The 107264-nt window shown below is 41.4% G+C and overlaps 13 protein-coding genes and 1 pseudogene across 27 annotated transcripts; 6 read left to right on the top strand and 8 right to left on the bottom strand.

Annotated features, from left to right (window-relative positions):
* LOC120286639 overlaps window positions 1-183 on the top strand; it is a 1600-nt pseudogene extending 1417 nt beyond the window's left edge.
* A 5342-nt stretch (window positions 184-5525) lies between these two features.
* On the bottom strand, window positions 5526-7512 carry LOC104435880 (beta-amyrin 28-monooxygenase). Its single transcript, XM_010048573.3, has 3 exons — window positions 6458-7512; window positions 6161-6348; window positions 5526-6078 (listed from the first exon to the last, which is right to left on the bottom strand). Exons 1-3 carry the CDS (start codon window positions 7416-7418, stop codon window positions 5779-5781), a joined length of 1449 nt encoding a protein of 482 aa, XP_010046875.1. The 5' UTR covers window positions 7419-7512; the 3' UTR covers window positions 5526-5778.
* An 8318-nt stretch (window positions 7513-15830) lies between these two features.
* On the top strand, window positions 15831-23025 carry LOC104435881 (probable serine/threonine-protein kinase PBL17). Of its 2 annotated transcripts, XM_039313303.1 has the most exons (7): window positions 15831-16053; window positions 16171-16309; window positions 16639-16961; window positions 17549-17684; window positions 19432-19568; window positions 19868-19991; window positions 22315-23025. In XM_039313303.1, the coding sequence occupies exons 2-7, from the start codon at window positions 16195-16197 to the stop codon at window positions 22854-22856; spliced, it is 1377 nt and encodes a 458-aa protein (XP_039169237.1). In that variant the 5' UTR covers window positions 15831-16053; window positions 16171-16194; the 3' UTR covers window positions 22857-23025. The 2 variants fall into 2 exon arrangements, with proteins under 2 accessions (XP_039169237.1, XP_039169231.1); XM_039313297.1 differs by having other exon boundaries at window positions 15832-16309.
* A 630-nt stretch (window positions 23026-23655) lies between these two features.
* On the bottom strand, window positions 23656-32514 carry LOC104435882 (TORTIFOLIA1-like protein 2). Of its 5 annotated transcripts, none has more exons than XM_010048575.3 (8): window positions 32385-32514; window positions 31021-31833; window positions 30327-30521; window positions 30143-30245; window positions 28031-28686; window positions 26943-27632; window positions 26384-26549; window positions 23656-23925 (listed from the first exon to the last, which is right to left on the bottom strand). In XM_010048575.3, exons 2-8 carry the CDS (start codon window positions 31669-31671, stop codon window positions 23912-23914), a joined length of 2475 nt encoding a protein of 824 aa, XP_010046877.2. In that variant the 5' UTR covers window positions 31672-31833; window positions 32385-32514; the 3' UTR covers window positions 23656-23911. The 5 variants fall into 5 exon arrangements, with proteins under 5 accessions (XP_010046877.2, XP_010046879.2, XP_010046880.2 ...); XM_010048577.2 differs by lacking the exon at window positions 32385-32514 and adding an exon at window positions 32216-32274; XM_010048578.3 differs by lacking the exon at window positions 32385-32514 and adding an exon at window positions 31941-32157.
* A 2868-nt stretch (window positions 32515-35382) lies between these two features.
* LOC104435884 (26S proteasome regulatory subunit RPN13) lies at window positions 35383-42054 on the bottom strand. Of its 2 annotated transcripts, XM_010048580.3 has the most exons (13): window positions 41917-42054; window positions 41708-41795; window positions 41529-41588; window positions 39691-39729; window positions 39296-39370; window positions 39138-39204; window positions 37827-37911; window positions 37593-37702; window positions 37474-37497; window positions 36815-36909; window positions 36659-36736; window positions 36517-36571; window positions 35383-35759 (listed from the first exon to the last, which is right to left on the bottom strand). In XM_010048580.3, the coding sequence occupies exons 2-13, from the start codon at window positions 41792-41794 to the stop codon at window positions 35617-35619; spliced, it is 918 nt and encodes a 305-aa protein (XP_010046882.2). In that variant the 5' UTR covers window position 41795; window positions 41917-42054; the 3' UTR covers window positions 35383-35616. The 2 variants fall into 2 exon arrangements, with proteins under 2 accessions (XP_010046882.2, XP_010046881.2); XM_010048579.3 differs by having other exon boundaries at window positions 41708-42039.
* Window positions 42055-43015: 961 nt separating this feature from the next.
* Window positions 43016-47762, top strand: LOC104435886 (U-box domain-containing protein 52). Its single transcript, XM_018869930.2, has 9 exons — window positions 43016-43214; window positions 43294-43415; window positions 43502-43623; window positions 44012-44205; window positions 44295-44352; window positions 44581-44872; window positions 45438-45539; window positions 46030-46458; window positions 46980-47762. The coding sequence occupies exons 1-9, from the start codon at window positions 43031-43033 to the stop codon at window positions 47760-47762; spliced, it is 2286 nt and encodes a 761-aa protein (XP_018725475.1). The 5' UTR covers window positions 43016-43030.
* LOC104435885 (pentatricopeptide repeat-containing protein At3g42630) lies at window positions 46657-53097 on the bottom strand. 6 transcript variants are annotated; one of them, XM_039313321.1, is made up of 4 exons: window positions 51576-53097; window positions 49246-50262; window positions 47632-48233; window positions 46657-47551 (listed from the first exon to the last, which is right to left on the bottom strand). In XM_039313321.1, the coding sequence occupies exon 1, from the start codon at window positions 52961-52963 to the stop codon at window positions 51773-51775; it is 1191 nt and encodes a 396-aa protein (XP_039169255.1). In that variant the 5' UTR covers window positions 52964-53097; the 3' UTR covers window positions 46657-47551; window positions 47632-48233; window positions 49246-50262; window positions 51576-51772. The 6 variants fall into 6 exon arrangements, with proteins under 6 accessions (XP_039169255.1, XP_039169253.1, XP_039169249.1 ...); XM_039313319.1 differs by having other exon boundaries at window positions 46657-47350; window positions 47416-48233; XM_039313315.1 differs by having other exon boundaries at window positions 46657-47990.
* A 1182-nt stretch (window positions 53098-54279) lies between these two features.
* On the top strand, window positions 54280-56242 carry LOC104435887 (cytochrome P450 CYP73A100). Its single transcript, XM_010048583.3, has 2 exons — window positions 54280-55203; window positions 55309-56242. The coding sequence occupies exons 1-2, from the start codon at window positions 54338-54340 to the stop codon at window positions 56051-56053; spliced, it is 1611 nt and encodes a 536-aa protein (XP_010046885.1). The 5' UTR covers window positions 54280-54337; the 3' UTR covers window positions 56054-56242.
* Window positions 56243-56797: 555 nt separating this feature from the next.
* Window positions 56798-68653, bottom strand: LOC104435888 (DExH-box ATP-dependent RNA helicase DExH10). Of its 2 annotated transcripts, none has more exons than XM_010048584.3 (17): window positions 68442-68653; window positions 66470-67478; window positions 64761-65075; window positions 64543-64647; window positions 64361-64429; window positions 63916-64083; window positions 63753-63824; window positions 63527-63643; window positions 63016-63225; window positions 62678-62836; window positions 60588-60677; window positions 60417-60509; window positions 60064-60217; window positions 58686-58834; window positions 58514-58609; window positions 57649-57741; window positions 56798-57188 (listed from the first exon to the last, which is right to left on the bottom strand). In XM_010048584.3, exons 2-17 carry the CDS (start codon window positions 67448-67450, stop codon window positions 57078-57080), a joined length of 2982 nt encoding a protein of 993 aa, XP_010046886.2. In that variant the 5' UTR covers window positions 67451-67478; window positions 68442-68653; the 3' UTR covers window positions 56798-57077. The 2 variants fall into 2 exon arrangements, with proteins under 2 accessions (XP_010046886.2, XP_010046887.2); XM_010048585.3 differs by having other exon boundaries at window positions 56909-57188; window positions 66470-67531.
* Window positions 68654-72496: 3843 nt separating this feature from the next.
* On the bottom strand, window positions 72497-77113 carry LOC104435890 (methyl-CpG-binding domain-containing protein 2). 2 transcript variants are annotated; one of them, XM_010048588.3, is made up of 5 exons: window positions 76902-77113; window positions 75055-75699; window positions 74289-74342; window positions 73996-74153; window positions 72497-72972 (listed from the first exon to the last, which is right to left on the bottom strand). In XM_010048588.3, the coding sequence occupies exons 2-5, from the start codon at window positions 75666-75668 to the stop codon at window positions 72737-72739; spliced, it is 1062 nt and encodes a 353-aa protein (XP_010046890.2). In that variant the 5' UTR covers window positions 75669-75699; window positions 76902-77113; the 3' UTR covers window positions 72497-72736. The 2 variants fall into 2 exon arrangements, with proteins under 2 accessions (XP_010046890.2, XP_010046889.2); XM_010048587.3 differs by having other exon boundaries at window positions 72504-72972; window positions 75055-75687; window positions 76902-77112.
* A 4737-nt stretch (window positions 77114-81850) lies between these two features.
* LOC104435891 (mitochondrial import receptor subunit TOM7-1-like) lies at window positions 81851-82187 on the bottom strand. Its single transcript, XM_010048590.3, has 2 exons — window positions 82170-82187; window positions 81851-82108 (listed from the first exon to the last, which is right to left on the bottom strand). The coding sequence occupies exons 1-2, from the start codon at window positions 82185-82187 to the stop codon at window positions 81851-81853; spliced, it is 276 nt and encodes a 91-aa protein (XP_010046892.2).
* Window positions 82188-82301: 114 nt separating this feature from the next.
* Window positions 82302-84131, top strand: LOC104435892 (pre-mRNA-splicing factor ISY1 homolog). The gene is made up of 2 exons (XM_010048591.3): window positions 82302-82868; window positions 83389-84131. The coding sequence occupies exons 1-2, from the start codon at window positions 82457-82459 to the stop codon at window positions 83877-83879; spliced, it is 903 nt and encodes a 300-aa protein (XP_010046893.1). The 5' UTR covers window positions 82302-82456; the 3' UTR covers window positions 83880-84131.
* A 9317-nt stretch (window positions 84132-93448) lies between these two features.
* LOC104435893 (DNA-directed RNA polymerases IV and V subunit 2) lies at window positions 93449-101370 on the bottom strand. Of its 2 annotated transcripts, none has more exons than XM_018869506.2 (8): window positions 101245-101370; window positions 99749-100246; window positions 99064-99276; window positions 97211-98091; window positions 96423-96714; window positions 94702-95652; window positions 94261-94532; window positions 93449-94138 (listed from the first exon to the last, which is right to left on the bottom strand). In XM_018869506.2, the coding sequence occupies exons 2-8, from the start codon at window positions 100232-100234 to the stop codon at window positions 93637-93639; spliced, it is 3597 nt and encodes a 1198-aa protein (XP_018725051.2). In that variant the 5' UTR covers window positions 100235-100246; window positions 101245-101370; the 3' UTR covers window positions 93449-93636. The 2 variants fall into 2 exon arrangements, with proteins under 2 accessions (XP_018725051.2, XP_010046894.2); XM_010048592.3 differs by having other exon boundaries at window positions 101204-101370.
* Window positions 101371-103249: 1879 nt separating this feature from the next.
* Window positions 103250-103747, top strand: LOC104438729 (basic blue protein). The gene is made up of 2 exons (XM_010051910.2): window positions 103250-103409; window positions 103533-103747. Exons 1-2 carry the CDS (start codon window positions 103250-103252, stop codon window positions 103745-103747), a joined length of 375 nt encoding a protein of 124 aa, XP_010050212.1.
* Window positions 103748-107264: the final 3517 nt, after the last annotated feature.

The following is a 107264-nucleotide window of genomic DNA, read 5'->3' on the forward strand; positions in this document are numbered from 1 at the left end:
ATTCATTCGATAACTACTACCCGTGTAATACGATATGAGAACTGGATTGGATTGGTTGAAGTGAAGCCCCAGGCCCATTCCCGTCCGGCCCGCTCTCCTTTGGCCACTCAGCTTGTATTTTCATCTTTTGGAATCGTACAGACTTGGTTCTCTTCGAGTCTTCGAGATATAAATATAGCGTAACCTGAGGGCTGGATATGCTTGGACAACAACATCTTAAAATCATCGCAATGGTTTCAAGCGGCCACCACCACCCGGCGACCGTTGACCTTCACCCTAGAGAAGGTCTGGCAAAGGCCATCCGAGTTTAATTTTTTTCTTTTTTTTTAACTCGATTGGTTCTCACATCCTTTTCTTCCATTTTGAAATTCTTAAGCTACATATACATCATTGAAATATATTTTCATTCAACTTCATAATCGGTAGTTCCCCAGACGCATATGAGTGAAGATTAAGAGATATTGAGGAATTTCGCTTTCCAACTTATTCCATTCTTCTCTTAATCCGAGTCTCGCGATTCGAATGCCATAGAGGCCACAAGCGTTTGATGACAAGATTCAAGATCGTACACAATTCAATGTGCGACGTGCTTCACCTTGGGTTTTCCTTGTGAAGGCTTTCCCCTCAATGTTGTCAATTCAAGGGCGGGGACTTCCGGCATGAATTTTGATGATGATGATGATGATGTTGTCGTTGTCACTTTGCTCGGACGGATTTCCATTGATTCCTTAAGAATAAGCCCACGTCCATCGAAAATAAGCCAATCGTAAACCACCCCCCCGGGGATGGAATGAATCACTTGGTCCCCACACGGCTCATCGTCCAGCCAAGTCTTTCGTGAGATCATTGACTTTTTTTTTTTTCCTTTCTTATTTCAACACGAGATGTGAAAGACTACAGTACTGACACATGAGAAATGGAGATTGAACAGCCAACGCGAAATGGTGCCTTTAATGTGATTTGATTCGATTGAGCTTGTGAAAGGGTGTCTTGAATTATATGGACCACAAGATTACGTAATGGGATTTTCTTCTTCTTTTTTAATGGTAGAGGGCACTCTTTTAACAATAAAAAGTAAAGTAATGTGGCCCTTTTGTAATTTTGGTATGAATGTACAGTTGGGTAGATAAATAACTAGATAAAATCAAATACATATTTGGACATAAAAGAATTTCTCACAACTATTCCAACAAAAATATGAGTTTAAGAGACACATTTTGTGGATGATAGTCATGATTCGTGGAAAAAACACAGCGCTAGGATGGGCATACCTATCTAATTACTATAGACGAAAAGACACAAATCGACATATATCGATGTTTGTAAGTTTCTAAATGGGGCGACCGCGATTTCTTTGGTGGCCCCCCCCTAGACCTCTACTTCTGCCTTTCTTTAGGTTTGCAAAAAGTTGCATCCGATTCTGGACGTTAATCTTCACTCCATTTTCCAAGTCTTTCTATGATTTGGTTTTCCACGTTGCATTTCCATTCTTTCAGCCATTGAATTTGAACGAAAAGAGATCAAACTTATCAGGTGTGCAAAAATAAGTTTAGAGTTCATTCCATTATTTTCCTTCAATGAACACACAATTCCGGGCTTTGATGGTGCCATCTTGTAATTTGTATGCATTTCGAGAGCCCTAAAAATGGACTCACATCAAATTGCACCTTCTTAGTTCTTAACACCAATATTATTCGATGCTCTTAATGACTTAATGTCACATAGTTTCCAATGGATCAGTGGCTTGATCTCTAATTATACAGTAAGGGCTTGTAGTTAGGAGGGTGTTGAAGTCACAATGACTTCATTTGAGAAGTTAAATCTTGAGTTTGAAAGAATTGAACTTGACGTGAGAGTCATCCACACTTGTTGGGCTAGGTCCTCCTCACGGCCTGGCTCCTCATCACTTATGAATTAAAAAAAAAGGAGAAGCTGAACAGGCAAGGGGGGACCACAGAAAAGTCAAAAAGAAGGAGAGAGACCGACGGTTTTGAGAGGAGAAGAGGCAGTCAACTTCCGGGATGATTCGATGGTGAAAACCTGTTGGAATCGGCTGCATTGTGGTGATGATATATTGATATATTGTTAATACGTGAAGCTTCTAACTGTGTAAATAGAGATGAACTATTGTGCATCCTATTAATTCTTGGTTTAGTAGAAGGTTTTTGGAGACCCGTTATTTTTTGCGCATTGGATTTTTCACGTAAAATTTGTGAGTGTTGTTGCTATCTTGTTTCTAATTTTCTTGAACTATATTTACTGTCTTTGAGGTTGATATTGTTTAAATATAATAGCCGGTTGCCGTTGAGAATGAATTGTTAGCTTTCTCCTTAATTAAGTGGTATCATTGAAGGTTCTAAAATTAAATAGAAAAAACAAGCAGCACCATATTTAAGTTAAACACCTCTAACTTTTATAATTGGGAAGCCACGGATCGAAGAAATATTGTATTGTAAAGATCTATATGATCCCCTTAATCGGGATGAGGTTGAAGGAGACAGGAAATATAAAGAATGAAAGCGAATGAATTGGCAAACAGTTGGCTTTATTTAATGTCTTCAATCAAGTTGCTCAAAAATCAAATGTTAAAAAATTTGAGGAGGTGTTTCATCGGAATTCCTCCCGTGAAAAGATATCATTCACCGAAAGCCACTCCTCAGTTTTTATTTAAGGAAATTAGGGTCCCGCACTAACTTTGGATAAGAGATATCACAAGAAAAATGAACCAACAACATAAATTAGAATAGGACTATACAAATACAAATCGTAATGGAATTTAATCAACATCAAGGTCCGGAAGAAACAAACTCAATGAGGTGACCAAATGTAAACATACTAGATTGGAATTTAATCGACAGCACAACAAACAAGGTAAAGATGCACATTGAAAATTAATCAACGATGCAAATCTAAAAGCTACAACTAGGAAAATAAAGTGCAGTACAGGAAGCTAAAAGTACTGAAAATATGGTTGATTTGTTTGATTTGTGAGAAGGTTTCCTAGTAGATGATTAGTGGTATACATAATGGTTGCAGTGGCTGTTTTCGGCAGTTGCATTTCCTTCAACGGTTTCCACCAGTCGTGTCCATGTCCTTCCATCTCCACAAATTTTGTACTCGCGCTCTTATAAAGTCATGCTTGTGTCTCTTAACGATTGTTCCTCCTACATGGTGTGTTATCTGCTTCTTACTTTTGCTCAGTCGTTATGTCCTGCAATCCTACTTATAAGTGGTGACTATTCCCTCCAAAATGCATGCCCATTTCTCCTCGATCTCAACTGCTGTAGCAAATTTCACGATTGTGTTTATCTTTAAGTAAACAACCGTCAGTTAATTCACATTAGTAGACGTGATAACTTTTTGGTTCTTGGCAATCAAGATTGTAAAATGTGGCATTGTCTACAACTAAAGCACAATACATTGCTAATACCAAAGGAGGTAAAGAATTCTTGTAGATGAAGAAATTCTTACGAGAGTTGAGTTTGAGACAAGAGAAATTAGTTTTTGTATTGTAGTAGTACGATTGCTATTTATCTTTTTAAAACTTTGTGTTGCATTCAAAATCGAAGCACGTTAATTTCAAATCTGAGAGAAATTATGGGGAAAAAAAACTCTTTCAACTTTAGAAAGTCCACACCAATAACAATAGGTCAGCTATGATGACAAAAAAATTACCCATGATGAAACTTGATTCTGATATGACTAGTATAAGTACCTAGAGGGGGGTGAATAGGTATAACAAGTAATTTCTAATGATAATCGCACAATACTAGACAGATGATAGAAATGAGACAATGTTTCTTCGTCAATAAACAAACAACGATCAAAGTAAGACTGAGAGTAAGGAAGAGAAAATTAAACACGAGGTTTATAGTGGTTAGCATTTCAAGCCTACGTCCACTCTTTTCCGCACTGACAGTTCTTGTTTCGGATTCCATCCAACAAAGAGATATTACAAGCACTTGTTCTTCCTTGATTTCTTGGTGTAGAAGATCTACCACACTCTCTCAAGGTATCACTAAGTATAGACTCTCTTTGCATGTACAGTTTCGCTCAATATGAATCGACTAATAATCAAGGAGCTTCAGACTCTGGAATTTCTCTATCGAGCACTTACTTGAATAACTGGAACGTCTTCTTTTTATACTCATTTATGCCATCATACCCGTTGGCACTTACCAAAGGAATTCTTCCAATCTTCCCGTTGATTTAATCAATTAAGAAGGTCATTCGAGCTATTAAAGGAACATGTCGATAGCCCATCAATCATGTTCGTTCATACAATCAGGATCTTGGTTTCCAAGAATAGAACCTTCCAAGAATATTTAGTCAATCATCGGATCTTCAAATGATCTTGATTTCGAATAATTAATCCGTTGTAACAAATCCAGCCAAGAGATCTTCTCTAGTTGATAAGACCAAATCCTTAATCAAACACTTTAGCTCTGGATCGCCTTCGTCACTGGATTAGAAACGTCAATGAGAATAGTCTTGAGTCTTGAGTCTTGAGTGCGAGTCGGGTGATCCGAAAGTCTTGAGACTCTAAGTACAAGGGTCTGCACAGCTTCCAGTTTAGACTGATAGAAACGTTTTGTCAGCTTCAAAACACTCTAGAGAGATTTCTCCAACAGATTCATCTCATAATAAAGCGGGCATGATAAAGCTTCCCTCATGCGACAGAGGGGGTCATCTGCTAGGTCGGGTCTGCCTCATCATCATTGAAAAAAATGAGAAGAAGAAGCAGAGAGAGTTGAACAGGCAAACTACAGGGAAAAAAAAGAGGGAGAGAGACTGGCGGTTTTGCGAGGAGAAGAGACAGCCAACTTCGGGCAAGATTCAACGGTTTCGAAAACTTGTCAAAAATCAGCAGCGTTATTGTGGGATCAAGAGGTACAAAGTGAATGTCCTAAAAACAGATAAGAGTCCTTCTCCAAGCTACCTCTCAATTTCTCCACCAATAGTTAGATTTTTCTTGCTCATTTGTGTTAATTCACCTTTGTCGTGATGATATATTGCTATATTGTTGGTATATTGAGCCTCTAGTTGTGTGGCTAGAGATAAAGTATTTTGCATTTTACTAATTATTTGTGATTAGTGGAAGTCTATTAGTGATCTATAGTTTTTCCCATAAAATTTATAAGTGTTGCTGTTACCTTGTTTCTAACTTTCCAGCACTATATTTATTGTCTTTAGGGATGATATCACTCGAACATTGTTGCCGGTTGCTGCTGCTGATGAATTGTTAGCTTTCTCCCTAACAACACTTGTATCCAACAATTCTGGCTTCATTAATTCTTACAACTTCCACCTGAACTGATGAAGATCATCGAGGCTTAGAGCCTGATTCAGTGGAGTTTTGTCGATCTAGAATATTCTCTCTAGAAAAGATCGCAAAAGGCGCTGATTGAGTCAAATGGCAATGAGAGGTCTTGACACCAATGTTGCGATAGTCAAAAAAGTAGCTTGGGTGTATTGATGCCTGAGTGAAAGTTATGTAATGAGAATGCCATGATAACAATTGAAGATAGGCTAAACCGCTGCATCTTTGACAGGGAACCGAGTACACCATGGGACAACACATGAGTGAGCAATAAGTTTATTCGTAAAACCTTGTTTGCTTTTTTTACATGGTAAATTTCTAGATCGGATCACATAAAGAAAAATGGAAACAGGGGGCACAAAGCCCAAGTAGCAAAGCCGCGCCCCTTCTTCTTGGTTTTTAAAGAGAACTTGAGCATATTCGTACAAGTGAAAAGGAAATGCAGAGGGAATTTGAGATCAAGCTTTGTGGGGGAAGAGGCGAACAGGGAGACCCTTGGCAGGCATGGGCATGGGATCAACCACAATCTTCTCATCGGGGATGAGACTCTCCCACTTGAACCTTTTCACCAGGTTGTGCATGAACACGAGTATCTCCAAGCGCGCATACTCTTTCCCTGGGCACATCCTCGGCCCTCCCCCGAACGGCACAAATGTGTAAGGCGCTGGTCCGTTGCCGTCAAATCGCGACGGGTCAAACTTCTCAGGTTCCGGGAAGTACTCTGGGCTCCTGTGAGTCGAGTGGGTACTCCAATAGATCTGTGTCCAATATTCATTAAAATCAACAATAGGTTGTGGGATTTGGCAAGGTGAATAATCGATTGATGTGTAAGTTAATTACCTTCCAGCCTTTAGGAATGGAGAAACCATTGAAGATGAAGTCATTGAGGACTTCTCTGAATGCTCCCTGGAGCGGAGGCGCCAATCGCAGCACCTCACACGCCACATTCCATGAGTATCTCATCTTCTGGATGTCATCCCAGTTCAACAACTCTCCTGGGGCTTTTGACTTGGCGATCTCCATTTGCTCTGCGCACCATACACATATATACAGATCAGGTTCTAATCTAGACAGGACAAAGTCTCGTAATCCTAGTTGTCCTACCAAATCATTCTAATCAAGAGAAGAAGAATATACCCTTGTAGACTCCCTCGTAGACTTGGGGAAGATCGGCAAGGTACTTGACGATGAAGGTACAGGCGGCACTGGCAGTGTCGTGGCCCCCGATCAACAAGCCCAAGATCTTGTCAGCAATGTCCATCTCGTTCATGTGCTTCCCATCTTCGTCCGTGGCCAACAGCATGTGCGACAATATGTCCTGAGTCGCCGACGCCCTGCCTTCTGCCAAGTCCAGCTTCCTCTGCTTGATGATGGCCCTCAGCTCCTTCCTGATGAAGTTGGATGCGTGCTTCGCTTTGTTCAGGGGCGTCCCCGGCAGGTCGATGGGGATCGAGAAGATCCCAGACGCGATGTCGTTGAAAGGGTCGGCGAACTTGGCGACGTGGTCAGGGTCCTGGACGCTGACAAAGACGCGGCAGGCGAGCCAGAAGGTGAAGCGCTTGGCGAGAGGGAAGACGACCACCTCGTCCTTGTTCTCCCAGGACGTGGTGAAGTGGCGGTGGGCGATCTCGTCCATCATGCCGATGTAGCGCTGCAAGGCCTCGGGCTTGAAGAAGTTGGGGAGCATCTTGCGCATCTTCTTGGCTTCCTCCTTGGAGGAGGTCTGGAGGGAGGAGGGGAAGACCTTGTTGACGGAGTCGGGCCACCAGGCGGTGACGAGCTTGTTCTCGTTGGAGAAGAGGAACTTGTTGCCTGGGGCGCCGCAGAAGACGGCGGTGGGCTCGGCCAGGATGGAGGTCTTGAACACCCGGGGGGAGTAGGCGGACATGCGGTCAAAGATGAACTTCTCGGGGTGGCCGTTCCATCCGGATCTCAGGAAGTGGAGAGTCTCTCCAATGAAGGGGAGGCCGAATCTGCCGGGAGGGAGGTTGTTGCCCCGGAAGTGGGAGAGGTGCTTGTACACCATCCCGAACAGGGAGATGGTGACGAAGGAGACGAAGGACAAGAGAAGAGCTACGTACATGTTCACCTCCATCATCCTCCCCCGTTGGCTGCTTCTTCAACCTCAAAACCTACAACCAAAGAGAGCTCTCAAACTGTTGTTCCGGTATTGGTGTGGATGGCAATGCAATGTGGAGTGCGTGCCTTTTTATAGGCCTGATGAAAGATCTGTCTTTCGAGGTTTTTCGGTAAAAACGTTAAAAGCCTTAAATTAAGATAAAAGTCATCTCTGAGGGGCTTGAGTTTTGGGGAGTCGCCAGTTCATCCATTAGAAGTCAGAAAAGGAGAGCTACACTTTTGATTCCGCTCAGTTAAGGTGTGCTTGACTCGCAAAGCATTCACCCCCCTCCCCCTCCCCCTCCCCTCTCAACCCAATTTAATAATACCATTTGAAAATGATTGTCCAGTGTAAACATAACCTCACTCGGCCCCACATCAAGCGACTCACGAAAGCCATATTATTGCGCGAAGAGACCGCTGCGTGCACACAAAACCATTTAGAGATTTGGTGGGTAGGGGAGGAAAAAATAAAATAAGACAAAACAAATCCCTCGGATAACATCGAAATCAACGTTGGCAGCGGTGATGCATTCGGCGATCTTCCAAATCACATGGGAATCAATGTGAGTCTTTGACCTCACACGTATGTATGTATTCCCTTCAATATTATCTGTACCTAATTCCAGCAAAAGGCATCGAACGAGACATGCCAAAAACTCATTAGCTCTTTACATGCGTGTCCGGGGTTCGTGTGAATGACAATCCAATTATTTTAACCATACTTAGCCCCGGGGAGGGGGACAAAAGGGAGCATTTCCTGGTGTTTCCCCCCTTTCTCCGTATTGGACAACAATCAGAGAGAGAGGGAGGGAGTCATGTATTTATGCCGAAACTTGGAGGTTTTTCAAAGGATGCTGAGGTGCGTTCTTACCGTGTCAAACAAGGACAATCTCCATACCTTTGACTTTGGGAGATACCGGTGTTCGTTCTTGAGCTGTACCTAGCTTTGGTCACCGTATCAATCTGATTCGTCCGATCAAAAGAAATACTCAGAATTATTTTAACCGGCGACCACTTCTTTTTTTTTTGGTAAGTAACCAGCGACCACTTTCTCATACGCCGAACTCCAAAAGATGATTCACCTCATTAATGTGTCTCTAATCACATTGAATTTTCGCGAGTGAGTACGGATATCCACCGCAAATCTAGCTAGAGACATCAAATGGAGAGATGACAAAGAAAAGGTGGCCCTTAAATAGAGAGTACACTAGTGAGTGCGGATTGCTGGCACAGTCGACGGTCCCAATAGAGTTCACCTCGACTTGTCCCATAAAGCCAAAAGCACTCTTCCGTGTCTTGTACGTTCTGAAGATGAAAAAACAAAAGGTTTGGTTCTTGATGAATTTTATTATTCTTTTACTTGCGCATGAACTGATGAACGTAAGTGGAATGTTTTGACAATTCAATTGGTAATATTTATTCATTTGCATTGAATACGTCATCATTTTATCAATAAAGTAAGCTCGTTCTCAGTTATTGCGTCAAGTGATCTCTTAGTGAAAACGGTCGATTTGATTGTGGTTGAAGGTTATCGAATGTGCTCGATAGTAAAATTTTGCAATTGAATATGGCCGAAAAACTTTACTTGATACGATTGTCAAACACATTTAACAGTGACATCTACATTTGTCTAGGGCGAAGAAAATTTTACACGTGCCTTATAATGCGATGGATTCTATTGGTGGACAATAATATGGGACCTGATACGAAATGTGCTTATTTGGGGGGATGCCTTGGGGAATGCTATTCATAAGGGGAGGGGGGGTTGAAGAATATAGGGAGCGAAGGAGACACGAAAGTGTGGTCCGCACTTGAGGTGGTGGAGCCAGTTGAGTTCTACCTGATACTGAGACTTAACCGGCAACGACTCAAAAAGATCATTTTGCTGGGTCCAAATTGGTAGGTGGAGTTTCTAACTCGGCGGCTACCGGTCCAATATTTAAGAGATTCAGACATGGTGGATGGCTTTTTCATGTATTAGCAAAAAATATAAATCGTGTTTCAAACGCCCTCCCTCCGTCGGTCAACCAGTCAAAACAAACACGCACGCCGCGCAAGCGTTCAGATCATGTGATGGACTGATTTAGCAATTTAGGAGAGAGTTGACATGCGCCGGCCTGGTTGCGTGTGCGCTACTGCCGAAGGAAATTAACCCCTATACCATACATTAAGAAACGAGGAGGTCCCTTTTTGGTCCCAAGTCAAGACCGCATCGGCTGGCGATCCGTACTTCTTTTAAAGCAAAATTACTTCCAGCAACTAATCACGCGTCTCTTTTGACCGGGAAACCATTTTTTTACTTCCAACATCTGGATGAACAAGTTATAAATTGTAGCCTGTAGGGGTGGCGTTTAAGAGGCGGGTTTCTCCGCCTTCAAATTAAGGTTCGAGCAGACCCTAAGCGGTTCTATGGCCGCTTTTAGTGCTAATCTCTCTCTGTCTCCGAACTTACACCTGATCAATTGACCGTATGCATGCTAAACGCTCGACTCGGTGAATATGCAGTTTGTCCATTGACGACTTAATACCGGGATTCATGCTAGCACTTTGGCAAATAATAAGCAAACATCATAAAAGTACCAAAATAGTCCTAAACATTTTGTATTGGTATCAATTCAGTCCTAAACTTTTTAATTGGACCAATTTAATCCTAAACTTTTTCACATTGGTACTAATTCGGTCCATCCGGCTAATTTAAGCCGAAAATTACTGACGTGGCCGCTGGCGGTCTTATGTGGCGCCACATGGACAAATTGAATTGAGGGTAAGGAAAAAAGAAAAAAAAAGGAAAAAAAATTTTAAAATCTCAAAAAATATTAAAAAAATTATAAAATTTGTCCACGTGGCACCATATAAGACCGCCGGCGGCCACGTCAGCAATTTCCGGCTTAAATTAGCCGGATGGACCGAATTAGTACCAATGTGAAAAAGTTTAGGATTAAATTGGTCCAATTAAAAAGTTTAGGACTGAATTGGTACCGATACAAAAGGTTTATGACTATTTTGGTACTTTTCCCAGCAAACATCCACAGCCCCTACCAGTGATTCTCTGCAAATTAAGGGGTGAGACTTTTGAGTCCAGCCTTACCTCTGCCATCCCAGTATCCGGAAAGCAATTCAATCCACCACGCCCTTTAAATTGTATCGTCCTAGTTTGTTCATCTTACCAAGATGCACAATCCATCGGACGGTGAAGTTAGTAAATTTTAGCCTATGGTGTGATTCTCATGACTCCCCGAGCAATGCTATAGTCATCGTATCGTTCCTCTTGATCGTCACTTCTGCTTTCTGACCAAACCTTCTTATCCTGCCATTCAAACAACGTGCCTGTTCTATGGAACTTCAAACACTTCAAGGGTAATTAGGCAAAGATCCAACTGCGATCGGGTAAGATACATTAATAGTCGGCTACAACTACAAGGGAGGTGGATGAAACCAAGTGAAGGATTAGAGAGACTTCGTCACTGGTCACCCCTCACTGGGCCCACTGCCATACGTGCCTCCTGAGGGTGGTGGCTCCACGATTGCTTTAAATTCGATGTCAATGCAGCAAGACAAGAGTCAGATTGATTTGAATACCAAGTTTGGGTTCTCCCTCAACCTACCACTGCCCGACTAAAAAGGATCTTCAAGAGTCTAAAGCGATGCCGCATGTTGGCTAATTAGCTAGACGTGAGCCACAATGACACCACCTCACCACCGCTGCGCATCACCAGACGTGCCACTGCCTACCTTCGTCTCTGTATCTGCTCCATCTCCCCCCGCATCCAAGCCGAGCTCGACCTCCTTGCCTCTGTTTTCACTTTTCTTTGAGCTCGCAGCTGTCACTTGTCTCGACAGCTCATCCATGGGCCTCAGAATCTTAGGCCTCGTAAGCTTGTGGCCACGGACGAACCACCATTGCTAGATCTAGTGCCTCCAAATCCGAAGGCTCGGCGCCTTCCGTAGCTATTGGTACCAAAGTGGTTGGAGAATTCAGAGGTAACACAAATGTGATAAAATAAATGACTACCACTTAAGGCTGCGCATGGTAACATTTCTTGGCCGGGGAATAATTTTTTTTCAGAAATCGTTCTTTTCTATTTCTATTCAGAACAATTTTCATGTAAAAAACCCATTTGGTAACTACACAAAATTTTTACTTTAGAAATAGAAAAAAAAATATAAATGTGTTTGGTAAAAAATAGTTTCTTTTTATATTTATTTTTTTTTTTTTTATTTTTGCCGGTAGACCGCCGCCGCACGCCTGCCGCACGGCCCACGGCCGCCGCCGACCGCGGCCGCCGCGCACGGGCCCATCGGCCACCGTCGACCGGCGGCAACGTCGGCCGGCGACAACGCAGGGCGGCGGCGTCCGGCAGCGACCGGTGGTGGCGGCGCATCGGCCGCGACAACGTGCGGCGACCGGCGGCGGAGACCGGCGGCGGCGACAATCGGTCGGCCTCCGACGACCGACAACCGGCGGCGGCGGCCAGCGGCGGCGGCGACCGGCGGTGGGGATCGGCGACGGCGGCAGCGGTGGCGGCGGGCGACGGTCAAGGGCGGTCAATGGCGGTCGGAAGAGAAAGATAAAAGAAAAAAATTCACTTATTTCTTAAACTTGTTCCCAGGAAACAAGAAGCAACTTTTTTACTTCTCATTTCTATTCCAAAACCATTCTCGGGCTAACTTTTTGTTCAGGAACAAAAACTAACTTCTTTGTTATCAAACAGGTTTCTATTTTTTTTTTTGTTCTAGGGAAGAGAAGAATAGAATTGGGCTGGGGAAGTTTACCATGCGCACCCTAAGAATCCACCTTCGAATACATGATATATAATAAGGTAAGTATGTAATAAGTTTAGGACTTTTTTGATAATTCTCACAAATAAATAGAGCTTTCCCATCATGAATTATGAGACCAAATTGGAGCACGAAATTCTTATGAACAGGTACAAAAAATTGACTCTTAAAATTCTGCCAACAGAGTTGCACTTATTCCCCCCAAAAAACAATTATAGATCAAGTTCTGGATAAGGTTGAGTTGTGCTGAGATAATTTTTTATCATTCTCTCCCGGTTGAAAAAGACTTGTTGTCAATTAGGGCTCATTCGAAAAAGACTTGTTGTCAATTAGGGCTCATTCTCACCATCGACATAAGGAAAAAGATTGGAGACGTGTTGTCAGAAAACCATAATGACGGGGAATTTTGATCTTATAAAGCATTTTCACTTGCTTTCTTTAAGATTCGAAATGGACCATTTGCCCTTGGTTTGATTAACCGAATACGCTCGGGAGAGAAAGTCTTCTCAGGACTCATTGGATAGGCTGTCTTGTTTGGAATAGGAGCATAGGGCAGACAATCTATGCAACGTTGAATCTCCTTCACAGGAGGAAGGCCGGATGAAATTTCATCGGGCATGGACATCACGGAACCCATCAAGTAAAAACCACAAAATTGTTCGGATCTTCTCTTTTGCTTTATTTTCTTCCAATATAAAATAATAGCTTTAGCCTCACAAGAATCCTCCAAAAAATTGAGACTTGGGAATGAAGATTCCTTCCTTCTTCTTTAGTAGGTTTCCGAAACTCTCCATCTAGCAACAGTCCAACATAATCTCGACGCCATCTTTGACGAATGAATAGGTGCTTCTGAAGCCATCATGGATCTCCTTCCACCATATACCATGGTCGTCCAGGAAGTAGATGACATGCATCCTACGGAACAGCATCACGCATAACTACTTTGTACTTTTCACCAATAGAGAATGAAACTAAGCATCGCTTATTTACTTTTAACTCATTACCTTTCTTAAGCCAAGAAAGCTTTTAAGGATGTGGATGGTCTTCTTCCTTGAGTTGCAGCTTGTCTCGATGGTGGTGGCCCCGCCATTTCTCACATCACTATCCATGATGACATTGCATACCTTGCCACAAGAAGTTTACTAGGCGTAACATACATTGGTACAAAGCCATACATCATCATCAAGATGAATTGCAATTAAACTCCTTTACTCTTCCTGAACTCCGAAAGTGATTTCTTCTTCATTGAGTCTTCTTAGAATATATAGTCATATTGTGACTCGTCTTTATGTTCATCCTCCACGAGAGTAATGATCCTTCCTATTGGGACACTCCGAAGCAATATGACCAAATCCATGACACTTGAAGTGACTTTCCTGAGTCACTATTAGGAGTGTTAGGATGGTTAGCCTAAGATGCTTGTTTATACCGGAGGTAACCTTCGAGAAAGACTCTCGCCTCGAACTTCTGTGGTTAGATTATCTTACCGCTTCTATTGCTTTTTCCCTTGAGTTGCTTCCCCTCCTTCATAGCTAATCTGCAAACATCATTCTAATTCCAATAGGGTAAAAATTGGACAACATCGGCATTTTCCGATGAGGGCTGCCAAGGTAACGAGCCATACTTTGCTCCACGGCCTCAGCCACATCATATCCAAGCATGAGATGCTCAAATTCAACAGTTTCAGGAAGAAACTTCTAGAGCCTTTTCATCATATTAACCCACGTTTCAAATTGCCACTCATCTTCACGAGCTCTTCGACGCTTATGATTTTCCCACCAACTTGAGGCATGGTTTTTAGGTTTGATAGCCACGAATTTTATTTTTCGATTCGCGGCCATCAAACCTGTATGTGTCCCTCGATTATGTTGAGCCAAAGGATGAAGTTTTTCTGGATGCATATTGCCTTCAAAGTTTGAAATGTCGCTTGGACATTGAAATCGTGAAAATCACGATTCCAACGACGATAATGCAAAAGAGCCTTTTCACTAAACGTGTCGGAACGGTCTTCATGGAAGGTTCAATCTCCTCTTCGTTTTCTTCTTCTTGACCCTGATGGGGATCATCGCCACTCAACAATTGAGATTGCTCCAATTGTTGTTGGAGTTGTTGCATTTTGTCTTTCCAGATCGTCCAATTCGAGATCAAAACAGTAACCATACGGCTCACGGGTGCATCGACATTAGGTCCATAACGACAACCTACCATAGCCTAGGCTCTGATATCAACCAATATCCAAGTGGTAGGAGATTTAGGAAGAAAAACAAGTTGCGACAATTTAAATGCTCACCACCTAAGCAATCCATCTTAAGATATAAGGCACACATTATACGTAGGTGCTTAACACCTAAGGACTCTATCTTAGGATACAAGGTCCGTAACTCGTCACTCAAAATATATTAATCCACCTCATCAAATAACATGGACAATCATTTTTTTTCCAAATCAAACTAAACAAATTACAATGATTAGTATATCATGATTTGAGTTGATTATGACTACTTTTTCCATAGTTCAAACGTACAAGATCAGAAACAAAATCATCAATGTCTGTTAACTTGAATTAATGAAATGACAACATTGAAAATTTTCATATCGTCCGGAAATTAAATTAAACATGTATCAAAAGATCATGAACTATATTGAGTAAATTAAAAATTCATGTACGACATTGTTTACTATGCAAAATCATCAATTTAAGGGCTATTTGTATTAGTTTCTCTAATTTGAATTATTATGTTGCAAAACCTTGGAATGAATGTGAGGTTTTCAAAGTTTAGTGAGATCAATCTAGAACATTAATTCAAAAGCGTGCCAAAGAAAGGAAAGCGGAAAAAGGAATGAGAGTGACGTTATACCGTGTTTCTAGATTTAGTGTAATCGTCATGCCGTAAACATTCCTGGGTTATAGGGGTATCCTTTTCTGGTGGAGTCATGCCTGCCCTTGCTATTCATTCCCACCTTCCCAACAACGTTAAAGGTAACATTTCTATTATTAAGGTACTTTTTCGTAGGGAGGGCAGAGTCCTGAATCATGTATTTAAAAAATGTAGAAAAAAATATGTCAAACGTTTTCGAATCTATTCATTGAGTCCCAACATTTATAGAGTCTGCTTATTAAATTTTTGTCAAATGAAGTATGATTTTGACCATACTCATTTAAGGAAAAAAAAATAGGGCTTTTGGCATTATAATAGTCGCATGACTTGTTCATGAGAACCAATTAAAGAAGATTGAGAAAGGAAGGAAAAATCCCCATTATTAAATCTTAAAGTTATACCTACAATATCTAAACACGACTTTATGCGAGACAATTCAAATTCCAAAACTTTCTCGCAGGATCTTGCTATAAGGAAAATTTAGATCATTTTAATCATGTCCATATAATTACTTCCTGAGCTTCAACTAAATATTACTCGCTTCTCAGGCTCCTGGTTTGGTTATTTAGTTAGATAATTGGATTCTTGCTTTTGACCGAATACTAGTAATAACAATAATGTTTTTCTTCCTCTTCTTCCTCTTCTTCATTTTTCCGGATCTTCTTATCTTGTTTTCTAAAACCTGGTTCCCAAAACGGTCCCTAGAGAGAGAGAGAGAGAGAGAGAGAGATGCGACTCGTGTGCATTTGACCATTTTCAAAACAATCGTACGCCACTTTCGAATCTCTACCCCCCTCCTCTCTCTCTTTCTCTCTCTCTCGGCTTCTTCGTCCCCTTCCTTCCTTCCCTCTCGACATCGCTCAACCCCTCCAACCTAACCCGAGAACCACCCATTCCATTCCATTTCCTGGCGTCCTCGGAGTTCTTGTGGGCAATGCAAAGTTCCTCCTCCAGGTGACGACGACGTCTCCTCCTCCTCCTCCTCCCGTCTTCTCCCTCGCGATCTCCGCCCCCCCGCGCGCGCGCGTGTCTGCCCTGGATCTGATTCGCCTTCCTCCGCTCCGATTGTAGGCGTGTCTCCAGAATGGGCCCAAGATGAAGGGCAAGAGATCGCCGCCTCTCCTCGGGTTAGGCTTCAAATTCATGGGGGGTTGTTTCAGTTCCGACGACGAACGCGTCCAGGGCCGCCAATACATGGAGAGGATCCCCGGTAAAATCCATCTATCCCTCCCCCCCTCCCCATTTCCATTTTCGGCTCGTTCGCCCATGTGTTCTTTTGTTTCGGCGAACAGTAAATGCGAATGCTTGCCCTTGGATCCTCGTCCTGCGATGTTCACGTCGCGGAGTAAATGCGATCCACTGCATTGTGGTGGGTATCCGGAAGTTATGATCGGTGCGCTTGGATATTAAACGCGGAGCATGACGAAAAAGGCGTGCCTTGAGTTTCGCATTTATTGAGAATCCCTTAAATGACCAATTTTTAAGCACCCGGTTTTTCTGCTGGAAAAAAAAAGAATGAAATTTTTTTGTCGATTGCAGGGAATGATTTCTCCACGTCTCCGACTAAATCGAATAAAGTAGAGGTTAGCAGCGTGAAAAGCATGTCCGGTACGCCAATGGCATCCAAGAATGTTAAAGACCTGCGCCAGAGCCCGGGGTACTCCAATGTCGATATCTTTACGTATGAGGAAATGAGGCTGGCGACGAAGCAATTTCGGCCGGACTTGATTCTCGGTGAAGGTGGGTTTGGAATTGTTTACAAAGGAACCATAGACGAGAATGTCAGGCCAGGTTACCCAACCGTTCAAGTTGCCATCAAGGAGCTAAATCGGGAGGGCTTTCAAGGCGACAGGGAGTGGCTGGTATACGCATCTTATTTTGAAATTTTCTTTAATATGTACGTCTTGTTCTAATTAAAAACTTTGGGAGATCCACTGAATGTAAAAGGGAATGGTTTCACAAGATTCTCTTACCTACATATTAGAGTTCTAAGATTTTACACCTTGCCAGACTTAATATCTCATTGCATTAGTTGTCCTCAGTGAAAAGAGCATTCAGAAGGGAACCCGCAAGAATGCTTCAAGCCTTAGACAAACTAATAAACAGTTTAGTCAATTGCCCATCAACTTAAGCATAAAGAATAAGGTCTACAGAATTTTTTATTCTACATGAGTTTACTCTCAGACTTTCCTATATCGATAGTGCTTTTAAGTACTTCCGGATCTCCAATTATCCTGTCCATATGCATTTATGTCGGGGAGAGAGGGGCCTCGAGAAGGGACCCCCTTTTGTATATTATAGATATTGGCCTTTGAAAATGCTAAAACTTGCACCAGCCAAGCTTTTTCCATTGGCGGAGAGCTTGCGCTTTTGTAACTCCCTGTCATGGGCATTGTCATTTTAGTGATACCTATGGTATTAGTTTGCTATATAGATCTTGGTTTTGCAGGCTGAAGTCAACTACTTGGGGCAGCTTGATCACCCAAATCTTGTGAAGCTTATTGGATACTGCTGCGAAGATGAGCATAGGCTGTTGGTCTATGAATACATGGCGGGGGGGAGTCTTGAGAAACATCTTTTTCGAAGTAAGTTGTTTGTGTAGTGCAAGCTTATGCAACTTAAAGGTTTTAACTGAAGTTATAAATTAGTTAACAGAGAAATGGTGAATGATTTAAACGCTATTAAGTGAAATAGCATGACCCTGCAAGCTTGTGCTTGCCCCTGATGGTTCTTCACATGAAGCTCACATATGGATAATGCTTGGCACTGTTTAGTTGGCTTGAATCAAATGGTTACAACGAGGTGTGGCTATAAGTGCTATGGATGGTTTGATTAGGAGGACTTGCAGTGGCAGATACATGTTTTATAATTCTTATGTGAAGTTTGTGCAAGAGAATAATGTTGGTTTTTGATATATGGTCGTGCCACCAGTGGATTGTTATTGACAGACTAGAACTTTCTTTTTGCAAGAATGTAGAGATAAGCATTGAATAAAGATGTTTGGAGCTTAAACTAAATTAGACAATTTGTCGGTGTTAGATGGTTTCATGTCTATTGCAAAATATTCAATTCCAGATCTTGTTTTGAGTCAACAGTCCAGTGATTCGACATGATATGTGATGTTGCAAAAGAAAAGGTTTAATTTAACTACAGGCGACGACTTTTTGTAATCTTGAGATTCAAAATTGTTGCTTCTCATTACTTTGGCGCTTGTTGTTGCTGATCACTTCATGTAGATGATTTGTTATCTAGTTGCTGATAAGCGAAGAGGATAGGATTTCCTTCAAAGATGCATGCACAACCAGTTAGTCATCTGAAAGTGAATTACCCAATATATATACTAGCAGTCCTTCATCAGTTTTTCCTTTCTTTTGGCTCTTGAGATGCATTCTCATTATCGTTTTTAACCTGGCTTGAGTTACTGCACACAAATTAATGAAGATTAAGATATATGGAGAGATTGAAAGGAGATTTCAAAACTATACTGTGCTATGCTATAGAAACTCTCCTCATGTTTGCATCATCCATCCAAGAACTAGCTGCTGCTCCTTTTATAGTGCACATTTGCACTTTGGAGTTTGGACTACCTTACATAGAATGATTCATCTTTTGATAATTTCACTTTTGTCTACCTATTATATGTCTTTACTTTTCTGCCGTGACATCACATTGTATGTCCTTGCTTTATAGCATATGATGTCTAGATTATTAGTGATGTGGCGCATAGAGGGTTGGTGCATTTCAAGTATGTCTTTTTCTTGAATAATAGTGAATAGATATTGTTGAATTATCCTGATTTTTAGGACCTGATTATCAGGAATATTCAGTCCTGATTTTTTTGGGTCCTAATTATTAGGAAATAGCTGTAAATAACTAGTTAGGAAATGATTTATTAGTATCCCTTAATTTGTGGGATTATAACTTTATTTTTCAGATTTTTTTTTTTCCTAGATTAAGCATGAGGGAGAGTGTGGGAATAATTAAATATTGAACCACACCTTCATCTAACAATTTAAACTTTTAGAACAGTTGACAATGGTCCTACAAAATCTCATAGATAGTAATGTTGTTGCTAGTCTCAAATAAAGTTCGCAGAGAACCAAGTAGTGACTCAAATTGTGAAAGGAACTCTGTGAGATTCTTCTCTTCATTGTTTATATATTGCTGCATGTGCCAAACTCCTAATGAGTATTTCAAGGTCAGGAAGTGCTCCAATAGATGATTAGTGCGTGAAATTCTATTTCACGAGCTGATGCCTCCTGCGTTAGTAGACTATACAACGATGAAACTGTTGAAAACACCTTTTTAGTATGATCAGTGTTTGGATGCTAGGAGTTGGTTGCTCTCTGACATGGTCGAGACGAATGAAGATAGCTTTAGATGCTGCAAAAGGACTGGCTTGTCTCCATGGTGCAGAAAGATCAATTATATACCGAGATTTCAAGACATCAAATATCTTGCTGGATGCAGTAAGTCTTTGATAAGCTTCCCACAGCTTTTTGCAGAATAAATTATATTGTGGGTGATCTGCACTATAAAACAACAGTTATAAATCTATTGAGGATGAAGGCTTGATCTTATAGATCATGTTTAGATACTGGAAGAGATTACAAGCAGCTATATGAAATAGAGCCATTTCTTACTGAAATCATCATGTCATGGTTGCATATTCTCTTGCATACCTTGGGAACGGATGTATATACTTACAATTCTCATGGGTGACTTCCTGTCTCAAGTTTACCCTTGACAACCATGATTATTATTGCAGGACTTTAATGCAAAGCTTTCAGACTTTGGGCTTGCAAAGGATGGACCTGTGGGCGACCAAACTCATGTCTCGACACGTGTAATGGGCACATACGGCTATGCTGCACCAGAGTACGTAATGACTGGTACGTGTTCAATGGTACTAAGTCATCATTAATCAATCAGGTGGTGCGGGAGCATATGCGACTGTAGTAGTGAAAGCAAGATTCTCTGCTTTTGTTGACTAGAAATGTCTTTGTCCCCACAAAAAAGGGTAAATAGAATGCTGAGATAACAGGAAATATACAGGAAATAATATTCTCCAGCCTCTATAATGCCCAAACTTTTAGATGGTCCTCAAGGTTTGACCCATAAGCTTACCGCCTCAATACTAGAGAGACCCATGGCACTTTTTCTCTGCTTCAACTCTAGACAGCATGATTTGTTCATTTTTTCTGCATCAAGTGTGGCCTATGGAAGGTATAACGTGGCTACTCGCTAGGCTCCAAGTATAGTTGTTCTGTCATTCTTTCTCTACAATGACATTGACATAGAACAGTGAGTCCTGACATAATTAGCCTGAGTTGTTTGATTTTAGAACTTGAATGAAAAATGACTGAAGAAGCAATTTTCTTTAGGCATCATAGCGAATGGTTCCTAAGCATCACAACTAGGGTTTTCTAAGTGTCTTGAAAGGAATGATGTCAAACATTTCAAAGGCAAGACTAGCCAAATTTATAACCCATCAACGCTGTTGAAAAGAAAGAATTGCAACTTTTTTGTAGGCTCTTCTAAAAATACTAATCGTGATTGAAATATGAACCTTTTACTATAATCATAACTAGAATAGGTGTTAGAATGTTCAACCCAAAACATTGAGTCAATAAGTGGAGTGAGATTTCATGAATATAAGGCCCATTCAATCACCTTAGTCAAGTGGTCCATAATATAATTTAACACCCCCTTTCACAAGCACAATGGACAGAGAGCACCACGTGGAATTGATGAATGGGGAGCCTCACTTGCCAAATAAATCTGGGAGGGAACCTGGCTCTGATTCATGTTTGAATGTCCAATCCAAAATTTTAAGCTGATAAGTGGAGGAGACCACATGAATAGAGGGCCCATTGAAACCCCATAGAAAAGGGATGTGGATGTACTTTTCCAATGGGAAACCTCTAAAGGGGAACATGATATCTTTAGAAAGAAAAAAAAGAAAAGAATGGGAGTAAGATCCTAACAGTGCAAAATTCTTTGGTGATAAGTTTGCTAATTGAACTCAAAGGAGAACTTTAGTTCTTTTTGGACTCCTATTTGAAATGTGGACCCATGCACTGTCCGTCTTCACCAGATTTGATGATATTGCAAAATATTTAGGCAAATGTCTAATTATACAACTTGTGGGCTGCCATTATTCTCCCCTGGATGGGTAAGACTCATCCTCGAGTTTTGAAGTCCTAAACTATCAGATTTGTCAGTTTCACCCTAATAACTGCAAGCTTTGTAACTCAAAAAAATTTAATGATTAATTGGAACTCGTGGAAATATCTGTTGAACAAATCCTTTGGATCCTTCAGTTTGAATGGTATCATGGGACCAATTTCCTCATCTACACATAATCTTCATGGCCACCTTGATCTGATTTTTCTTTTTCCCAACTTGCATTTCAGTTGTACATTGATAAGCCGAATGGCCTAGTTTCTCACATTAGAAGTACGCATTGAACAATTTGAAATGCTTGCTTCATCAGCATTCTCAATCTTCAACATGTAATCAAATATTCTTTTGTGAATCAACTTTTTCCATCTTCAATCATGGATTCGCCTGACACTTGAAGATCATTCACACCTTCTCTATTTTGATATTGAGAAGGGACTAAAATTTTGTTTTAGTGGGTGGCACTCCTAGGGTAATGAGAATCTCGTTCGGTAATTTTACTGGTGATAGGAAATTTATTAGCAGGAAACTTGTAACTCCTAACAAAAGAAGGAAACATAATAGAGTTCTAATGGTGCTCGGATTATGAATGTACTAATTGAACTTGAAGGAGAATCCTCATCGTTTTAAGGCTTTTTTTTTTTTTTGGGTTGTGGATCGATGTAACATCTATTCTTCCCAAAATGCAATGATAATGGAAACATAAGCTCAAACATCAATTTTTTCAATCTTGTGGGCTGCATCAGATATGCAACGATAATCAAGATCAAATATTAGACTCGTCTCACTCAATGAGCAAAGTTGTTGGATTGCTATATCACTTTGTAAACCAATTGTGTATACTAATCTCTTTGGTGTTATCCCGTGTTGAATGCAAGGGGTGATAAGTAGGTAAATACTTGCTAAGGGAACTTGTTCACATCCTGGAGTGTGGAAGCAGAATTGCTTCAATTGACATTGCTATGGCCTGTCAAGTTTCTTTTATGTATGGCTTGGGTCTTATTTAATGGATTATTCTTTGTGTTTGGCCAGGTCATTTAACCGCTCGAAGTGATGTTTATGGGTTTGGGGTGGTTCTACTTGAAATGCTTATTGGAAGGAGAGCAATGGACAAGTCAAAACCTAGTCGAGAGCATAACCTGGTAGAGTGGGCCCGACCTCTGCTGAATAATAATAAGAAGCTTCTTAGGATCTTGGACCCCAGAGTGGAAGGACAGTACTCAGTTAAAACTGCTATAAAGGTGGCCAATTTGGCGTATCAATGCCTTAGCCAAAATCCAAAGGGAAGACCCTTAATGAACCATGTTGTTGAAATACTAGAAAGTTTTCAGTCAAAGGAAGAATACCAGGAACAAATGATGATTGAGAGTGGACGTGGGAGTGTTACTCTTTTTGAGGTTTCAAAGGAGACTGAGGAGCATAGGACCCTGAAATCAGAAAGTGAAAGGAAGGAGGTGCAGAGTAGAAAACCAGCTCATCGAGGGACCAAGAGTCAACCTCCAAATGAGGTTGACCATAATGATGATTCTCCGGATTTGGGGTGTAATGCGAAATCAGCTTCTAGCAGAATTTGAAGTTTTGCCTCGTGTGGATGGAAGTTGAAATCTTGTAATCTATCAACTTTCTTGTCCCCTTGGAGTTGTGGAATGCTTATTTGATTATTCATTGCTGTAGAAATTGGAGGTCCAACATATTTGAGTACTGGCTACAGACGTCGCTTGGGTTCATCGCTTGCTTTTTGTTCATCTTGCCTGCAAATATATGATGGTAGGTTTTGCTTTTACGTATCGCTGGAGACCACTGTAGGTACATTAGTTGCTTATGCACGGTTGGCCTCTAAAACAGCAAAGCTCCTACTACGATGATTAGCTAGCTTAATGCAATAAACCATTTTAAGTAATTTTTACCGCGGGCTTCTCAGTTTGGAATTCTCACATTGATCTACCAAACAGGAAGCTTGCGCCAAATTATTCCTATTGGCACCGTGGGAAGGATGCTGGACACATCCCAATGAGGAATGATAATGAACTTACGTGCATGCTTCTAGCACTCACAACATTAGTTATATGTTAAAGTAGACATTTCAACTAAGAGAGTCGAAAACGCTTGATTTCTACATTGCTCAACTTCCTGTTGCCCATAAACATGACAACGTATTTTTCATTCTTGCAATCCGCTATCCTAGACGTATCTCTTGAATCCGTAACTTTCTTGGGTCATTTCCTTCTAAAATGCAAAATAAGGAAACATGAATCGAATCTAAAATAAGATCCATCCCTGCAGTTTCCTTTAACGTTAGGGAGCATCAGCTTTTCAACCTATTCAAAAGTCTAATGCTGAATTGCTAATTACGTTTTCACTTTGCAAGTTCGCTTGCGGGCATTAGGATGATTGAACATTCCTTGAAATAAACTTGACAAAACTGGAAATAAGGTACAATAAGGCCCGTAATCAATTGAAGTGGGCAACAAGCATGAATTAAAATCACTTTTTGATTCGTGATCAAAATAGCTACAATGCGCACGATGAGTGCCATTGACTTTGGACATGCAAATCTCTATGCTACAATGGCCTCAAGCGACTACAAGGGCGAATTGGCAGCTTCACTTTTTCCTCCCACCTAAATACATCAGCTGCCCGTTCCTGGTGATAGAAAAGTAACCGTTAATAAGTTCCATAACATTTTCATATTCAATTTAAACAGAATAGTCACAAAAAAAAAAAAAAAGCTAGGTAAATGGTGATTGTCTCCTACACAACCAGTCAAGTAACTCTTCCAAATATTATTTGAGCCTATAAAACTCAATGAATTTATATACAAAGTTCTTGTGGAAGGACTAGATTATTGCAAACACAAACTAGGAGAAGGAATTTATTTAAGGAAAAATCATAAGAAAAATGATAGATGGAAAGACGACTGATGCATCCAAACCCCCTTTTCTGGATAAAAATAAAATGCCGAGTCTCGATAGTTGCATCATGACATAATAGTCAATGTAACATCAGATGTACCAAAGAACCATAATTGTTGCCAAATCTCTTTAACTTGAATAACTTTTACATTATTGGCCAGTTGCCACTGGGGAATAATGACACAAGAAGATTCTAACTGCTATAGCCAAGATATGTTAGAACTTTTCTTCCAGTTTCTAGCTTTGTTGATTCCATAGAAAAGGTTCAAAGCCCAAATTTTGAGAACTCCACTACTCCAAGTATCACGCAGCAAATTCAATATTTGACTGCCTTTCTCTGGTTTATGTACTCATCCACCTGATAATAAGTCGGGGTTCAGTAGTCTAAGAAAGCAAATGTGCAACTTTAAAAGTAAAGAGATTACCGCTAACCATGGGGTACACTCAAAGTGAAACTGACATGAAACACATGTAAAGAAACTACAATGGCAAGTTGTTCTGTCCCTGGACATATTCATCATTGATATTATTCGAGGTTGCTGAGATGTCCAACCCAATCTCTAAATCATTAGGTGAGATATGTTTAACAAGCGATGTGAGATACCTTAGACAATATGTTTACAAGGGCCATATAAACCTTGTGGACAAGTAATGTGAGATATTTCAACACCTGATCTCCCATGGAAACTGTCCTAAGAACGGCAAGTGGAATTGATGACCTAGGGGAAATGCAAAGTAAAATTGGAGCGAAACTTGGACTCTAATGACATGTTAGAATGTCCAATTTAAAAGCTTAAATTAATAGACAGAGGGACATCATAAACCATATAGACAGGCAATGTGGAATAATTCAATAAAGGCATTACAACCTTGAAATATCTATCAGACCTATGATGTTTTTTGGCTTTAAAAGAAATATAGAGTTCCATTTTCTCGAGTTTAGAGAAGTATGAACACACATAATACAGCATTTCATAACAATTCACTGAGCAATACCAGTATTCCATAGCATATATAACAAAACCATGCCCTCTGGTCAAAGCAAGTACAGTAGTTTTATTTCTCTTTGTTGGCATATATACAAGCCTAGCCATACTGATATTGTTCAAATATGAGTAGACTAAGGAAATGTGCCACAAATACACTTTCATTCACATCAGATTGCTTCAAAACAGACAAATGTTTTCATGTAAGAAAACCCCTCTTCAGAAGCTAATCTGGGTAGAGTTCCAGGAGTAAGCTCTAATTTTTACCCATTACATACCTTGCCTTCTTTAGAGGTATAGGTTCCAAGCTCAGAGTATAAGATAATGTGAGAAACGAAATTGTTGACTGAGACAGGGTGACATGGAAGATGATATGTTGTATCACTTAGGAAAAAAACAAGAGATCAAAAGCCTTTGCACAGAGAGCATGAGATAGCTTTGAGTCTTTTCCAAAAGAGAGAAAAAAAGGGTGGGGGAGGGTGTTACTTGGAGTACTGCAGCGATTCTGTATTAAAAGATAACTGAGGGAGGGTGAGGGTTGTATTCAACCACAGAGAACTACATAGACAACAAAATTTTGACTATAAAGGGCAATCCACTCGAGACTAGCAAGACATCAAGTGGTGTAATTGGGACAAAGCATTGAAAAACTGTTTTGTGCTTTCCATGCGTGTAGAGTTAAACCTAGCAGTCTTACATGCTAGCTAATGGTTTAGATAGAAAAAAAAAAGGCTTATGCCAATAATGAATTAGATGTATCACTGGAGCCACACCACAGCCTTAGATCAAATCAAAGAACAAGTCACTGTAAGTCATTTATTAAGCCTGCCCATGATCATAAAAAACTCAATTCCTTTATGTCAGTGGAGATTAACATGGTACTTGAGCAATGATGGTTACCCTACAGTACTTATTCACTTTCTACATTACTAGCCATTGCACTCTTCTCCTTTTTGGACCGTGCCCCATGTATTTTCTCAAGTACCATGCTTTGCTCAATATAGTATTACCGTCTTTTCCATGTATTTGACTATTGGGCTATGAGAAAATTATACTTTAGCTTTGACAGATGTTTTTCCATTTTGAAAAGGTAATGTAAAAGGGTCTCCAATTAGATAAGTGCTAACTAGAATCTTGCACCAAACGAAAAAACTTCGACAGAATAAGTGCATGTTACAAAGTCAATAAAGTTGAGCACAATACCCAATAAGTGGTGCAATTTCACAGCCATTTGATTAGCAGATCTTCTTTCTGCACTACTAGAGAACTCCATTTTAACAACTTCATGAGTAGCAGACATGACTTCTTCCTTTGCTTTCATGGAGAGAATGAAGTAAGTGGGCCCATGGATGGTGCTCAAATCCACTACCTGAAGTAGTAAAACAAAACAGAATTTTTATAGTTCATGTTTCAAACAAGAAATTATTATTTCTAAAGCAGACAGAACTTAATATGAGAAACTGACAATATCTATGGAATGAACATTTAAGGAGGGCATAATTCATTCAAAAAAATCTTGTAAAGGGAAATAGAAAGAGCTTAAGGGTACACTATTATAGACTTCCCAGCTTTGATTTACCCAAAAAATCTTATTTAAAAGGCATAACTCACAGGCGAGGCCCATAATAAGTGCATCAAGACACAATTTCAACTCTATCAAGCACCTCTTTTTCTACGATACAGCAGGATGAATCAAAAAAGCACAGCCACTTAGCAACTGCCTTACAAGACAATTTCATTCTATGATACTAAAGTGACTTACCTGCTGCAACCATGGAACAATGGGGCCCACAGACCTTTGCTCCATGAAGAATGAAGCCAGAGTACAAAGAAGGTCACTAGCAGTTTTCTGTGATAAACTATCCAGAACAGGACCAGTTGCGTTGACAAGCTCATTCAGAACATGCTCATCACCTAATATCAGAGCTTCAGCATATGCAGATTCGAGGTCACCTTCACGGAGAAAATCCCTGATATGCTTCCACACACTATTCTTAGTGGGACCATTATGTCTAGCATTTGCACCTGAATCTCCTTTTCTTTGAACACTAACGATGCTTTGTGCTCCCTGCACTGAGAATTTATGACAATCCTTACCCAAATGACTCCTGGACGACCTCGTACTGGAAGCCATCCACACATCCGCATCTTGCTTTAAATTTGCTGATTTGCTCCAGTTCCTATCAAGTGAATTGTTATCCCCAAATTCACTCTTCCTCCGGGTCATAATGGAAGGCCGTTTTTGTTGCATATCCACTGATGTCCGGGGGGTACATAGAGAAAGTCTTGGGGAATCAATACTTTCATCTTTTCTCATACATTTGGAGCCTCCCATAGAAGCATATCCATCCTCATGAATATAGTCCTGCGATATTCTTCCAACAGCAAGCTCTAAAGCAATCACTTTTGACTTTATGAGAGACAAGCTTTCACTCGTGCTGGTGGTGAACACCTGAATTTTATCTTCACATGAGCAAGGATGTAGTGGTTTCTTACTTCTTATAGACTTCAATACATGCACAAGCATGCTGACACCAAGAATAATCAGTGCTTTCAACGGACGAAAAAGCAGTATCCAAGAAGAAAATTGAACTTCAAGATAGGTTATAACAAAGCATGATAATTCTAGAATGGACAAGGCTAAGTGGCTAACTAGCAAGGAGGCACATCATGGCAGGTAAATCAGGATAATTAGTTATTCGGAGCATGGTTTCTTAGCTACGAGAAAAGAAAATAAGTTAAACTTGCGGTTAGCCAATAAAATATAGATGATGTTCACTGCAACTGCACACACCATGGTAGACACACATTATAGTTGTTAAAACATTAAAAAGGTAAAATTTATGTCACCTGCAACATATCCAACAAATTTGACTGTTTTTTCTCTATCGCCAAAAGCTGTTTGCGAATGGAAATCATTTCATTTGCTGCTTTCTGACAACATCCAAACATGGCTGGATAGCTGGATTCTGTCACCGTAGAATCAAGACTTCTGCGATCCTGCACTGTAAATGGATACATGTGTCCCTCGCTGCTAACTTCTTCGGTGACATGCTGATGACTGGTTCCACGGAAATCATGAGAACTCTCATCAATATAGCCTTTAGAAACAGTCATGATCTTGGTCTTGAAACTATCAGCACCAAGATTGGAAACAGAGGAGCACTCCTGTTGGTCATCTATGATACCATAATCATAAACATCATCTTGCATGCTCGTGACGTCGGCACTTATTCTCTCTGCTCCATTGGTAACAAAACTACCTTCAGGTTCATGTTCTTCACAATGTTTGACAGACATCTTTGTGTTTCTTGGAACCGCAATTTCTACATTCCAATCCTCCGGTTTTGGATGTTCTTGCTTCTCCACAAAATTTTGACATGCTTTTCTAGCGCTTAACCCAATCCTCTTCTTCATTAAATCTCGACCCACACTTTTTAAGATGGCCACCCGCCCGGATTCACTTGCACTAGTCAAATCACTTAAGTCACCGCCGTAATTGTTTCCTGAAGTAAATGCATGTTTAGACCAATGAAAGAAGTGAATACAAAAAGGGCATATGAAAACAACTTAGAAAGAACACTACTTTAAAGTCGTTTCTCCTCACATGACCAAAAGTCAACTATTCAAATTAACAGATGTCAAAAGTAAAAGCTATAAGATGTTATCCTGCTTGTGTCTACAGCCAACATCCAACCAACCAAAGATGCATGGTAATTCCATTTGTAAAGCATGGACCAGCATCTCAAATTGATAAGTACATTGTATATACTACTATCCCTGGCTTTCAGGAAAACCAGACCGTCACTCACATAACTAGACATAAAATATCTACTCGCTTAAAACAAACAGTTTAAAGCCGTAGTAACTGTCAATATTACCTTACAAGAAACTGCTACGGTGAATATAAAACATTCCATATAGATAAAGCATCTGTTAAATTTCTATGAACTTCATTGGAATCTTGGAACTCCACATAACGTGGTGGTAATTCTTTTGTCTTGAGTCCAAGCAAACCATTCTTTTGTCTTGAGTTTACACTAGAAGGCAAAAAGAATTATATTCAAAGTGATGCAAAGCAAGAACAAGTGGCAAAAGTTATATGGACTTTTCGAAAAGAAATCGTCCAAATTCAAACAACTTTTGAAATAATCCCAATTTCTCATTCCTTCGACACAGAGACATAGGAAGCAGTAAAAAATATGCAGGATATGTGTGCATGTTTAACTTTAGCAGCTTTAGTTATCCTTTTACTCTCCCTTCTTGAATATTGACACAGAAATAAGTTAAGGTTTGTCAAAAATGAAGTTTGGGAAAAAGGTAACATGAAGTGATAGGCATCATTATGGTCTTACGCATGCATTTTCCAAAATTGACAGTGAAGCAAAACAGAAAAAGTTCAATACGACAATGCTGACCAGGTATGGTTGTCCAAACATTTGTAGATAGTAAAGCATATGGCTACCTAAACTTTCAGGCAGCTTAAGAAAAAATTGGGAGACAAAAGGGGATACACATTTATCTAGTGTACATTATCTCCATGGCAAGACATATTACCCAGGCTACTTGTGAACATAAGTGAAACCAACTAAGAAGACAAATCAAAACTTGATTAATAAGATTAAAGAAACAATTGAACCAAGAAAACCACTCATTGAGTTGAGGCTATATATGCAAGCCCTAGAATGATGGTGCATTCTCTTTCAGATGATTTGTAAAAGAACAATCAATTCATTTCCTTTAGTTACACATGTACGTACAGGCATATGCCTTTACAAAGAAACAATACTAGTTGAATAAGAAACATAAGCAGAACAGTGCAAAGTCAGGCCACACAGTTTACATCAGTTCATAGTTTCTAGAGGTAGAGCAAACCTATGGATTTTTAATCACGAGAGTATATAGCCAACATCTTTCCACAAAATTCTTAGTACCAAAAAATGAAAGAAAAATAGTCTGAACCTTTAACAGAAGATCCACACTCTGATGGTTCAGGATGATCCTGACCAGGAATATTTTTCCAGCAATGTAATGCTTGCAAAACTGTGTCCCTCACTGGTTTAACCTAATTAAAATAATAATTACTCAGATATGATCAAGATATATTTGTTAAAGGAACAGAAGAAGAGTTATCTCAATGAGAAACCTTATCAAAACGACATGCTTCGAGGGACTGTACACAGGACGCCTTAAAAGTTCCCAAGTAACATCCACCACTCGAAGCAATTTCTGCTAATGCTAAAGAAGCAGCTTTACGCGTAGCCCAATCGCTGCTTTTTAATGCTTCTTGAATACTAGTTAGTGCAGCAGACAAACCATTCGCCGTTGCAGCACCACCTGCCTGGAAGAGAGAGAACTTCTCTGAAGAGACTTCCTTTGCATACAGTAAAAATATGTGAACAAAAAGTAGATTTAACCTATCTATAAAATGATATCTAAGCCTACTATTGGTCAAAAGAACGCGCAGATATCATCTCCCTCTGTCAGTTGCACTCAGAAATAAACATTCATCCACAAGTTGTGCAGTGTAGGATGAAGAAAATGCTGGTCTTTCCCCCTTCTGTAAATATCGATGTGCTAATGAGAGAAAATAGCATATGTCAAGAACAGTCCCCAGATGACAGCAGAATACAAGAAAGATGGACCAAAAATTCAAATTGCATGTACTAACACCTGACTAAGGTAATTTACTCCAAGAACATCCCAAACTGACATAGCCATACGACATTCAAAAAAGCAAAAGGAACCACACAAACACACAAGATCCCTGAAAAACTCGAAATCGTACCATAAACAAAACGTGGCAAGTTTCACCTCGTCAAAATCATAAGTAAAATTACCTGAATGATACTTCTATTTAGCTCAATGACTGCTGCTTTGGCCATGAAATGTGGATTCCTGAGTAACTTCGCTGTTCGAGTCAAGATGCGCTGTAGAATTGATACCGGAGGGTCACCGGTACAGTCAATGACCCTTGCCAAACACAATGCCGAACCCGACTGCACCTGCTTATTCTGCTCGCCCAAGGATTCAAAAAGCGGCCTCACCAACGTGATAAAAATCTGGCCTCTCTCGCCAGGGTGGTTAGTTAAGGACGAAGCCAAAACGCCCATCGTCTGCACACAAGCATCCCTCACACCCGAGTCTGAGTCCTTGAGCCGTTTGACAAGGCTAGAGACCATCTTAACAAGATACGGGCCGATGAGACCCTCGTGAGATTTTACCAATGTCCCTATCAGCCGAATACATTCCCTTCTGATAGCACATTTCTGTTCGGAATCAGTGTCGAGTATGCAGGAGAGGAACGGGGCTATAGTGTCGGAATTCAAGCTCTCAGCTGCCTTCTCCAATTCCTCGACTCCAATTTGATGCGTATCTCTGTCGGCGACCTTGTTGAGGGCGAGAACCACCTTCTGCTTCAGCTCGAAGACAACCTGTTGAGGAGTCGCCCTACCAGACCCTCTCCCTCTTACGGACGACTGGTTCTTCATCCTAACAAGAAACCGAGAGCAAGAGCACCTACTCCGCACAAGTTAGAATCACCGTCTTGCTACATTGGCTAAGAGTGATATTCACGGCATTCCATTTCCAACAACGACTCGACGCACTTAATGCCACAATCGACCTTTGCCGTTGAAGACACCATACCGATCCTGTCATGCAAAAAAAGAAAAAAAAAAAGAAAAAAAAGGAAGGAGTTTTAGTTGAAGAACAAAGAACAAACTGCAATATCTCAAAAGTTTTCGGCTGACCACATTACAAGAAGTGAGCAACTTCGGCAAAGTTAAGGGAAGCACATCTTAATAATCCACAACTCATGGAGCCCCAGGGAAAACTCCAATCTCTTGGTTCCGAGAGAAAGGAATTCGAGATGAGCAGCCTAGACAGGAGGAGTAACCAAAGGGGGGAAGGAGACCTATCATGGATGGCGATCGAACTTGCGAAGAGCTTTCCATGAAATGGTAACCAACCCCCCAAGAAGTAAAAAGGCAAAGAGGAATGATTCCAACTCCTTAAGAGTGGGAGGGTGCGTACCAGTTACAACCAGCGAGCGAGCGAGCGAGCGAGCAGAGAGAGAGAGAAGAGGAAGAGGAAGAGGAAGAGGAAGAGGAAGAGGAGAAGAAGCGCACACGCAGAGAGAGAGTCAAGTGACGGAAAGCATAAATAAATAAATAAAAATAATCGGTATCATCAGATTCATCACCACATTCAAATTCACTTGAAGTCGCTATCTGTGATCGGAGGGGGGGAATCTCGATGCGGCGAGACTGAGAGAAATGAGAATCCCGGATATCCTACTTCGAGGATCGAGATCGAGAGAGAGAGAGAGAGAGCACCCAACTTTTTGCTTTCAAGGATTTGATTTTTTTGGGGCTTCAAATTTCGCGCTTCTCCCACTCCCCTCCCTGGCGATTTGAAACGACGAGGAGATGGAGCGGGGTGTGGGGGGGCCGTCTTCGCTGTGGGCCGGAGCTGCCTCTCCGCCTTTTTGGGCTCTCTCTCTCTCTCTTCCTTGTTCTCTCCACTGTTAACTGTCCGCGAAACTTCCCCACTCCTCACCATAAAAAATTCTACTTCATCGACAGATAATTCCTCGGAACACGTAATCAACCTTCGTCTCCATGTTTCTCCTGTTTATCTGATACTTGAGAACAGCTAATAGCCTCGGAGACACACAATTTGATATCTAATCTAACAATCTTTTCAAGACTGATTTGGCAGTTTATAATTTAACTGAATTTGCCCTCGTGTATGAATTTATTGACGTGTTCGACTAATGACTAGCGTTCTTATCATTCATTTGGATGAAGGCATAATTTACTATAGTTGAATATTATTCGATAGAAAGTATCGGTGGCTCTAATTTCCCTCCTGCTATATATGCTAAAGACTTCTTTGGAACTTCTACGAATGCTGCTTTCGTGAAATTCTTCCAATGAGTAAATGTGTTTCCATTTCCTACTCCAGACAATTAATCATCGTGATCAAAAATTCGCCTTCAATTAATTTCTTTATCACTAGTTTAGTAAATTTTAGTTTCCCATAGTAACAAAGGATATCAACCCCGCACAACCAATCAAATGCTTTTAAGCTGCGTTTGGCAACCACTTTGCCCAACTATCTTTGAGCTCCTAAAGATCTTTGGGCTAACGTAGGGGTATTTGGCAAAAAAATTTCAACCCCCATTAGGAGAATGCCAGCCTTGGGCTTTCGGCTTTCTTAGCATGCCCACGCACGTACTGTTCATTTCTTCTTCTTCTTTTTTTTCCCAAAATTGTCCTTACAAACTTTTTATTTTTCTATTTCTTGCCCTTGTGAGGAGACACTGTTCATCTTCTCCATCGAGGGTGACGAGTTTAGCTCTTCCTGATTGTGAGGGGCCGGTGACGACTAGAGGGACGCCGGCGTGGTCGCGACAACCTAGGTGATCATCATCGAAGAGTCAAGCGACCTCCATGAGTTGCGGCGACTCAACAACCATGGCGAGGGGCCGCCCCGGCAAGTCACGACAGCCTAGATCTAGGTCCTCATGGCTTAGATCTAAGTTGCCATGACCTCAGGCAAGGGTTGCGTGGCCCTGACAACAGTTGCTCAGGGTTGCGCAACCACTAGTGAGGTCATGCAACCCAAGCACGGCCCTCACCGAGGTCGCGCGACCTCAGGCAAGGGTTGCATAGCCTCAATGACGGCTGATCGGGGTCGTGCAACCTAGGTGCAACCCTTGTCGAGGTCGCACTACCCTCGCCGAGGTCCCTTGACCTCAGGGGAGGGTTGCGTAGCCTCGGCGATGGCCGATCGGGGTCGCGTGATTGCCGGTGAGGTCTCGCGACCTAGGCGTGGCCCTCATCGAGGTCCCCTGACCTCGGCGAGTCTCTGGGGTCGCGCGACCCCGCCGGTGGTCGCGCGACCTCGGCGCCCTCGCTAGTGGTTTCCGTGGGCTGCTTGACGCCGCGCGTCGGTGATCCCATATCATCGATAGCTGCTGCCCTTACCAGCTAAATATTTTTTTCATTTTTTATTAATAAATGTGATTTGTAAATAATAAGTCTTCCAAACACCATTTTATCCAAAGAAACTTCGAAAATGGACTTTTATATTATAATTTTCCTAATGCCATTTGCATTTTGAAAAACCCCTTTCAGTTAAAGTCATTTGCATTTTCCTAAAGACTTTCCCCAAAAGTCTAACCAAACGTACCCCTAGACTCATTGAATAACACGAGATACTACCATCTTTTACTTGTTAGTAAATGTATGAATCAATTAGCAATGCATATATCAAATCATATAAAATAACTATGTAGAATCTTAATTGGGAACACAATGACATTTGCGGCTTGTAGATTTCACAATAGGAGTGAACACTAGTCCCAATTCAATTTGAGAACCAGCCCGTATCGATCAAATCAAGGCCAATTCTCAAATGAACCAAGTAGGCTCAAGGGTAAAATACCTAACAAACCGACCAAAGCCTAGGCTAACCCTCTAAATCGGCGATGATCTTGAGCTCATAACATGTGTTGACATGTATGCATTGTAACGAAAGATTGCATGTAACAGATGTTGACGCGTATGCATTGTCAAAAAAGATTGCAAAGATCACTAATGAAGGCAGTTTTGGGACAAAATTTCCGGGTCACGATAATTCGTGAGACAAGTTAATTAGAAGCAAGTGCATAACGTGGCTACAAGTTCGGTAATACTAACCCTATTATTAAATAAAAATCTAGACTTACAGCAAAAGAGATTCAACCCCGGATGGCTCAAAGAGCCTTGAACTGCTTCTTCAACCATTTTGCTAAGGGAACCTAATGCTCCATCTATGCCAAAATAAAACTTATTATATCTTTAAAAATGCGGGAAACACTTACTACCCAAATCCCGAATCTGTTTGGATACAGCCGATTTAGTTCCGAACCAGTTCCAAAGGTCCCAATTTAATTCCTGATTCAGAACTAACCATTTTCAAGTATATTCCAAGTTTCTATTGGCGATCGACCTACCTTGAAACTGAGCACCCCGATTTCACAATACAATATGCCCCGAGATTTAGAGGGTAATCATATTAGAGTTCCAAAACTATGGCCAATCTCATATATTCGTACGGTTTGTACTTCCAATACGCATCACAAGAAAATCAAAGACCGTAAAAGAAAAAAAGACAGCACTTTCTTTTTTTGTTGGAAGTCCAAATCCCACTGATTGGAGTATAACATAGGACAGGCATCCCTCAAAATTTCTTCTATTGAAATAGTATTGAGGTACCTCAAACCAACAAAGTAACTTCAATGCTATCTTTTCTACACCGGTCAAAGCATGAAATTCTCCTTGCAATGATCGGGCTATTTCATTCTAGCTAAACACGGGAGTTCCATCAACCCAATAAAATGGAGCAATCGAGTAAATCAAGAAGGAATGCATGAAGAAGGTACAGCCCTATTGTGCTTCATCCATGGGATCGTTATGATTACAAGATTGAGATTTTAAGTTCTTGTCGTCACGCCTTGAATCATCTGAGTCACTTGATTTAGACACGGAATCTTCGAGAGCCTCGAGAAAAGAAAGAACAGTAAACTTGTCTGCAAGAAGAGAGAACACATTATCTAGTTCCTGTGCAACTGAAAGGGGAGCAGATATCAAATCAAGTCACGACTAAATTTCATGCAAATCCATTAGTAACAAAATCACATGTCCTTCACATAGGCAAAACTTTTTGGTTCAACACTCCTTCAAAAGTCCGATCAACAAATAAATAAATAGAAAGAACGAGACTGCTCCAATGCATATAGATCAGACCTAGAGGATCAGAACAACCCAGTATCTAATCATGCACATAAAAGTAGAAGAGGATATGGCTTTGAAAACTTGATATGACCATCTCTTATACTGTAATGAGTCATGTTAACAAGTAGTGCCCAAAGGGCACTAGTCACTTAAGAGTGGAAATGACATTTTTTGAAACACTAAGAGAATGGAAGAATTACAGATTTTAATAAAGTCAAAGCACATTCAAAAAGGCTTAACAAATTGCCTTATCAAGGCACTCTTTAACAGTTTCGTAATGTAGTTTCAAGCAAATATTAGCATCCAGAAGAAGGAAATTCACTTTTTCTTAACATGGCCAAAACATTTTGCCTATCCTTCCATCAGATATCCCTCAAAGTCAAAGAACCCAAACAAATTCTAGATGAGCTGCGTCTAAAAAACATGAAATGAAAAAACCAGCACTTCGTGTTAACTTCAACACGGAGTTAGAAAACCAACCCCCCCCCAAAAAAGAAAAAAGAAAAAAGAAAAATTGCAGTTAGACAAAATGTTCCCTGCAGGAGTACTTACATTTGGTTGAGTCAATCTCAAACTGAGACAGATCTATCTGTCCCGTACGAAGCACCTGAAAACAAGAACCCGAGAATCAACTACATTTGGATAATCTCTGGGAAAGCATCAGAACTGAGGAAAAAATAATCCAAATTCTCACATAAGAAAAGGAATCCACTTGTTGGCGAAAAGGAGGACTCTGAAACAGCTCCATAATTTCCTCAGGAGACCACTGCCCCTGCAAACTCATGACAGTTCAAGAGGTGTCTAAACAGAATACAAGAGCAAGGACACAAAAAGTAAGGATCACAAGTACCTCAGGTAAGTATGAAGCTAAGCGCTGTTCAAATGGCAATGTGCATATTAATGGCATGATCAAATCTGGCTTCAAAATGTCCCCAAGCCCGAACCCTATCGTGTTGAAGCAAAGCGATATCAAAGGTTTTAATTGATCAAGACAAAACAAGATAAAGATTTGTGCCAGGCCTTTCTATGCTGTTGCACATATGAACACACTCAAAAATTCAGGAATAGATGCAGATATAGACAAGTCTGGCAGAGGAAATAACATAAAGCTGTGAAAGGGCAGAACTCATCAACTGATCCACTAGTTACAAGACTAAGTGGTTAAGAACCATAAGTTAAGTCGCCAGACTGCTTTCCTGCACCTTAACTTTCTGATACAATATCAAAAAGCAGGGGCTTAACTTAAAATCAATATAGGATTAACTTTGTCAAATATTAGCTTATCGTTCACTCTCTTTCCACTAAAAAAAAAAAAAAAAAAAACACAGTTAACACAATTTAAAAACATTAAATCTTAGTGTAAATTTCAGAAATGCTGGATGCAATGGCCGAAAACAAAAACTAACATATCAAACACTATATCCGACTTTCTACTTGTAAGGAACATTAGAGCTGTTGGCACAACGAAGAACTTTCACTGACAAGTCATAAAAAGGAAAAAAAAGTCACCTCCATCTGGATCTCCAGCATTATCTGCAGATCATGAATGGATATAAGAGCTCATAGCAACAAAAAGAATATGGAGAACAAAAACACCAGGAAAACTTGTTTAAGGACAGATGCTACACCTCCAGGTTCAATGCTACTGAGAATCCTTTTCAATTCTGCCCATGATACTGCTCCAACAGAGGGAGGAATACTATTATCAGTTACTTCAGCAGTCGAACCAGGTCCAGCTCTGTAAACGATAAATATAAGCCACATAAAACCAATCACAAACCAAAATCCAACAAGAGTAGCTTGATCAGCCTTACCGAACTTCTTTTAGTATAGCAGGAAGATACAAAGGATGGACAGGTTACCTTGATGAGATGTCATCTTCAACCATATCCTCTGAGTCTTGAAGAGGAACGGTTTCCTCAGGCCCATCATCATCATCAGGGAGCTCTATTATACAACAAAAGGCAGTTAATTTACTTTCTTAAAAATCACCGAGCATTCAATACGAATTGGACAAATTGATTTCTCTGAGAAAAATTAATCAAATGGACTAAGGATTTGGGAAACACATAGTACTTGCATAAAAAGCAAACAAATCCAAGCAGTTAGGGATCCCATGCTGAAATTTACTTGAACCACAGGATATAAATACCATATATACACTCTGCCTGAGAACATAATTCCCTGAACATGTCTAAGATAGGGAGTTAGGTGGAGAGCAATGCCACACATAGGCGAAACCAACAGCACGACTACATGGCATAATTTCATCATCTAAAATGCAAACACAAGACTTTGGCAATGCGCCTAGTCCAGCAGTTATAAAATGATGCCTATAAAAAGTATATCAAGGGTTGAGAACATATTCATTCCATTTTAAAGCTGGCTACACACATTTAGAACGTAAAAACACTTAAAGATGGATAGAAGAGGGGAAGGAGGAGAAGGGGATGTTGGTTTGAATTAAAACGAAGGATAGAGCATGCAGGAATGAGATAAAATGCGAAGAACTTCTCTTGCCATGGTTACAGCAGTGGCTGTAATCCCATCAATGGATCACAGAAGAACTCTGTTATTTATAGTGGTCACTAAAACTATGACATTAATCACTACATGTAGATACATATTGTGAATCATAAGACAAATCGACCTATAAAGAGTAACTAACCAAGGGCCGTGAAGCCCACAGTTAACCACAACCTTACATTAGTAAGAATTGCCAACTCAACCAACCCATTTATTTCATTTTGAAATGCAGAAAAATCTCTATTTCAAGGGAAATGAACAACTAGATATCCAGATAGAGACCAATCCCAAGTGTAGTCAAAGGCAAAAGGCGCACTTCAGGCGCTATGCCACAAAACACCTCAGGCCGGAAGAGCAAAAAAAAGTACTCGCCTGAGTGAAGCAAGGCACATTAATTAAAAGATATAAGTAATGACAGTCTTTTAGCAAAGACGAACATTTAAGCTTATATCAAATTGCTTTACAGATCACTCATAAACTTCATAATCCCTCCTAATACTTTCTATCCTTCTTTACCACCATTAGGCCAAGTCCTTGTTCTATTTCTTTGTATCTCCAACTGCAAAAGCGCCTGATTACACAATGTCTGACATTGGACCAACTCACAAATTTTCAAGATACAAAATCTGGATTAGCATAGCACATACCAATTGGTTGGTTGATGTAGAAGTTGACAGAGTTACACAATTGTGCATCACCTTCAGCATTAGGCTCCTGAAAGCAAAAATAACCCGTAATAATCTAAAGACCTTGTGAATGTTCATGATCGGATTATTGTAAAAGGAAAGAAATGACATTAAGGAACCTGCATCCAAAAGAAGAACTTCCTGTCATCACTATTGAACTTCAAGATGTAAACCCTCCCTGAAGCTTGATTCACCTAAGATGTCATGCCAGAAAGATAATAAGATTACTGCATAACAAAGCCATCAAACATTCTATTTTACAAATGTAATGAGAAAAGTATGCCTCCACACACAAGAATCCTGCATAGCAATGTCTGGAGAGGGCCAACTGCACCCAGACAAGGCTGCCTCTTTTAATAGTGGGAGCGACCTTTACCATTGCGCGAAGGTGCAGCATTCAACCAAATTACAGCTTTTAAAAACGAGGGGGAAAGAAAGGAGGGGGCGAGGGGGAGGGGGCAGAGTAGGACAGGGAGGACGAAATGCTTGAAAAAGGTTAAGAGAACTAGAATACCTTCTCAAACACTGCTTCCTCTGGAAAGATAATCTGATCCTGAGATATACTTTGTGAAGGGACTTCAAGAAAAGAATAGACAGACCATGGACGAATAGCAACCATGTAATGACAATGCTGAAGACTAAAGTGACGAAGACAAACAAAGGAAATAAATGAATGAAAAGGAATCAGGACACCTGAAACAATGAACTAATTATCACTTAATGACAGAATTTCCTGGTTTGGGTGTTATAGGTGAAAAGGTCGCACAGGATAAGGGTGTAACCTTTAAAACTCTCTTTCCAGATAAATTTCTATAGACAATATCCTCATAACCGACAGCACGTGCACACCGAAAGCAATTAACATTCACAGTTATTTCACCCAAGACGCACTAAGAGCTGACTATTTGTTAACCTACTCAACTGTCAAGTGCATTATGCCCGTTCTGCTGGTTTTACTGAATCCATCAGAGAACTGCCAATAGCCTCTGAAATTTGCCGATACCGTGGAAACAGCATTAGGAAAATCCACCTCACTCAATAATGTCATAAATGAGATGACTTTTCCATAGCCAGGACTGTCTCACTATACCACAAACGATTTAAGTCTTCGGCTCATCTTTCCATTTATGTCCCTTTTACTTGACTCAAAATATCGCTAAACTTAATGACAAGACGCTACTGAACATCACCATTAGCAATAAAAAAAAGTGCCAACTGTAGTTATAGTATTTATTAACTTCAAATTTTCACTTCCTCAGTCCTTCCTTAGTTGGTAGAGAAACATTGCTTAGGCAAACTGTTACAATGGAACAGTACATAACATGACTACTTAACTTCATCATTTGATGTTACAGTACTCAACTCGACTACTTAAATCCAGCAACGGAAAAATCTATCAGCCCAGACAAAATCCTCAGCACACTTTTGCATAATAAGCACGTCAAATTCACTACTGATAACCAGAAATTCTTTCTAATCTGAGCAATCTTTCCAACAGCGATGCGGATAGAGCATTCACTCCGGCAACAGCATGATGTTGGCGCTTCCAACAAGATCTGGGATCTGGATATAACGAAAGAATGATACACTTGCCCGAGAAGAATGAACATAAATCTGCATAAAACGTTTCTTCAAGATGAGTATTTTTCATGAATAAATGGCCAAAGTAATGCTATTCCACACTCCTTACTGCAGTCAGTAGCCATCAACATTTAAAAGTCTCTCCTCACTTTCTTCTTCCTCTACCCAATCCCAGATCAGGAGAGAAAATACCCTCGGCACTAAAATGAATACCGTGGAGCAAACAACAGACCACCAACATGTTCGTCCAAAAGATTAAGAAGTGAGTAAAAACACCTCCGCAGATTAGTTTCTTGGATGATATCAGTGTTCGAGGCCAGCGGGCAATGAATTCATCCATATTAATATATATTCTAGGATGTGGAAAGATCATAAGTGTCCAACTCCAACTCCAACATCGCCCAGGGTGCAGCATGTGTGCAATCACGTGTACAGCGTGCACGTAAGTATGAATCAACAACTAGGTAGGTGCCGCCTGAAAATCGTTGAAAGCCATAAACGGAGAACCGGACGAGCACATTGAGATTAGAATTTCCATGACAAATGGAGCTAAATGATATAGCTGCATGAAAATGAGTGGGGGGAGGGCATATGGGCTTTCCAGAAGATTCGAATGCAAGCATCAGTCGAGAGGAAAATAAGGATCAGAAGCAGGAGCATGCCCAGGTTCCTAACGACCCATGGTGCATGGGAACACCAATTTAGGTATAGTTCAGCACCTCATGCGAATCATATTAAAAAAAAAAAGAAAAAAGAACAGGACAAGGATACGTCTTCGAGGACGTTCAGAGTGCGATCGAGCCACTGAAAGTGCATCAGTCCCTCCTCGCCCTGATAGATACACAACCCCAATCAAAAATGAAATAAACAAAATCATAAGAAGAAAAGCCGCCCGCTCGAACAAACCGCAAGCAAACGATCCGGGCGAAGGAAACGGGCACGCAACGTACCCTGGCGATGCGAACGAGGCCTTTCCGAGCATCGGGGACGACCCTCGTCCCCTCGAGACGCATCTTCCCGGCGCGAAACTCCAGCATCCTGCCTCTCGTAAAAGCAAGGAGTTTTTCGGTCAGAGAAACCGAGCTCCGCTCGCACAGGGAGACGCCGCCGAATCGCCTGCCGACGAAAGGCCAAACGAAAGAGCGGAGAAAGAACGGACTTCGATCGACGGGAGAGGGGACGGAACGCCGATTAGGGCTCCGGCGAGATTCCAGAGCGGGATTCTCTCTCTCGTTCTCCGGACGGTCGAGTCGAGCGCGATGGAAAAAGGGGCCCGCGACCTCTGCCGTTTGCGTCTTATATAGGACCATAGGAGGGCGGCGATGGCGACTTCATTTTCATCATTCTTTATTTGGGCCTTTTGTTTTTTCGCTTTGAATTTCTTTGGTAACATCTCCAGATACCATCCCAAAAAAAAAAAAATTATAAAATTTATCCACATTAATGCTGGCCGTATCAAGTAAGACAATCAGCGTCTATATTATCAATTTCTTGTCAAAGGAATTATATGTCAAATTGTCAAAATGCCTATGCTTTAATTAACAAAATGAAAAAGTTAATAACTGAACTAGCATTCGCATGGTAAGTTTATGACTTTTTTGTTTTTATAACAATACATGTTACGAAATGTACGTAGATTTGACAAGAGAAAAATGGACTTAGGACAAGCAAGAGGCTCAACCAAGAGAGGAATGAACATAGAACAATCCAACTCTTTATCCAAATGTGATCTCCTCTGCATTATGCTTTGATGACGGGGCGCATGCCACGCCAATCAGCCCAAAGTATCTAGACAGGATGCGAGGGAGGGAGGGAGGGAGGGACGAGCACATGTCAGCGACTCAGCATGGATGGACGCTTTGTCCTTGTCCTTGTGATTCCTTCCAGAAGGGGTCGACCGAAAGCGAAGGCAGTCGAAGGGGAGGGAACTAGGGAGGGGCCTGCCATCATCATCATCATCATCTAGAAACAGAAAAAACAAACAGGCTTTGACGCGCAGTCTATAATTAGAGGGCGCTGGCCGCTAAAACCAACCACCATCCTAATTCTGGATGCATCGGTTGCGGCAGAGCCTTAGCCACCCCCACAACAGTTCTCAGTTAAGTTGGTTGCTCTTGCCTTTATGTTCTTTCTCTTGCCTCGACTCTTCCTCCATTCATCAAGGCCCAACCTCACCATGCTCTCTTTGCTAATGTCCTGCATCCTACTTTCCTTGAATGCTCGGTACGCATCGGAGAAGCATTGAAGAGGAGAATTCATAGGTTTTTCGCGATATGGCGAGGAGGAGCAACCACCATAACGGAGAGCGCAAGAGAGAGGAGAACGTAGCGGTGGCCATAGACAAGGACAAGGCGAGCCAGCACGCCCTCAAATGGACGGTCGATCACCTCCTCTCCCGCGGCCAAGCTCTGACTCTCCTCCACGTCAAGACCAGACCTTCCTCCATCCCCACTCCAAGTAGGGACCCTCGAGTTCATCTCTCTTCTCGGTCTCCTGCTTTTTTCCTTTGGTAGAACATAACGGGACGTGCGTGCAGTGGGTAGCCACGTCGCCATCTCCGACGTGAACGACAACGTGGCGAGGGCGTACAGGCATCAGGGCGAGAGCCATGCCAAGGAAGTGTTCCTCCCCTTCCGTTGCTTTTGTACTCGAAAGGAAGTAAGTCGGAAGCACCTGGATCGCAGCGTTTGTCATCTGTGATTTGGGCTTTCTCTCGCGCTAAAGCAGTGTTATGGTGACATCAGATACAATGCAACGAGATCATCGTGGAGGACGCGGACATTGCTAAGGGCCTAGTGGACTACGTCAGTGCAACCCCCCTCGATGTTTTGGTGGTCGGAGCTCCCTCCAAGAGTGGCCTCTTCAGGTTTCTCTGAATACGAGACTTCCCTATCACATTCATCTCTTCCTCACTAGCACAGGACCGCAAGTTACAAAAAAATTTCATTGTGCATTTGTTTAATATGACACAACAATAGCATTTCAATTTCAAAGACCACGTTAAAGGCACCCTGATGTCTTTGAAGCTATTTAAAGTTCGTCACGGGTCAAGTAACGCAGTTTTGTCTCTGTGAATTTCGGGAAATATATCAATAGGGCCGTGTTGAACATATGGATTATTAAACCTCAGCTATATGTGCATATAATCACATAAGTGAATGTTAATTGAGAATAATGCATGTAGTGTGTATGTAATGTGTTGTTGAGGGTGCATATGCCGGATATCTAACCTTTGGAAGCTTAATGGATTGAAGATTCAAGACCTCAGATGTTCCCACCAACGTGTGTAGAGCGGTGCCAGACTTTTGCACTGTGTACGTCATCTCCAAAGGAAAGATATCGTCTGTGAAATCCGCCACCACTTCGCCGCCATCCAAGCCTCCACAACCTGCTAATATGTCCAACAATCCAAACGAGGGTCGTTCCGCGCATAACCAAATCCTAAAAGGTCCTTTCCATCGACACAACAAAACCCCGGCTCTGATCTTACCTTCCACAATTACTAACCAAAACCATTTCTAATTCTTCTATTTGCAGCCGCTGAGAGGACTACTGGCATACCTCGGAGTCCTCAAAATGATCCTCCAGACATCAGGTACGTTCTCTTCTAGCCATCTGACATATTCATTCGCCTATTCCATGCTCAAGGCACCCATGCATTTCGCGATCAAGACGTAGTTATGAACGAACTACAGTCCCAAGGAAACAAAAAGCATTCACAGGGACGCTAATTACTTGTGAGAACAAGAGTCCATCGCCCCTTTGATGGGCAGAGAAACCAGTGCTTTAATGGGGAAGTCTAACTGATTGAGAACTGAAACAGGTCGCCATTCACCAGAGCAAGATATACAACCAATAAATCCTACGAGTTGTCCTCACAAGATAGTGACATATCCTATGTAAGCAGTGGGATACCGAGCACCGACCGCATGTTTCCTTTCCTCTGCGATAACATGGAACCTGGCAGGCTTTCTTCCGCCAGTTCGGACTTCGACAACAACAGCTCTGGCGCATGTTTCTCCGGGAACAAGTCTTTTGATATAACTTTGCAACCAAATGACTTCTCATCCTCTTCAGGGGAGGGCGGAAGAATGTCAATATCATCACAGAACATGGTACTTTTATGACCTCATCTACCAGGGGACACGGTCAACCTACAAGTCATCTTCAAAACGTAGAAAACATTTGCTTAGTTATGCCTTGCATTACGTACACAAGTCACTGCTCAATCAAGATCACTTCAATCTCTATTTACTCATGCCCTCGAAAGGAAATTGCTTTTATTGGAAAAATTGTCTTGATATTCTTCTAAAGCAAAGCGAAGATTTTTCTTGTCCTTTCCCACATCATTTTATGAGTTGAGAGACTTGTGATAGTTCACTAAAGGAGTCAACACGGTAGCATCTTGCTAATATCATGTCACCCCCAATGTCATGAATCATCTGACAAGTTAGTGATGAAAGCAGGTATACTCTCAAATAAGAGTTCGAGTTGAGGATTAATGCCGAATGTCAAATAGTGTTTTTCCTTCTAGCAATGAATTAGAGTAACAGCCCGATCTTCAGATCCTTAAGCTGCTTATTGGAGCTAAGATTTCTGATTTATGTCCCGAACTTCTTTTGTTCATCACGGATCACAAACCACAAAAGCGAATTATAGCAAATGCTTTTGAAATTGTAGGATGATGTGGAAGCAGAGATGAAAAGGCTCAGGCTAGAGCTTAAGCAAACGATTGACATGTACAGTACGGCATGCAAGGAAGCGCTCACGGCAAAACAAAAGGTACCTACCAGCTAAACCTTGTCTTATTAAAGTGACATCGTATCTCGGATTCTTGGGCCCAAGAAGCCCAACGTTGATGCAGTGCATGTAGACAAAAACACGAGTGATGACCCTCACAACTCTCCCTTGGCCTTTTCACAGTCAGATTGAATACAAAATCTTTCTTACGCATTTATCCAAAATCATGGTAAGACATCCTATGAAAAGCACATTTCAGAGAGTTTGTCATCTGGAAAGCAGACTCCAAACAAGCACTTGATCCCACAAGACATACAATGACACACAACAACTGCAGCTCCAAAATGCAAATAGCAACTAAAGACCTGCTCTGCTGTATACATATACTCCACTCTATACATAAATCTTATGTATAAATATAAGCAAGTGGCATGTGCACATATAACCCATAACACAGAAGCACAACGTGGTATTTAGATTCGAGAAAATGATGTTTTGCCAGAAAAAAACAGTTTTAACGGCATTTTATCAGGCTAGGGAGCTTCATCGTTGGAAATTGGAAGAGGAACAACGGTTAGAAGAGGCACGACTAGCTGAGGAAGCTGCATTGGCTCTTGCAGAAAAGGAGAAAGCAAAGTGTATGGCAGCAATTCAAGCAGCTGAACAAGCTCAGAGAATTGCAGAGCGGGAAGCAGAAAAGAGAATACATGCCGAAAAGAAAGCTCTCAGAGAAGCTGAGGAGAGAAAGAAGATTCTAAATTCAATGGTACATAATGATATTAGGTACAGGAAATACGCAATCGAGGAGATTGAAGCAGCTACTGAGGATTTTGCGGTGTCCCGTAAGATTGGGGAAGGAGGATATGGGCCAGTTTACAAATGTTACTTAGATCATACACCAGTGGCCGTTAAAGTTTTGCGTCCAGATGCGGCACAGGGACAAGCACAGTTTCAGCAAGAGGTTTGCAGCACCATCTTGGCTTTTCATACTGGCAGCTGTGAAACTCAGCAAGGTTTTATTGTCACGAATTGCTATCTATGTAGCAATATAGGGAGAACCATATCACCTTATACAAGTTGGCAATCAGGACTTTAGAACCATGCTAGGAGTCTGTAGAGGTATAAAAAAACATAACTAATTAATCTTTGGCTCATGAACTTGCATAAAGAAACAATCTCCTGCATACCTAAAATTTTGTCCATAAGGATGAGTATGTACCTAACTCATCAAAGAGGACTAAGACCAGATTTGGTTTCAAGATCTTTAAGTACTATATCATGATCTATTTTGCAGAGGGAAGGAAGCAAGGATTATTCCTTATATGGGGAAGTTTTAAGGGAACAGGCGAAAAAGAAATGGAATTCAACTGTACACATCAGTTTATAAACAGACATTAAAAACTTCTTTCCTGTCTGGGATTCCACTCTACATAACCACAAAGGTCATGAATCATCTAATTCACTTCCTTAATGATGATGCAGGTTGAAGTACTGAGCTGCATTCGGCATCCAAACATGGTTCTCCTCCTCGGCGCCTGCCCAGAATATGGATGCTTGGTCTATGAGTATATGGCCAATGGAAGCTTGGATGACCGTCTCTTCCGACGAGGAAACACCCCAGTAATTCCATGGCAACACAGATTCAGAATAGCTGCAGAGATTGGCACTGGCCTACTTTTTCTCCACCAAACCAAGCCAGAACCACTTGTGCATCGTGACCTAAAACCTGGCAACATTTTGCTTGACCGTAACTATGTCAGCAAGATCAGCGATGTTGGCTTAGCCAGGCTTGTCCCTCCATCAGTAGCCAATGCGGTAACTCAGTATCGCATGACATCAACAGCTGGGACTTTCTGTTACATAGATCCAGAATATCAACAAACTGGCATGCTTGGAATAAAATCTGATATTTACTCACTTGGGGTCTTGCTTCTTCAAATAATAACGGCAAAGCCCCCAATGGGTTTGACTCATCTTGTGGAACGGGCTATTGAGAGAGGGAACTTTGCAGAGACGCTTGATCCAGCAATTCCCGATTGGCCAGTTGAACATGCCTTAGCATTCGCAAAGTTAGCTCTTAAGTGCGCAGAATTGAGAAGAAAGGACAGACCTGATCTAGGTACCGTAGTTTTACCTGAACTTAATAGACTGAGAGCACTGGCTGAGGATGCAATGCCCAGCATGGCACAATCAAGCAGTTCAGGAGGGTCATCAGGCAGCAGTCACAGTTCAAGCACAAGTCAGGTGAGAAGGTGTACTTTGTAATCATTCCGCCTACTGCTTACCGCATGAGGTTTTAATTTTTGTTCAACCACAATTTCCCGAGTACCCATTCCATTCATTTTTTATTGAATGATGACTGAAGCTTTGACATTTTTGTCATCCCAAATTTCTTAAGGATGTGATGACAGAAACCCAGCTGCCACAGTCTGTATGTGAGAGCTCAAGTACATCATCCTTCACAGGAAAAATAAGTATGTTCTCAGCAAACTTCTGCAATAACATTGCTTAATGTCATCCAAGAGACAAATCTGAACTGGAAATTGTTTATTTCATGATAGGAGACTGAAGTTTCTTGGAGTATGTCGAAACCAATGCAAGGGGTCAATTTGAAGAACGCCCAAAGTTTGTCAATAAAGCTGTTGTTGCACCAAATTTGGAGTACTCACAGTCTGAAGATACCATACTACTTTCCCCGGCCCCTTACTGTGAGTTGTATTGATGAGAATATACATCCTGTTAGTCCAAAGTGTTAGAAAGACAAAAGCGCTTGTCTATCCAAACACATTTATACAATGTAGAAAACAACAAATTATTTCAAACTCAACATCTATGGTCGTCAATCAGGTGATTCTCCAAATGCTAATCACAACAAAGTGAGATTGGCAACAAGATGCTTGCTCATTGCATAGTGATAATACATAAGAGACAATGCCAAGAAAGTGCTTAGTAAATTTTGTATTAAATAAATACCAACAAGACAATGCCAACAAAGTATTCATTGCAGATATTCCCTATTAGTATTAATCCCTGGGCAGGATTAGGAATTATCGAGAAATCTTACATTTATACAAAACAACCTCTCGATAACCTCAACGAATATCTACGAAACCTTACACTCTCAGCAAACAAATGCCCAACAACTTAAGAGACAATGACAACAGAGTACACACTTAACATCATAAAACAAGATTCCAAACATAATGTCTTGGCATTCTTCAAAATTTTGTGGAACCGTCACTAGTTCATCTGAAAACTTAAGTCGTTACATAAAAATGAGGTTTGCAATCTTAATGCTCAAACAATCTCTTACATGTAGGTTGGGCTAGGGCCTCAACAGAAAAAAAGGAATTCATATTCAGGAGATGATTAAGGACCGGGAGAGATTCAAACACATACCACATAAACTTGTGGAACCTACTGCCCATTGAAGTAAAAGATTAAGCTGTCAAATGAGAACATGGTTTGATGTTTCGATGCTCTACTAATTCTCATGGCTGCACTAAAATAGAATCCTCTGTTGACCGATCTGCAACCTAAATAAATACCCATACATCTACTGATGCATATTTATCAACTAGAATAAAAACGGCGGAAACCAAGGTGCTTGCACGAATATTTTATTCCTTTTCAACTTTGACGAATTTAGAGACAGGCTTCCTGAGTTGTGGATTGGGTAGAAAAATAAAACCAGTACAAACGAGAATTAAGAAGGCTACACTAGATAGTATACGCGTTCAGGCAAAACCTTAGGTGTGTGCATGTGCATGCCATGAGAGGGAGAGAGATCAGGCTGAATGACAGGACCCCGAGGCAGTTCTGCCTTTGGCAATTCTTCCACTTGCTTCTCCCTATACAAACTTGCTCCCCGTGCCAACTTTCTGCTTTGTAAAAGCATTCTGAACCATTGACAAACTTGTTCTCTCTCTAAACTGTCCGTGCTCATCAACTCCAAAGTACAACCACTCCTACCCATGGGGAGAATATACTGCTGCAGAGCAGAGGATTTGGTAACAAATATGTGTTCACCACATGGCATGGCTGCTTATGCAAGCTGCAACTCCATTCTATGAACTCAGCAGCATTTGACATTTGACATTGTCGCAGAAAGGAAAACCATTTTTACAGCCAGCGGCCCAAAAAAAAAAAAAAAAAAAATCGATCTCCTCACCAGCAACACCTTTTTCACAGTCCTGCATGTAATCTAACTCATCGAAACACATCATGCAACTTCCTTTAGCACCTCAAGTCCCCTAAACAGCATCCCCCTCATACCAAGCAGCTAGCATTAGGTGCAACCAGACATCCTTAAACACTTGACTTAGCACCCCCATACTTCTGCTTATTCAAAGCTTTCAAGGATATGAGTATATCACCCTCCATTCATCTCTCAAAGCCATCGCAACGACATATTCATCAACCACAGCTTTTAACAGCTGAAGTGTGTGCTGGTACTAAAACTGACTCATTTCGCTCCAAACAAGCTAGGAATCTTGCTGGAAGGGGTCAAGTTTGAATGGGTAGCTTTTTGTCATCTTGCCATCGTAAACAGGATTTGAGAGACCCCGACACTGATTCATCTTCCTTTAAAGTATAAGCACTTGGAACAGCAACCTCATCCATGCACGACCCACCCGAATTACACTGACTCAAAGTAGATTTTTTATTGATGTGATGAAGATCCAGTATTGGAATCGATTAAGAGTCTGGTTCTTTTCCTTTTTCCCACAGCTTCCAATATTTTACTTGCACACGTCAAGCAAACCTACAACAATAAACGTCCAAGTGCAAACAGTTTCAAAGAAGATATTCTTCAGCAAAAAGAGTCAAGCAATTTAACAATTTCAGAATCTAGGGCAGTACAAACTTTTTCTAAAGCAAAATAAAACTGAAACCACTTTGAGATTCACCATGGATAAAACATCAATGACCAAACAATTAAAACCCACAAAGTTTCAGAAATTACTTAAAATATCCAGAAAGAATCCGAATGCAAAGGTATTAGCTTGCAGGTATTTGAAAAAATTATCATCACTTAGTTTGACAAATGGCCGAAGAAGAATAACAATGCCATGCTCTAGCAGGAACACAATTTCTCACAATAAAAGCTTGCGATAGTTGCTTGCTCATAGCAAGCTAGCTAATTTTAAAATTAAGTCAAAACTAACTTAAATGCTAAGCAGGCCTCAACGGGAATATTAAGATCATTAGAGCTCATGACTAAGAGAGGCCCTGCTTGCAATTCAGCTAGGGTCTATGGCACATGGCTCATTAGACTGAATGCCTTAAACAAAGAGTGCCAAGGACTTCGATTAGAAGAGAAAATAAATTGGGTGAGATACATCTCACAGATGATGACACGGTGTGCACTGAAGTCTCTATACTTGTGTACCCTTTCTTATAGTAACCATGCCATTAGCAGTAGTGTCCATTATTGCAGAAAAGGCCACTGTACTACAATGATTGGCAAGCTGGCATACTTAATGATTAGATTATCCATCAAAGAGCATCCCAAGATATTATCAAGGCAACTGGAGGAACACCATACACCACATATGTGCAAAGGTTTAATTTTGATTTAGTCCGCAATGACTGCTCTGCTCTCCCCTGGAATGACTACACAGCCGCAAATTATGATCTTCTTTTTGTAATGTTTTCTTTTTTCTTGTGAATAAAGACTAGTGCAGCACGTTCCTACAAGTTCAGGGAATACTAAGTCAAATCCAGCTAAAAACAACTCACAGGAAGAAGCACCCTGACGAATTATTAAGACCAGCTAAGTAACCCCACTGGCTGCATCAGCCGAGGGCAGATCAATTTGCAGTGATCCACAGGGGCAGCTAGAACTCCTGGGAAATCAATCTTAGTGGATGTTGGAGGAGGAGGCAGAATGGAGGAGTGAGGGCCGCGATATGAAATTTTGCCTAAGACGCGTCCGTCAAAATTTTATCACGAGAAGGGTGCATAAGCCCATATGAGAAATATAGATTATCCATCTTACCTTCCACAAACATCAAACAATCAGTTCATGGTAGCCCAAATAGATAAAAAATCTTACTCGACAGATCTTTCCCTTACCTTTCCCATGGTCAGAGAGCCAAGACAACAAGGTTTCCACTACCAGGGCGTGATGTCGTAAACACTAATTCTGAGCTCCAGTGGTGGGACTTCAATCATGAACTCGAACATAGTACTCCTCAGTCACGCAATGCAAACTTGAGAAGTAGATTAAAGAGGAAAAGAATACTTCTTGTGCAGCAATCTTAGGCAGCTAATCAGTAATTCCAAAAGATCTGGTTCCGATCGCTCCTGTATTGTTTTCGCAAATACGTGGCGACGACCTTCCGGTAAGTCCAAGGACTGTTCCTCCGAAACTCCAAAAACGCCTCCGCAGTCGAATGGAAACTGCCTTTGCCGAAAGCTTCGAACACGAGCGAGTCCGTCGACACCCGAGGAGGGTCGTCCAGGTTCATCTTGTCCAATGCGAACCTCAGGTTTCTCCCGAGCCTCCTATCCATGTAGGAATCGACGACACAGCCATAAGTGACGAGGTCGGGAACGATGCCGGCGCGCTGCATGTGGTCGAGGCTGAGATGGAGATCCCAGAACATGGACATCCTGGAAAAGGCGAGGAGGCGGACGTTGAAGGTGGTGACGTCGGGGCAGAACCCGGCGCGAACCATGTTCAAGAATTCCCTCTGCAAGCTCTTCATCTTGAAGGCGGCAGCGTAGGAGAGCAACAGCAGGTTCCACAGAAGGTTGCCGAGGTCTTTCCGACCGAGACCCACGTCCCTTAAGAACCGTCCCAACCTGTAGAGCTCGCGATCCCGCACGTAAGCGAGAGCGACGGCCCTGATTCCCGCGGGGCGGGGGAGATGCCGAGAGCGCTTGAGCCAGGCGTAAACACCCTCCAGGTCGTCCAGAGAGGCGAAGCGGCTGTAGTACCGGAGGAAGGCGTCGCCGGCGGCGGAGTCGACGGGGAAGCCCCGGGAGAGCAAGAGGGACAAGGCGCGCTCCATGAAGGGGAGCTGGGCGTAGTCGGCGAAGCAAGAGATGGCGGCGGAGAGAGCCCGCGGGAGGAGGCCGGGAGGGAGGGCGGCGGAGGAGGAGGAGAGGCGGTCGAGGACGAGGAGGAGGAGGTCGAAGCGGCGGGCGTGGGCGCAGGCGGAGAACAAGAGGGAGAGGAAGGGGAGGTCGGGGACGAAGGAAGGGTCGGCCGAGAGGCGGAGCCAGAGGGGCCACGCTCGACGCAAGCGTCGGTCGCCGTCGCCGTCGCCGCCGCTCGCGTGGCGGAGCGAGGGAGCGGAGGAGGAGGAGGAGGAGGGGCGAGGGGTGGCGGCGAGAGCGACGGAGCGGGGCGGGGATGGCTTGGCGGCGCCAAAAGGGAGCGGAGAAGGAGGTGGGGAGTGGGGAGTGGGATTGAGAGGAACGATGAAGTGGAGAGGAGGGGTGCGACGAGTGATCATGATGAGGAATGCAGAACAAGGTGGTTGAAATGCGAGCTCCACGGAAATGAGGGAACTTTTACTTTCATCGTGGATCCGCCATTTCTGCAATCATCTTTGCTTTCTCTCTCTCTCTCTCTCTCCTCTCACAGAGGCTGATTCTCGAAGCGATAGAGAATCTAATCTTCTTGGTTCTTATCAGGCCGTACCAACGGTCCATACCTCTTGTTTTAGAACCCGTAAATGACACCAATGACTTTACAGTTTAACCAAAGCATAATATGATCACTATATTTTTTTTAAACTTCAAATATATATATTCAATATTATCTCTAAACTTAAATTGATAGAACGATGGTATTAAATATTTTCATACAGTTTAGGAACTGAATTGAATTTATACTAAAAATTTAGAGACCAAACATTTAAAACGGCAAATCCACGTCTTTACATTCTTCCCTTTTGCCCTCATGAATGCAAGTGGAAAATCCAACACCTGATGTGAGATGGTGTTGATACCAAGTCAAGCTATTTACGAGTGCCTCATGCTTAGCTCACGATGGCTCGAGATCGACTCTCCATTCGAGTCAAGTTTGAATTCAAGCTATTCAAGCGTCAAGTTTGAATTCAAGCTATTCAAGCATGTTATTGAGTTGAAGTCAAGCTCGTTATACTCAACTCGACAGCCTTGTGAGCTTAATTTAGCTTTATGATGTCTTTTTTACGTAATATTTGATAGTTATAAAAGTAGACAATATTCAAGTTTTCAAAGTCAGGCTTGATTGAGTGCAATTAATTCAATTCATTTAAGTAGAGTCGAGTCCAAATGTCTAAATTTTGTATACAAATAGAGGGAGAGAGAGAGATTCAAATATGCAAGTCAGATCGAGATCGAGCTCGAGCTTGGCACTATTATGGCTTTATTGGTCCCTGATCTAAATTGATAGATACAATTATGGCCAATTTGAATGATAAATATATAGAAATTTGAAAGACGTGTAATAACCAAACGTATTGGTTAAACCGATTGTGGAGCTGGTTACTCATTTATTCATGCTATGTATCATATGTTTACCAAGCAACAAGCCGAATTAAAATGTTGACGTGGACGTCCACGGAAGATTGGAAAACTGATGAAGAAGCAAGCTAGCAGAGGACTTCCAAAGGAGAAGGTGTGAAGCGAAGATACAAAACGCATCACCTACCTACCAATCGACCAACCCCACTTTGACCTATGACAAAACCTGAGGCTTCCTACCTTGGTTGCAAGTCTAGCCCATGGATTCACCCCCGCAAAACCATTTGACACCAACTCAATATATACCCTCTTTTCCCTCCTCTCCCTCCCAAGTCCAAAACCTCCAAAATTCTCTCTTATCATCTCTCTCCGCGAACATGGCTCGTCTTACCTCCTTCGTTTATGCGACTCTCCTTGCATCCACGCTCATTATTCTCGCCAACTTTTTGACATCCCGCTTGTCCATTCAACTACCTTTCTGGTCGGCCTCTCTTGTCGTCTCTCTTCCTCTCCTCACTTGCTTGTTCTACCTATTTTTCGACCGTGGCGCCAACTTGCCCCCGGGCCCTCTGGCCATCCCGATTTTCGGGAACTGGCTCCAGGTGGGCAATGACCTCAATCACCGCCTTCTAGCCTCCATGTCCAAGACTTACGGCCCCGTTTTCCTGCTTAAACTCGGCGTGAAGAAGCTAGTCGTGGTGTCCGACCCTGAGCTGACCACACACGTCCTCCATACCCAAGGCGTCGAATTCGGATCCCGCCCTAGAAACGTTGTGTTCGACATATTCACGGGCAATGGGCAAGACATGGTGTTCACCATCTATGGCGATCATTGGCGCAAAATGCGTCGCATCATGACGCTCCCATTCTTTACCAACAAGGTGGTGAACACTTACAGTGATATGTGGGAACAGGAAATGGATTTGGTTGTCAGCGACCTAACCAAAGATGAGCGAGTGCGAAGCGAAGGGATCGTTATCAGGAAGCGTCTGCAGTTGATGCTCTACAACATCATGTATCGAATGATGTTCGACTCCAAGTTTGAGTCCATGCAGGATCCGTTGTTCATTGAAGCCACCAAGTTCAACTCCGAAAGGAGTCGCTTGGCTCAAAGTTTCGACTACAATTACGGGGATTTCATTCCCATGCTCAGACCTCTCTTGAAAGGTTACTTGAACAAGTGCAGGGACTTGCAGCGCAGGCGCCTTGCCTTTTTTAACAACTACTATGTTGAGAGAAGAAGGTTGGCAACCGATTCCTCGTTTTCGTGTTGAACACGCCATGTGAACTCGTTCGTCTATGATTTGTATGACCTAAAAGTTAAATGTTCTTTGCTTTTGATTGTCAGGAAAATAATGGCAGCGAATGGGGACAAGCACCAGATAAGTTGCGCCATCGACTACATCATAGACGCGCAAATGAAGGGCGAAATCAGCGAAGCCAACGTGCTCTACATCGTGGAGAACATAAATGTGGCAGCGATAGAAACAACCCTTTGGTCCATGGAATGGGCCATAGCAGAGCTGGTCAATCATCCGAATGTCCAACGCAAAATCAGGGAGGAGATCTCCGCTGTCCTGAAAGGGGAGCCGGTCACGGAATCGAACCTGCACGAGTTACCCTATCTGCAAGCAACAGTGAAGGAAACACTGAGGCTGCACACGCCCATACCTCTGTTGGTGCCCCACATGAACCTGGAAGAAGCCAAGCTAGGCGGCTACACCATCCCCAAAGAGTCAAAGGTGGTGGTGAATGCGTGGTGGTTGGCCAACAACCCTGAATGGTGGAAGGACGCGGAAGACTTTAGGCCAGAGAGGTTCTTGGAAGAGGAAAGCGGGACAGATGCAGTGGCGGGCGGGAAGGTGGACTTCAGGTACTTGCCATTTGGGGTGGGGAGGAGGAGCTGCCCGGGCATTATTCTCGCCCTTCCGATATTGGGGCTTGTCGTCGCCAAGTTGGTGTCCAACTTCGAGATGAAAGTCCCGCCGGGAATGGACAAGCTCGACACGAGCGAGAAAGGAGGACAATTCAGCTTGCATATCGCCAACCATTCTACTGTCGTCTTTGAGCCCGTTGCTCCCCAGGAGATTTGATTCCATCGCATTAAACCAAATGGGCAGCCACTATTTTGGAACTTGAACGAACCCTTTCTTTCTTCTTTGTTTTCCGAGTCTCTTTGCAGACGCTATAAAGCAAGTGAATTTGTAATATGTTTTATTTAACCATGTCATAATAACAGTGCATCTCGTGTCCTCCTCAATGTAGGATTCCTCTTCCATTTCCCTTGTTATATAGCCAGAAAGAGATCATCGTGCGCCATTTTAGAAGTTTATGTGGAATCCAAGATATGATTTGAGATTTGATTGCTCAAAGGGACTGGTAACCCCGGGACCTTTTTCTAATAGGGACTTGTCAAATTGCGATTGACCTTGCCTGCGACTAACATGTTATGCTGCAAATCCGTAATCTGAAGAGACAATTTTCCCTTTTAGTTTGCTACTAAACCTAAAACAGAGAATCTAGAATTAAAAAAAAAAACAGATGGGGAAGGAAAAAAATGTTATACGGTCCATAGACCATGTAAGTCGAGCACATTTCAACCGTTATTTCGGACGGTCCAGAGTTAGTAGTTGCGTATGGTTGAGATGATATTGGTTCGCATGCAAGCATGTAAATAACTGAGAGAGAGAGAGAGAGAGAGAGAGAGAGCCTATTTGCAACAGTCCGGATAATGTGCGACCGTTGTCTCTGCTGAAGGCCGAACACTGGCCCATCAATGGTGCATTGTGGTGTGCTTGTTCAACTCACAGAAGGGCAACGCCCCAAGAATAGCATCATTTACTGATCTGTCCCTGATTCACTAGAACACAATCGGAAAAGTAGCACAGCCCACTATGCCTGATGAATCACCAGGTATTCCTTACTTCTCTCCAACAATTTCTTAAAAATTTCTGTACAATTAGTTTTATAATCTTTCCTCATCACTACAAAAATATTTCTGCTCAATAAAATGTACAAACTAAAGGTACAGACTCAGAAGAAAATAAAAAGTCCATGTCAATTCATAATCTGCTGACCTCTCTATGATTAATGAGGATTGCATGGTTTTCAGATGCTTTAGAGATAAAGGGAATTGGCAAACATTATACCCCGACGGAGACTTTCACTGGCTGCAGCAAATTTGTTTTCAAGATTGGTTTCCCCCACCGCATTAGCAGCAGCTCGAAGCTTGATAAAAGAATAACCAAGCAATCAGTAACACAGTTAACCATCCCACCCCGAAAAGGAAAAAAAGAAGTAAAAAGAAAAAGAAAAGAACAGGTAAAAAGAAAAGACCAATAAGAAAAATAAATACTGAAGAGCCAGAAACTGCCAGTCATATCTTTAGATCAGTATGCAGATTGAAAAATTATAATGAACCATCGAATTTTACAGTTGTGCTGGCCTAATTGAAGTAAATTCCATGTACATCTAGAACCTTGATCTGGGGGATGGAAAAAGGACAAGGGATTCATTCAAGGAATTAGAGATCAAATATTTAACGCCAAAAGTTAAGAAAAATAAAATGATTGGAAATTGATGCAAAATTTCACTGATTTTTTAGATACAACTAATTTAACAAGTCCTGTGTGGCATTTAGTCCTCATTTTCACATGGCATATTGCTCGTATGGTAAAAGGTGTCATACCTGGTTCAAAAACTCATCAAGCCTTCTGGCACTTCTAATAATGCTACCCTCAAATATATCAGTCATCTGTATGACTTCTGCAAAGCTTGCTCCCTGGAAATCCAAAAACAGAAAAAGTACTTTCATGTCTATCAGGCATTAACCAATGGTAAAGTGTCCTATGTTTTATGGGCATCCTCTCTTGTTCTATAAAGCAACACACTGGCTATTCATTTAATTAAAATTATGTGGCAAGCAATATGTGTCATACTATGCAGAAGGAGAGCAATGAGAATGCAGCATTCAGCGAGTAATGGAGGACATAGCTTTTAGAGGACATAAATCATAGCTCATCACAAACAGTCTGGTTCAGAAGCAGATGATGGGTCAAAAACTCATAAACAGTCAACAGAATCTGGGTATATCAGGAAGATGAAAGGCACATCAATCAATATCGACATAAATCCTGTTCCAAGTAGCAACAAACAGGAACTACTTAGATAAGACATGATTTTAATAGATATCAAACAATCCTCTCAAATACCAAAAAATTGGAAACACATGACTAACTTTAGACTCATGATCAACACCATACTTGGGCAAACACTGATAACCATGCATGACCAGCTAGTGAGATCAGATTGTATCCTCTCTCTGCCCTTTGCCATCCCAAGAACAATGATTCATATATTTTTTCTCTTCTCCTAGAATTTGCTCAAACATAATATAAACAGATTCGAAGTTCACACTGGGCATCGACCTCGAGAAAAGGTGATGAAACCCTACATTCAGCCTACATAACAGAATGTGCAAAGCAAATCATGCACACATTACAAACTGCAAGACATGATACAGATTTCTGTGGCAGCAATTCCACTGAACTGACCTTGGACCAGCAGTAGATCACATCCATTAAGTATGGTCTGACTGTGGATTCCACGTATTCCTCCACATTTACATCCAACTTGCATTCTTTTTGCACCTAAAAAGTACATTACCAAATGTTTTACACCTCTAACTTGCAGAGTATTGTGAATAAGAAACCTCAATAAGAATACCTCTGCTATTCTCCTTGCACTGTCTTGGAGTTGTTGCAATGGCCTGGCAAGTTCAGTCCTCAAATGAATCTGTTCATTCGATTTATCTCCAGGGATGAAACAACTAGCAAGAGCGGCAATTTGGTGATGATCAAGATCATTGAATGTACCTGGCCAGAAATCCAAATTGATCAACTATCTAGTGACTAAAAGAAAAAGAAATAGAGAAGGAAACCTTCACACAACGGCCACTAAAGCAGACACAAGGACTCTTGATTCAACTCCTGGAATCAATAGGAAGTCAGCATGTAGGCGATGCTCTTTGATCGAAGGCTTTTCTGTGTTTTAGTTTGAGCATCATACAACTAATAACTAGACAAGGAATTCGGTTCAGATTTCACTTCAACTCCAACTGAAAGGTGATATTTAGACATTGACTGTAGAGATAATTTGAACCGAAAATCATATAAGTGCCCTTTTTCTTCAGTAAAGCCGACCTCTTTGGGTCGGCTTTTGAGTAGTAGGGCGGTGGCATATCAATGATTTCCTTGGCCTTGCAGCTATTCTTGTCGTAATGCACAAGTTAGAGGAGAGAGTCCTAGTTCGGCTTTTCCTGATGTGAACCTATAAAAAGGGGGCAACATACTTCGTTCCTTATAGCATGATTTGTATTCTCCCCCACAAATAGATTTTGCCGCATGGATTAAATAGAGTCCCCTGATCTCAACATCACAAGCACGAATTTCTTGAGAGTGCTTCAGCAGCAGATAACAGTGTGGGCAAAGCACTCTGCTGCGATGAGCAGCCAATTCTTATTGCATTCACCAATATAGTCTTACTCGCTCCTAGTCAGGAAATAAGTCTCAACCTTATAATAGCCCACTTCCAAAAATCTGCCCAAAGTATTACATGGACCTTGTCCCCATGGATCAGGTGATCGACCCCCATGATCAGATGATATTCACTCAGTCCATGGTGCTCCGTGCTGCCTAGGCAAGAAAATTCCCTCATTTGAGACCTTAAGCACCTTGAAACTAAATTTCAAAATTGCTAGCAGTAGCATATGGAACGAACAGAATTCAATACAGAACAAGCCAGACAGCTTCTCCCAGCCAAAGATTAGCTCAAGGCCCCACCCCGACAAACATTACCACTGTTATACTAATAGCCAGCTGAACCAGATGAGGTATGGAATGTTTTCTTTTAACATCTCTCAAAAGTAGCCGACTTGAGTTTTGAAAATTCAACAGAATTCAGTTAAGGATACCTCAGCAGAACCCTCCACAATGGTTCATGCAGAGCTCGTTCATACATTGTTTCCTTGCCGCGAATGAAAACAAGTGGATAAATAAAACACAATTAGCGGATATAAGGAGATAATTGAGCCTCAAACAATCACCGTTAAACATCAGTTCAGTGACAAGTAGTTCATCCCCCGTGTCAATCAAGCAGGCTGCCCGTCCCTTTAACTGGACGACACCATCAGCATCAATGTGGCCAAGCTTTTTTAAGACCCGAGAACGGTTCTTGAGTTCATCACGAAATTTTTGAAGCTGCAAATGGAGAAAAAAGAGAAGTTGACTTGCATGAAAGCCAGAAAAGCAAGACACAAATATACAACTATCTGCACTGGTGCAGTGACACGAGCGCACTGGTATACAAGTCATATAACTATATAAGCACCCCATGACCCAAGTGACAAAGCATGCTGGATCAAATAAATAAACAACCCAATCCAGCGTAGGTAAGTACCTGAGATTCACGCATTTTCGATTTGAGTTCTTGAATTTCATGATTTACTTCTGCTTTTCTTTGAAAACTTCTCATCTGATGTGCATCTTGAGACTGCATTGATACTCAGTAAAGCCATACCATCAACAATGAAGTATGACATGATAAAATTTCATTCAGAAGATGACCAACCTTGTGCAATGGATGAGACAATAATTTTCGTTCAAGTTCCTCAATCTGATTGACCAACTCGACTATTTCTGGATCCTCAATACCCATGTCCTGCGAGATGATATTTGCATAAAAATGTGGACAATAAATGATTATGTTAATTTTGTGCAATTCCCTCTGAGAAGAATCACAGGGGAGAAGTCATTATCATCTCATTCTTACATAATTTGGTAGAAAACCTACTTTTGTTGAATCAGAGGAAAATACCTGGGTGAAGAGGTCTTTAAAAACAGAGACGCCTCACTCAGTACAAAGCAGCAGAGAGAATGATTAAAAACAAAAGGAAAGAGGCTTTTAAAATAGGGTATATTACGAAAACACCCTCAAACTTCCCCTCAAATGTACAGAAACAGATATTTCTTTTGTGAATAATAATAGGGGGTACACTTCCCTGAGGTCACTTTACTCAATCCCAAAGGATAAAAAATCTTAGATTCACACAACAGTCATCTCAAAGTGGTGATGCAAGAATACAAGAACAAGTTTTTTGAGCATTTGCTTTACATTGTGTCATCAGTCAACAAGGTACATGCTGGTTAAAGATACTGGCAGTTGTGTCTTCTACCACAGGAGGAAAAGAGTGGATCAATTGTTTTGAGCAAACTTGTACAGAAATTGCACCCAAAAGTATCTCACTTAATTTAAGAACTAGCTTGCAGTGAGCATATTTTATTAAACATTTCCTGCCCAATTTTATTGACATGCACATGATCTTAACATAATGCTGTAGCACTGTAGATGAAAAAGTAGTCATCAAATGCAAAAAAATTTGAGACCAAATGTTCAATAAACGAATTATTCTTTCCGAACGGATAGATCAAAATTGCTCAGTTAAAGAAAATGGGATGATGACACAAATAGTCCATGAACTTTGACCTGATGTGCAATGTGGTCCATATAATTTTAGTACATGTTCAACTTAGTCCTTGAATTATATGAAAATGTTCAATGTTGTCCTTCCATTAATTCAAATTCAGGGACAACATTGAACATTTTCATATAATTCAAGAACAAAGTTGAACATGTATCCAAAGTCCACTGACTACATTGAACAAATTAAAAGTCCAAAGACTACATTACATGTTCAGTTACAATCCAAGGACCACATTGAACAAGTTAAAAGTTTAAGGACCACATTGCACATTTGACCAAACTTTAGGAATCATTTGTGTCATTCTCTCAAAAAAAAATTGCTAATATCTAATCACAAACACACTAACATGGTAGAGAGCACAAATTTAGCAGAGTTCAAGAAGACTCTCCTTCATCTGCAGAGTTTGAGATGGGATAGGAATTTACTAAATGGTGCACATGCGGAGACAACATCTGGGTAAGTGCAAGGGAAGGAGGAACTACTATTTGACCAGAAGATGGTCTTTCACTATGATAATTACTTTATTTCACTCTTATCGCTGGAAAAGCGAAAGGGTAAACAAGAATCATGATGTCTTCCTACAGAATTGTAGGTAAAATATAAACTTCTGCTTAATCCTTTTTCCTTTAACAAACTATCAAAGAGCTTTAACCTCTTCAAGAAGATTGATTGTCTTTGCGTACCTAGGAGAGGAAAGAGCTGTATAGAGAGTAAACACAGCCACTGAAGCCATTGTTAATTGCTGATTTTGCATGGCCAACAATAAGATAGCAAAAGGCCAAAGATAATTGAGTATTGTGCTAGACTGCTCTATAATTTACCAATGGATCCTTATATCAGTGGGGTAATCATTGACCTCTTAGTGAGGGAAGTGAGACCCAAAGGGCTTATACTTCCTCCTGTCATGTCTCTTTCCTAACTTTGGACCTAAAGTATAAGAGAAATCCAACCTACTCATATAAATAGGGAGAAATTTTTCTTTAAAAATAAGAATCTGACTTAACACAAAGGTCACTACCTTAAACTATATCAAAATTAAACTATAGCTTAAGGGCACTTCTTATTTACTAAGCAATGTATTTGCAGGACAACAGTAAATTGAATATGCCAAATCATTTGGTTCCTCTTAGTTTGAAAAGGGAAAGTGCTGCTGGTATGTCATATTTTGCCAAACTACCTTTACAGGATTAAGCTTCGGCAGACCCTGAGGAAAACGACTTCCAAGCTCTTGGACAGCTAGCAGTATGCTTTGCCTTGCTTCCAGTGGTCGGAGATCAGCAGGAATTGCTATTCTGAGTTTGCTAAGAGCAGAAACTAAGGACAACTGCACAGGGACCTAGAAAACATAAAAGTGGATCTCATAAATCATAACCTCCACATCATCAACTGAAAAGCTCAATCTGCATGTTGCAAGGGATGCCACAAAAGATAGTGTCAATAGTTTTTTTTTTTTTTTTTTTTTTTTTTGGTAAAGAAGATAGTGTGAATAGTTGCTCTCTGCATATGTCAACTTACCACATGCATTTCACCCTTTTCTCCAGGGTGTGGTGGACAAGGTTTGGGCCGTGAATTATTCTCACTTAAACCTGGAGAGCAATGAAGCAGAGTATCCACAATATATCCACCACCTCGTGATGGTAATGTACCCAAACCAGTTGAGGGCTTTTTGATAACATTAACTACAACTCCCCACCCCCAATCTGTTCCGCCTTCCCTAATCCTCACCTGAGTTGAGGAAAAGCTCCAGTTACTTCATAAAAGAAGACAGCAGATAAACAACAATAGAAAAAGGATTGCCAGCATGACGGGGCACAAGGGACTGTGATGGTGAGTGAAAACATGAATATATCATAACTATTACTCAGTGATCAGCTATTTATCATTACAGTGACAGCACAAAGAATTGCAGCTCATTCCTTTTCATCATGGACAGACTATATGCACTGTCGGCGCATGCAAAGTCCCATGACGAAGATAGAAAAGCTATTGAAATTCAAAGGCAATCAAAATTAAAAAGATCACATACCAGCCGCCCTGGCAAAAGAAAATAGAGAACTCTCTCAGGCCTGGTTATCTCTGTCATCATCTTCTTCTCCAGTTGAGCAATTTCCAACTTCAGCTTATGATACTCTGCTACTTCAACCTAGAAAGCCATATAAGGTTCAAGGTTTGTACCACACATCATAATCCATCTGTTCTTTTATCTTTTTCATTTTTACTGCCACTAGAGTTATATATATAAAAGCAATTACCTCCCCAGAAGCATCGAGACTTGCAGCTTCTTCTTCCAGTTTTTGAACTTTTCTTCCGATGTTGGGCAAGGCCTGGAAGGTAACCGCAATCATTGAAATCAGGCATTTAACCACTACTTTGAATAGGCCAGCGCAATAAAAGAATGACGGAATAGGGAGACACCTTCTCATACTGAAATTGATGAAATGAGTTCCTTATGACATGTTCAGCAGTAAATTGTCCTTCAGCACGGCTCATTAGATTCAAAATTGAGTAATAGCTCAGTCTGAATGTGCTAACTAAAGGAGCTGGTTTCCCCAAAACCATGTCCTTGAGTGTATTCATCTCCATCTGAAATGAAGTAAGTCAATCATTTTTGGCATAAACCAAGGAGAACATATTCAAAAACTCTATTCTCCATCAACTGTATCCAAAAAAGGCTCCCCAAAATTTTCGTAAGTTGCATCATCTATGACATCTGAGACTGAAAAACACAAGTATAAGGAGAAGTGCACACGGCCACCTGTAGCACCCTACCTGCTCGTGTGTTTGTGTTGCTTCATTTTTTTTTTTTTTGTTTTTTGTTTGGGGTTGGGGGGGGGGGGGAGGGGAGATAACCATAGATTACCTGCTCATCAATCATTATGATACAGATACCGCGCGCATCTTTTCCACGACGGCCAGCTCTTCCACTCATCTACAAAATAATTCAGTAGTTATTAAGTAAAGCAGATGATTTTGCAGAATTTAGATATTCAGATAAAGTGATTATTAGAAATCTTTCACTTAAGCAATGGCTCTTTTACTCACCTGAATGTACTCACCGGATCCAATGTACCGATGACTATCACCATCCCACTTCTTAACTGCTGTAAAGACCACTGTCTTTGCAGGCATGTTCAAACCCATGGCAAACTGCAGGAAATTACTTATCATACATTATGGCTATTTACTCTACGTAAAAACATCCAATTAAGCCTAATGCCCATGCAGGGTGGGCAACCTTCTCTTTACAAGGGAAAACTCACAGTTTCTGTGGCAAAAAGAGCCTTCACTAAGCCTTCCTGAAAAAGAAGCTCTACCAATTCCTTAAGAACAGGGAGAAGGCCAGAATGATGAACAGCAACTCCACGTTGAAGTAACGGCAGCATCAACTCAATGGCAGGTAAGTTTCTATCTTCCTCACGCAAGCACAGGACTGCATTGCGAAAAACTTGCTCCACAACTTCCTTTTCCTCTTGTGTGTTAAAATCAAGCTTGGACATTGACATAGCATGTTGTTCACACTCTCGCCTACTAAAGCTGAAAACTATGACAGGTTGAAACTTACGCTCCATTATCATCTGAAATCATCAAAGATTCTAATTCAAGCACTGTGGATTTATATGCATGACAGAGAAACTTACACAAAACCTAGATCATAGTACATTGACATTGAGGTCAAACTGCAACCAAGTGCTTGCTAACTGATACCTAATGTCAAAAATGAAATTTATTAAAAGAGTACCCCAGGGGTACCACCTGTACAAAGCTAGATAGACTTGCTGATGTTCATTCGTGAACCCAAGAATCAAATGTGCAATAAGAGCTAGATAGAGCACAATAATGGCCAATGAGGCACAAAGTGAATATCACTCAGGACCTCTGAAATGCAGTATCAAAAGAGATGTAGATGCACGATCTGCTTAAGTAAAGAAGAGACGTTATAAGAGAGGACATGCTTTCATCAGTTGTCTCATCTTAAGTGGGTTGTTATTCAAACAATATGGTGAGAATCCAATTTTTCGGAACTGTATATCACCAACACAGAAAATAAGCTGGCAAGCTGCAACAAAAACTGAGCTAAGATGAAACAGAAAAAGAATTCAGCATCTTATAAGAGATTAAGAGTTACTAAAAGAAACAGTAACAATTTATCATTTTCTTCACTTTGATATATCTGGTGCAATATCATTAAATACACTTCTGTAGAACATGCTGTCAACTACTAAAGTACTAAAAGAAAGGGATCAAGAAACTTACATTTAGGCAAATTAACTCTCAGAAAACTCGAACAATATTTACAAAGCCTACAAACTCCACAATCGATTTACCAGCAACTTAAGATGCAGTGCCAAAAAGGTATTTATTATTCTCGACATCATAAAGCATGACACCAAATCTAATGTCTTGAAAATTCATCTAATTTATCTGCAAAACTGCCTTCTAATTTAAATCCTTAAACTGCCATATATAAATGCAGTCTCTCATTGCAATGCCCTGAGACTGAAGCATAGAAATTTATATTGGAGCAGCAAATAATGGGTATAGGCAGATTCGAACACAAGACCTCCCACTCTAATACCAATTATCATGTAAAATTATGTGTAATCACCGTCAATTGATCTAAACACTTAAGCTAATAGATGAAGGAGTGACTTGTTATCTTAATGCTCCAAAAGTCCCCATAACATCACAAAATTAGAAACCTCTATAGGCACACATATGCGCACACAAGAATATAAAGGGTACAAAAGCTAATGTGCTCATATACATAAAACTCCTTTTGATAATAAAAAAACATACGAGACAAGCATAGGGGTAACCGGATTCAGTAGACAAAATAAAATGTTGAATATGAGAATTAAGCAAGGCTACCAAAAGTATACCCATGGCGGTCGAAACCCAGAGAGAGAGAGAGAGAATTGTGCAATAAAATATAAATAGCAAGTGCCCATAGAAATGTCTGCAAACTTACCTTCACAATTTTGTATATACTAGAACCCCCTGAGGCAGTGCCGCTTTTGGCAATTCTGCCACTTGCTTTTCCATTAGAAAACTTGCTCCCCTCGCCAACTTTCTGCTTTGTAAAAGTATCTTGAAGCTTGAGAAAGTTGTCCTCTCTGAATTCCTCATGCTCATCAACTACAAGATACAAACCACTCCCACCCATAGGGAAAACATAATGCTGCAGCGGAGTTGGTCTGAAGTCTGTGTATACTACATGGCATGGCTGTTTATGCACGTGGCAAATCCATTCTGCGAACTCAGTAGCATTTGACATCGTTGCAGAAAGGAAAACCATTTTAATGGCCGGTGGCAAGAATATAATACTCTCTTCCCAAACAACACCTCTTTCTCGGTCCTTCATGTAATGTATCTCATCAAAGATAACCCATGCAACTTCCTTTAATACCTCAGAACCCCTATACAGCATTCCTCTAAGAATTTCTGTGGTCATGACCAAGCAGCTAGCATTAGGTGCAATGGTAACATCACCAGTCATCAACCCGACATCTTTAAACTCTTGACTTAGCTCCCTATACTTCTGGTTGCTCAAAGCTTTCAAAGGTGATGTATATATTACCCTCTGTTTATCCCTAAAAGACATTGCAATGGCATATTCAGCAACTGCAGTTTTACCCGCTGAAGTGTGTGCCGACACTAAAACTGACTCCTTTCGCTCCAAACATGCCATGGAAACTTGCTGAAAGGGGTCAAGTTTGAATGGGTAAGTTTTTGCCATCTCACCACTGTAAACAGGATTTGAGAGAGTCCCATGCACCGATTCATCTTTGTTTGCATCATAACCAGTTGGTACAGCGACCTCATGCACACATGTCCGAACCGAATTATGCCGCTTCGGAGCAGATTCCTCATTGCCTTGATTTGGAGATCCAGTATAGGAGTCAGTGACTTCAGAAGAGTCTGGTTCTTTCCTTTTCCCCAAAGCTTCCATATTTTACTTGCTTAGACGTCAAGCAAACCTATATCAAAGTCCGAGAGACAATAGTTTCAGGAAAGGATATCGTTGTCCTCTCTTCAGGAAAAAAAGAAGAAAAAAATCAAGCAATTTGACAATTTCAGGCCCTCAGGCATTGGAGCCTTTCCATAAACAAAATCAATCTTAAACCATATTAAGATTTATCATGAATAAAACATCAAAAAAGAAAAGACCCAAAAAAAAGGTCCAGAGAAAATGCGAATGCAAGAGGCCTTAGCTTGGAGATATCTTAACTAATCCAGAATCACTCACTTCTGAAGAATCCCCCAAGAAGATAAACAATGCTATCAGAACACAAAACTTTCTCACGATATTAAAGATCGTGGTCACTTTCCTATAAACGACACATGGTTTCTGAAGCTCGTCGAACCAATTTGAGTGCTGAGCATTGACAAGATCATGATGGCGCATGAACAAGAGAGGCCTCTTCACTACCCCAGATGGCAGGTCACTGTTTATTCCATAAAGATAGAACCGCAGGTTACATGGATCAGGAGAGTAGGGAAAACAAATGGGGAGGGATAATACATCCCGCAGTTAACACCCCAGTATGCAATTGGAATTCTCTATACTAGTACGACACACGACGTGATCTCAGCAGCAGCGGAGGGACGCCATCGAGCCGTTAGAATGACCCCTCGTTATTTCCAGGTAAAAAATAGCGTGTCCCATTCTCTACATGAAGACCAGCTGAATGGCTCCTTCGCACAGAGAGAGAGAGAGAGAGAGAGAGAGAGAGGATGACGCGCGAGTAAGCGAGAAGAGTAGGTATCCACGACTTCCCAAGAAAACTGTTCCGAGTGGATTGGCGGAGGAGCGCGGAATCGAGGGTCCAAAGGACGTCCAGCTCTAAAAAGGGTTTTTGCACTACGACGCCACAGGGGAATTTCGCCGAGCACCTGGCGGCTACACAGAGAGACAGAGAGGGAGGGAGAAAAAGGGGTACCTTGGCGGATAACTGCGAGGCTGGCGGCTGCAAATGGTGCTCCGAGGCCTGAAGAAGCACGGCGGAGGGAGAGGGAACCCAACCCAACCAACAACCGAACCGCAACCCACTGCTCTTCTCCAGAGCTCGAGCGCAGAAGAGAGAGAGAGAGAGATGGTGAGAGGGCTGCGTCTTTCTCCTCGGCGCTTCTCTCCCGACTAGAAAACGAAAGCGACGGCGTCGGCTCAAGCTTTGGAACTGTTTTCGGCGGAAACCCGAAACATATTTCGACCTTCCGGAATTAATTTTTTTAAAAATATATATTTACTTTAAAAAAATTGATTATATTCTATTGAAGTAATTAATTAAATAAACAAATAGTTTCTATTGTCGTCTCAATATTTTCGTAAACAATTAGAATATTTTTCGTTTCTCAATTTTTCTTTCATTTGTTAATAAAAGTTGTTTTTGCTTCTTTTTCTTTCCTTTTTATTTTTGGGATATGTTCGTGAAGTCCTAAAACTGTCAGTAAAAATGTAATTAAGCCCTAAAACTTACAAAAATTCAATCAAATCCTAAAACTTGTCAAGTTGATTCAATTGAGTCCTAAAGTTAACACCATTAAGAAAATTAACGGAAATTGCCGACGAAGCACCGACGTCATATTTTAAATGATTTTTTTATTTTTCAAATGGCTTTTTTAAATTATTTTTATTCAAAATATTTAAAAATTAGATTAAAAACTAAAAAGGAAAATCTAAATTTATTTAAAAAAACAAAAGTTAAAAAAAAAAGAGCAGGTGGACTTCCGCCGCAGCCCCGTCGCCAGGAGGGTCGGCGACGATCGCCGGCCCCCAGGCGGGGTGGCCGGTCCTCGCCGGGCGAGGCCTCGCCGGCCCTCACGAGGGGCCGGCGGCGTCGCCCTCCCTCGCCCGGGGTCGGCGACCATCGCCCGGAGCCGAGCGACGTCGCTCGCCTTGGGCGAGACCTCATCGGCCCTCGCTCGGGGCGGCGAGCCTCGCCGGATCCGGGCGAGCCTCGCCCGGGGCGGGCGGCGGTTGCCGGCCCTGGGGGCCAGGGCGGCGGGCCAGCCACCCCGCCCGGGGCCGACGACTGTCTCTCGGCCCCTCCGGCGATGGGCGGCGGTGGCGGCGGCGGGGGAGAAGAGCACCGATTTTTTATAAATAATTTTAAAAATAACTTTTATAACTTTTCTTTTTAATTTTGGTGAAAATAAGATAAAATAAATAAATTTAATTTTTTTAGTTTTTAAACTTATTTTTTGAAAAAATGAATAAAAAATCATTAAAAAATCCACGTGGAAAATAAAAAATAATTTAAAATGACACGTCAGCATTTTTAACGGAAAATGCTAATGGTATTAATTTTAGGACTCAATTGAACTAACTTGATAAGTTTTAGGACTTGATTGAATTTTTTTGTAAGTTTTAGGACTCAATTGCATTTTTTAGACAAGTTTTAGGACTTCTCGCTAAACATATCCATTTTTTTTTTTTTACTAAAATTTCGAATGCATCACATTCACACCTTGCGTGGATGAGTGTGCCTTTAGAATTGCCTAGGAAGATGAACATGAACACCTCCTCCTCCTTTATATATAAAAAAAATAGTTTTATTGTAGATTTCTTTTTATATGGCTGGAAGTGTAAATATACAAGGTTATGAAATGTCAATAAAAAAAACCTTTTGTTATCATCTAAAAATCTTTCTTCCAAAAAAAGTATAAAAAATTTTCTTATTTTTCTCTTAGTTATCTTCTTTTTCAATTCGGTGGACACATCTTTTACTTAATGTGAAACATGAAATATCCGGAAACATTTTAAACGTATAAATAATTTCTTTTATGGTCAATATATGAAAACAACATTTGCTCTTTATTTTCAGGTAAAGACAGATATTGATAAAAATGTCGCTCAAAAAATGTTTTCAAAATGCCTTTCCATGGACTTCTTTTTATTTTAATTTCAAGAAAATGAAAAAAAAAAGTGTCACGAAATGGGAAGGGTAGACAGTGCCTTTGGCAATGCGGTTTGTCACTTCTCTTTTGCCAACATCTCGCACCATCCGTACGATATCGAAATATTAATTTATAGTTCTGAATAAGAAAATTATCAAAATGAAAAACCGTACTAAAAGCCTGATGAATCCAATCGCTCCAAAGCAGTTATAACTGTTGGAAGAGGCTGATTCACCCTTCTTATGAAGCGTATGGCAAAGTCTTCCGATTGTACAGAACGTACCTCAGGTAGATAGATATAAACTGCATGACAGGGACGACAAATTGCTGAAAATTGAGGTGAAAAAGCAAAACCCTCCGCTTTCTATCTTCGCAGCAGCTTGAAGTCCAATCAAAACTTCAACGACTTAGATACTTCCCGAAGACGAGGAATGGATTCCTCATGAATAATGAATAAACCCGGAGTCTTGAAGCACTGCCCTGTGGAGTGATTGGCATCTCTGATGATTGTCTACTTTTTTGGGCTCTAATGTAAGCCACATGCCATCATAACGTGATTTTTTTAGTTTTGGTACAAAGGGGGGGTCTTGTTTCTATTGTCCGACGATGAATGGTCATGGGTTACTCTTTAAGGCAAATTTTGGCGCTAATATCCCCAATTGTGCAAATTGCAAAAAAAATCAAATCAAATCAAAAACATTACACGTTAAACAACAATTTAGTGCAAAATTTTCATGGGGACAGTAATTTTCATCCCCATTTTTTTTCGAAATTTAATTGGCATCTACGAATTCCAATGACGGGGAGAGATGATTGTATTTTGATCGAATATTTAGAATGGGTTTGTTTTGCGAAAAACTCAATATTCAAAAAAACATTTTTCGAGAAATGATTGTCCATATCATTTATAAAAATGAATGAACGAATAATATTTTTATCATCTATGAAAATATTTAAATATAAGTTGTTGTCAATAATGAAAAATTTAAAAGATGCAAAAAAAAAAAAAGAGAGACTACTTTTATTAAAAAAAATTCAAAAAAATCATTTTCAGTGAAATCGTGTTAATGTTATTTGATCTTTATTTGAAGTATTACTTGTAGCATATTTTGGTTAAGATGTAACATCATAATTATTAGACGAATAGTTAAAGGACCCTATGGACAATACATCCCATTTTCCTACCGTTAACTAGCATTTTACAATATGGAATCACGTACACATAAGGATCTTCCTCAACGATCCAACCGCATTCTAATTCCTGGAAGAAAAGGAATGCGGGGAGGTCGATAATGAGCATTGTCGTGTTCCGCTAATATCTGTTAATCGAACAGAACAAATTGCCAAAAATTTACATACGGGAAGCAATCGAGGTACGTAATCAGGAAAAGCTGAAAGCTGGAGACTGTATGAAAAGGAAAGACTAGCAAATCAATGACGCCATATCAAGAATCAGGGATGACTTTCGCAGCGCATCCTCGGTTCCCATGAGGAAATGGAACTCGAAGCTCATGCTCGCAGGACAAGTGCGCAAAGAAGGACCGGGCCATGGAAGATAACACAAATAGTTTCTCTGGCTTTGCTGAGAATAATCTTAGACATGATCCCACAAAGTCCTTGGCTAGCCAGCAAGCGCACCAAGCATTTTCTAGAGTCCCTGATGTCAAATTTTATCAAAGATGTCCAATACCATCCTAGAGAGCCGTTGTACAGTGCTCCTTTATGCTGAGCGGATGAGGAAGACCAGCAATGGAAGTATATCTCTGGGCAAACTGTGTCATCCTCAACTCTGTCGCTTCACTTCTCTGGATAACTTAAGAGGAGCCGTTTACTATGGCAGACCACAAAACATAAGTTGTCTAAGCCAATTCCCAAAGTATGTATTATGCAAAGCCAAAACAAAGAGGTACCACATTGAAATCCCAAAGCGAATGTCCACGATCCAGGAGCTCCCTCTCTTGCCTTGTGTCAATGGCACCAGCTCATATTAAATCAAGAAATTTACTATTAAATAAAAAGGTATAAATATATGTATATGATGCAGGATCTCCATGATGCAATTGCGGTCCAGTCTTAGGCACTTGCCCGCCCAAGCTCATGCAGTGTCTAGGGATTGGCCTCATAAAATTGCAATTGTTCCGGAAATCTTTGTTTCTGATATGAACTAATACAAACGTACATTTTTCTCGATAGATATACATAGGTCAATCTCCCCAGACAAAAAGATACAACATTCCCCCACCCCACGATCAGGATCGTCCATCTTTCAGAAAGTTACCCGAAAAACCCACCTTTTCGCTCCTATAATTGGACAAAATACAAACATAACTAAATAGCATCATATCTCATATTTGCTATTTCTGCATTGACTACGATCCTCTCCACCAGAATCATGCTGATCATTCACCGCTCTACCACTGTACATCTGTTTGTTGAGTGCTTTTCTTGAGCGCTTCTTCGCCGGGGGTGGAACCGGATCCAGATCAGACGTCTCCGAAAATGGAGATGGGAGACCCGGCGTTCGCAGATGCAACTCTGTTAAGTCATTGGGCCCCGCCCATGCCAGTGGTCTCGCTGTGTGGGTATCAAGATGAAAAGAGTCATGTATATATTAAAAAACAACTGTACACTTAGCTAGAAATGCCACAACAAGACAGCAGGTGATCACATGTTCTTGTGGATTAATAAATATCACGATTAACAGACTAAACAGGTAGTCTAATGCAATCAGTCCTAGTCTCATGACTCCCACACACGGCCACAAGAATAAAAACTACCAAATCAACTAGCCCGCTAGGTAAATCTAACTGAAGAGGAAAAAGTGAAAATACTTGAATTGTCTTCGTGGAAGGAAATTGAAAGTTTTTAACTATCCTTAACAATGCAGCAACTATTCACAGGAAACGGCAATCCATTGAACAGAACACCATTTAGCATTCCGTATATTTGCTCAACTGTTGACTTTCCAGAAGCTGTTTATTTGAAGATTACAGAACATCCGCAAAAGTGTTGAAACTTACTCTAGAGGACAAAAATAATGATCATTGTATGAAGTTTTACCAGAAAAGTATACCATGGCATGTAAACTTATCACCAAATAAAATTGTCTACCAAAAACAAAAGGTAAATCAATCAAAGTAAAGGGAGTAAAATCACAAGAGTCAGATACAAGATGGATATAACTAGTAGGCTAGAATTATATGACTGTGCCGCCCAGCTCAAGCAAGCACAACTTTACTCAACTTTTCCCTGTATATCAAGGTCATTTAAACAGTTATAAACTCATCGCCCATGTTATGTATGAAACCCATGATTTAGAGAGAAAAATTAATAACATAGCATGAACCAAAAGTCGAGGAAAAAAACATTAGAACTCTTAAGCAGTACATTAAGAATCTCCTGTACCAACTTTGCATGTGCTCTTCAGAATGTTTTCCCTTAAATTTTTATATGCATTGTCAACTTAAACAACAAGGGAATATTATAATGTGCACATGTCAGGAAGTGCACAAAAATCTCAGACTAGAAGTGACAGAACTTATTGAGTGCTAAAACACTGAAAATTTAACTGTTATTTAAGAAATTCTCTACGCATACCTTCACCAGGATCAATGACCCCGCTGGCATCACATGGGGCAGGAGGGCGAGCAGGACGCTTCCTGACATAATTGTCATGTAAAGGCCTAGGAATTTGAAACGAAAATTGGGAAAGAGTCACTCCATCTCTTGTAAACTCCGGGTGATCCACCAAGTACCTATCAGTTTGATAAAGCTGTGAAAGTCCGTAGCTTAACTCTAACTCTTGTGAAAACAACTGAACTATTATTTTAAATCTGGTATTGGATTCGTATATAAGAGAATAGGTCAAATACAAAGGCTTGGAAACATACTTTTGTACCTCGACCATTGAACGAAGCCTCTTCCCAGATGGTGCCACATAATACCTGAAAACAGTAAGAAATGCCAGATGATTTCAACAAGTAATAACTGCATCCAGAAGTACAAAGGACAACAATCTTGTGCCTAAAGCTATAGTGTAAAAGTCAACTCCTATGCTCGCAACTAGACTCTCAAAAAATAACATTATAAAAATTGAAGACAAACCTTATGAAGAATGATTAAGTGCAGACAGCAGTTGCTATCCCACAAGTAATATTGGAATCAAAGGGATCTAAGTGGAACTTGTTCATTCCATGCTTGTCACCAGAATGAATAAGGTAACAAGGGGGAACAGCATAGACTAGACTAGATGAGATCCTCCTTACAAACCGATCAATTATACGGTAAAGTAAGAGCTGATTCTAATATATGAGCTTAGAATATAAGACAACTAATCGGGATTTACGACTCCCACTGGAAAGAGGGGGAAAAGGCAAGAATTAGAAACCACTAAGAACGGATAGACCTGATGGGTTCGACTAACTTGCAACATCATCACTCAATCACCTTGCACAACCCCAAGGACAAAGAACAGTCGCCATCAAAACATGTGTTTCACGATACTCAGGACAAGAGAATGGTGTTTAGGATATTTCGCTATCTACAGGAATGTCTTTTTATATGGACCCAACACAGAAAAAATTACCAGGATGACTCCTGGCCCACTACTCTTAAAACAAAGTGAGGTTAAGAGAGCAGCTTTACGGAGACACATACACATCTGCAAACTTGGTGCTTCCTTCACCTCTGATTCGTAGCAACCGCTGCCACCCGGGAGGAGGTTGGGCAATGTTAGGCTTATCAATTGCCCAAAGTCGGCTACCATCTTGAGATATATCCTCGGGATCATCACATGAAATCTCTGGGCGCCACTCACGGGCTGTTTCACAATAAAACGGATCTTCCAGGATATGTTCGCGAATTTCTTCATACTTCTCTTTAGTGGGTATAAGCCTCCATTTAAAGCAGTTAGCACACTGGACGGTAAATGCTCCCACAGATGGTGCAATTTTGGAAGATTGATTTGGGCCAGAGGATCTCAAGAACGAAGGGCAACGAGACTGAATGGGATCAGGCATAGGTACAATTTCACCTTGACCATTTGCAGCAGGGTCATAAATGACCAACTGTTTTGAAGAGTCGTCATTTGATTGGTCCACCTCATCCTCTTTCTCCTGAGATTCAACATCCTCCTTTTGAGGCGAAGTATCTATAGTTTCTGGAATAGAGCAGTCCACATAATCTGGCGAATCTGAAGATCCTAGCTCTTCCTCTTTCTTTTTTAATTTGAAAATGAACTTAAGGTTGGGTTTTCCAGGCTGTGTCTGCATCTGAATAGATCTCAACTACCTACAGGAAGCACTGTTATGAGCACATCAAAACAAAAGGCAACATCATAGTAACTAGAGAAATGGAGCTATATGACTCTTCTCTATCGCATGAAATCACTCTCCAAGAAATTAAAATGGAAGATTCATAATAATGATAGAAAGTGGCAAGAAAATGTGCTACGAATCTACCAATAGGAAGCGCAAACGCCATAAGCCAAAAGGCCTGTATTAGAAATTTTGTAGTTCATAAGAAAATGTGCAGACACTCCTTTTGTAGCTCTGATTATTGGAAAATGTGCAGACCGTTGTCAATTTCTCCATAAACTTAAATGGATGGATAGAGGCATCGTTTCAAAAATAAACACTCAAACTCTCCCATGGGAGTGTGCTGACCGAAGCCCAAAGATGGACCATAATTCTAAACAGGAAAACACGTATGGAGCATGATCTAATATCTAAACACTCTTTATAATACGGAAATTTTCTTGCTAGAAGAAAGAGATCCATTGGAATTGGTTTGAATACCTCCTAAATAATACAGCATTTTTAAAGCATCACTTAAAGAAAAGTTTGCAAACAGCATTGCGCCTTTCATGGAATTAGCAGGGAAGACAATAGAAAAGTCCTCTCTCTTTCTCTCTCTCTCTCTCACAAAGATTTGACCACATGAGCCAGGAGGATCTATCTTTCTACGCATTGCATTCCATCACAGGCGGAGGGGGGCAAAAGCTGAATTCGCCCTACCCCGTGTTATCACGGCAATTGAGAAAATGAAACCAGAAAGCAGCGGCCGACTTCGACACGACCGATCCAATTCGTCAAACATGCACTCGAGAAGCTCAGATCAAGACAGGCAGGCGTAACGACGTGGACATCATTTCTTCCTCGTCGCGGCGGTGGCGGTGGCGGCGGCGGCGGCGATAACTACCTATAACCTCAGCAGCAGCCATTCGCAACGGCAATTGAAGTAACCGTTCGACCAGTCCAAAGAACCCGTGAATACTAAAACCACTAACGGACAGCATCCCCGCCTATAGCTCAGCTGACCAATCACTCTCTGCTCCCCAAGGGGAAATAACGAACGAGACGCATCATCGACTACTGAGATTCGAAGCGGAGAAACCCTACGATCCAGGCAGCGAACAGAGATCTACCGATTAAACATCGCGACGCGCGTGGATTCCCGAGGGGGGAGCGATTGAAAGAGATTGAAGTGAGGGAAGGAGAGATTACGGGAGGCGAATCGGAGGAGGCCGATCACATGGAGGAGGAATGCTGCGGGGATCGCGGTGACCAGAGCATGCGGAGATTCCTAGATTGAAACGTCCGGCGAGCTGATTTCTGTTGCTTCTTCGAGGAGCTCTCTCTCTCTCCTCTCTCCTCTTCCTTCTTCTCTGCTATGTTTCCCTCGGCAGCCGAGAGGAGAGGAGATGGATAGAACGTCATCAATATCGAAAATGCATTTTCTTTTTTCCAACTCTTAATCACGAAATGCATCTTCTCATTCTCCTTCGTATTTCATTTTTTTTTATTTTTCACAAAGAAAATTACCCAAAAAAAAAAAAATCCTCAATATTATATAATTATGACAATGATTCGATTAATTTTAATCGAAAATTACTGACATGAATGTCGATTTAAAGTAATGCGACTCACTTTGTTGCGAATATTTTTATATAATATTTTAATGATTTTCAATTTTTTTCTTTTTTTTTTCTTTCCTTCTTTTTCTCTAATTGGTTGTCCGATGTCGATGTGACCAGCCAAAGGCCAAGTTGATGAGGTCGAGCTTTGAGGGTCTAAACATTTTATATTTGTACCAATTGAATCAATCCGATCAATTTCGATTGGAAATCGTTAATATGAATGTCAACAATCCTACGTCGTATGGTTGGTGTTAACTTAAACATTTTTAATTAATTAATTAATTAATATTTTATTTTTCATTGACTTATAAAAAGTTTAGAATTAAATTGGTATATTTGTAATAAATTTATGACATTTTCTTTTTGTAATTCTCCCTATTCTTTGGGAAAACTTGCATCTCAAGCAATTATCTTTTTCTTAAAAAAAAAAAAAAAAAAAAGAAACCCGTTATACCATTTGGTAAGCATCTCAATAGATAAAAAGGATTAGATTTAAAGCACCATCATTCTCATGTTAGTATAACCAATACATTAAAAAAAAAATTATTAATTGAATGTGACTAACAAGTGTCATGAGAATACTCATTGATCATACCCGACGGTTTTTATCCGCAAGATTTCTTTTATGACATTTGACGAGTTACTCCTCATCAACTAGTCGGTTATCTTTTTGAGCAAGCGTGCATGCTTTGCTCACCTCGTTCTCCCCATCTTTGTTGGAAAAAGAGTGAATGATATTTTTTATTCTCAACATTCACCAATAACGGCACTCATTATGTCATTGTCATATTTAAATTGACGTTTCTTTTATACATGATATTTAAATTAAAATTTTGTGACTCACGTATTTTTTTATTTTGTTACATTAAAATATTTTGTAATTGACAAAATGTAAATATTGACATATAGGTTCATGTGCACTTTATGATAAATTTTTTAACGTTTAATTAAAAAAGAAGTTTTAATAGAGAAGTAAATCGTTTTATATTATTTGATGTATTCTTTCTTAAATTACACATTATATCACAATTTCCGTAGAGTTTGCATTTTTTTTTTTTTTTAAATCTACTGCAAGTGGACAATTATCTCGGAAACGCGTACCGGCTCCAATATGCTTTCCTGACTTTTATTACTTCCCGATTGGGACATCTTCTATCCTTGGATTTGTCATTTTCCTTTTGTATCTGTCTCTAACAAGACCAACAATTCGTTATAATTCGTCTTAATTTATGCTTATCTAAAATATCATGATTTTAATTCTACATAGCATATAATTGAATCACGATGAAAAGTGTGTTAGTTCATGTCAAATTCGTGTTAATACAAAGTTAAGCGTATCGTGTAGTTGTATATTCATATTATCTCATTATCGCTTGTATTTTATCTCGTGTCGTGTTGAGAATATACAAGCAAATTGTGTTTAATATTACTTATAATAACTTTGCTAAACCCACTCATCACAACATCTACCTAACCCAAGCTTCGCCCCTTCTCAGTCAAAGCCGCCCATAGACGCCGCTCAATCCCAATTTGCTGCCTCGAGCCAAGCCGCCACCTCGTCGGCGAGGTCTACCCTGGCCATGCTTCTCCTCTCCTTCCATCTCTACCTTTCTGTGTCATGGCTCCCTCTCTCCCTCCCCCGTCCCACCGTCCCTGTTTGGTGTCAAGCTCAGCCATGGCATTGAGCTCGACCGCATCGTGAAGCACAACATTGACCTGGTGAAGCTTGACGTCAATTAGGCCTCAAAGGGGGTTGGCGATGGCCATGGAGACAAAGGCGAGGCAGGGGGAAAGATAGAGACACGGGGGCCAACTCATGGAAGGCGATGGGGGTGGTGGCGTTGAGGGTGGCGGCAACATCAATTGCGGGAGCCACGGCTTTGATGGGTTAGGTATTAGAGGTGATCGATAGCGACGAATGAGTTAATTTGGGAGAGTCAGGGTGTGAACTTTCAGACCGAAAGGACGAGAGAAAGAGTTGGAATTGGATGATGTGGGGGTATTTCGGTCTTGTTAGTTCGGAAGAACAATGCCTAAAGATAGAAATTCCAGATGAAGATATATTTGATTGGAGTGTAAAAGTAGATGACGGGTTTCTGAAATTTTCGCCGACATGCTTCGAGGAAATCAATCGAGGCACCTGACACGCATCTTTATCATTACACATCTCGTAGAAACCTTGTCATATCTTTGTTCCCTTCCCATTTCGAGGAATCGACTCTCCATTATCCTTCCAATTAACACATATAACAATTCAGAGAGTTTCAAAACAGTAGAAAATGAAACAAGGGGCTAAGCTGGGCTAAATTTATCTCACTACAATCCAAGTCCCGCAACAGGCTCTATTGATACCAAAAGAAAACATGCTTCTCAGTCTCCATACCCATCTTCAGGGGAAAAAGCATCGCAGCCTGTCGGTGAATACACCCCAAAGGACGCATTTAACTTTGACGTTGACGGGACAGAACGATGATCAGAAGCTCCATCACCCCAGCATAATTTCTTATGCTGTGAATCAGTTCTCAGAGGGAAAGAACAACAATAGAGGACACTACGTGCTATTTCCTAATCTGCCAGACCAACTACTCCAGTGAGACAACTGATAAAATTCTTCAACACAAACTCTATCAAACAAGCTTAAGGCAAGTATCTCTCCAAAAAGAGTATCTGCAGATCAATTCGACTCCCGACAAAAAACTCCCAAGTCCTACAATTCCAACTCAGCATGCAGTTATTACAGGAACAGAGCATATGCCGAGAAGATACTTCGCCCCATCAAAGAATAGTTCTCTTTCATTCTCATTTCACGCGTTCAAAACCTCCTATGTCCCCCTGACATCAGATGCCAGCAGTTGCTGGCTAGAGCCTGGCTATGAGGGGACCAATCTCCCATCCCACCTCATCAAAATCAAAGTCAAACTTTGTGTCGGAGTTTCAACAAAAATGAACCCTGAGGGACCATGCAAAAGCTCTTGGAGTCTATTGGTTCATCAAATGCAGAAGATAGACAAAGGGGGAAAAATCGTATCAGGTAAATTCCACAATAACCATGCCTCATATGCTTAAAGGTTGTTTAAATCAGCCATTCGCACCAAATAAATAGTGAAATTGTCATACGAGAATGGAGATCCTGCCTGGCTAAGAGTTGCTATTAAACATTGTAGGCCTCAAATAACCTAAATTGACTCCAAGTATGCCTGCCAAATTTTAGAAGTGTGTCAAGTCTACGACCAGTATACAATGATCACCCATAGTCCCGGTGTAAGATTGTCAAACCAAATGACTAGAAAAACATCAATCCATTACCAGACGTGCAGGAATAATGAGGATGATGAGCCTAAACAGAGTCACACTGATAAACAGTATCTTTGGAACTACATTCCTTCTTCTGCCAACCAAAACATCATCCAACTGGGCCCAACATAGAGAGGAACACAGGACATGCAATAACATCGATCATTCCTTTCGAAACCAAGAGTATGAGAATGCCGATATCTAATAGTCAAGTTCCCGTAATTCATCATCGCTTCCAATCCTATTCCTATTATAGAACGCTTTTCTTTTTTTCAGTATGCTGCTCCGCAAACAGAGAGAATATCCTTCGCCCGTTATCTCCTCATCTTCCTATTTATAAGTCACAGCTTACTTGGGCCAAGCGTTGCCAGCCAGCAATAGCCTAAGGCAAAAAAACAGTTTTGGAATAAGGGCGAGAAGGAAGAGAAGAAGGGTGAATGGTTGCCTGGCCAAGGAACTTGAGGCTGAACCGCATACAGTTGATTCCACAGGTACCACGGGAATGCTAGTAATGCCTGTTGGACTTTGCAAAACTTATTGCCTAACCTACTGGAGGAGCCGGAGACAGGAATAAAAATAATGAGCTTGTATGGCTTTGCCAAACACCGATAAACGCCACCAATCAGTTGTTTGCCCTAGAGGGCAAATAGAAAGGGCATCATCAATCACATAACTAAAAGCTGTATTCATTGAATAAGGCTTCTGCATAAAACGAGTACAGGCAAGTGTTCGAGTCCAAAGAAAAACCCTTCGGCGCAGCATTCGAGAATCATAACCCTCTTCCGTTATTCTATAATCCTAAGCAGTGCATTTTGATCTGCAGCGAATCCGTGAAGCGCACACAAGAAGGGGAGATTGGCACGAAGAGGGAAGCCAATGATGAAAGGCACCCTCCTTTCGGCCTTCAGCAGACCCTTATTATCACGCCGTTTTCGCTTTTCACTTCTGCTAACAGAAGGACAAGATTTCTGATCCAAAACGGCCAAGACAAGATGCAAGACGATCTGATTCCCCAACGCTCGGACATAACGCGAACGCAATAAAAGGAGCGATCGACAGCAGAAGCGAAACCGACAAGCAACAGATTCGATTATATAAACTATAAAGCTGCGAACGGTTGTTGATAGTGTGAAGACGAAACCAAAAGTAGCACAGGAAAGGTGAGGTACGGCTCCTGCTCGAAGCTCGAACAGGCAGAAATGAAACCGAAAACGAAGAGAAGCGGGAAAGCTAATCAGAGACCTAGACGGGAGAGAGGAGCTGCGAGAGGTGGGGCTTGGGCTCGGAGTTCATGCCGATGATGATGACGAGCGGGATGAAGCCGTAGTGGGTGATGACCTTGGCCTTCTTCATCGCCCACGTGCTCCACTCCTTGATCGCCTGCGCCGCCGCCCATCCGTCCTCCTCCGCCGCGCGCCCGCCGCCGCCTCCCCTGCCTCCCTTCCCCTGCCGCCGCCGCCGCCGCCGCCGCCGCTCTTCAGCGAAACCCTCGACGCCATGCTAGATCGTCCCGAATTTGCTCGTCTTTCCTTTCCTCTGTATTCCTTCAGCTGAAATGTACTTTTCGTGACCTCAACATCTTTAAGGCTGGAAAAAAGGCTTTTTGTCTGGGCTCAACTCGGGCCCATGAAAAGCCCAGCCCAATCCACATGATTCGATTCGCCTTCTTCTTCTTCTTCTTCTTCTTCTTCTTCTTTCTTCTTCTTCTGATTAAACCCTAATTCCCTTCCGGCGCCGATTCCGACTGCTCGATTACCGACTTCTCCGAGTTTCAGTGTCGATCTCGTCTTCGATCGCCCTTCGCGCCGTTAGTGTAGAAACAGGGAGAGCAGAGCAGAAAGGGGAGAAATGGCGCGTAACGAGGAGAAAGCGCAGTCGATGCTGAACAGGTTCATAGCCCTGAAGGCGGAGGAGAAGAAGAAACCCAAGGAGCGCCGCCCTTACCTCGCCTCCGAGTGCCGCGATCTCTCGGAGGCCGACAGGTGGCGGCAGCAGATCATGCGCGAGATCGGCCACAAGGTCAGCGAGATCCAGAACGAGGGCCTCGGGGAGCACCGCATCCGCGACCTCAACGACGAGATCAACAAGCTCATCCGCGAGAAGTCCCATTGGGAGCGCCGCATCGTCGAGCTCGGCGGCCCCAATTACGCCCGCCATGCCCCTAAGATGACCGATTTGGAGGGCAACATCGTCGACGTCCCCAACCCTAGTGGCCGGGGCCCTGGCTATCGCTACTTCGGCGCTGCTAAAAAGCTTCCCGGTAACTAATCTCTCTTTCTTGCGTTTTGTTGGAGTGACCATAGATGTATATGACCAAGTTAAGCCAGTTCCTGTTTCTGTAATCGAGTGACGTGAATTATGCCAAGTTAGACATACTAGCTCAGTCGCATGCTTCAGTTATCGGGTTCTCATTTGCATGCCGGTCCTCTGCGCACTGTTGCTACTTGACCCGCTGGCCAAGCCAGTTTCAAGAAGATCTTGTATTGACAGCCGCCGCGGATGATGCTTTAGTTCGGGGCACCTCTCTGTTACTGCTGCATTGCATAGATTCTAGTGTAGAAGCAGGCATTGTGAAACAGTTCTTAGAGTTTACCTTGTTCGGTATATGCTAGACTATTAGCTTGTTTTGCGCCTGGTTCAGAATGTGTGAATGCGGGTTAGGTTTAATTTGCCAGTTAACATGTGATGTGACAATGTATCTCTGCAAGGTTGATTTTGTCACTTCCCTTGTTTGTTTAGCTTCAAGAATTGTAGCTGATCTCTCGTCAAACTGTTTTCAGGTGTGCGGGAATTGTTTGAGAAGCCGCCGGAATTGAGGAAGAGGAGGACAAGGTATGACATATACAAAAGGATTGATGCTAGCTATTACGGGTACAGGGACGACGAGGATGGCGTGCTGGAGAGAGTAGAGGGGCCGGCAGAAGCAAAGATAAGGGCGGAGGCAGTGGAGGAATGGAAGAGGATGGAGGAAATTAGGTTGGAGGCGAAGAAGGCGGTGAAGAGTGGGGAAGTAGTAAACGTGAAGGAGGTGCTCTTTGAGGAGGAGGAGGATGTGGTAGAGGAAGAAAGAAAGGGGGAGAGGGAGAGGGAGGAGAAGGAAAGAATAGAGAAGGAGAGGGAGTTTGTGGTTCACGTGCCACTGCCAGATGAGAAGGAGATTGAGAAGATGATTGTGGAGAAGAAGAAGATGGAGCTACTCAACAAATATGCGAGTGAAGAACTGTTGGTGGAACAGACGGAGGCTAAAGAAATGCTGAACATTCAGCGGTGACTTGGTTTATGATTCTCAGCGTTGAGCCTAAAGTTTTCCTTCTGTAATGGATTAGAATATTTACCAATGTCGATTCTTGATGGTATAGTTCGTGTAAGTATCATCTCTTAAAATGCGTCTTCTGCTTCCTGTTCCTGAGTTTGCGCTTGGGTCCTTTTGTTATGTGGTTTCTATTCACACAAAACATGATTCCACCATATGGCCTGAGTTGTATGCGACCTTATGTTAGAGACTTAAGACTTGCACCGCCAATTTCTCTTGAAAAAGTTTGTTGTCTCTTTCTTTACAAATTTATTGCAGGATACACGCCAAAGAAGAATATCTGGTGTCTTTTTTTTTTTTTAATCTGTACTTTGTATCTGGAGTCAAATGATTTAGTTATATAATCGAGGACAGAAAAAGAAAGTAAAAGGTCCTTCATATTGTGATCTTTCCCCACGTTCACATTTGGTTTTGTATCTGATGCATTGCGATGTTTTGGGTGGCACCGGGTAGAAGTTTTTGCATGACCTTGCTGCATCACTTCGTGTAGCGTCTGGGATTTGGAAGTTGCAGCATGATGTGCTCCATGCTCCAGGGGCGCCTCTATGGTACTGGTTGTTTTACAGCATCTCGTGTTGTGTCATAGTCAAGTACAAGAACGGAGTAGTACATAGTAAAATTGATTTTTAAGGTTAACCAAGTGTAAAAGAGTAGTAAAAATGAGATGGTACGGTGTATTAGCGGACTTGAGAAATTTTACTTACCATCGATGTGTGGTGCAAGTGCCATGGGTTACTTGTCGTTACCTCTCAATTTGCATGGAATTCGCGACTACTTTCAGTTTGCAGAAGGATTAGATTGTCAAGCAATTGGAAAAAGGATCAATTGTGATTGTCTCTGCTGCAGTTTGTTTTGTGGTACCACTTCCATACCCGTCTAGCAAAACATCCTAAAATTTTCAAAACCTTCCTGTAACACGCTTTATTGTCTAATGATTATATATCATGCATCTATTCTAGGTTCTCTCTCTCTCACAAAATCAAATACAGACAACATAGCTTGTCATTGGGCAAAAATTTGTTTTGAAGCAATATTTAATACATCTTTTTATAATACTTCTTCTGCACTCAATACATAATAAAAACGTGAAAATTCCAAAGAGACCCAAAGTGTTATCTTTTTCTCAAATAAAGGTCCGAAGTGGACTTTGTTTTAAATAAGAACCTAAAGTGACTTTAGTTGTTTCAAATAAGGACCTGAAGTGATTTTGGTTGTTTCAAATAATGACTTAACCCCACCGATTGCCAGCCGGCTAAATTTTCGACCCTTCAAGAGTATTTTCGTCATTTGGCATTTCCCCCATTCTTTAATATTTTCGTCATTTGGCATTTCCCCCATTCTTTAATATTTTCGTCATTTGGCACTTCCCCATTCTTTCCGCCTTTTCTTACCTGTTTTTTTTCTTCTAGTTCTTTTTCTTTCTCTTTGCCGGTGGTTGTCTGGTCACTGGCAATGCCCACAAAGGATTGGGCAAGGGTTGCCCTCGTCGGGAGGGCCACCCACTGGCCACAGGCGAGGGATGGCCTTGCTTGGGCGTGGCGACCCTCACCTAGGGGCCATCCGCGAGATCAGTCCTCGCCAGCCCTAGTGAGGGTGGCCTTGCTCACAGCCGGCAAGGGCTGGGTGACCTTGCCGGCCGCAAGCAAGGCCCGTGTTAAATTATGTCTCGATTTTGAGAGTTATAAAAACTCAATTCGCTTGGATAAAATAAAAGGGAGGAAAGTTCTTGTTTGCTTCGAAGCCTGCGGAATCCCACGGCATGGGCTTACTTGTTTTAACCGATGAAGGAAAAAAAATAAAAGAGGAAAGAAGCTTGGCCGAAACCCATCTGCACATGAGTCAGAAACAAAGTGGGCCCAGGTCTCCCTTTTGGCGTGAAGTCCTTCGCTTGTGAAGATTGAATTCTCGTGGGGCCCAAAAGTCAAGCTTTGACTTTTGGGACACATATAAAAGAAAGGGATATGTTCGGCGAGAAATCAAAACTGTCGAAAGTGCAATCGAGTCATAAAACTTACAAAAAGTGCAATCAGTCCCAAAAACTTGTCGAGTTGGTTCAATTCGGTTAAAAAGTTAACACCGTCAAAAAAGTTAACGGAATTTGCGACGTGGCCGACATAATATTTTAAATGAATTTTTATTATATATATGTCTTTTTTAAAATTATTTTTATTCAAAATCTTTAAAAATAAGATAAAAAATTAAAAAGGAAAAGCTAAATTTATTTAAAAAAAAAAAACTATTAAAAATAAAAATAAAAAAGGCCGGTGGAGCTTCCGCATGCCGCCCATCGCCGGAGGGGCCGGCGATGGCCGCCGGAGGGGACGGCGATGGTCGCCGGCCTTGGGCGGGGTGGCCGGCCCTCGCCCAGGCGAGGTCTCGTCGGCCCCAGGTGAGGGCGGCCACCCGCCTGGTCGGGCGAGGACGCCCAAATCCGGGCACGCCGCCCCCGTGAGGGCCGGCCAGCCTCGTGGGGGCCGGCGACCATCGGCTGGGTCGGCGATGCTCGCCCGGATCCGGGCGAGCGGCGGCGTCGTCCGACAAGGCCTTGTCGGACGGGTCCGAGGGGGAGGAGCGGCCCGCAGCTCGACGAGCCGGCCAACGAGGAGGACGAGGAGGAGCTCGAGGCCGTTGCCCGCTCCGCCGACGAGGACGACGCCGCCCCCGCAGCCGACGACGACGGGAATGGCGAGGCTGAGGAGGAGGAGGACCATGAGGTTCGGTTGCTCGGCGCCCGATCCGGGCGAGCATCGCCGACCCCGGGCGAGGGTTGGTGAGGCCTCGCCCGGGCGAAGACCGGCCACCCGCCCAGGGCCGGCGATCGTCACCAGCCCGTCCGGCGGTCGTCGCCGGCCCCTCCGGCGATGGGCGGCAGCAAAAGCTCCACCGGCAGCCTTTTTTGTTTTTATTTTTAATAGTTTTGTTTTTTTAAATAAATTTAGCTTTTCCTTTTTAATTTTTTATCTTATTTTTAAAGATTTTGAATAAAAATAATTTAAAAAATCCATATATATAATAAAAATTCATTTAAAATATTATGTCAGCGCCACATCAGCAATTCCGTTAACTTTTTTGACGATGTTAACTTTAGGACTGAATTGAACCAACTTGACAAGTTTTAGGACTTGATTGCACTTTTTGTAAATTTTAGAACTCAATTGCACTTTCTTGACAAGTTTTAGGACTTCTGCTGAACATTCACACCACTTGAAGAAGAACCGCAAGATCTTGAAGCCTTACAAAGCCGTACGTAGAAATTTTTGTCGCGCGGTAATTTTGTGCCGTGAGTTTATTCCCAAGTGAGTTATTTAGTTATAAACACTTTGAGTTTGGGGTTAAATCTAGGTGTATGAAACACTTGAGCGATTGAGCTACGTAGAGACGAAATTTCGACGATCCAAGAAGTTGCACGAAGCAAAAAACCACTGCAGTCTTCACCTACGTACGTGAGAAGCCGCACATTCACACTGCTTGAAGAAGAACCGCAAGATCTTGAAGCCTTACGAAGCCGTACGTAGAAAGTTTTGTCACGCGGTAATTTTTGTGCCGTGAGTTTATTCCCAAGTGAGTTGTTTAGTTATAAACACTTTGAGTTTGGGGTTAAATCTAGGTGTATGAAACACTTGAGCGATTGAGCGATTGTAAGCTCTGATTCTCCGATTTTAGTGGATTATTTGCTGTCCCGTGAATATAGGTACTGATATTTGAACCGAATCACGTAAATTTCTAGTGTTCTTATTTTTCTCGTTTATTTCTCTGGTGATTTCGCGTTGACGTAAATTGCAAGATCCTGTCGTTTCCGCATATTATATCCCAACAATTGGTATCAGAGTGTGGGGTTGGATTTCTTGATTGTGATTTGGAGCTTTTAGCTTGTCTGATTATTATTTGGAAATTATGTTATTGCAATAATGTCCGAGAGGAAATATGAGATTGAGAAGTTTGATGGGAGAAATAACTTTGTGTTATGGAGCATCAAGATGCGGGCTTTATTGACAACACAAGGTTTGACCAAGGCACTGGATGGTGAGGATGAGTTGTCGATTATAATGAAAGCCTCAGAGAAGGTAGAGTTGATGGAAAAAACAAAGAGCATAATCTTGTTAAATTTATTGGATGAGGTCTTACTAGAGGTTATTGAGGAGAAGGATGCCGCGGCATTATGGGCAAAACTTCAAACACTCCATGTGAAGAAATGTTTGAATAATCGCTTATATGTGCTGAAGAAGATGTTTCAGTTTAGATATACTAAAGGTACGTCTATTAGAACCCACCTAGATGAATTTAATAAACTCATGTTGGATCTGAAGAACGTTGGTAAGATACTTGATGATGAAGAACATGGCATGATGTTGTTAGCCTCTCTACCAGAGTCATGGGAGCACTTTACTGATTCGCTGTTGCAGGGGCGTACTATTATTACCTCAGAGGAGGTAAAGTCCACCTTATTCTCTAAGGAGTAGCAGAGAAAGTTGCGAGATGATGGTCTAGCGAAAGGAGCAGCGCAAACACTGACGATTCGGGATAGAGAACAACATTGAGAGCTTAATAACAGCAGAGGTAAAAGCATATCAAAATCACGCCATAGAAAGTCCAAGGGACTCGTGAAGTGCTTTGAGTGTCACGAGGAGGGGCACATCAGGAAAGATTGTTCGAAGCGGAGAAATAAAGTTAATAAGCAGAATGCTATAAGCAGTGTGGCAAACGTTGCTGAGGGGAGCAAGAGGGATGCAGAAGCTGTTTTATATGTGACTGCTACTTCGTCATGAGACGAATGGGTGCTAGATTCGGGGTGTTCTTATCACATGACGCCTCATAAAAACTGGTTGACTACTTACCAAGCTGCAAATGGTAGTAGGGTTCTTTTGGTGAATAATGCAATCTGTAAGGCCGTGGGGATATGGACAATTCGGATCTGGATGCACGATGGGGGTGGTGCGCACATTGATAGATGTGAGGCATGTATCGAAGTTCAAGAAGAATCTTATTTCTGTGGGGACACTCGATGACATCGGGTGTAGGTACACCGCTAAAGGTGGAGTACTAATATCTCTCGAGGTGCCATGATAGTGATGAATGGGAAGAAAGTGAATACTCTCTATCATCTACTAGGAGAGACTGTGACCGGAACCGCTGCAGTTTCACCAGGTGAGTCAGACTCTAACTTGACTCAATTATGGCATATGCGTTTGGGGCACATGAGTGAGGCATGTATGACGATGCTAAGTGAAAGGGGGTTGTTAAGTGGTTAGAAAATAGAAAAGCTGGACTTATGTGAGCATTGCATCTATGGGAAGCAGTACCGAGTTAAGTTTACCACAGGTATTCATTCGACCAAACGACCAGTTGAATATATTCATTCAGATGTCTGGGGCCCGTCTTCGGTTCCTTCAAAAGGAGGTGCCTGATATATGCTAACTTTTATCAACAATTATTCGATGAAGGTATGGGTTTACTTTCTAAAGCACAAATATGATTTGTTTGATCGGTTCAAGAAATTTAATGCTTTGATTGAGAAGCAGTCATATAAGCAAATCAAGTGCCTAAGAACCGATAATGGCATGGAGTTCTGTGGTAAAGATTTTACCGAGTTCTGCAAGAAATAATGTATTGTAAGATACCGCACAGTACTTGGGACACCACAGCAGAATGGCGTGACGGAACGGAAGAACAGAACTTTGCTTGAGCGAGCTCAATGCATGCTTTCGCATGCAGGACTTGGCAAGGAATTTTGGGCTGAAGCAGTGAACATGTCATGTTACCTGGTTAATCGATCTCCATCATCTGCTATCGAGTGGAAGACTCTTGAGGAAGTGTGGTCGGGGAAAACTGTTGATTATTCTGGATTACGTATATTCAGATGTCTTGCGTATGCTTATGTGAGTGATGGTAAGCTTGAGCCGAGGGCGAAGAAATGTATATTTCTGGGTTATGCACATGAGGTAAAAGGCTACCAGCTGTGGTGCACCGATCCCAGATCACCCGGTTTTCTAATCAGCAGAGATGTGATCTTCGACGAAACCGCAATGCTTCAACAGAGGAGTTCTGAGACACAATCAGTAGAGAAGACAGATCATGGTGTCATAAGAAGATAGATCATGGTGTCATAAGTGAGGTGGAGCTTCAGGTGGAGACTCCGAAGACCTCGAAGGTAACTGAAGTTGAGACTGCAGATGAAACCACAATTTCTTAAGTCAGTGATAGTGAACAACTAGCAAAGCCGCAGCAGAGTATAGCCGCAGATAGACAGAGAAGGCAAATTAAATCACCAGTACGTTATGGTTATACATATATTGCTTATGCATTAACTGTAGGTGATGAGGTGGAGACAGATGAGCCTTCGTCTTATTCTAAGGCGATGACTAGTTCGGAGTCGTCACAGTGGCTAGGGACTATGAGTGAAGAGATGGAATCGCTCCATCGAAATCAGACATGGGAGCTGGTCAAAGTACCTAAGAGTCAAAAGATTGTCGGAAGTAAATGGGTTTTCAAACGGAAAGAGGGCATTGCGAGGTATAATGCGAGACTTGTGGCGAAAGGATATACACAGCATGAGAGCATTGATTACAATGAGGTGTTCTCTTATGTGGTAAGACATACTTCCATTCGTGTTTTACTTGCCTTAGTTGCTTTGTAGGATCTCGAGTTAGAGCCGCTAGAGGTGAAAACTGCGTTTTTTCATGGTGAGTTGGAGGAGCAGATTTACATGAGGTAACCGGAGGGATTTGCTATTCCGAGTAAGGAAGATCATGTTTGCTTGTTAAAAAAAAATCTTTGTATGGGCTAAAACAATCTCCTAGGCAGTGGTATAAACGTTTTGATGCTTTCATGGCTAGTCAAGACTACTTGAAAAGTCAGATAAATAGCTACGTTTACTATTGGAGATTGGAGAATGGTTTTTTGATTTATCTACTATTATATGTTGATGATATGCTGATAGCAGCTAAGAATATGTTTGATATTAATGTGCTGAAGATGCAGTTAAACGCTGAATTTGAGATGAAAGATTTATGTGCTGCAAAGAAAATTTTGGGTATGGAGATTTTGTGTGACAAGGCTGCAAGAGTTTTATGTCTATCTCAAAACAAATGTATTGAGAAGATAATGGCACGTTTTAACATACAGTCGGCGAAATCTGTAAGTACACTTTTAGCGAAGCACTTTAAACTTTCAGAAAAATTATCACCGCAAACTAAGGAGGGGGAGGAGCATATGTCCCATGTTCCTTATTCTAGTGTCGTGAATAGTATTATGTATGTTATGGTGTGCACTAGGCTTGATATTTCACAAGCAGTGAGCGTTCTTAGTCGCTATATAAAGCGTCCTGATAAAGCTCATTGGGAAGTTAGTGGAGTGGATCTTCAGATATTTGAATCAGACAACAGACGTGAGTATAGTATATTGAAGAGATAGCAATGGCAGTGAGACCACTGGTTTTGTGGATTCGAATCACGCCGGTGACTTGGATGATTGCAGGTCTTTAGCAAGGTATGTGTTTACGCTAGCGGGTGGTGTAGTTAGTTGGAAATCGTCCTTATAGGATCACATTGCCTTATCTTCGACTGAGGTAGAGTACATGGCACTAACTTTTATAGCAAAGGAGGAAAGTTCTTGTTTGCTTCGAAGCCTGCAGAATCCCACGGCATGGGCGTACTTGTTTTAATCGATGAAGGAAGAAAAATAAAAGAGGAAAGAAGCTTGGCCGAAACCCATCTGCACGTGAGTCAAAAACAAAGTGGGCCCATGTGTGGGGCCCAAAAGTCAAGCTTTGACTTTTGGGCACACGTATAAAAGAAAAGAAAATCCTACGTAGAGACGAACGTTCGACGATCCAAGAAGCCGCACGAAGCAAAACAACCGCTGCAGTCTCCGCCTACGTACGTGAGAAGCCGCACGTTCACATCGCTTGAAGAAGAGCCGCAAGATTTTGAAGCCTTGCGAAGCCGTACGTAGAAAGTTGTCGCACAGTAATTTTGTGCCGTGAGTTTATTCCTAAGTGAGTTGTTTATTGATAAACACTTTGAATTTTGGGTTAAATCTAGGTGTGGGAAACACTTGAGCAATTGAGCGATTGTAAACTCTGATTCTCCAATTTTAGTGGATTATTTACTGTTGGCTCTTCCCGTGGATGTAGGTACCGATACTCGGACTGAACCATGTAAATTTCTGGTGTTCTTATTTTTCTCGTTTATTTCTCGGATGATTTCGCGTTGACGTAAATTGCAAGATCCTGTTATTTCCGCATATTATATCTCAACAGCCTGGGTGAGGCTGACCGTCGCCAAATCTGGCGAGGGTGGCCTTGCTCATGGCTAGCGAGGGTTGTGCGACGTCGCTAGCCTCTGGTAAGGGTCTGCAAGGCCACCCTCGCCAGATCTAGCTAGGGTCGGTCTCACCTAGGCCTCACTTGGGGCCGACCAACCCTTACTAGCGGCCGTTGAGGTCATCCAGCCCTCGTCGGCCGTGAGTGAGGGGTCGGTCTCACCTAGGGCCGGCGCGGCCGACCTCGCGAATGGGCCCTAGGTGAGGGTTGCCTCGCCCAGGCAAGGCTGTCGCTCGCTTGTGGCTTGCGTGGGTGGCCCTTGCCCAGCCCTTTGTGGGCATTGTCGATGGCCGGCTGGCCACCGACGAAGAGGAAGAAGGACCAAAAAAATAAAAAATAAAAGAAAAAAAGGAAGAAAAAAATGGGAAAATGACAAATGGTGAAAATACCATTGACCGTCGGAAAGTTAGGTCCTTATTTGTAACGGACATAATCACTTCGGGCCCTTATTTGAAACATACATAACTATTTCAGGTCCCCATTTGAAACATCTACTTCAGATCCTTATTTAAAAAAATAATGACACTTCAGGTCTTTATTTGAGAAAAAGATGGCACTTCGAATCCCTTTTTGGAATTTTCCCTAATAAAAACTCTTGATTTAAAAGATCACCTTAAAATTTGGATATTGCCAAAACAATGACTAATACTTCTTTTTTGATGGTAGAGTAATTTTGTTGAGTTTGGTTATATTTGTATATATAGCTGTTATACTTTGATGTGATTCCTATCTTCAACAAAATTGTTATACAACGTTCATGGTCTTACCTTCTATAGAAGAGTCGTTGGGTACTGCCCACGACAACTTGCATGTCCCCTATCTTTACTTTCCTTCTATGAAGGGCCAGCCATCATCGGCGACCACCCTCTTCTGTCCCTTCATCAATTACTCAGCCGCATACCTTCCAGATTTACTCCCTGGCTATTTGGATTTTAGCGTAAGCTTAGTGTACCTGATTATGTTTTCAAATTTCTTCAAAACTCTCAGATTGCACTTCTCCCTTAATGATTCCAACATTTTCTACGGACAACCCCATCAGGACAGGACAATTGATCTTCTGATTTAGATAAGAGTCTAGTGATGTATTTAGCACAAGACTTAAGAACTAGTCGAGTTTAGATTACTCGCCAGTTACGCAACACATTATCATCTCATGACAAGTTGGGGAATGTCTTACATCCCAAGTCCAATTATTCTTTCATCCAGCGGAAAAATGGCACGTCACTTGCTTGTGATAAGTTGTTCGCCTAAATGCACTGATTCAGAGAACTTCCCATAAATCATTGTCATGTGCAGACGTCATCAGTGGGCGATAATGAAACATCATTCTCGATATCAAACCCCAAAAGGCAGCCAGAGTAGAGACCTACAACAACCCCCAAATAAACATTGCACCTAACACAGTTGGGTATCAAACTTAAGGCTTATACCCATGCTAAACAGCTCCTGGCACAGTAGTTTTGCACCGTAAGGTACATTCACCTTCACAATGTCATCAGCTGAATCACACGTCCGGCAATAAGGACCTCTTATTTTTCGGCCACCTGGTACCGGTCGCTGAATAACGTTGGCCATATTCTTGCATTTCTGGCACACATGCATTTGGGAGGAATCACTGAGTGTAAAGAGGCGCTCATGGAGATTGGCTGATGCACCATGAGCTATAAGGCAATCTCTCTCCATCTCCCCGAATTTGATCCCGCCGAATCGCTTGCGATCCGCAACTGGCTGTCGAGTGAGCGGGTGAACTGGCCCTGTATTTCTGAATTTGACTTTATCCTCAGCCATGTGGATGAGGCGCTGGTAAAATGTCGGGCCCATAAATATTAATGATCGGACCATTTCACCAGTCCGACCATTGTACACTCTTTCGTTCCCCCACCTCGAAAATCCAGCCCTGCAGCGTGAAGGCAGCATTTTACAATTTAGGAAGTCGTAATTGGAGATTATGGAGGACACATAATCTACACATTGGTCAACACATGGTAAATCCCCTATGGTGCAGGTTTTAGTAATCACCTATGCAACTGGTTGGTAATGTCCTCCACCGAGGGCGTAGAGAAAGGGGTAGCATATTTCACTGGCCCTCCAAGAGCAATCCCCTTTCCTAAAGCAGCCTCCAGCAGCTGGCCAGGTGTTTGCCGTGAGGGAAAAGCGTGCGGGTTTATAACGACATCTGGGACTATGCCCTGCACGGTGAAGGGGAAATTCTCTTGGGACTCGAGAAAGCCAAGGACACCCTTTTGCCCATGCATGCTGGCAAACTTGTCTCCAAGGCACGGGGATCGAACCTACATGGTGGAATTTTATGAGCAAACTGATTATGGAAGTAACATGACATCTATACTCTGGACAGCAGATTTCACCAATAACTAACAGCAAGTGCAGGCTCAGGATGCATGAGGTATGCAAATCAAATAAAACATAACTTGTGATTAAGTGAGAGAAATGCTTGCTTACCTGTCTAAGAGAAACCACAGCAAAGTTCTTTCCATCATCATTTGCAGAGAGCACAACCTTCTGTACCATTCCCCTTTCTGTGTGCTTGAGCTTAATACTGTGATCGGCCCCAGATTCTGCACACCTACCGATGACAATATCACCGCTCTGCATGTTGGCACCAACAAATGGAAGGCCATCGTCATCAAGGCTGTCAACTCGTCCAATTTTGCTCTGCATCTTTCCAAAATTTATCGAGTCCTCTGATCTATGCTTTTTTTGTTGAGATTCTTTATTCTCAACGTCAGCTTTGTAACTCCTGATGTGCTCTGATCGGAACATTCCCCGTTCCATTGAAGCACGATTCATCACTAAGGAGTCCTCCTGGTTATAGCCGAGATGAACATTCACTGCTACAATAGCATTCTGGCCATTATAGAACTCCGGCTTTGGTAGCATTCCCTTGTTACCAAGAGAGTTCCCTTGTTTTCCCAGGCAATCAGATATCATTGTTCGGAAAAGTGGCCTCTGAGGATAGTATAACTGGTGGGAAAGAGTGTCTACCCTGATATTTGGATTCGTTGTGGAGAAACCAATTCCCTGCTGGGAATGCTTCTCAGACTCATAGAGGACTCTTCTTGCATGGTCATGATTTGCAAACGGAACGATACCACAGCTTAACCCTAACAGATATGACATGTCAAATTCACAATGTGTATATTTTACAGGGCGGTTTTGATCATCTTCCTTGAAGAGGTTTTTGACACTCCAAGCTGTACAGCAGTCTTCTTCCTCTTCGGCCCCAATAAGTTCAACGATCCCCTTGTTCAACAAAGTTGGGAAATCATACTGGTCCCCTTTCAGTGCTTTGATTCGCATTAAATTGTTGACCACCAAAAGAGGACGGAGAATTCTTCCAGAATCAGAAAATATCCGCACTTCTCCCTGATGTATATCCCTCTTGATCTCCACCTAAAATTCCAAAAGTGCAAAATAATTAGAGAAGCAACAAGAAAATTACGATTTGCTGATAAACCAAGATCTTTACATATGAAGTTGTCAGATAAAAAGAGCAAACTAATCACTTCTTCATCCCTCATCCCATAAAGATATCGACGCAAAAACACTGCCATATTTCGATCAATTCAGTACTACCAACAACAAAAACCCTAGAAATTTCAACTTGCATCGCAGTTGTGGTTTTTCTCGGGACAGGTACTCATTCTTTCACATGAAGATTTTGCCTAGTTAAGTTCTACACCTGTAAAAGTGTTGGGTGTGCTCTTACAACTTAATTTGGGAGTTCACAGGGTGTGCATTAAGCCGATAAACCAGGGGAGCAAGGAATACTGAATATTACTGCTTAAAGTGTTAAGATGCAATTGGACTGAGCCATAAATCAGAGATCATAGGAGCCCACATAAACTGACTACCCGACTTTCAGCATGGAGTTTCAAAGCAGAACCTATTCAAACCTCGAGCATTAGATCAATCGACAACCTGAAATCAGTGCTGAACGTGCTTATACCGACAGATCCTATACGTTGTCTATGCTAATGTATAAGCTCCACCTGAGGAAATTATAGGTCAAGCAAGTTGCAATACTTCACAAGCATCTGGTTGAAGGCATAACATTACTATACTAAATTTTGCAGGTCATCATTTTATCAGCTGCTCCCAACTCGAGCAAAATGAACGGACATAAAAAGGAATATGTTCAGTGTGGGGTTAATTTCAAGAACCTGGGAAGGCAGCTCCTTCCGGCGCCGATTGTTTCTTAGATTGTTGACAAATGAAAGAGAGTTCTCACAGATGCCGACCCAATCTCCATTCAGGAAAATCTTGATTTTTCCATGAAGTGAAGTAGAAGAGTCATCTGCAACCTTTTCCATTCCACAGTCAAGCAGTATATCATCCAGAGGTTCCAACGAATTGGTACTCACAAGGCCTGTCGCAGCTAAATTTTTCACAAGCCCACAATTTTCACCATCAGGCGTGGACAGGAAACACACTTTGCCCCAGTGGGAAGGGTGCCTACATGATTAAGAAAGATGTGAGTGCATCTCCAATGACAAAAGATCAGCTATGGAAAAAAGAAGAAGAAGTAGAATTACTGCCAAATAAATGCCAATTGTAGGATGATAATAACTACAAGGCGCAAGTGATGATCTGGCCAAACAAAAGAATTTGACCTCAAGGCACCTGTTGGATTTTACATTAAAAATGTATCACCGATTCACCGACACTGTTGATATCACATGGCAAGTAGTCTGCCAAATGAGGCAACATCAAGCATTAAATGTAAAAAACCGAATAAATGTAAATCGTAGGATGATAATAACTACACAGCACAAGTGATGATCTGGCCAAACAAAAGAATTTGACCTCAAGGCACCCATTGGATTTTTCATTAAAAATGTATCACCAACACCGATGATATCACATGGCAAGTAGTCTGCCAAATGGGGCATCGTCAAGCATTAAACATATGAGGAGAGATTACTACACTTGTGGTACTTGTGGTACTTACGGATATCGGGCATCTCCAACTTTCCCAGTGTAATTGACATGTTGGCGCATTTTTCTCATATCAGAAACTGCTTGCAATGGATTTGTTCGTCGTAGAGTTGCCACAACACCTGATATCCTTTCTGCTTTAAAAGGATGTGACCACGCTCCAGTTGAAAATGCCCTAGAAAGACCATTGGTGATGATGGATGCATCTAGATAGTGTTCGATGTCTTGAATACTACGGTCTGGATAGAGATCTCTCTGGATAGCCCTCATCATGCGCCTTCGGGCGTTCAAAATTTGCACTCTCAGCTCTCTCTCAAGAAGCTCCCCAGCCAAGTCCAACCTCTTATTTCTAAAGTCGTCCTTGTTATCGCATTTTCTGCGACCGGTATACGCTTGCAACAGGCATTTCACCATATAAGCAAGATATCTAGCCTTCCGTTTACGGCCAGTCAGACTCGGAAACAAATAGTTGTCAAAGCACTCTTCAATTGATTCTGCAGGAGGAAATTTGCAATTTTTTATGCTTTTCTCTACTTCACTAAGTGCTTTCCCACCTTTGCGGAAACCCTTATATTTCTCATCAGCTTCATGAATGGAAGCAAATAGAATGTTCACAACCCTGGAATCATCGTGACCAAAATCAATTAGCTCCACAACTTCTTTGTCTGATGACACACCGAGGGCAAAAAATAATATCCATATAGAAATCTCCGTCGACAAAAAGTATACTGTGAGAACCTTTTCTTCCCCTCTGACATAATCAACATCACTATTTCCTGCAAGCTTTATATATAACCGTTTCCTCTTCCACGTCGACCGGTATGCAATTGTCCAACCCTGATTATCAGAAATCCAGAGTTTCTTCAAGCTGATCTGCTCTTGTGCTATAAATGTCTGCAGAAGAACAAGATACAACAAGCATAATCACCATAAGCAATTTCATTGCATGGTCAGAATCCCAAAATTGACAAACGCATGAACAACCGTGGAAGGTGATGTGCCAACATATTATCTCATTAAGCTTTAACATGAGATGCCTAAGTTTGAATTTGTTTTTTAAAGGAACAAAAAAGAGCTTTCAAGACAATATCAAGCACTCTGGATTAATAGAACAAACCAGAAAATCGAAAGTCAAGGACTATTGCTGTGCACAGGGACATCTAAATTGAATTCAAGTCGACATATATCACCTTTCATAATAATCGTGGGAAAACATGAAACTTTCGAGTGAAAGAAGAAGTTTATTTTAACATTCCAGTGAAATTTTATTCATTTTGGATTGACAAAAACTAATATCATTCATGGAACGATCACAGAAACAAAATGTCAAGGTGCCTATTTTTTTCACTTGATGTTTTCGAAACATTTCTAGATATACTCGTATAACGTCTTAAATGCTCTGTGTAATAGTGTCTCACCGATAGTAAGGAAGAACAAAAAAAATTTAACATAGCAAATAAAGAGACTTGTTAATTTTATAGACTAATGAAATTAAAGAAGAAAAAAAATCTCCAAGATAGTGAGCTTTTCAGATAGGAGAGACCAAGAGCTGATAAGTTGTTATGAGAGCAAAGATGAAGAAGAAACTAGTTTTTGTCTTCTAAACAGCAATAAGTCCAAATCTGAAGGTGAACCATAGAAGGAAACTACCTAATCTAAAGGAAATTGCGCAAATATGGAAATTGTTAAAGGTGGTTTTATCTATCTAGTGAAAATTGAGTAGATTTAGTCATATAGGAATGGAAATAGCCCCGCCCCTTGGTAATTCAAAGCACACCGTGCACTAGCCTAAGCCAACAAATTTCACATGAAGTCAAACCAAGAATAGCATCTGGGGAGATAATAAAAAACAAGCTTTGGATTCACCTTTTCTGCACCCTTGACTAGAAAGTAACCTCCAAGATCAAAGTCACAGTCGCCTTTCTCAGTTTCGCTCATCCAGCATAATTTGGATTTCACCATGATGGGAATCCTCCCAACCACGACATCTTTACTTTGATCACTCGTCACCTCCTTCTCCACAAACTGTTCTTTCCCAGTTTTGAACTTGTCACTGCGCACCAATTTCTGGGTGTACACCTGATGGAAGTGCCAACAAATAATTGAATCGATGCTAAAGAACCATGTACTTGGAGTTGGTCAAAACAGTTGCCAAAGCAGACTTCAATGGTGCTCCAGAATGCACTGAAATGATAAATTCCTCATGCATGATCTAGGACAGATCATCTATTCTCTAAGTATGAAGCAAGTTGCAAAAGGTTTGTGGCGATATATGTCAAAGCATTAGGAGGTCCAGCGCCACCACTAATGTTAAAGATCATTTTATCCAAAGGAAAAACATATGTGAGATCACAACTACGAAACAAGTTACCCAGTTATGATGCAAAAGTTATCTCAAGGTGCAGCAAGGAACTCAGACTATGCCCTACAACACTGGAGGATGGCATGCCAACTTGTAGACATTACCGAGCATTGCAGAGGATCATGCATAAGCAATAAACAAACACCCAACTCTTAGAATTCCGGCACCTGCAACAAACTGCATATTCACCTGAAGATTTATGTTCACTTTCATCCGCGATGAATATGTCATATTTTGGAGCCTAGCATGCCTCGGCAGTAAATTCAAATAATCCTTCCCACATTCGGCTAGCTTATCACCAGAAAACTGCGGTCGGTCAAGCGTGACCTTTCCGAACCTCACGAGTGCATAGCGCCAGTCACTCTCACCCTTTTTTGAGGGATCATAACCGGGCTCAACCATAATATCTCCAAAGGAATCAAAAACGTTCTGGATTCCATTTTCGATAAAATCGTTGAAGGAGTTGATCTGGTGACTGATGAGACCGTACTCATGGAAGAATGCAGTGGATGCCTTTCTACAGAAGTCCATCAGAAATGGCTCTCCAAGGTCACGTAAGCTCGCAGAGTCAACAAGCTCTTCGTCGTCGCTAGACATGTCCATCTCATCACCGTTGAGCGACACCCCATCACTTCTTTTACCCATTCGTCCCCCGTGAGAAGAAGGTTCACCCATAGAGAACACAAACTGCATAGAACACGAAACATCGTAGCGAGTGAATAATCAGGAGCACAAGGGACGAAATACAACATATGTACGAGGGCAAGCATAACTGGATGTATCTAAAAGGAACGAGTCGATACGATTCAAAAGTAGCAATAAAAGGACAAAACCGCACAATCTACGACAAATCAAGATTCAGAGCCATCATACTAGGATTCGATCATATTCTTCCGCAATGCCAAACCATACAGAGACCCATTTACTTGCCCAATCTTCAGTCGCAATAATTGTTACAGGATACGAGCAAAGTGGCTCATCAGTTCAGCTCAAGTGATGTTCTAGCACAATAAAACTAAAAGGTCGATTAAATTCTTCAGGGAGAAACTGTACAAGCCAGGAGAGCGAAGGACACGACGGACGCTCGGCTCGAAACATACATCACTCGACTTGGAGGATCATGAACGACTCATTGCCATCCTCTTACCGGGCATTCACAAGGCCATAGAGGAAGTCAGTCGGTCGTCTTCCCTTTCGGTCATCAAGGCAAATAAAAGAACAAGCTTGAAGCTATCTAAGCAAAGCGAATCAACTCTCGAACGGAGAAAAAACGGGGTTTAAAACAAACGCCATCGAAGAAACCAAAAAAAAAGAAGGCATTCGACAACCCTTTATTTTATTTTTTAATTTCATTCCTCGATGATCATCGCCTCGAATATCGTGAACTCGTCCGATTCCCGTGAAATGAAAAGGAAAAGAAAAATGATCCGACGACCTAGTCCCGTTCGTTTCTGGACCAGGCGAGGGAATGCGACGGGACAGAAAGGTGCGCGAAAGACGGGGGGAGATCGGAAGGCATGCAAGAGCTCGTTCGACAATGCTACGCCCATTTCAGGAATTCGACCAGAAATAATTTTAAAAATAAAAATAAATAAATACGATCATCGAACGCCGGAGATTCGAGGAGGGAGAAGAGGAGGTTACCTTTGTGCGGGAGTGAAGATGAAGAAGAGAGAAACCCTAACCTCTTCAACTCTGCTGCCAGATTGCGCGCGAGAGAGAGAGAGACAGAGCACAGAGCAGGGAGAGCAGAGGAGAGAGTGACGAGGGACTGAGCGAGAGAGAAAGAGACTCCCCCGTTTACACGCCGATTCCCACGAAGACCGCGCTCCCCTTCCTTTATTCCCTCTAAATCATTTTGCCTTTTTCTTACTTACTCAAATATAAAATCTCCACCCACTTTTATTTATAAAAGGGTTGTTTGGTCGAAAGCAAACTATTTTGAAAAAAAAAAAAAAAAAAATCATTTTATCACTTTCCGGTATTTTAGGTGACGAAAAGTTAATTAATTTTTTTTTTTTTTTTTGTCAATCCCTATTCTATTCCTACTCTACACTCACTCGCACTTTGCAGTACGCCGTGCGGGCGTGGAAGTTTCGAAAAACCCACTTCAAAACTTACGCGTTCTCACGCTATCCCCTCTATGAAAAACGTTTTTCATAAATCGAAAAATGACAAGTTTATATTAGGGAAAAACGACATCTATTTCTATTATGTAAAGACAAATCACTTTTCTCGTGTGCATTTATTGCAAGGAATAATTCTATGGGCAATGAAAATGCCTTTTTAAGGAATCTTTTTCTAGAAAAGTATTTTTCCTTTTAAAGATTTGAGAATCCACTTTCTTAAATTTAAATTACCATAAATAATTTTCCATCAATCGATTATTTTCAATGAATCAAAGACGTGAAAATCAAAAAAATTAATTTGTAAATTTTTTTTTTGATCTCATTGAAAATTTCACGATATGGGAAAATATTTTTTAGAAAGTCACTTTTAAAAGTAAATGACAACATTCTTTCTAGCTTTTGCCTGAAACTTGAATATCAAATATAAAATATTTTTTGTCGTTCGATAAAAAAGATTTACTTTCCATTATTTGCAAGAGACATGCATTATTCGTGCGACAAAAGAGGGGATACACAATGTTATGTCATCAAGAATTGGACCCCGGCCTCAAAAGACTTGAGCTCGGTAGTTGGGAATTCCCAAGCCCAAGTGTCGGGGCCGGCCTTGGTCACCGGAATGTCGGGATTCCACCAAATTTCATTTCGAAAACAAGAACTCGAATCCACCACGTACAACTGTACATACAAGGATACGATTACGAGGTTCTTTAAAAAGTAAAATTGAATTTGATATAAACAGAATAGCGCGTCGCCCACCATTAAACTCGAACAAAAACGGTACGGATTAATTTACCCCAAAAATAAACGGTACGGTTTAAGGAACACGAACGAACATGAACATCGTAGAGGCCTTCGCACATGAGAGCTTTGACGCGGTGAGCGATGCCTGGGACTCGATTTCGTTTATGTTGGCGACCAAGACGATTGATTGCCTTTGAGTAAATCGCCAGCATTTGCACCACTCGAGGAGTCAGAATTGAAAGGTTCGATCGGTTTGGTGGAATCGCCAGAGATGGAGACTAGGGCTTAAAAGTAGTAAATCATCCTTAAGATTGTTGGCAAAAATCCATAAGGTCGTTGGCAAAAATTTGGATAACATGAAAAATAAGAATTGTTGCAAATCTATTAAAAAAGACGGAAAAAAAAAAAGAGATCAAAGTATTCGAAGCATACGGACATTATCCTTAAGATTTAGTGGTTACTCTACCAAAATTCTTTACTCCACACAAAATAATAAATGAACATGAAAAACATCATATGCATAACCCAATAAAGAAACTAAGAACATTCTTATTTTGATGTATATGTCACGTTTTAATTATGTTCGAGGTAACAGATTTGTAGGTAAAAGAAAATGTTAGAAATTTGTTGCAAATTGATAGCAATTAACGCTGTCACGGTATCATTACTAAGTTGTCATAAAACATTACGAAACCATTATTGATTAATGGCTGATAAAATCCGTTATAAACCGATGACGGTTAAAAAAAAAACCCTTATAAAAAAGACATTTCAAAACTTAATGAAATATACAACTAGAGCATCTTTGGAAGTGCGAAAAATGGGCAGGCCAGTTGCAGTCACGATATGTCTGGTGCTGTCGTGTTTGGGTTTCAAGAACGCGAGCGGAGCGGTGTACACGGTCGGAGATCAGGGCGGTTGGACCACCAACATCGAAGGTTGGACGCAAGGCAAGAAGTTCTTGCCCGGCGATGTGCTGAGTGAGTAAAATTTCCAACTTCGTACTAGACCTACCCTACTGCTGTTTGGATTGCGTTGTGGCATGTGCATGCGAAAAGCTAATCATCACCATCGTATTCATTGTCGTCGTTCATGGCGCGCAGTATTCAACTACAATCCCGCTCTGCACAATGTCGTCTCGGTGGATCTAGACAGCTACGACACCTGCACGCTGGGAGAGAATTACAAGATATATGAATCCGGGAATGATCATGTCGTGTTGCCGAGGGGCAATAGCTTCTTCTTCAGCAGTAAGGATGGCGACTGCGATAAGAAGATGAAGATTGAAGTCCACGCCTGGGGCACTTCTCACACGTGAGAAGGAGAATATACATGTCTGTCTGTCCAATGGGTCCGAGATTTACCGCATTTGTGCGAGCATGAAATAAGGTCCTTGTCCCGTGTACATGTTGTCTGTCCGACGGTCCAAGATTTACCAAGCTTGTGCGAGCGTGAAATAAGTTCCTTGTTCCGTGTACATGGCTCGTGATCTATGAAAGCTCCAGTTCTCAAAACTGGGTTTTGACACGATTCAGTCGAGATTATTGCTTACTACTCTGTCGACTACGATCATTCTGCACACTAAACAAGCTGCATCCGGATCACTTCCTGATGGCTTATGCTTTCATCAGCATGACTGACCTAAAATATGTGAATGCGCATCATAAGATTATCCACCGACATGGTTGAATGCCAGGAAAACCAAAGCCTCCACGCTAGATTCCTATGACCACGGAAGTACTGAACTGCATCCTAGTGTTTATTTTGGAGCCAGAAGCTGCTACAGAAACACAAACATACTTGTCCCTTCATCATCAATTTGCATTTAGAGCATGTTAAGCAGAAAGATAAGCTGTCTTTCTCGAGGCACGGCACTCTTTCTACTGTTCAACGGCCAAAAAATTCTTAGTTATCAGTGACAGCAAGTCCTCATTCGGGGACACAAGGCTAGTGGTAACCAGTTGTCCTAATTCACCAATTTTTTTGGTCATTGTATTCATGTGAAAAAGAAACACTAATAGTTCCATCTCATTCACTTGCCATATTTGGCCTAACGTAGTTAAGGTATGTTTTTAGGCTGCGCATGATAAAATTTCTGTTTATTGATTTCTCCATTTTTCTGTTCCCCAGAACAGGTTTGGAACATAAATCCATTTGATAACGCAATTTGATTTCTCTATTTCTGAAATAGATTTCTATTCCAGAAATTGATTTGGAGGAAAAATCAGAAATTAGAAATTGTAGCTTTTCTGTTTCTGAAATAGAAATAGAAATTATTTCCTTTTCTCCATCCTTCAGAAATAGAATTTTTGTTTTCAAATTGGCAAAATAGGTTATCATACCACATTCCTTTGATGTTGTCCTACAATAGATTCTCATGGATCCTAAGCATAAACGTTACTTCAAGGTAGAATTTTCATATATTCCTTTACACCATCAATTTTATTTTGTTGATAATCTTGTATAATACTAGTCTTTGATAAAATGATAGGGCTGTATCGGCGCTATTGATGGCACCCACATTCATGCTTCTATACCTATGTCGAAACAAATCCCATTTAGAGGTAGGAAATGCACCACCACTTGGAATGTGATGTGTGTTTGTTCATTTGATATGAAATTTACTTTTATATATGCTGGTTGAGAAGGCTCTGCCAACGATTGTCGAATGCTTGCAGCAGCACTGGAGACTCCTCACTTGGAATTTCCTTGGCCGCCCCACTAGGTATTTGTTTGTCCTTTAAGGAATAATTTTCTTTATGATCATATTTATAGTTATAAATTATAATCAATGTATGAATATATTGTTGTAGGCAAATACTATGTCATGGATTCTAGTTATACAGCAACTTTGGGATTTTTAACTCATTTTAGTGGTGACCGGTATCATTTAAATGAGTATAAGGATAAAGCGAGACGGCTAACAACTGCAAGGAGTTGTTCAACTATAGGCATTCTTTTTTAAGGAATGTCATTGAAAAATTATTTGGGGCATTGAAGAATTGCTTTTTTATTTTGAGACACGTGACCTCATTTGCAATTCGAAAGTAAGCATATATCGTAATTGCATGTTGTGACATCCATAATTACATCCGTGATCAAGACAAGATGAATAAGAACTTTTCCCTATATAGAGATCCGATGTGCTTGGCTGAACCTATGCATAATGAGCTTACAAACGTTCAGTTGACCGAAGAGGGGAAGAGGGAAACCAAATAAATACACTTAGGAAAATCATTGCTAATAAAATGACAAAGAATAATAATATGTCGGAAATTCCATGAAATTGTATTTTCAACTTTTGTAATGTATTAGTATTATTTCGACTATTATTTTGTATTTGAGGATTTCTTATGTTGTTATCTATCTAATTTTTATTCCTAGAAATATAAATTTTATTCTGTTATCAAACGGATTTCTATTTCAGAAATAGAAATTTTGAGTTGTTATCAAACGGGTTTTTTTGCTCAAAAACTTGTTTGGGGAATAGAAATTGAGAAATCAATTTTTAGTTAGAAATCAATTTCTATTTCAGAAAGTTTATCATGCGCAGCCTTAACGTTCATTCAGAAAAACAAAGAGAGAAACAAGTTCCTGCTTAATGTTGAAATAGAAAAAGAAACCCTTTGGGTTATAAAAGGAGCTCACAGCCATCAAATGCCAAACCCCACAGGGTCTGTATATTAATAATTGCGTCTCAGAGCTTCCTAGTCGGAGAGCCTGTTCCGCAACCTGATTCAGATTTGCTTTTCCCAAGTTGGCTAGCGCTTGCACTTGAAACGGATGGAACTGCAGTGTCCAGAGCGACTTCCTGAATTATCAAATTCAACGAAAATGGTGAAATGGTGAACCAAAAGTCAAACCAATGTGAAGTTAATATTGATAAACGTTCCCCAAACAGGTTTAGGAAATAAAAGTAGAGGCACTCCTCTTACCTGAGAAGTTGAACCAGTACATCCACCCTTGGATGGAATTGTTGCTTGTTCCTTTCCAGGAGAGTGTGCCTCATTCGGCTGCATAGGGTTTTGCTGAGGTACATGGCCCCGCACCTGATGTTTTAAAAACAAGATGGTGGAAAAACAAATAAAATGAGAGACTAAAAAGGAAAAAATCTGCTAGAGACATGCTGCGACGATCGAATGTAAGTGAACTCGCCCGAGGTTTGAAGCGAATTGGCAGGGGGCAGTCCAAACAAACATGTCCCTTTGCTTTACAATGAGTACATCGTTTATTCTCATTTTCATCCAGTTCTCCTCTCAATGCCTGTAAAATTCTCCTTATTTCGGCTCGCCTTGAATATTGCATCCATGGACAATTCGATACCTGAATAGGCCAGAACCATGAGGAATTTAAGTTAAAAAATGGGACTGACCGAAGCTACAACTAAGTTAGCAGGAAATGACTGAGAGATACATATTCCAGGGCATTGTTGTGGTTGTTCTCCTATACCTTCGAGTAGATGGTGCTGATAATACTTGTGCATCAATAAGATGGGGTTAAAATTGATTCTGCAAATTCATTTGGGCACGACACCATGTAGGACACTAATGTTCAAGTCTACAGTTTATAAATGGTGACATTGCACATTGAAGACACCTCTATTCACTTGTATATCCAGATGCATACACATAGCTTTGGTCATTCAAGAAATGAAACGGAAATCTATGTAATTATGCAAAGCAATTTAGTATGATGGGACATTGCAAATGTCAGATAAGAACAACACCATATCAGAAAAAGGAAAAATCGGAGATGAATGGAAATCCGAAGTTGACAGATGCCATATGAAGGGCCCAACTTTGTGCAAACGACAGGACCGGTTAACCAAGGGAAAA

The sequence above is a fragment of the Eucalyptus grandis genome, chromosome 1 (genome assembly GCF_016545825.1).
Source record: "Eucalyptus grandis isolate ANBG69807.140 chromosome 1, ASM1654582v1, whole genome shotgun sequence".
NCBI lineage: Eukaryota > Viridiplantae > Streptophyta > Magnoliopsida > Myrtales > Myrtaceae > Eucalyptus > Eucalyptus grandis.

Coding starts and splice junctions, on each gene's coding strand:
- LOC104435892 (XM_010048591.3), top strand. CDS start 82,457: ATGGCGCGTAACGAGGAGAAAGCGCAGTCGATGCTGAACAGGTTCATA. Junction 82,869..83,388: donor CGCTGCTAAAAAGCTTCCCG/GTAACTAATCTC, acceptor AACTGTTTTCAG/GTGTGCGGGAATTGTTTGAG.
- LOC104435890 (XM_010048588.3), bottom strand. CDS start 75,668: ATGCAGACACAGCCTGGAAAACCCAACCTTAAGTTCATTTTCAAATTA. Junction 74,343..75,054: donor AGCACCAAGTTTGCAGATGT/GTATGTGTCTCC, acceptor TACTGTTTTCAG/GTATTATGTGGCACCATCTG. Junction 72,973..73,995: donor GGTCATTGATCCTGGTGAAG/GTATGCGTAGAG, acceptor ATACCCACACAG/CGAGACCACTGGCATGGGCG.
- LOC104435888 (XM_010048584.3), bottom strand. CDS start 67,450: ATGGAAGCTTTGGGGAAAAGGAAAGAACCAGACTCTTCTGAAGTCACT. Junction 62,837..63,015: donor AAAAGGGTGAAATGCATGTG/GTAAGTTGACAT, acceptor TATGTTTTCTAG/GTCCCTGTGCAGTTGTCCTT. Junction 58,610..58,685: donor GTGCAAGGAGAATAGCAGAG/GTATTCTTATTG, acceptor TGTACTTTTTAG/GTGCAAAAAGAATGCAAGTT.
- LOC104435881 (XM_039313303.1), top strand. CDS start 16,195: ATGAAGGGCAAGAGATCGCCGCCTCTCCTCGGGTTAGGCTTCAAATTC. Junction 16,962..17,548: donor AAGGCGACAGGGAGTGGCTG/GTATACGCATCT, acceptor TTGGTTTTGCAG/GCTGAAGTCAACTACTTGGG. Junction 19,992..22,314: donor ACCAGAGTACGTAATGACTG/GTACGTGTTCAA, acceptor GTGTTTGGCCAG/GTCATTTAACCGCTCGAAGT.
- LOC104435893 (XM_018869506.2), bottom strand. CDS start 100,234: ATGGGTGAACCTTCTTCTCACGGGGGACGAATGGGTAAAAGAAGTGAT. Junction 98,092..99,063: donor TAGTCAAGGGTGCAGAAAAG/GTGAATCCAAAG, acceptor GTTCTTCTGCAG/ACATTTATAGCACAAGAGCA. Junction 94,139..94,260: donor ATTACCAACCAGTTGCATAG/GTGATTACTAAA, acceptor TTCACGCTGCAG/GGCTGGATTTTCGAGGTGGG.
- LOC104435887 (XM_010048583.3), top strand. CDS start 54,338: ATGGCTCGTCTTACCTCCTTCGTTTATGCGACTCTCCTTGCATCCACG. Junction 55,204..55,308: donor TACTATGTTGAGAGAAGAAG/GTTGGCAACCGA, acceptor TTTGATTGTCAG/GAAAATAATGGCAGCGAATG.
- LOC104435882 (XM_010048575.3), bottom strand. CDS start 31,671: ATGAAGAACCAGTCGTCCGTAAGAGGGAGAGGGTCTGGTAGGGCGACT. Junction 30,246..30,326: donor AAGCATGTCGTTTTGATAAG/GTTTCTCATTGA, acceptor TATTTTAATTAG/GTTAAACCAGTGAGGGACAC. Junction 26,550..26,942: donor TTGTTCCATGGTTGCAGCAG/GTAAGTCACTTT, acceptor TTACTACTTCAG/GTAGTGGATTTGAGCACCAT.
- LOC104435886 (XM_018869930.2), top strand. CDS start 43,031: ATGGCGAGGAGGAGCAACCACCATAACGGAGAGCGCAAGAGAGAGGAG. Junction 43,624..44,011: donor TCCAAGAGTGGCCTCTTCAG/GTTTCTCTGAAT, acceptor AATGGATTGAAG/ATTCAAGACCTCAGATGTTC. Junction 46,459..46,979: donor AAGCACAGTTTCAGCAAGAG/GTTTGCAGCACC, acceptor ATGATGATGCAG/GTTGAAGTACTGAGCTGCAT.
- LOC104435880 (XM_010048573.3), bottom strand. CDS start 7,418: ATGATGGAGGTGAACATGTACGTAGCTCTTCTCTTGTCCTTCGTCTCC. Junction 6,349..6,457: donor CTACGAGGGAGTCTACAAGG/GTATATTCTTCT, acceptor TATGGTGCGCAG/AGCAAATGGAGATCGCCAAG. Junction 6,079..6,160: donor CCATTCCTAAAGGCTGGAAG/GTAATTAACTTA, acceptor TATTGGACACAG/ATCTATTGGAGTACCCACTC.
- LOC104435884 (XM_010048580.3), bottom strand. CDS start 41,794: ATGCTGGAGTTTCGCGCCGGGAAGATGCGTCTCGAGGGGACGAGGGTC. Junction 41,589..41,707: donor GCCTCGTTCGCATCGCCAGG/GTACGTTGCGTG, acceptor TGTATCTATCAG/GGCGAGGAGGGACTGATGCA. Junction 39,730..41,528: donor CTCTGAACGTCCTCGAAGAC/GTATCCTTGTCC, acceptor AGTATATCTCAG/GATCAGATTATCTTTCCAGA.
- LOC104438729 (XM_010051910.2), top strand. CDS start 103,250: ATGGGCAGGCCAGTTGCAGTCACGATATGTCTGGTGCTGTCGTGTTTG. Junction 103,410..103,532: donor CTTGCCCGGCGATGTGCTGA/GTGAGTAAAATT, acceptor CATGGCGCGCAG/TATTCAACTACAATCCCGCT.
- LOC104435885 (XM_039313326.1), bottom strand. CDS start 52,963: ATGATCACTCGTCGCACCCCTCCTCTCCACTTCATCGTTCCTCTCAAT.